Source organism: Urocitellus parryii, chromosome 11, assembly GCF_045843805.1.
Source record: "Urocitellus parryii isolate mUroPar1 chromosome 11, mUroPar1.hap1, whole genome shotgun sequence".
NCBI lineage: Eukaryota > Metazoa > Chordata > Mammalia > Rodentia > Sciuridae > Urocitellus > Urocitellus parryii.
Window position 1 is genome coordinate 25,122,417 of NC_135541.1, and position 120,447 is coordinate 25,242,863.

General features: G+C 36.9%; 2 protein-coding genes across 3 annotated transcripts; both read left to right on the top strand.

The window, feature by feature from the left end:
- Positions 1 to 26,118: 26,118 nt before the first annotated feature.
- Positions 26,119 to 96,415, top strand: Rlf (RLF zinc finger). Of its 2 annotated transcripts, XM_026393437.2 has the most exons (8): positions 26,119 to 26,358; positions 52,859 to 53,013; positions 54,282 to 54,363; positions 58,413 to 58,545; positions 63,625 to 63,827; positions 82,344 to 82,480; positions 86,897 to 87,038; positions 91,426 to 96,415. In XM_026393437.2, exons 1-8 carry the CDS (start codon positions 26,119 to 26,121, stop codon positions 96,076 to 96,078), a joined length of 5,745 nt encoding a protein of 1,914 aa, XP_026249222.2. In that variant the 3' UTR covers positions 96,079 to 96,415. The 2 variants fall into 2 exon arrangements, with proteins under 2 accessions (XP_026249222.2, XP_077647469.1); XM_077791343.1 differs by lacking the exons at positions 26,119 to 26,358; positions 52,859 to 53,013; positions 58,413 to 58,545 and having other exon boundaries at positions 54,284 to 54,363.
- A 4,357-nt stretch (positions 96,416 to 100,772) lies between these two features.
- Tmco2 (transmembrane and coiled-coil domains 2) lies at positions 100,773 to 103,952 on the top strand. Its single transcript, XM_026393506.2, has 2 exons — positions 100,773 to 101,015; positions 103,638 to 103,952. Exons 1-2 carry the CDS (start codon positions 100,773 to 100,775, stop codon positions 103,950 to 103,952), a joined length of 558 nt encoding a protein of 185 aa, XP_026249291.1.
- Positions 103,953 to 120,447: the final 16,495 nt, after the last annotated feature.

Sequence of the window (120,447 nt, forward strand, 5' to 3'; positions counted from 1 at the left end):
GCCAGAAGAACTCTTTCCTCCTTATAAGTTGATTAGCTCAAGTAGTTTGTCACAATAACAAAAAACCGACAAATCCACTAAGCAAGGGTATGATATCAGGCAAAGCCTCACAGATAATCAGTTTGGCTCAAGCCCACAGGAGACTCCTATAGACTTTTAGGGTCTTGTCTCAACTGGGACAAGGGAGCTGAAGGATTTAAATATCCCTGCTCATCAGCCATTGGTAAGGGCTGCTACCAGGAGTTACTACATTTTTAGGCACATCTGGCTCTTCCTCCATACGTGCAAGGAGGGCCCTGCAGCCTACAAAGCCCTCCAACATGTACAGGTGCAGACAAGCACCACTGGGCCAGGCTCTGGGGGATGAATTTTTGGCAAGATCTAAGGTTTTTGTTGGATGTGCCCAGCACTATGTCATCCATTAGTTTGGCTTCTGTTCTAGTAATATCAATATAAAGGTCAAGGCAACTGGGCTGGGGATGTGGCTCAAGCGATAGCACGCTCACCTGGCATGCATGCGGCCCGGGTTGGATCCTCAGCACCACATACAAACGAAGATGTTGTGTCCACCGAAAACTAAAAGAATAAATATTTTAAAGATTCTCTCTCTCTTTAAAAAACATAAAAATAAAAAATAAAGGTCAACGCAACTGCTTTTCTTTAAAATGTTGCTGCAACGTTGCTGTAATAACATTGTAGAACATTTCTTAATTAAGTAAACTTCTGTAGTTTTCCAGCAAACTTTGCAACTATTTTAATTATTTGTACACTGCCTTCCAGATTTTGTCCACATGCAGATAGAACTCTTTTCCCTATTTTGCGTACACAGAGGACACCATCAAAACTTTTTCCTTACAGGTGGTCTACTCCTATAATCCCAGCTACTCAAGAGGTTGAGGCAGGAAGATTCCAAGTTCAGTTTGGGCAATGTAGTAAAACCCTGTCTCAAAATAAAACTAGGGAGTAGCTCAGTGTGGAGTACTTGCCTTGCATGTGTGAGGCACTGAATTCAATCTCCAATGCCACAGGGCTGGGTACGATGGCACACACCTGTAATTCCAGCAGCTCAGGAGGCTGAGGCAGGAGGATCAAGAGTTCAAAGCCACTTAGTGAGACCCTAAGCAATTTAGTGAGACCCTGTCTCTAAATAAAACACTAAAATGTACTGGGGATGCAGCTCACTGGTTATATGCCCCTGGTTAAACTCCCTGCCAAATCTTCAGTCCCCCACATCCCCCTCCCCACCCAAAGCAGAATGGTCTTTTATTCTTTTGCCAAGCATAAAGTCTCAATTGTGCTTTTATCCAATTCTTCTGATAATACAAGAATCCATGGAGGGGCTTCAGTGGTGGCTCAGTGGTAGAGTGCTTGCCTAGCACATGTGAGGCACTGGGTTCAATTCTCAGCACCACATAAAAATAATGAATAAAATAAAGTATGGTGTCCATCTACAACATATATATATATATATATATATATATATATATATATATATATATATATATATACATACATACATACACACATTTATTTTTAATCCATAGAGTTGGTAACAAGGAGATTTCACCATCCACAGGCATTTTTAAAGAGTGCTGGGTAAGGAGACAAATGGCTCAGCCCTGGGAGTACAGTGATTGATGATCACTGGAGAGGCCAGATGTTACAGAAAGCAGGGACTCTGCTGGTTTATTCATTCATCCAACAACAATTATAGTCTATTATAGAATCTCATCAATATTTTCGTTGTTTCTACAGGCTCTGCTTTTTTTCTCTCTTTAGGGCTGGCTAATAGCTTACTATAACTTATTAAACCTATCTGTATTGGATTTTTGAACATGTAAGTCAGACCCATTATTGAATCTTATAGAATTCTTCAATTAACTCTTCCTGAATGGAACTTTTTACTTTCATTGTATTACTTCCATATAGTATAGAATAGTGATTATGAGTGTAGGTTCTGGAAAAAAGAATGTCAGTGTAATTCTATGACTTCTTATCTGTGGTAGTTCAGGCAAATTACCCAACTTATGTGTTTCTCAGTATTTCATTTGTAAAATTGAATCATTAATACCACCTTCCTTATGGGACTGTTGTGAGAATAAATAACATGTTAAATGTTTGAACCTGAGCTAGCATTCAATAAGGAATAACTACTATTATTGTTAATTATTGAGCCAAGAGTAATTTCAAGAATATAATATCTTCAAGACTGTTTCTAGATTGTGGAAATGGTTGTGTAACTGTAAAATATACTAAAAGTCATTGAACTGTACATTATGTAAAAGCTGTCATTAGTTATGGCTATTTTGTTTTCCCAAATGGTATTCCTATTTTAATTTCTATTCTCATCTCAGTTTTGTCACTGACTCATCAGAAATGGGGAGTCTTTGTTTCAAGGATAGTTTGCTTTAGTGGAGAAAAGCCAAATGGAATGTTAAATGTACTTTCTTTTTTTCTTTTTCTTTTTATAAAAAATGTTTGATATCCAAAGCAATCAGGGAAATGCAAATCAAAACTACACTGAGGTTCCATCTCACTCTTGTTAGAATAACAATAAAAAAATACAAATAATAATAAATTGTGACAGGATGTGGGAGAAAAACCATATTCATACATTGCTAGTACTTCTGCAAATTAGTACAACCATTTTAGAAAGTAATATGGAGATTCCTCAAAAGACTAGGAATGGAACCACCATATTATCTCTAAATATGCTTTCTTTTGCATTTTTCTTCATTTTAAGCAAAAAAAAATATTGGTATATGTATTGTTTACTATTTACTTCCTCATTGTTTTTTCCCCAGAGGCACAGACAGATTCCTTTAGGAAAGTGGACACACAGGAGAGAATGTAGGCTATATCAAGGGTAAGACATTTTGGGGGACAAAGTAGGAAATACCCATTTAAGGGAGAATGCTGACCAACTTGAAAATGAGAAGTTTTGAGGGGTAAAGCAAGAACTATACATTTAAGGGAGAAGGAAAGTCATCTCCAGAGAAAAAGACAGCCTCATTTCCTCTTTTCAAATTCTTTGTCCATTTAACTACTGTGGTTGACGCCCTTCTTGAGCAAACTCTTCCTTAATATGTCTAATTGAGTCATCATAGTGAGTTGGTCTCTAATAAAGAGAGATTCAGAGGCCAGTTGTTTGCTCCACAAAGGGCTCCTGATTGTTCTACTAGAGCCGGTTCCTCATTAGCCCAGGGTAATAATAATAAAAAATTCTCTCTCTCTCTCTCTCTCTCTCTCTCTCTCTCTCTCTCTCTCTCTCTCTCTCTCTCCTCTCTTTAAAAAAAATAGAGAGAGATCATAAAGCTCCAGCTGAAAATAAACCATCACTACCTTTTCCTAGTAGGGCAGTGTTTATTAAAATATACAGAATACTATAACTCAAAGTTCTGTCTAGATAAGCTGGAGATGAGATGACATCCAAGCTACCCAAATAAAGACCTCCTAGCCCAGGGTCTGAGCTCTGTCAGTGTGCAGAAAGAGAATCAGGCTCAGAGAGTATGCTCATGATAACCAAATTTGTAGGAGCCTAAACCTTCATAAAGGATTTCTGAAAGTTCTGTTTCTGATGGTCATGCTCTGAGAGATGAGGAAAGGAGACCAGATGTTAATCTGCTTACATGGAAAAGGATTGAAAACCTTCTAAGAGGACTCCTGAAGCTACAGGTGACCCCTTGGCATTTCCTTCCCAATACAACTGAAGTTGTTGGTGCAGGAACAGTTGGTTCAGGAGGGGCCCCCAGCAGCACTTCCAGGAAACTTCATTCTGAGGGAAAAAAATGGGCAATTAGGAAAATGAGACTGTTGGTGCCATGTTTACTCTTTTGTCTACTAGTGCCCAATAAATAAGCACACTTCTCCCTTTTATTAATGGCCCCTTATTTGGAGGGCTCTGTTTAATTGTCTCTGGTGGGTAGATTTAGAAGAATTGGAATTTCTTCTATCTTTAATTCTTTTGTCTCATTTGAGAGCCATTCAGAGCAAAACATGCCAGTTTATTAGTAAATATTCTCTTTGATGAGAATGTTCCTATCTGCTGAGTATATAAAATAAAATAAAAATGCTATATCAGTCTAGCCCCGAAAAACACCGGGAAGCTTGAGGCTCAGCTTTATTGGATGTTAGCCAGAAACACTAAGCCATCAGAGTAAAGAAAATCTATTCAAGTAGACATGTCAGTTATTTACTTAGAACAAACTAAACTCTTATTTCTAAGTAAAATAAAAATGCACATGAGATTATTTCCCTGTAAGACCAGTTATCAAAATTGCAAACTTTACAAGATAGTTAAGTTACATGGAGCTCAGCAATTTCTGCTTGCTTGCTGGTTACCCCCAGAGCTGTATTTATGCTAACTACCAGAATTTCATAACTAAACTGTTTGTAATAGTTGAATGGCATTTCATGATACAGTGGATGGCAGCCCTTAATAAAATAGTAACTATAATCATTGGGAAGATGTATCTTTACATAAGAAGGAATTGGATGAATGCACTAAAATTTTAATCAGGTTATGCAAGAATACCATAATAGGAAAAAAACTTTTGCAGAATATAGCTTGACTCAAATATGCCTTCAATCCAGAAGTTGTTAGCTTTATGGTCACTTCTTCCAGAAAATGTCAGTTTATAGGACTTCATCAGAGAACACAAGCTTCAACTCTCTGCTGCCAGTACCCATTAATAGCGTTTTCTAGCTGGGCACAGTGATGCACCCTCATAAACCCAGAAGCTTGAGAGGCTAAGGCAGGAGGATTACCGAGTTCAAAACCAGCCTAAGCAATTTAGCAAGCCCCTAAGGAACTCAGGGAGACCCTGTCTCTGAATAAAATATAAAAAGGAGTGGGAATATGACTCAGTGGTCTAGCATCCTGGGTTCAATCCTTAGTATCCCCCCAAAAAAGTCTATTACAGGGCGGTTGGAGTTCTAGCTCATGGTAGAGTGCTTGCCTAGCACGTGTGAGGCACTGGGTTCCATCCTTAGCACCACATAAAAATAAATAAAGTTATTGTGTCCCTCTACAACTTAAAAAATATAGTTTAAAGTCTATTGCAGGGCTGGGGATACAGCTCAATGGCAGAATACTTACCTAGCATGTCTAGGGCCCTGGTTTCAATCCCAGCATCACAAAAACAAAGGAAAAAGGTCTATTGTAGCCAGGCATGGTGGTACATGCCTGTAATCCCAGTGACTCAGGAGCCTGAGGCAGGAGAATCGAAAATTCAAGGACTGCCTGGGCAAATTAATGATACTCTGTCTTGAAATAAAAAGTTCTTGGATCTATCTCAGTGGTAGAGCACTTGGGTTTAATGCCAGTGTAAAAAAAAAAAAACCTATTACTCTACTGAGGTATATACCTCAGTGGTAGAGAACTTTCCTAGCATACCTGAGATCTGGGTTCAATCTCCACTTGCAAAAAAAAAAAATATATATATACACACACACACACACACACACACACACACATATGTATATATGTGTATTGTGTACATAATTAACTTTCTGATCAATTCTATACAAAAAAGGCATAGATGGTGTCAGATTTAGCAGTAGAATGTAATTTAGTAGTTTCCTACTTTATTTTTTTATTTTTTATTTTTTTAAAGAGAGAGAGTGTGTGTGTGTGTGTGTGAGAGAGAGAGAGAGAGAGAATTTTTTAATATTAATTTATTTTTTTTAGTTTTTGGCGGACACAACATCTTTGTTTGTATGTGGTGCTGAGGATCGAACCCGGGCCACACGCATGCCAGGCAAGTGTGCTACTGCTTGAGCCACATCCCCAGCCCCAGTTTCCTACTTTAAAAAAGGAACACCACCAAAGAGAAAAGGAAAGATAACCGTACCATACCTGAAAATTTAAATTAAAAATTGTAGGCAACAGCTCCACATTTAAATATCGAAAATAAAAATCTACTTTCGTGACTAATTTTGATGTTATTTTGGTTTAAGTATCAAGAATTATTTGATCCCATATGGTGAGGTTGTTCATTGCTATGTATGATCTGCTATAACTCATCCTTACAATTTGGAGTTTTCCAATTTTTTTTTTAATATTTATTTATTTATTTACTTAGTTAGTTTTTGGCGGACACACATCTTTGTTTGTATGTGGTGCTGAGGATCCAACCCGGGCCGCAGGCATGCCAGGGGAGCGCGCTACCGCTTGAGCCACATCCCCAGCCCTGGAGTTTTCCAAATTTTTATGAGCAAAATTAAATGCTTACTTTTCTGTAATTTGTGCATTAAGTATGTAATGGGGTATGTTGTCTATATCTGCAATTATTTGGAAACTTTAGGGGCAAACCCAAAATAAGTAGAGATCAATTTATTAATTTTGTTAATATAAACAAATGTGTATCTCAAAATGCAATGGAGAGAAGCTGGAGTAAACAGGCTGGCTTATTGTCAACAAGAAACGCAGTTTTACTTTTGAATCTTTACTATGTAAGCAATGAGATCCTTAGAACTCAGTTTAAATGACTTTGCAGCATCTTGGTGACTAGATCCAGTGTCCTGGAGACCAGCACAGTAGTGTACTATGGATTTTCAAAAAGTTTTATAAGGGTATGAGATTGTACTGTTGGGTATAATTTATTATATGTAATTTGGATTTTTTTAATTTTTAGATGTAGATGGACACAATACCTTTATTTTATTCATTTATTTTTTTCAGATTAGCTTTGTTTTTTTTTTTAATTTTTATTGTTGGTTGTTCAAAACAACCAACAATAAAAATTTAATATATCATATTTCACACTTTGATTCAAGTGGGTTATGAACTCCAATTTTTACCCCGTACACAGATTGCAGAATCACATCGGTTACACATCCACTAATTTACATATTGCCATACTAGTGTCTGTTGTATTCTGCTGCCTTTCCTATCCTCTGCTATCCCCCCTCCCCTCCCCTCCCCTCCCCTCTTCTCTCTCTACCCCATCTATTGTAGTTCATTTCTCCCCCTTGTTTTTTTCCCTTTCCCCTCACTTCCTCTTGTATGTAATTTTGTATAACCCTGAGGGTCTCCTTCCATTTCCATGCAATTTCCCATCTCTCTCCCTTTTCCTCCCACCTCTCATCCCTGTTTAATTTTAATCTTCTTCTCATGCTCTTCCTTCCTACTCTGGTTCTTAGTTACTCTCCTTATATCAAAGAAGACATTTGGCATTTGTTTTTTAGGGATTGGCTAGCTTCACTTAGCATAATCTGCTCTAACGCCATCCATTTCCCTGCAAATTCTATGATTTTGTCATTTTTTAATGCAGAGTAATACTCCATTGTGTATAAATGCCACATTTTTTTATCCATTCGTCTATTGAAGGGCATCTAGGTTGGTTCCACAGTCTTGCTATTGTGAATTGTGCTGCTATGAACATCGATGTAGCAGTGTCCCTGTAGTATGCTCTTTTTAGGTCTTTAGGGAATAGACCAGAAGGGGAATAGCTGGGTCAAATGGTGGTTCCATTCCCAGCTTTCCAAGAAATCTCCATACTGCTTTCCAGATTGGCCACTTTTCATTTATTTTTATGTGGTGCTGGGGATCAAACCCAGTGCCTCACACATGTGAGGCAAGTGCTCTACCACTGAGTCAAAACCCCAACTTTAAAAATTTGGATTTTTAAAGTTCTGAATTTTAGAAAATCATTTGGAAATTTGATGTTGGCATTGGATAGTAAATATCCATATATATGTATTTTTTTATAGTTGAGATGTGACCTCACTGAATTACCCAGGTTGCTTTCCATCTCCTGGGCTCAAGTGATCTTTTCACCTCAGCCTCTCAAGTGCCACAGTCTGGCTGGGCACAAATAACCAAGCCGCCACAAAGCCTTGTAGGTTCAAACAGCATCTCTTTATTCCCAAACTCCCTCCGGCACTCTACATACACTTCCCGGAAACACACTCCCTCCACCGGGCTCAGGGGAACTCCAAAGTAGTGGGCTCCCAAGGCAGATTCCCGGAGCCGCCCTATTCCCGGAGCAGGGTCCATATACAACTCAATCAATCCAGCATCACAGCAATTATGTACAGCTTAACTCAAATCATCATCTCAATGTTCCCACTTTCAACCATTCCCTCTGGCAATATGCCAGGCATCATTCTGACTCTGTGGCTCTCAACACTCAAGTGACTGAGACTATAGGCATGTGACACCGTAGCTGGCTAACATTGTTTTTTAAAGGCTTTGGAGATTTTCAAGGTCATTCAGTCAATTAATTTAATTAATATTTACTGATGTTACTCACTGGGTACCCTTTCAGGCACATAATCAGGTCAGTCAACAAAATGGACAAAAACTTTTTACAGCACTCAGGGAATATAGATGACAGCAATAAGCATACTAAATACACAAAGTAAATAATAGATCAGAAGGTAATAAGTGAAATAGAATTAAAAAATAGAACAGAGCAAGAAGGATTGAAAAGAAGTTGTAAATTTAAATAAAGAGAACAAGGTAGGTCTCACTGAGAAGGGAAATTTATTTAAAGACTTGAAAAAGGAGAAGTGATCCAGTCACATATTAGGGGAAGAGGCTCTTAAGCAAAGAGAATAACATGTGCAAAGATTCCAAGGTGGAAGTGGGTTTGGTGTGTTTGAGAAGGCAAATGGGCCAGTGCTTTTGAAGGAGAGTGAGTTGAAAGGAGAATGAAGGGAGATGTCAGTGTTATGCTCGAATTTGGGACCCCCACAGACCACCAGAGACCCAAGATTGATGTAAGCAGCAAAGAGGTGTTTATTGCGAGCTAGCTCAGTCCTCCGCGAGCACACACAGCAACTGGTGATGCTGAGAGGCCCCGAGCCCAGGGTTTGCAGCAGTTTTATACATTCTTTGGAGAAGGCAGGGACTTCACATACATCATGGCATCTCTTAGCAAATCATCACACACCGCGGGAAAATCAAATAACAACTCTAAAACATGATTAGCACATTCACTGGGGGGAACAAGTTGGGTAGGGGTGATTGGTCAGTACAAAAGGGGTATTCATTTGAACTGATTGGTTTAAGCCAAGAGGGGTGTACGTGTTGAACTACATGGTTTCTCAACACCATAAACTACTGGGAGGGTCATCTGGCATCCCAGGTATTTCCCTGTCTCATGCTGACTGGTGGCTGCTAGGGGGTTACTTTGGATCCCCACCTAGCCTGACTGAGTCAGGGACATCTGGCGCAGCAGATCTCTCCTGTTATTTGTAAATAAACAACTTAGCAGGGTGGGAATGTGCCTAGGAGTGCTCTGTGGGTTTTTCCAAGGAAAAAGGCCATGTCCCTTCCTTGGACAGGCTTTGCTCTGAGAAAGAGGCTGGTTTTTCAACAGTAGAGTCCCCAATTGCCAGATCAGTAGAGACTTCCAAGCCATTGTAAGCATCTTTCTTTTTACTCTAAATCAAAATGTCTACACTTGGGTACTATTGATATTTTGGGCTGGATAATTCTTTTTTGTGAGGAACTGTGCTATGCACTGCAAGCTGTTGAGTACCAACATCCTTGGCTTCTTCCCATTTGATGCCAGTAGCATCCTGCCAGTGGGACATCCAAAAATGCCTCCAGACTTTAAAAAAAAATTTTTAAATAGTTGTAGATGGACAGCATGTCTTTATTTTATTTATTTATTTTTTATGTGGTGTGATCAAACCCAGTGCCTCAAACATGCTAGGCAAGCACTCTGCCACTGAGCTACAGCCCCAGACTGCCTGCAGACATTTTGAATGTTTACTGGAGTAAAATCCTTCTTTCCTCCCACCCTGGTCAAGAACCACGGGCAGCCATGGCACTGTAAGGGCAGAAGTGGAGCAGTGATACCTGGCATATTTTTAAACTACTTTATTGACATGTAATATCAATAATTACTATACAATACACCTGCAGTGTAAAAAAAAGCCAGTTGCTTTTAATGCATCTTGTTATACAAATATCACCAGAATCTAAGTTTAAACACTTTCATCACCCTTCACCCCCACCCCTGTTAGTAGTGATTTCCCAACTCCAATCTTTTGTATGTGGATGTCCAGTTGTCCCAGAACTTTTTATTTATTTCTGCTTGAATTGTTTTCGACAACCTTGTCAAAAATCAACTGACCCATAATAAGAGGGTCTGCTTTTGAGCTCAATTCTACTCTATTGGTCTATATGTTTATTTTCATGCCATTAGCGCACGGTTTTGGTTACTGTAGCTCTATGGTGTGTTTTGAAATCAAGGAGTATGAATCCTTCAACTTTGTTCTTCTTTTTAAAAGACTGTCTTGACTTTTCTAGTTCCTTTGCATTTCCATGTGAATATTGGAATCAGCTCATCAATTTCTGCAAAAGAAATCCAGCTGGAATTTTGATAGGGATGGCATTGAATCTGTATATTTATTAATTTGGGGGATATGCCCAACTTCTTAACAATAGTAAGTCTTCTGATCCAGAATTAGATGCGCTTCCCCACATATTTGGATCTTCTTTGAATTTGTGGGAGTGGGGGAAGTACTGGGAATTGAACTTAGGGCCTCACACATGCTATGCAAGTACTCTTCTGCTGCACTACATCCCCAGTCTCACTTAAAACACACACACACACACACACACACACACACACACACACACACACACGGGCTGGGGATGTGGCTCAAGCGGTATCGCGCCCATCTGGCATGTTTGCGGCCTGGGTTCGATCCTCAGCACCACAAAGATGTTGTGTCTGCCGAAAACTAAGAAATAAAATATTAAAATTCTCTCTCTCTCTCTCTCCTCACTCTCTTTAAAACACACACACACACACACACACACGATTTATTTTGAGACAGAATCTTGCTAAATTGCACAATCTGGCTTCCAACTTGTGATCCTCTTGTCGCAGCCTCCAAAGTTTCTGGACTAATAGGCTTGTGCCACTGTGTCTAGCTTCTTTAACATCTTTCAACAATGTTTTGTAGTTTTTTCATTAGAAAAGTCTTAAGCTTTTTTCTTAAATTTATTCCTAGGGCCTTACTCTTTCTGATGTTATTTCTTGTGGGTTTTTTTTTTAATGTTTTATTTTTTAGTTTTCGGTGGACACAACATCTTTGTTTGTATGTGGTGCTAAGGATCGAACCTGGGCTGCTCGCATGCCAGGCGAGTGCGCTAAGGCTTGAGCCAAATCCCCAGCCCCGTTATTTCTTGTTTTAAAAATATTTTACTTTTTAGCTGTAGTTGGACACAATACCTTTATCTTATTTATTTTTATGTGGTGCAGAGGATCGAACCCAGGGTCTCACACATGCGAGGAGAGCACTCTACTGCTGAGCTACAACCCCAGCCCCTTCTGATGTTATTTCATATGGTATTATTTTTTTTTGTCGTTCAACTTTGGATTTTTCCATTGTAGAAACACGTTCAGTTTTTGTGTGTTAATCTTATATATTGAAATCTTAATGAACTGGTCTATTGGTTCTAATAGTGTTGTGTTTTTTCCTTTTCCTTAATACAGTTCTGTTTTTCAATACTTTCACTATATCATAAGCAGTACAAAATAACTTATGCTGAAGGGCAACTTTTCTGTTCTACCCCTCCTCACCATCTGCCCCTTTCTATTCCCCAGTAGAAAGTGTTTTTTTGTTGTTGTTTTGTTTTGTTTCTATTAAGAGTTTTTCCACTTGGTGCTTACCTTCATATTTCTAAATAATATGCTGAGCCACTATTTATTATTTTGTCTATTTTTGTCTTCCTGCTATGATAGATCACAATTTATTTAAACACACCCCTTTCCCTTTGTCAACATAGTTATGGCATTATTTAGATCCTCTCTCTTCTTTTCCCTCCTCTTCCTGCTCTCCTCTTTCTCTTTATTCACTCTCACATGCTCTCTCCATCTTGCTTGCTCTTACTCTCTCTCTCTGTTCCCCCAGCACTGCAGATTGTACCAAGGGCCTCACCGCACAGTGGTAAGCACTTTACCACTGAGCTACACCCCCAACCCCTGGATCCTCTCTTCTTAGTTTAGTAATTCTAACTAATGTTATTACACATTCGTTTTATGTCTGTTCAACAATAAAAAAAAAAACAAAACAAAACTCTAGATTCTCCATTTTATAAAATGCTCCTATCAGTGACTTTTTTCCATTGTGGTGCTAGAAATTGAACTCAGAGCCCCGCACATGCTGAGCACACACTGGACCACTGAGCTACACCCCCATCCTGTATCAGTGACTTTCCGTTTCTCCTTCAGCATTTTTACCTACGTTCATCCCCAATTTTTGTCATCCGTGCCGCTATTTTCACATCTTCAACAGGGGAAGCATTTACATTCAGACTTCTGGGCTTTGTCTGTAAGTTGATTCCAAAAGTTGAAATTTTATAGTCTATTAAATTTTATAGTCTATTAATTCAGAGCAAAGCCAAATCATAAATTATAATTTATATAAATAAATTATATTGGGCTGGGGATGTGGCTCAAGTGGTAGTGCACTTGCCTGGCATGCATGTGGCCCGGGTTCGATCCTCAGCACCACATACCAACAAAGATGTTGTGTCCGCCAAATACTAAAAAATAAATATTAAAAAAATTCTCTCTCTCTCTCTCTCTCTCTCTCTTTAAAAAAAATAAATTATATTTCCTCGTATGTGTGTGTGTGTGTGTGTGTGTGTGTGTTGCTGAGGACCAAACCTACAACCTCACGCATGCTAGACAACTGCTCTATCCCTGACTATGTCCCAGCCCTACATTTCCTTTCTTAAGTTTTTTTTTTCTTTTTCTTTCTTGCAATGCTAGGCGTCTACCACTGACTGAGTCACATGCTCAGCCAGGTATTTTTCTAATTGTATTTTTAAATTTAATTATTGGCAAAACTATTTATGGTAAATATGAACAAAGGAACTCATTTCCAGGAAATAGTCAAAAAATATTTTTAAAGGAGGATTGCAGCAAAAAATGAGGGTCAGGACACCAAGATCTGGAAGCAACACTCTATTAGTGGTACCATGGCCCAGAGGGATAACTCCCAAAGTCTGAACCCCAAGCTCAGAAGGGCTTTTACTTTTATTTTATACATCAGCAAGTTTGGGGTACATCAAGGCAAGGGAATTGGTGCAATTCTACTGGAGGGTTCATTCTACATTCCTTACAGGGGTGCAAGTTTGTCAACAACTTAGGGACTTTTAGCTCATACAGCTTAGGGACTTGCACTAAGCCTCAAGGGAGATTGTTCTGTCCCCATTGCTTTGTTTCCTGCTTCTGCTAATGTGGTTGGTATAGACACCTGTGTATCAGCGTGCAAAACCACAGCCTGTCATCTAAAGTTCCCATTTTGCTCTACCATAGGATCACTTAGTCAGTGACCATGTATAGAACAATTCAAAAGGGGAGATGAAAATAAATGAAAAATCTGATTCACATAATAAAAATAACACAAATTTAAGATATCTGATAAATTATGGGAGACCTTAATTTGTTGTTTAAGGGATGGGGATAGTTAGTGATAGAGAGCTTGCCTAGTATATGCAAAGTTCTGGATTAAATCCCAAGTACACCCCCAAACACTCACACAATTTGTGCTTTTATTTTTATGATTTTATTTGGTACATTGTAGTTGTAGGTAATGGTGAAAAATAATTGTGGTTTAAGGCCATTAGTGAAATTGCTGGGTCCAGTGGTACACATCTATAATCCTAACTTCTTGGATGCTGAGGCAGGAGGATTGAAAGTTCAAGGCCAGCCTTAGAAACTTAGTGAGATCCTGTCTCAATGTTTAAAAAAGCCAACAATTAGTAAGTTAGTCTAGTCTGCGGGCATCCATTTGAGGTGGCACAGGTTTTATGAAATGTTTCAATGTTCCTTATTCCACATAATCCTGTTTTTGAGTTGGATAAATATTGTTAGTGAAATGATACCATATGTTAGTTCAAATGTCTAAAAGTTTATCCTATTGAGTCCTTAAGTACCTTCTCTGGATATAGTCATGAGCCACAAAACTCTGGTGTGTGTGTGTGTGTGTGTGTGTGTGTGTAGTGTTAGGGAGTGAATACAGTGTTTCAGGCACTGAATGCTAAATACATCTTCTGACACTGAGTTACACCCTCAGCTCCACAATACATGATTTTTTTCCCAGTCTGATCATTTAAATGTATGATTTGGTATGGCCATTTGGCATATGTCCATATTTGCCAAGACCTCCAGGAACATACCTATAGTCAAAGTTGTGTGGAGTTTTTTATTTTTGTTGTTGTTGTGCTTCTTCCTTTTTATTTTTTTTCCTTTGGTACCAGGTATTGAACTCAGGGACATTCAACCACTGAGTCACATCCCCAGCCCTATTTTGTATTTTATTTAGAGACAGGGTCTCACTGAGTTGCTTAGCACTTCGTTGTTGCTGAGGCTGGCTTTGAACTCGCAGTCCTCCGGTCTCAGCCTCCCAAGATGCTAGGATTATAGGCATGAAAGTTGTGTTTATAGGCTCATTGCAATGAGGGAGATAGTAAACTATTAGGTCCAAGGTATATCTCAGAAAGAAGGTGTCATGAAGAACATGTGTAGTTTGATTTTGGCTGTGACAGTTTAGGGGAGGATTTAAAGAGGCAGGGCTCTGCTCTGAATTGAATGCCTTCAGGGAGCAAGAGTAACTCTGGGTATCCTTTTTTTTTAACTTTTAAAATTTCATTTATGGGCTGGGGATGTGGCTCAAGTGGTAGTGCACTTGCCTGGCATGCGTTCAGCCCAGGTTCGATCCTTAGCACCACATACCAACAAAGATGTTGTGTCCGCCGAAAACTAAAAAATAAATAATAAAAAAATTCATTCTCTCTCTCTCTCTCTCTTTAAAAAAAAAATTTTCATTTATATCTTTTTTTTTTTCAGTACTGGCGATTGTGTCCAGGTCACTTTACCGCTAAGCTATATCCCCAACTCTTTATTTTTGAGATAGGGTCTTGCTAAAATGCTGACTGTCCTCAAACTTGCTATTGGCCCTTCTCTCAGCCTCTTGAACTACTGGAATTATAGGTGTGTGCTACCCTGGCCAGCATGACTTCGTATCTTAACGTTTTATCCAGAAGACAGGAAGAACAAAGCAGGGTTAAAGCTGTCCTTGATAAAGAATAGTAATCACTTATATTATCCAGAAAAGAAAATGTGGGGCATATTTAGTTTCTGTGGCTTAGATCATGTTCTTGTTTTTGTCTATTCAGACATGATTATGGAATAGTCTTGTTTCATCTACTTCCACCATCACCATAGAGTGGCAGCCTTAGCTGATATTATGTTTTGTAAAAATTTCTTTTATGTTCAACAAGCAAATACCACTGCTGAGCTGTGCATACAAGGCCAGCTCCTAGCTAAGCTCTGCTCCAGGTTGAATGTCAAGACAGCTCCAGATGTCAGGCTATTCTTGTCTTTCCATATGATATTAAGATGTATATGGTAATGAATTAACCATGTATTAAAAAATTAAAAAGCAGCCTGGGGCTGTAGCTCAGTGGCAGAACACTTGCCTAGCATGTGTGAGGCACTGGGTTCGATCCTCAGCACCACATTCAAAAACTAAAATAAATAAAGGCATGATGTCCATCTACAACTATAAAAAAATTTTTTTTAATTAAAATGCTAGCTAGGAGTGGTGGTGCATGCTTATAATCCCCACAGCTCTGGAGGATGAGGCTGGAGGATCACAAGCTCAAAACCAGCCTCAGCAACTTAGCAAGGCCCTGAGCAACTTAGTGAGACCCTGTCTCAAAATAAAAAAATAAAAAGGAGTGGGGATGTGACTCAGTGGCTAAGTGCTTCTGGGTTCAATTCCTGGTACCAAAAAAAAATAAAAAGAAAAAGAAAAAAGAAGCTGCTGGGTGTGGTGGTGCATGTCTGCAGTCCCAGTGGCTTGGCAGACTGAGATAGGAGGATCATGAATTCAAAGCCAGCCTCAGCCAACAGCAAGGCACTAAGCAACTCAGTGAGACCCTGTCTCTAAATAAAATAATAAAATACAAAGTAGTTCTGGTTATGTGGCCCAGTGGCTGAGTGCCCTTGAGTTCAATCCCCCATACCCAGCAGAAAATAAAAACCAAAAAAAGATTTAAAAAAAATAAAAAAAATAAAAAGCTGCCAGGCATGGCAGTGCACACCTATAATCCCAGCAATTCAGAAGGTTGATGTAGGAGGATTATCAAGGAGGAGGCCATCCTGGTTAACTTAATGAGACCTGTCTCAAAGTAAAAAATAAGAAGAGTTGAGGATACAGTTCAATGGTAGAAAGTTTGCCTAACATGCACAAGGCTCTGGATTCAATCTCCAGTACTGCAAGATAAAATAATATTAAGAAGCTGGTAACATAGGTAAGAAAGAAAATAAACATTAAAAGGTGATATATTGAGAATATAAGTACTGTGGGAAAAATAGAAGAGGATATGGGGAATAAGAACATTGGAGAGTGTGGATTACAATGTTAAATTATTAAATTTGTTAAGTGGAATTTTTCATTTTTTTTCTTTTCTTTTAGAAGAGGGGGTCTTCTTGCTGTGGCTGGCTCCAAACTCTTGGGCTCAACAATCCTCTGTGTCTGGCTGAATTTTTTTTTTTTTAAGAGAGAGTGAGAGAGGGGAGAGAGAGAGAGAGAGAGAGAGAGAGAGAGAGAGAGAGAGAGAGAGAGATTAGAATTTTTAATATTTATTTTTTTAGTTCTCGGCAGACACAACATCTTTGTTGGTATGTGGTGCTGAGGATCGAACCCGGGCCGCACGCATGCCAGGCGAGCGCGCTACCGCTTGAGCCACATCCCCAGCCCTGAATTTTTTTTTTTCTTTTTTTAAGAGAGAGTGAGAGAGAGAGGGGGACAGAGAGAGAGAGAGAATTTTAACATTTATTTATTTTTTCTTAGTTCTCGGCGGACACAACATCTTCCTTTGTATGTGGTGCTGAGGATCGAACCCGGGCCGCACGCATGCCAGGCGAGCGCGCTACCGCTTGAGCCACATCCCCAGCCCCCCGGCCCTGAATTTTTATTTTTATTTAGAATTGTTTATTTTAGGTAAAAGTAATGAGGTTAAGATTAAATTGAACTTGGGCTGGGGATGTGGCTCAAGCGGTAGTGCGCTCGTCTGGCATGCGTGCGGCCCGGGTTCGATCCCCAGCACCACATACCAACAAAGATGTTGTGTCCGCCGAGAACTAAAAATAAATAAATAAATAAATAAGAGTGCCTCAAAAATTAAAAAAAAAAAAAAAAAAAAGATTAAATTGAACTCAAGACTCTGAAGTACTTCCACTTTCCAGTGAAATGATTAGTGTTTTTGTTGTTGGCTCTGCTGACACCAACAATTACTGAGAATGATACAAATTAGCCCTGCTCCCTAAATCCTTCATATTATCCATCCCTGAAAGGAACTAGGGCTTCTTAGCAGCCAGTGCCAAATCTCCAAGCAGAGAAACTCCTGATACATCTTTTTATTGCTGAGAAGCATCAACCCTTTGGGGATTTCAGATATGGTGTTGGACACACAGGACAGTTTGGGAAGATAGTTTGGGAAGATAGTTTCACATCCAGGAACAGTCAAGCCATGAGAAGCTGAATACTGCCAAGTGTAGTGGAGCAGGCCTGTAACCCTAGAGATTCAAAAGGCTGAGGCAAGAGGATCACAAGTTTGAGGCCAGCTTCAGCAGTTTAGTGAGACACAGCCTCAAAATAAAAGATGAAATGTTAACATGAAGTATAGTTAAAAGTTAGTTGTAATATAAAGGTAAGTTATCAATACATGTTTATGAATATTGGGAAATTGTTTATTAATTAACATTATTTTCTGAGTAAGCCAAATTAGGGAAAATTCACCTTAAAGCTGTGGCCATAGCCAGATGTGCTAACACATGCCTGTAATCCTAGTCACAGGAGGCTAAGACAGGAGGATGGTAAGTTCAAGACTAGCCTGGGCAACTTAGTGAGACACTGTCTCAAAATAAAAAATAAAAAGAGGTGGGATATAGCTCAGTGGTAGAGCATGCCTGGGTTCAATTCCTAGTATTGAAAAATAAAAACAAGCAACCCCCCCCCAAACTGTGGCCTTGATTTGAGTAAACAATCACTAATTATTACCATATAAAGCAGCATTGTCTAATAGATACAAAATGTTAGCCACATAGGAAAAAGGTAAAATTAATTTAGTAATATAATTATTTAATCCAATATATTTGAAATATAATTAAAACATGATTAATGTAAAATTATTAATGAGGTTTTTTTTTATTCTTCTTCTCATGCTAAGAGTTTAAAATCTGGTATAAATTTTTCCTTTGAGGCTTAGCTGAATTTGGACTAGCCATACTTCAAAGGCTTAATTGCTATATGTGGTCACAGGCTGCCATATTGAACAACATAGGCAGAGGCCTAAAAAATGAATTTAGCTTTAGCTGAAGAATAACCATGAAAAAATGATTCTTATTATGATAACAAATCCCCCATATATCTAAGTTATTAAAGGTGTGTCAGAGAAAAATCCAGAAAAGTTTGTTTATAATTATAAACAGTATTTATTTAGCACTTTCTATGTGCCAGGCACTGTACAATAGGCTCTACCGAGTTTTTTCATTTAACTTAATCCTCACACAACATCTGATAAGAAGATGATGATGATGATGATGATAATAGTATTCATATAATATTGTTTTAACCATTTTGTATATATTAGTACTTTTGCTCTTTAGGAAAACTCATGAAGTATTTTCTATGTTTTTCCATTTTAAATATGTGAGACACAGGAGTTTAACAGCCTTATCTTAATAAGTACAGAGTCACAGAATCTGTATATCTGTTTTCTTTGTAAATACATTATTTTTTAACTTTTTCTTGTCTTAGAAGTTATATTGAATCATTCAATTTCAAGTGCATTATATTATTTAAACAAATGAATTAAAGATCATTTTATTCTGTTGAGTGTTACTTAAAGGATGCTGTGAGTATATAGTACTTGTTAAATTTTGTCTCCATGAATAAGATAAAACAAACCTATGTCAAGAACCATTAAGCTCATGACTCTGAAAAGGCTTGTGGTACAAACCAACTAACGAGATCGATGCTCTATTTTCTAATTAATGGGGTTTGGGAGATCAACCAGAGGTTTGCAGAGCCTGCCTTAACGGTCAGAAATAGGGAAGATCTTGGGCTGGGGATGTGGCTCGTCTGGCATGCGTGCTGTCCTCAGCACCACATACAAACAAAGATGTTGTGTCCGCCGATAACTAAAATATAAATATTAAAAAAAACTCTCTCTCTCTCTCTCTCTCTCTCTCTCTCTCTAAAAAAAAAGAAAGAAATAGGGAAGATCTCATAAAATGTTGAGAAAAGCAAAGAACTGCCTACAAAAAAGTGCATAGTTTGACCATATTCTTGTTCTAAATCATTTCTTCCAGCTCTTGATTATTAGAGAACTTGTAATCTGGCAAAAGAAAGGAAATTGGAGAGGATGCCTTATTTTCAACATAATAGCAGTTGCCATTTGCTAAGCAATTACTATGTCTTGGGCACCATATTAGCACTTGCATGAATCTATCCATGTCTCATTTGATCTTACAACCCTGAAAGGTACCTACCTATTATTACCCCCATATTACATGTGACTCAAGAAATACCACTATAAGCTTTTACATATCAGTAAAGGAAGGTTTTCAACTACATTCCATCTCCATTCTCAGAAATAATTGCAATTCCCCCGGTGACTGCTGCTTAGCGATTGCTGACTTTGCTGTCTGTGCTGCCCTCTCCTGGACCACTGAGCTTTTTGTCTGGCACCCACTGCTATGCTGTGGTCAACCCACAGGGATGATCTGGAGCCCTCCTCTGTCTCCAGTGTGTCTGAAGAACTCACAAAAATCCTTAAACTTTCTTGAGGTTCACAGTCTGTTCTCCCAGAAACAAAATTCCTAAGGGCAGTGTGAAAAAATTCTTTGGAATAACTTAATAAGTTACCTCTTCCCAGGGCAGGGGATGTGGCTCAAGCAGTAGCTTGCTTGCCTGGCATGCGAGCGGCCCGGGTTCGATCCTCAGCACCACATACCAACAAAGATGTTGTGTCCGCCGAGAACTAAAAAAATAATAAATATTAAAATTCTCTCTATCTCCCTCTCTCTTTAAAAAAAAAAAAAAGTTACCTCTGCCCAAGTTCAAATTCTGTTATACACAAGGAATGACCACTGAGGCTCAGAGAAATTCAATAATTTGGTCAAAATTACGAAGGAGTCAATATTAGAGCTAGGGTTTAATTTCTCTCTGACTCCAGAATAACTTCATTTCACTCTGTAGGGCTACCTTCATAACTATTCATTAAACTGAAGGCAATAGGACATAGTCAGTAAATAGTGACTGAATAAATAAACATATGTAGAGTACCTACTCTGTGCCTAATCTATTAAGTGAAAAAAAGGGAAAATATATCACAGAAGCACTGTCTTTTGGGGAAAGCCATGACTAAATGAAAGCAGGAAGCAACTGAGAATATAGGGGATTTTTCTGTTGACAGACCATGAGTTCTATGTAACTCATTCAGTCATTCAAGCAGTCAGCAAAATTCATGTTTCCTATGGCCTGGCACTGTGAGAGTCACTAATATAGGGTGGAAAACAAACAAACACAAACACTGTATGCAAGTCTATAGGATAGAGGGGGACTAAATAAATAAGGAATATTCAAATGTATAATTACAGATTCTGGAAACTGTTATGAAGATTTAAAAAACCCAGAATTTTAGAAGATGGAAAATTGAGGACTAAGTTTAAGAACTCTGAAGACTGAGAATGAGCTGGATAGTAAACAATGTTTCAGACAGAGGGAAGAGCAGGTACAAATAGAAAATAACCATGAAAGGCTCTAAAGAAGGAAAAATTAAAGTTTAAGGGGCTGAAGAGAGATTAATGTAACTAGAGTTCACTCTGCTAGGTCCAGATGACATCATTCCTTAATTCCAATCACTACAATAAGAGGGAGTTCCAAGAAGAAACAACAAATTGAACAGACACAAAGGCAGGAAAATTGATATTTGGGGCCAGAGTAACAACAGCTTTGAGAAGTTAGCAAGGAACTCTGTAATCTTAGGAATAACGGGTAATAAAGCTAGATGGTTAGAATTAAAGATAGGCTGAAGATTTCAATTTCTATTTCAAGGGGAAAGGGGCTGAACAATTTTAAACAGAGTTAAATTTGGGAAGATGAATCTCATGGAATAAATGGGATAAACTAAGAAAGATTTTCAATAGTTCAAGCAAGAAAAAGTAAGATTTGTCTAAGGGTGGTGGTACAATGAAGGAATTGTCCCCTTTAAAAACCTGGAGAGCAAAGAAGCATTCTCCAGATGAATCTCTGGCAGAAAGGGAAAGGCTGAAAGAGCTGAAAGAGTCTGTGAGATTTTGGAGTCACCCTCTCCTTTGGGGTTCTCTGACTTTGGGCCTTTCTCCTTTTGTCAAAACACAGCAACAAGACGTCTTAGAAAGGATCCATAAGCTGCAAAGAGAAGCAAAGGAAAGTTCCTGTGGTCCCAGTGAAGTGATAATAGCAACTCTGGGGGAGGCAACCTGGGAGGTCATGATGACAATCATGGAGGGTAATATTTCAAAGTGAAGTTCTGAAGTGTATACTCTCTTCCTCACATCTTGCAGTTACTCTCATCCCTCAAGTTTATCTCCTACCTTTAGAGGAATATGTTCTCATTCCTCAGGCATGAATAAATAGAAATGGGTATAAGAAAAGATAGATGGAAGTTAGGTGTGGTGGTGCACATCTATAATCCAGCTGCTCAGGAGGCTGGAGCAGGAGGATTGCAAAGTTTAAGGCCATCTTCGGCAATTTAGCAAAACCTCAGCAACTTCATGAGACTTTGCCTCAAAATTAAAAATATAAAAAGGACTAGGGATATAGGGACTAGGGATATAGCTCAGTAAAGCACCCCTGGGTTCAATTCCCATGGTCCAAATAAATAAATAAATAAATAAATAAAAGATGGAAGAAAATTTTCTAAGACAAATTGAATTGATAGGACTTGAAATATAACTTTACTAGATTTTGAATAAAAGAAAATAGAAAATAACCATGAAAGAACCCTGAATGTGAGACCAGTGGTGATTTAAGAACTTGCTTTCTTTACATTGATTCCATCCTCCCTAAGTAATCTTCCAGTGGTTATTTTGTTTCCCAAGTTGACTTTTCTATAAGGATGCCATTGAATTTCTTAGGGTAAATCAGAAAATTGGGCTCTTGTGACTTAATCACTACTGTTTGAAATGAAAAAGTTCTTGAACAATTTTAAACAGTAGAGTTGAATGGGATTGTGGAACTTGCAAATTGGAAATTCTATCCCCATCAGCTCTTTTAATGATCCACAATATGGATCTGTTCCTTGATCATTTTGATACAGGACAAAATCAAGAAAATAGATGGTTTCCATGGTCAATGTGTATGGAGTGTCTACAATAAGGGGAACTAAAGTTATCCACTGAAACTGAACCTTGTAGAATAACATTTATTGATTACTTACTACTTGTATGGCCCTGGCCCTTTGGACACTTCTCATTAGAAATCCATCTTATTATTATATCCATTTTAAAATAAGAAAACACCTGGGCTCCAATATTGCTACCTATTGACTCAATACTTCTTTTCTCTGATTGCATTTGTCACAGGTGGCAGCAGGTGTGGCCTTGACATGCAAAAGGATAACAGCAAGTTTGTAGACCTCTATTTGCTAGTAGAAATGCTCCACTAGTGGTGACATCACAGATACTAAGGACCACGTCTTCATTCAGATGAATGGAAGTTGACAAGATCATGGTGCTGTAGTTTGGATCTAAAGTGCCCCGAAAGGCCCAGGTGGTAAAAGTTTGGTTCCCAACTTGGTACTACTGGGAGGTGGTGTGTTGAGAGCCACAGCCAGTCAGAATGACCCTGGCATATTGCCAGAGGGAATGGTTGAAAGGTGACGCCAGCGAACCATTGAGATGATGATTTGAGTTAAGCTGTATATAACTGCTGTGATGCTGGATTGATTGAGTTGTGTATGGACCCTGCTCCGGAATACTCGGCTCCGGGAATCTGCCTCCCTGCTGCTTTGGAGTTCCTGGGGAGTTCTCTGGGGGTTGGGAGAGATTGGGCACACAGAGCCTGGTGGAAGGTGTGTGTTCCCCAGTAGTGTGTGTGCAGTGCCGGTGAGAGTTGGGGAATAAAGAGTTGCTGTTTGAACTTACAAGGCTTTGTGGCGGCTTGGTTATTTGTGCCCAGCCAGACTGTGGCAGTGGTGGAAACAAAGAGATGGGGCTTAGTGGGAGGTCTTCAGGTTGCTAGGGGTATGACCTTGAATGGGATTGTGGAACCATCCCACTCTCTTTTTTTGCTTCCTGACCATGAGGTGAGCATTTTTTTGTTCTACCACAAGTTCCACACTATGATGTGCTGCCTTGCACAGGCCTCAAAACAACAGGACTAACCAATTATGGCCCGAAAGCTCTAATACTGTCAGCTAAAATTAACTTTTTCTCTTCATAAGTTCATTACTCAGGTATTTGTTACAATGACATAAAGTTGACAAGAAAGCTTAGTAGCAGTTGAAAATCCTATTATCAGTGGGAACTTTTGCAAATGGGCGAGTCAGAAATTTTATTTTTCAATTGGCCAAGGCTAATAGCATTGTCTCAAAGAACTTCTGAATGGAGAGAATCACTGACTTGGGATATTTTTCCATAAATATAGTGAGAACCATACCACACCCCCCCCCCAAAAAAAAGGGGGAAAAAAAGAAAGAAAAAAGGAAACCTGAAGCTTAAAGAGATTAAATGATCTAAAGGAACATAATAAGCAGCTGGAGCTAAATGATCTAAAGGAACGCAATAAGCAGCTGGGATCTAAATCTACAAACTTGGCCCCAGAATCCTCTGGATTTTATCTACATTGAAAATAAAATATCATTACCATAGTAGGTTCCACAATTTTTAAAAAATTTGAATAGATGAATTTTCAAAATTTAACTACCCTTCTGGGCAAGGTGGCACACAGCTATAATTTATATATATATATATATATATATATATATATATATATATATATATATTTTTTTTTTTTTTTTTTTTTCCCCCCAGATACTTGGAAGGCTGAGGCAGGAGGATCCCAAGTTTGAGGTCTGCCTGGATAATTTAGCAATCCTATCTTAAAAGAGAAAATAAAAAGATATAGGTTTAGAGCATCCCTCGGTTCAATTTCTCATATTGAAAAATTAGTTGTCCTAATTCCTCACTTGTAAATGTCTTATTGATGGTGACTGAGAAATAACTAGGGAGCTGGGGACAGGGGCACATGCCTGTAATCCTAGAAACTGGGGAGACTGAGACAGAAGGATCACAAGTTTGATCACAAGCCTCTGCAACTTAACAAGATCATGTCTCAAAAAATATAAAAGGGCTGGAGCTGGGAATGTAGGTTGTTGGTGGAGTACCCCTGGATTCAATCTCAGGAAACACACAGGAACCACACAGGAAAAAGAGAAATAACCAGGGGAACTGGGAGTATATGAACTGGGTAAAATTAAAGAAAGTTACAATTCAATTAGCTGTATTGTAACTCCTGGAGGTGGTGGAATGAAAGAATACAAAAATCAGGACTTGGGGCTGGCGATGTGGCTCAAGCGGTAGCCAGCTCGCCTGGCATGCGTGCGGCCCGGGTTCGATCCTCAGAACCACATACCAACAAAGATGTTGTGTCCCCCGAGAACTAAAAAAAAAAAAAAATATATATTAAAAAAAAATCAGGACTTGTTTTATTCACGATATATTATCAGTCCTTAAGATAAAACCTGAACTAGATTGGACATGGAGAATGGGGGAAGGAAGGGGGGTTAGGAATGGGAAAAACAGTGGAATGAATTGGACATAACTTTCCTATGTTCATATATGAATACACAATCAGTGTAACTTCACATCATGTACCAACCACAAAAATGGGAAGTTATATGCCATGTGTATGTCAAAATACATTCTACTGTCATGTATAATTAAAAAGAATAAAAATTTTTAAAAAGAGCCTGAAACATGATTACTGATACATATTTGTTGAAGAAATGAATAAATGCCACTCAACACTGCCCTGTAATATTCCTGCACATATCTAGCATGTGTTCTTTACTAACTCATTCTAAAATAACTCTTAACAAAGTTTTTCCTCTCTCCACTAATTCAGTTGATTTTCTCTCACATTCATGGAGAAAAAAAATAAACATTCTGGAAATGACTCCCAAATCTCTCACTATCAAAACTACACACACTATACCCATATTCTGGATTCCCTCCAGTTGAAATAAAAATGCATCTCTAATTTCTATTCCAGACCAAACCTCTTGTATTCTGGATGCTATCCCCTCTTGCCTTCTCCAAGACACTTCTCCTGCAGTTCCTCCTACTCTTTTCTGTATCATTTCCATACATATAACCATGCCTTCTAATTTCTCACTACTTCATCCCAATCCTTGGGATCCATCCACCTTGACTTTATCATTCTAAAACAAGATTAAACCCCATGACTTTTGAACCTACTATTTCCTGTGCCTGAGAAGCTCTTACCTTTTAAATTTTTTTAACTTTTTTTTTTCTTTTCGTTTTTGAGGACTTTAATCCATGTGAGCTTTAGTTTTGGATATGGTTTAAGGTAGAAATCTAATTTTATATTTTTCTCTTTTGGAAAAAAATGTCTCAGCGCTATTTATTGAAATATATCTTTCCCCCCACTGACTTGTAATACAAATTCTTGTAATAAGCCAAGTTCCTTTGGAGCTTGTTTTCATTTCGGCCTAACAAGCTTTGCTTCTTATTTTCCTTCATCAGGCACGCTTCTCTCTTGGTTCCTCTCAGGGGTACCTTTCCCTCTCTTTCTTCAGATCGTCCTTCATATCTAGATTGTCTATAGGCATTTCTGGCGACTTCAAAGATCCTGGAAGAACCGAGGCTGGCTAGAACTTCAGACCAGTTGTTGCTAAGGCGGCTGTAGCTGAGAACGCCGAAAGGACCAGCCCTCGGCGCCCTAGTGATGAAATCAGGCGCGCGCCAGCGTCGCCAAAGGGTGCGTCACCGCGCGCGGACGACAGGGGGCGGGGTCGGTGATTAGTCACGTGGCTTGGTTGCCTACGCGCTGCTGGGCCGTGGGAAGATGGCGGACGGAAAGGGAGACGCCGCCGCCGCCGCCGCCGGGGCCGAGGCTGAGGCTCCAGCGGTAGCGGGAGCCGGAGAAGGAGCCGAAACAGAGTCCATGGCTCGGGGTCATCGCCCTGCATCTCCGGCGCCGGGAGCCCCGGGCCTGCGACCGTGTTTGTGGCAGCTGGAGACAGAGCTGAGGGAGCAGGAGGTGTCTGAGGTCTCATCTTTGAACTACTGCCGGAGCTTCTGCCAGGTGAGGGGCTGACTGGCTGATTGAGGGCGGCGGAGCGGGGAGGCCAGGGAAGGAGGCCCGGTATCCGTTGCAGCAGCCGAGACTGAACTCGAAAGACACCACCCCCGTGTCTCGCCGCGCCCCCGGGCCGCAAAGGCCCAGCTGGCCCCCCTCCGCCCCAGTCTGAGTTTGGCCACTGTCGGGGCGGGTTTAGCTGGGCTATACTGAGAGCCGCGAGAGCGCCGACGGCTCCCTGGAAGGGCCGTGCCCTGTCGCTGATGCTTGAGTCCTGCCCGGGTGGTTGGAGCGCCACTGCCCCCTGAGGGTTTGATTGCTCGTTCCTGGTGGGAGATGCTTCTTTGAGAGATATGGGTCTCTCCGAACTGGAAAACCCAGGTTTTCTTGAATAATCCGGAGGGGTATATTGGGGCCAGAGATTTCTCTTTGGAGTCAATGTTTTCTGGCCCCTAAAAGGCTTGCTTGATAGTTGGCTTTGAAAGACGTGTCGGACTTTCCGATTAGGGATTGTGGAGCCGTTTGGTTGTTTTGTTTTTGCCCATTTTGGAGAGCAAGGAGATATGTTAATGCCTTCTTTAACCTCTTTTGTGTTCATTTGTGGATTGGAGTACCAGGACTGAGGCTGGTGATTAGAAGAGGTTCAGGAAAGAGATGTACAGTGTGGCCTTTTTTGGCAGTTGAATGATCGATTGCTTCTGTGCCATAGAGGGTCCCAAATTTATTTGCTTGTTTATGGATGTATTGGTTTCCATGATCACTCCAAGGTGTTTCTCGGTGTTTTCAAGTCTACTACATTCGTACATATTTGCTATTATTTCTACTTCTGATGTTTGTTCCATCAGGTTTCACAGTCATTCCTTTGCTCCCCACCTGTGGTACCTTAGAGAATATAAATTAATTGAAGTATATTGGTACTTGGATTCCTAATTAGCATTTGAGTTTGATGAAGAAATTGTGGCGTTCCAAAGTTATAATTTGGGTGGGGTGTGTGTTCTCTGTTGGTTCAGGGCAGTATCAAAAGTTGATTTGCTTGAGTGATTTTCTTCCCCCTCTTGCTGAGCCAGAAGAACCTCATCTCTGAATTAATTTTATTCTTGCTAATCTTTTTCATCCGTTATATCGCTCCAATTTTTGTGTATTCAACCTGTAGTATTTCCCTCCCCTTTATTTTATGTCAAGGTGTAATTGTTATCTGCTTCCTTGCCTAGTGATAATAATTTAGAAAACTCGTTTTTACCAACTTCCTTAGAATGGTGCCAGACATTACCAAGTGCTGAGGAAGCATGAATAATGCACAGTACCTACCCTTGATGAGCTTATAGTTGATGGGAGGTTTTAGAAATGACAGTATTTCCAGTGCAGTTTTGGTAATAATAGAAAAGGAGTTGTAGAGACAGTAGTGAGGAGAGAGCCCTCTTGGGGCATCCTTGTGGAAAAGACAGTTAACTAGTAAAAATAAAGTTTAAAAGATTGATTATAGAGCGTAATATGTGTTTAGAACTTGTAGAGGCCACTTTAGATAGGATAAGGCTCTATGGCCGAAAGGATATAAATGGGTCATGTGAAGGTCTGGGGTGAACATCACTCCAGTGCCAAAGGTAGACATGAGAAGGGACATAAAATGCTATAGGAGAAAAGGGAATTAATTGCAGAGGGAGTGTGGGGACAGGAAAAAAATCATGGGTTTTGAGTAAGGCTTCTAAGCTTGAGTAGTCTTTTGCAAAGATAAAAAGAATGTATATGGCCAGTCAGAATAAAGCTTATCAAAGATAGATATATAGATACAGATTTAGTTATAGATTCGTTTTATGTCTACTGCTTGTATTTCCAATTTTATTTTAAATAATGTTTTAATGTCAAAAGTCTTGATAAGGCCTAGAAATGTGAGGACCCAGAAGAATTTTTAAAAGATAGCACTTTTGTGATTTGTCTTTTCTATGAAATTTTTCCTGAACATTTTCCAAAAATATTCTTTAGACTAAAAAGAAAATAAGAACAGTGTTCCTGTAACATTAGGTTGTCCTAGAAGGCACATTGGATTGGATGTTAGTTGGGTCCTAATTGTGATTCTACTACTTCTTAACTAATAACTTTGGGCAAACTATGACTGTGCAACTATATCATGTTTTCTGACCTTTATGTCCTCGTGATGCTTTATACAAACAATAGAACAGAAAGTTTATGTACAAATCCTCACAGAATTTGTCATAATATTTTGTTACATTTTTTCCAGTAGCTCAGATAAAATCAACTGTGTCCTTCATCACCAGGCCACAGAAAAAAACCTTAAAATTAATGAAGAAACAGGAAAAATTACACTATTAAGTTGATTGAATAGCTCTTGGTTTCTCATAAGATTTTTTCATTCACTTACTGTGTGACTAAGTGCTGAAGATGGGAAGCTAGGAGCTTATGATATGAAGAGATAGGTAGTAAGTATTAATTATCATAAAGGCCTGGATGTTTAATTACTACCATAAATCTATTTTCATCAGGTGTTTACTTTAGAAATATTGTCCTGAAGACTTAGATTATATTAAGTAGATCCCTTCTGTAACATGCTTGCACCATATTCTCTTTCTTGCATCATTTAAAATAAGTCACTTTATCTTTGGAATTGCACTAACTCAAGAAATAAACTAAGTGGATAGGGAATCTTTTCTCATTCAGGGTGTATTTTAAATTTTCTTGAGTTTGTGAAGACGGTAAACTCTAGAAGTAGTAGTTACTAAGAAAATGATACTTAGATCAAGTTATATTCAATGAAAATTTGTATTCAATGACTATGGGATGTATCCCCCCCCCTTCTGTTACTCTCAGTTCCTTTTCTGAAAACATTGTCAGACAGTGTAGATAAAATTAACATCACAAAACAATCCTTCTTTGTTTTGCTGAAAAACTGATGTTTAATTAAAATTTTGCTGTATTTTGGGAGTCAAGATTCCAAAAGTTTTACAACTGGTGGCTCTATTTGTAACACAAATTTTTGAAGGCTTTTCAGTAAACTTCATTAATAAACTTGAATTTTTTTAATTTAGTTGTACACAACACGTTTATTTTGTTTATTTTTTTATGTGGTGTTGAAGTTCGAACCCAGGGCTTTGCGCATGCTAGGCGAGTGCTCTACTGCTGAGCCACAACCCCAGCCCAATAAACTTGAAATTATTTGGTGAATATTTATACTTTGAGAATACCAAAGGAATTTTATGAGTATACCACTTTATATGAGACAATTTTAATTTCTAGACTGGCAGTGACCTTGTATGTTTTTAATGGTTAAAATAAGTAAGTGCTGCTTGGTATAAATGACACATGCTTATAATCCCAGCAGCCAGGGAGACTGAGGCCAGAGGATCACAAGTTTGAGGCTAGTCTCAGCAGTTTAGCAAGGTCTTAAGCAACTTAGTGAGATCCTATTTCTAAAGAAAAAATAAGAAGGGTTGGGGATATAACTCAGTGGTGAAGTGCCCCTGGATTCTATCCCCAGTACCACCCCCCCCCAAAAAAAAAGTGCTATATTTGCTTTCCCTAGTAGTCCTCCCTTATGTACAGGGTATAGATTCTAAGACTCCCAATGGATGTCTGAAACTGCTGATATGAGCTCTATATACTATTTTTCCCCTTTACTTACCTGTGATAAAGTTTAGTTTATAAATTAGGCACAGTAAGAGATTAACAATGACTAATTATAAAATGGAACAATTATAATGATGTACTAGTTATAATATATCATTATATTAATATATTTTCTCTTTCATAATGTCTTATTATGCTATACTCTTCCTGTGATGAGGTGAGGTGAAACAGTGCCTAAGAGATAAGATGAAGTATAGTGAAGGATGTAGGCATTGTGACTTAACCATAGTCTACATAACTACACAGGGTTACTTAAACACAGCACTGTGATAACCGAACTGGCTAGTAAGTGACTAACATGTGGGTAGTGTATACAGTTTGGATAAACTGGACAATGGGATGATTTATGTCCTGGGTGGGACAGAGCTGGATGATGCAAGATTTCATAGATTACATAAAATGGTGTGCAATCTAAAACTTTTTGCATTATTTCTGTAATTTTTCATTTATTATTATTTATCATTATTATTTTTGGACTGCAATTGACCACTGGTAACTGAAACCACCGATAAAATGGGGCTACTTCACAGGCACCAACATGTAAACTAGCTCTGTAACCTTGGGCATATTACTTTCTTAACCTTAATTTGCACATTTGCAAATGGAATGATAATAGTACTTATTGTTCTGTGTAAATACATGGTTATGAGGACTAAATAAGATTATCTCTATTAAGATATTTTTTTTAAGAAAAGGAAATATCAACTGACTGATCTCCAAAAGGATAAAATTACTACTTTGACAGGATTTCAAGTCATCAAGCATTCTCAAGTCTTTCCCTTTCATTGTACTATTTTTTTTTTTTTAATATTTATTTTTTAGTTCTCGGCGGACACAACATCTTTGTTGGTATTTGGTGCTGAGGATCGAACCCGGGCCGCACGCATGCCAAGCGAGCGTGCTACCGCTTGAGCCACATCCCCAGCCCCTCATTGTACTATTGTGCTGTTCTCTTATTGTCTCTCTCCCTTTTTTGGCATGGCAAAAATTCCTTCTTTAGTGCTCAGCACAAGTATTATCTCTGTGAAGCTTTCCTTGATTTCATCAGACAAGTTTCCTCTTGTTTGTTTTGACACTTTGTGCATAACTTTAACATATTTTCTTGCTGTCACTGTCTTAATTTAAGCTTCCTCCTTTTGCAGCAACCTCTGCACTCTTGCCTTCTAAATGACCTTATCTACAGTCCACCTTTGTGTTGTAAATATAATTGAGTCACTTTATTCCTAAAAAACTTAGTTTCTTTTCCTAAAGGCATGGTAAAGCTTGGACTCATTAGCCAGGCATACTGAAATTTTTAGAATCTGGACCCCAACTCCCACCTTTCTAGTCTTGTTTGCTTGTTTTTCTGTCCACCATCACCAATGTCCTTTTCTGCTTGATTAGCCCTAGGATTCACCACAACTGCCTATTTATCCTTTAAGACCTGGCTCAGATATAGTCTTTCAGAACCTTTTTTGGATTTCAGCATTTGAAATTAGGTGATTCTTTCACCAGAGTATTTTGTTAGCATCCTGTACATAAGCCTACTGCCTAAATATTTGTTTCCATGTTTGTTTCTTGTATTGATGAGTAAGCCAACAAAAGCAAAGATCTTGTTTTTTCTCTTTTGTGTGCTTAGTACCTAGCAGTTACTACAGTGCCTGGCACACAAAAGTAATTTGTTGAATGCATTGTATTGTGGGAAATGCACAATACACTCAAGAGATGAGTATTTTAACAAAACACCTGCCTAGTGGTGTAGTTCGGTGACAGAACACCTGCTTAGTGTGTACAGGAACTTGGTTCCATACCCAGCACCAAAACAAAACCAGCTCATTTATCAAAAGGAACCCATAATGTAAAGTTTAGTTAAGTAAAAACAATTTTATTGTAGAATATTACTATAAAGGAACAGAATAAGAGATTTTGGTCCTTTCTTGGAGACATTACTTATCAGCTTAACCCTATATTCATATAACAATATATACATTTACATATATGTAAAAAGGAATAGAGGAGAGAGAAAATGGGAGGCATTATAGTATTGGTGGAGAGTTAGCTACCAAATAGTACAATAGTTGGAGGTGTTGAGATTAAGAGGATCAGTCCTCCCAACCTTTTGAGGTTGGTGGCCATGAAGATTCTTGAACTTGGGGTTGGGGGGCACCACACACTTTTTTTCTTTTTGATACTGGGTATTGAACCCAGGAGTGTTCAACCACTGAGCTACATCCCTAGCCCTTTTTATTCTGAGACAGAATCTGGCTGGATATTCTGTTAGCATCCTGTAAATAAAAGCCTAGTGCCTAAATATTTGTTCCCATGCCCAGGCTGGCCTTGAACTGGTGATTGTTTTGCTTCAGCTTTCCAAGATGCGGGCATTACAGACCTGTGCCAGCATGCCTATTTCTTTGATATATTTTAAATAATTTTTAGTGTATTACCTTCTGTTTTTTTTGCCCTGCCTTCTCTTGGGAGATGTCCAGATAGAAATTGCATGACAAGTAGTAATCATTGCAAGAGCTAACTTTGTAGTGCTTGTGTCCAAAACATAATATAAATGTGACCTGCGAAACAGTGAAAACTAGGTACTATCATCCACTGTAGTACCTACCACTCTTGTCTCTTGCTATATATTGGGACACCTACAAGTTTCTGTTTCTTCCTATGGATCATGCTTTTTTGAACAACGATGAATAAAAAATCTAAACAGAAAACACCACTTAATGCAAAAAATGGCAGATATACTGATAAACTGTTTTGTTTTCATTCAGGTCTAGACACCTGTGACCTCTCCTAGAGGCTATCTTATCTAAAACAGCACTTCCTAGTTACCTTTGACCTCCTTAACACTGCTTTATCTTCAACTCACTACTATCTGCTCTGCCTGTCTCTGTCTTCATCTGGAATCTTGACTGTTTTATTTACTAAGTACTTAAAATAGTCCCTAGAATAGTTCCTGGCTCTTATTGAATACTCAATAAATACTTGATGCTCTTTATATCTTTCTTTCCCTAAATCCCCTACTAGACTTTATGAGAATAACAACTGAGTCTTACCTGTCTTTAAGGAGAAAGCAGTTTTTGCTCCTTACCAGCAGGAGCCAAACCTTTTTTATTTGTATCTTGATTACCTTAGAACCTTAAAAAAAAAAAAAACTAAACTACTTTTTTAAAAATATAGCTTTATTTTATTTATTTTAATGTGGTGCTGAGGATTGAACCCAGTGCCTCACTTGTGCTAGGTGAGCATTCTACCATTGAGCCACGACCCCAGTCCTATCTTAGAACCTTTAAATTGGGTCTGATGTACATATCTCATGTGGGGGGGGGAATAGAAGAGAACTTGATTTAACAGAAATTTATACAACAAATTTTATATAGATAATTTTAACAAATAAAAATTTGTATTATAAAACTTTCATATTGGCACAAAGCCAACCTGTAAACCATTATGTGAAAAATTAGGGGCACTATATAATTTCTTGGGTATCTTTTGTGTGCCATTCTCTCAGGTGGGTAATGTTATTCTCATTTTACAGATAGAGAACCAAGGCCCAGAAAATTAACTAACTTTCCTAAGGTTATATATGCATACCCTGTTGCAAGGTCTGTAGACTCCAAAGCCCATGCTCTTTTTCCCCTGTATCATAATCATAATTTCCTAAATTGTGTTTTGTGCCTCAAAACGTGTAAGTTAGTAAACTTTTTTTTTTTTTTTTTTTTTTTAAACCAGGGATTGAACTCAGGGGCAGTTGGCCACTGAGCCACATACCCAGCTCTATTTTGTATTTTATTTTGAGACAGGGAGTTGCTTAGTGCCTCACTTTTGCTGAGGCTGGCTTTGAACTCCCGCTCCTCCTGTCTCAGCCTCCCAAGCTTCTGAGATTACAGGCGTGCATCACTGTGCCTGACATAAACCTTATTCTTAAATTAGGTTCTGTGTTCATGTAAATTAGGATAATGATGGGATAAATGTTTCTTAATGTATCTTTTATATTAAGATTAGTGGGAATCTTCTAAAGAGACATGTTTTATGCGGCATTTTACCACTTATCAGGTCCAAAACACTTTGCCATGTCTAATGTTTATATCAGTCCAAAAGTCACAAGCCTCCCCCCCCCCACTAAAATGAAGCAAAATGTGATAGTGAAGAATTGGTTGCTTTGTCTTTCAGCACGTCCCTGAGATTAAAAATAAAGTGATCTTCTTTCTTCCTCCATTCCTCCCTTCCTTTTGGCATACCACTGCGCGTTTTTTGTTTTTATTGTTTGTTTGTGTCATGTTGGGTATTGAACCCAGGGCGCTCAACCACTGAGGTACATCCTTGGACTTTTTAGTTTTTATTTTGAGTTGGGATCTTGCTAAATTGCCCAGGCCGACCTCACATCTTTGCTTCTTCTGCCTCACCCTCCTGAGGTGCTGAAATTACAGGCATGTGCCACTGTGCCTGGCCATACACTGAATTTTGATTCTCTACTTTCCATCTAAAACATGACCATGCTCTTTCTTTCCCCTTCCATTCCTTAGTCCTTTCCTTCATTCCTTCCTTTCCTGGAAGTTAAACCCAGGGCCTTGCACATCCTAGGCAAGGACTGTACCACTGAGCTACACCCCTGATTATGAGCTTTTTATGAAAAAAAGTTCCCACCAAAGTTTTCCAAGTTGTAAATTACATTTATTTCACATAAAATGGGTTTTAATGTATTTGAGAGAAGTTGAGATGAGGTATATTTCAGACTTCTTCAAGGTTTATTCAGATTTACTTGTATTTCTATAACATAGCTGGCCTAGGAATTACTAATGTAATTTGTCCACACTTTTGTGCCGATTTCTCCAGTGTCCTTTTTTTTTTTTGAGTGCCTTCATTGTTATTTTTTTCTTTTCTTTCTTTCTTTTTTTATTTGTTTTAGATATAGGAGCATATGGTGTTGACATTTAATTTCATAGTATTTATACTCCCAAGAAAATAACCCTAGCATGTTACATTAGCCAGCACAATGTCTAATTACTTTTTTTTCATATATATTTAAGTACAGTATTTTAAATAACAAAAATAATTATATAATTTAGTTTTTTTTACTCAAAACTAATACATGCTCATTCTGAAAACTTAAAAATAATATTTATAAATGCATAAAGCATTGTTTAACATGTCTGAGGCCCTGGGCTCGATCCTTAGCACTGCAAAAAAATACCTAAAGGAAACTGTAAAATTACTATATAAATTCAGCTGTTGGAAAGGTACATATAGAATGTGTTTATGTAAGTATTAAATTTTTTTAATTGCCTAAGCAATTCATGAATACATTCTCATTGTAAAAAACTAGAATAATGGGCTGGGGCTGGGGCTGGGGCTCAGCAGTAGAGCGTGGTGCTGGGTTCAATCTCCAGCATCACATATATATAAATAAAAGAATGGCATTGTGTCCACTACAACTAAAAAATTTTTAAAAATGTTTAAAAACTAGAATAACAAAAAGAAAGAATAAAAAGTGAAAGCTCCATCCATACCCTCCCTTATGTTCTAGTGCTGTTTTATCCTAGGTGAGCCTATGTTAAAAGTTTGAGAATTTTTTTTTTTTTGAGAGAGAGAGAGAGAGAGAGAAAATTTTAATATTTATTTTTTTAGTTTTTGGCGGACACAACATCTTTGTTTGTATGTGGTGCTGAGGATCGAACCCGGGCCGCACAAATGCCAGGCCAGCACACTACCACTTGAGCCACATCCCCAGCCCCAAAAGTTTGAGAATTTATATTTGAAGAATTTTTCTGTGTGCTAAGTACTTAACTCATGTGCTATTTTTAGAAAAATCATTTCAAGTTTATATATTAAAACCTTATTTCACTAATAGAGAAACCTTTTTATTAAATATATCCAAATTTACTGTATTTAAGAAAAAATGCATAGTTCAGTATTCTACCATTGATTTTTTATTTTATTTTATTTTTTGGTACTGAGGATTGAACCCAGGGGTCCTTAACCACTGAGCCACATCCTTGGCCCTTTTTTATGTTCTATTTTAGAGACAGGGTCTCACTGGGTTGCTAAGTGTCTTGCTAACTTGATGAGGCTGGCTTTGAACTCACAGTCCTCCTGCCTCAGCCTCCCAAGCTGCTGGGATTACAGGCATGCACCACCCGCCCAGCTGCATTCTTAAATTCTACAGGTAGAAAAACTTTAATACTTAACTTTAAAAAATATTTTAAAAATATAATGCCTATATCAAAAGTGATTTGAATTTTTTAAACTATAAAAGCAAGGCTTAAAGCAAAAAAAAAAATATATATATATATTTATTTAGATAGGGTTTTAAGGAAAAGAAAAGCTCCTTTCCTTCTGCTCTCCATCTCTCCAGTCACTTCCTAGAGGAAATCCTTGTCTTAGTCTCTTGTATATTCTTAAAAACTCAAGTATACTTTTTCAATTAACTTTTTAGTTTATAGAGAACATTTTTCTTTATCAGTATGTTTTGGCAGGCATCAATAAATAATTCATGTTATTTTTTATTGTCATAGATAGTGTTTCAAAGACTGTCTTTAAATATTAAACCTTGGTTATTTATAGTATAAATTCCTGGAATTAAAATTACTAGATTAGAGGGAATTTTTTTTGGTGGGGAGGGGTACCAGGGATTAAACTCAGGGGCACTCAACCACTGAGCCACATCCCTAGCCCTCTTTTGTATTTTATTTAGAGACAGGGTCTCACTGAGTTGCTTCATGCTTTACCAAGTTGCTGAGGCTGACTTTGAACTCCTTTTATCCTCCTGCCTCAGCCTTCTGAGCTGCTGGGATTATAGGCATGTGCCACCCTGCCCAGCAGAATGTTTTTAATCTTAATGTTTTTACAAAAAACTGAATATATACTTCTTGGATACCTTCTTTCCTTATATCCTTGCCAACCTGGTGTTAAACTTTTTAATATTTGCCAATCTGATAGGTAAAAAGTTAACTTAATGTTAATTTTCATTGAAACATAATTTGAGTATTATTTCATGAGTTTCAGACATTAAATATTTCTGAATATCAGACATTAAAACTTTTTGCAAAATTTTTTAGTGTTGATGAACCTTTATTTTATTCATTTATTTATATGTGGTGCTGAAAATTGAACCCAGTGACTCACACATGTGAGGCAAGCACTCTACCACTGAGCCACAACCCCAGCCCCTGCAAAATTTTTTGACATAACTATCTTTTTTTCCCCCCCTTGTTTTAGGTTGACACAATATCTTTTTAAATTTATTTTTATATGGTGCTGAGGATCGAACCCAGTGCATCCCACATGCCGGGCCAGCACGCTACCACTTGAGCCGTACCCCCAGCCCCTATAACTGTCTTAAATTTTTTTTTTTAAGAATTTTTTTTTAATATTTATTTTTTAGTTATCGGCGGACACAACATCGTTGTTTGTATGTGGTGCTGAGGATCGAACCTGGGCTGAACGCATGCCAGGCGGGTGTGCTACCGCTTGAGCCACATCCCCAGCCCTGTCTTAAATGTTATAAGTTAAAAATAGTTAACTAGATTTTGTCTAATCATTGAGTATGACGATATGATTTTGAAATTCTATCCTCTTTTGAGGGTCTCAAGAAGCAAAACATAATCCCAAAGGTTATCAGTCACAGCCTAAACTGAAGACTTGGAATATGTGATACAAATGGTGATTATGGTTTTGAGAGATTTGTCAATGTAATCGTTAATTGATCAGGCATTGTCTTTTATACATTAGGCTCCAGGAAGACAGTCATAGCTGAATAATTAGGAAAGACCTAGTGTTTTCCATTAACTAACTTTTGTTTACATTATGAGCTTTAAATTTTCTAGTAGAGTACCACTAAAGGATCTATGACCTTTGGCCAAAACAGTTGATTGTTTGGGGAGCTTCAGATTGTTGCTTACATAGGATGACCTTTAAATTGATTGTGCTTCAAAGTCCTATAATTATATTGAGAAATTCTGCTAAATTTGCTAAAGACTAATTACACACACACACACACACACACACACACACACACACGTCTCTTTATTTGGCTTTTTTTTTTAGTTGTCCATGGACCTTTATTTTATTTATTTACGTGTGGTGCTGAGAATAGAACCCAGTGCCTACCACGTGCTAGGCAGTTGCTTTACCACTGAGCTACAACCCTGGCCCTAAAGATTAATTTTTAAACTTTCTTCAAACATTTGTTCATTGTTTTATATTTTAAATAAATGAATACCTGTAAGTTTTATTTATACCATACTGATTCATTGTATAAGTTTATAAAACAATACCAGAAATACATAAAAGGGATGACTTTTTAAAGTTTATTTAAATGCAAGTGTAAATATTATATGCTTGTCCCAGTGGGTTTTCATTTTCCTCTCTAGAGTAAATACCACCCCAGAGGAAGTCATTCTACTAATTTGAACTAAAACTATTTGTTTGCATTAATTGTTGTGTCTCTTTATTTGGCTTTTTTCTTTTGTAGGGAAACTTGAGTTCAGTCTTTAAAGGAGTTGGTAAATAAAATTGTTAAATCTAGAGTAAATTATCCCATAAAGTTCTAACAGTAAATGCAGATAAAATATGTTTGGCTCAATTTTGTGTTTTATTCTTGTATAAAATGGAGAACAAATACATAATACATTTGAAGTTAGGAAATTTCACTGTTTTTGGTGGTACCAAGGATTAAACCCAGGAGTGCTCTCTTACTGAGTTGATTTTCCATCCCTTTTTATTTTTTTATTTTGAGATAGGGTCTCAGTAAATTCAGAGACCTTGAATTTGTAATCCTGCCTTAACCTCTGGAGTAACTGGGATTACAGGTAAGTGCCACCATGCCCATCAGGATATTTCACTTTAAATCCTCATTCCAATATTCTGATCAAAGATAGGTGTCTACAAAACTCTTTTTGGGGGGAGGGGTGTACTGAGGATTGAACTCCGGGTATTCAACTACTGAGCCACATCCCTAGTCCTATTTTGTATTTTATTTAGAGACAGGGTCTCACTGGGTTGCTTAGTGCCTTGTTGTTGCTAAGGCTGGTTTTTGAACTTGAGATCCTCCTGCCTCAGCTCCCCAAGCCACTGGGATTACAGTGTGCACCACCGTGCCTGGCCTGCAAAACTCTTAAACGTTGAAAATAAGTTAACAAATCATTTCATAAAAGTAAAAAACAGGGCTGGGGTTGTGACTCCGTGGTAGAGCGCTTGCCTCGCACACATGAGGCACTGGGTTCCATCTTGGCATCAAATAAAAATAGATAAATAAGATAAAGATATTGTGTCCATCTACAACTAAAAAACCTTTTTAAACAAAACATCAAAAGCAAATAATTGTAAAGTACTTGCTATGTGGTAGTCAGAATGCTGGATTCTGATTTACAGTGTTGAATAAAACAGATATGGTTCCTGCCCTCTGAGTTTATTCTCTGGTAGAGAATGAACATTAATACATTTGCATATGGTGCGGAAGAACAGTATGATGATCAAGTGTATTTATCTACCTTCTAACCAGTTTGTCTTTAGGGAACAGGAACATAGGTACAATAACTCTTAGTGGGGTTGGGGATATATATAGCTCAGTGGTAGGGTGCTTGTCTTGCTACTGTGAATTGCACTGATTCCATTCTCAATTGTAAGAGCTAAAACATCAAAATACCTTTCAGGAGATGTAGCCCAGTGGTAGCATGCTTGCCTAGCATGTATAAAGGCCCTGGGTTCAATCACTAGTGTGGGTGGGGCAAGGAAGCCAACAAAACCAAACAAAAAAACCCCCACCTCTCAGTGCCTATCTCTCCCTTTTTTAAAGAAGTTTTTAATATTTATTTTTTAGTTATTGGTGGATACAATATCTTTATTTTACTTGTATATGGTGCTGAGGATTGAACCCGGTGCCTCACACATGGTAGGCGAGCACCCTACCACTGAGCCACAACCCCACCCTCAATGCCTATCTCTTGCATAATAATTTAAAAATCGAATATAAATAATTTCTGAATAAGCCGCATTATTGCTTTTTTCTAGTTAGTATAGTTTAGAAGGAGATAATTATCCTTACCTTGTTTCTGTAATCAGCTTCATTGAGGTTGATTGCAATTGAAGCTAGTGTGTGCTTCAGAAGAGAAGGGAAAAGAGGAATGCAAGACTCCATCTTGGACTGGATGAGGGCTTTTTATAAAGTATTCTAGGTTTGGAAATGTCAAAACTAACATATGCTTTTTAACTTTCCAGAACCATATAGCATTTGAGCCCCAACAAAAGAAAGCTTATATTGTGTATAAGGCCTTACAAGGGTAGGAACCAAATTTGCTTTGTTTTTTTTGGGGGGGAGTGGGGATGGAATTGGATGGATTAGAGTTATAGACTTTCACTTCTTTATTGTGTACATCCTTTAAAGTGGTAGTAGTGTGTGAATTTTAGTATTGCCATGAAAGAATATGCAAGATCTGTTGTAAAAAATGAAAATAAAGAAAACTATTCTCTCTGATATAAGGAGGATGATTCATATTGGATTGGAGTGGGAGCAAGGGAGGATTAGACAAACTCTAGATAGGACAAAGGAGTGGGAGTGGAAGGGAGGGATGAGGGTAGGAAAGACGGTAGAATGAGATGGACATCCTTTTACCTTAAGAACATGTATGAAGACAGGAATGGTGTGACTATACTTTGTATACAACCAGAGGTATGAAAAATTGTGCAGTATATGTGTAATATGAACTGTAATTCATTCTATTGTCATATATAACAAATTAGAATAAAAAAGAAAACTATTCTCTCAGTTTATAAAGAAATAACATATAGAACATGTTTTGAAAGACATACTAAAGTATTATTATTTGTTATATTTCAGTGAATAATTAGTGAGACATTTGCTTTGTTTCTTGTGGGTTTTTTTTTCCCCCTTTGTTTTTTTTCCAGTACTGGGGATCAAACTCAGTTTTTTCCCAGTACTGGGTGCTTTCCTACTGAGCTACATCCCCAGCCTCATTCATTCATTCATTCTTTCATTTATATTTTGTTTTGAGTCAGGGTCTCATTTAGTTGCCAAGGCTGACCTTGAATTTGTGGTCCTCCTGCCTTAGCCTCCCAGGTTTCTGGGATTATAGGCATGAGCCACTTTGCCTGACTTCTTTGTGTTTTTTTTTTGTTGTTGTTGTTATTGTTGTTGTTGTTATTTGTTTGAGGAAATGTCTAGTTATGATGCTTAGGTTATCCCCAAACTCTTGGGCTCAAGTGATCTTCTTACCTTAGCCTCCTGAATAGCTGGAACTACAAACATATGCCAGTGCACCTGTTCGTTTGTGGTGGTATTATTATTTTTTAATTTTTTATGTGTTCCTTTTCTTTATACATGACAGTAGAATGTACCTTGACATATCTACATACATGGAGTATAACTTCCCATTCTTGTGGTTGTACATGATGCGGAGTTAACACTGGTTGTGTATTCATATATGAACATACGAAAGTTATGACCGATTAATTCCACTGTCTTTCCTATTCCCAATCCCCGCCAACTTACACACGTGTGTGTTAGCATCCGCCTATCAGAGAGGACATTCGGCTCTTGGTTTTTTTTGGGACTGGCTTATTTCCCTTAGCATGATAATGTCCAGTTCTATCCATTTAACGGCAAATGCCATGATTTCATTTTTCTTTGTGGCTGAGTAATATTCCATTGTGTATATGTACAACATTTTCTTTATCCATTTATTTGTTGAAGGGCACCTAGGTTGGTTCCATGATTTAGCTATTGTGAATTGAGTTGCTCTGAACATTGATGTGGATGTGTCACTATAGTATGCTGATTTTAAATCCTTTGGGTATATGCCAAAGAGTGGGATAACTTCATCAAATAGCAGTTCCATTGCAAGTTTTCTGAGGATCTCCACATTGCTTTCCATTATGGTTGCACCAATTTGCAGTCCCACCAGCAATGTATGAGTGTATGTCGTGTCCCCCCCCCCCCCCCCCTATCCTCGCCAACATTTATTATTACTTGTATTCTTGATAATTGCCATTCTGACGGAGTGAGAATTACTATTACTATTAGTAGTATTACTACTGCTATTACTTCAGGGAATGAAACCAGGGCCTCCCACATGCTAAGCAGTTATTCCACCACTGAGCTTTGTCCCAGCCTTTTTTAAAAAATTTATTATAAGACAAGGTCTCGTTAAGTTACCCAGGCTGGCTTTGAACTTGCAGTCCTCCTGCTTCATACTCAGGAGTAGCTGGGATTACTGGCATGCACTTGTGCTTTTTACCATCTATATACTAGCCTTTTAAACTACTTTTCTTGTTACCAGATATTTCAGTACTTGTCATTGTTTCCTCTCTGTTTTGTTTCTTGTTTTACTTATATTTACCTTATATTGGCTATTGGGTTGTCTTTTTCTTAATAATTTTTATGAAATTTTTATGTTATAGATACTTTTGGTTATAAGCTTTGGAAATGTCTTATCAGTTTATCTTTTCACTTTTTATGTTGCCTTGATGCACAGAAGTTTTACATTTTATTGTAATAAGCATCATATGTTTGTTATTTTAAATGCAAAGCTTATTTCTATTTATGATTTTTTTTGCTTCCCATGGCCCATTTGCATTTTTTAAATGGCCTTATTGAGGTATAATTGACATAATAAAATGCTTATATTTAAAATGTACTGTTTGATAAGATTTGGCGTATCTTTCACATGCATGAAATCATCATCATAATCAAAATAATGATTATATCCATTCCCTAGAAATTTCTTTCTAGTCTTTTGTATTTGTTTTTTCACGCCCCACTCACATATAGTCTTCCATTTCCACACAAGTACTGTTCCATTGTAGATTCTGTTGAATTTTGTTTAACTAATCAGTCTCTCTTTGACCGCTTTCACTAAGTATAATTATTTTTAAATTTATTTAATTTGTATAAAATCAAAAGTTAATTTCTTTTATTGATGAGCATTTATTATATGTTATTCATTAACTTATTGGAAGACATTTGAGTTGTTTTCAGTTTGGGGCTACTACAGATAGATATGCTAGGAACATTCCAAGTATGTTTTTGGGTAGACAAATGTTTTTTTCTTGGGTAAATATTTAGGTGGAGTGACTGGGTCATATGACAGGTTTTCCAGGGTAATTATATCATTTTACATTCTTATAAAAAATGTATGAAGGTTCTAGTTTTCTATTTCCTGGTTAACACTTGGGGTGCCCAGGGTTTTAATTATAGCTAATTACAAATTTGTGGTACCTCATTGTGGTTCTAATGTGCATTTTTCTCATGAGTTATTATGTTGAACATTTATTCATTTTGCTTATTTGCTATCCTTCTTTGGCAAAGTGTCTTTTGATATTTAAAGAAAAAAAAGGTTTTCTTACTGTTAGGTCCCCCCCCCCATACTGGCAATTGATCCCAGGGCCTCCCATGTGCTAGAGAAGTACCCTACCTCTACAGCTTGATTACATCTCTAGTCCTTTATATTTTGTTTTGAGATGGGGTCTTGTTAAGGTGCCCAGGCTGGCCTCGAACTCCTGGGCTTAAATGATCCTCCTACTTTAGCCTCCTGAGTAGCTGGGACTAGAAGCATGTGCTATCCCTGGCTGGAACTTTTTTTTTTTTTTTTTTTAAAGTTCCGGGGATTGAACCCAGGGGCACTTAACCACGGAGCCACATCCCCAGCCCTTTTTGTATATTTTATTTAGAGACAGGGTCTTGCTGAGTTGCTTACATTATGGTCTCACTAAGTTGCTGAAGCTGGTTTTAAACCCGTGATCCTCCTGCCTCAGCCTCCCAAGCCACTGGGGTTACATACATCTGGCTAGAATTTCTTTTTTAATATGAATATCTAAATTTTCCATTATCATTTGTTGAAAAATTATCCTTTCCACTGAATTGAACTTGAATTGCACCTTGTTGAAAATCAGTTAGTCATATGTATAGGGACCTGTTTCTGGATTCTTTTGTTTCATTGATCTGTTTGTCTGCTTTAATGCTAATACCACACTCTTGTTTTTTCCAACAGAAAATATACCATGAAAGCTGTATTGCACCTAGCAACAAAAAGTACAATGGAGGGAGCGGGAAAATATGGAGGAGTTATATTTTAATGGGTTCAGAGTTTCCATTTCATAAGATGACAAGAGTTCTGTGGATATGGTAGCACAGCAGTGTGAATATACTTAGTATCACAGAACTGTACACTTAAAAATGGTTCATAATGTAACGTTTGTATTAAATGTATTTTACCACAACTTTTTAATTTTTTTAAATTATTAAATTTTTAAAAATTTTTTATTTGTTTGGTTGTAGTTGGACACAACACTTTATTTTATTTATTTATTTTTATGTGGTGCTGAGGATCAAACCCAGGGCCTCATGTACTAAGGAGCGCTCAACTGCTGAGCCACAACCCCAGCCCATTATCACAACTTTTTTAAAAGCCATATTATAGTAGGGTTTGGTGACACATGACTTTAATCCCTACTGTTTAGGAGGCTGAGGCAGAAGAGTAGCAAATTATTGAGGCCAGCCTAGGCAACTTAATGAGACTCTCTCTCAAAAATTTTTTTGAAAAGGGCTGAGAATGTTGCTTAGTAGTAGAGAGCACTTGCCTTGCATGAGTGAAATCCTGGGTTTCATACGCAGTACCACAAAACAAAACACCAAAACTATTGCACAGTGTCTGGTTCAAACAGGTTTTCGATATCAGTTGATTAATCTGAAAAAATCAAGACCCAGAGAGGTTATCTTTTTAATTTTATTTTATTATATATATATATATATTTTTTTTTCCCCTTAAGTTAGAGCTTTATCGTTATATAGTAGTTGGGTTTATCCTGATAAGCTCATACCTGCATAGAATTTTATTTTAGTTCATGATCTAGATAGATTATCTTATAAATGATAGGGCATTGATTGAAATCCAAACAGCCAAAATGTGTGTTGTTCTAGTCTGTTTTACACAGTTGCCTCAGATTGTGGTACTTTTACCCAGTATGATAAAGCTTAGATTTAAAAATCTCCAGACTTAAAAAAAATATATGAAGATCTTTTAAGAGTAGCAGTTCTGGCTGGAGGTGTAGCTCAGTGGCAGAGCACTTGCCACTGAGCACTGGGTTCAATCCTTAGCAACACCTAAAAATAAACAAATAAAATAATGGCATTCTGTTCTACTATAATTACAATTTTTTTAAATGAGTAGCAATTCATTGAAGCAAAACGAATTGGATGTGTTGAACTATTGAAGCAAAAATTGGAGATAATTTATATTTTTCTTCATTTCTCCCCCACCCCATGATCTTTCTTTTGCATACTTGCTTTGGTTTCTTAAGGGTTTCTAATCTAAAATCTTGAGACAGCACTTAAAAAAAAATTCTGGTAATATATATATATATATATCATACAATTTCCTGTCTTAACTTTTTGTTTTTGCCATGGAGGTCTTGCCATGGTCCAGGTTGACCCCAAATTCCTGAGCTCAAGAGGTCCTTCCTCCTCAACTTCCTGAGTAAGGGGCCTACAGGTGTGTACCAAGAGCACCTGGCCTCAATCATTAAGTGCACAATTTAGTGGCATTAGGTATATTCACATTTTCTGTACCCATTGAACACTAGCTCTTCATTCTTCCCTTTCCCTAGCCTCTGGCAGTCACCCTTCTTTCTACCCTTTGTCTCTGAATTTGACTATTTGGTACGTTATGAAAGTGGAACTACAGAATCTCTTTGTAACTTGATTATTTCCTTAGCATATTGTTCTCAGGGTTCATTCATATTGTAGCATGTGTGAGAATTGATTCCCTTTTGAGCCTGAATGATATTCCATCATATGTATGTACCACATTTTGTTCATTCATTCATGTTTATGGACACTTTGGTTGCTTCTACCTGTTGACTGTTGATAATAATGCTGCTGTAAATATAATTCTCGAAATACATTTTTGAGATCTTGCTTTCCATTATTTTGGGTAAATAATTAAAGTGAAACTATTGGATCATGTGGTATTCCTGATTAATTTTTTGAAGAATCATTGTACTATTTCTATAGCAGCTGTGCCACTTTACATTTCCACCAACAATGTACGGAAAGTTCCAATTTCTCCACATCCAACACTTTAAAAAATTAAATTTATAATAGCTATCCAAATGGGTATCAAGTGGTGTTATGGTTTGGATATAAGGTGTCCCACCAAAGCTCCTGTGTTATTTTGGGAATATTCAGGGGTGAAATGTTTAGATTATGAAAGCTGTAATCTGATCAGTCCATTCTCATTTGAATGGGCTGACTGGGTGGTAAGGTACGCATGTGGGCGCAGCTGGAGGAGGTAGGTCACCTGGGACTGCCCTGAAAGGGTTCATCTCCCCAGGGGCGCCTTCTCCTCTCTCTGCTTCCTGGCTTTCATGAAGGGAGCAGTGTTCCTCCACCACACCCTTCTGCCACATATTCTGCTTCAGTCTGGGCCCAGGGCAATGGAGTCAGCCAACCATAGACTAACCCTCTAAAACTGCAAGCCCAAATAAACTTTTCCTCCTCTAAGTTATTCTTGTCAGGTATTTTGGTTACAGCAACAAAAACCTGATTAACATAAGTGGTATTTCATTGTGGTTTTGATTTGCATTTGCCTAATTTGTAGTACTAAGCATCTTTTCATGTGCTTGTTGGCCATTTGTATATATATTCAAGTCTTCTGCCCATTTAAAAATTGTTTTTAAGTGGTTGACACTTAGAAATTTTTAAATGTATTCTAAATATTAATTCATTAACATGATTTGCAAATATTTTCTCCCATTTTGTGGGTTGCCTTTTTACTCTGTTGATAAGAGACCTTCAGTGCACAGTTTTAAATTTTAATGTAGACTAGTATCTATTTTTATTTTATTGTTTGTGTTTTTTGGTATGCTGTTCAAGAAATCATTGCCAAATCCACTGTTACAAAGCTTTCCCCCCTATGTGTTCTTCTAGTGTTTTGTAGTTTCAGTTATTAGGTCTTTTATACATTTTGAATTGATATTTGTGTCTAGTCTAAGGTAAGGTCCAGTCTTCATTGATTTGCATATGGTTATCTGGTTTCCCTGACACTAGTGAATACTCATGGTCTACTTGTTGAAAATTATTTTACCATATATATGACAGTGGAATGCATTACAATTCTTATTACATATATAGAGCATGATTTTTCGTATCTCTTCTTGTATACACAGTATATTCACACCAATTTGTGTCTTCATACATGTACTTTGTATAATAATGATCACTACATTCTACCATCATTAATAACCCCATGCCCCCTGCTGTCCCCTCCAACCTGACCTCTGTCCTTTATTGATAGCTCCAGTAATTAAATTTTAAGTTTATATCATTAAAGAAACAATTTTTTTCTCAACCACAAGTGATGAAAAGATTGTAAGTTGAGTAAACAAAATGTTATATATTCTCAAACATGCTGGTCCTCAAAAAAATTGTGTTTAATTTATAATATATAATAATTGTGATAGCTCCTCAGTCTGTCACCATTTTATGCTGATAATAGAAATGTAAATTGGAACAAATTTTCTGGAGCACAATTTGATACTCTGTAAAGTCTTCAAAATCATGCACCCAGCAATTCTATTTATAGGACATTATTCTAAGAAAATTGTCATGAATACATGGAAAAAGTTAGGCATACAGTACTCATTTCAGTGTTATATATAATACTGCAAAGTTAGAAAGCATGTGTCCATAAATAGAAAATTAGGTAATAAGTTGTGGTAGCCACACAAGGTTGTACAGCCATGAGGATACTGATGTTGAAGAAAACTTTACAATAAATGTAGAGACATATAGCATGAGTCTATTAAAATACTTTAAACATTAAAGGAATGTTGATATTACTTATTAACAGTATTCTGTTTCTGAGTAGTGGTAATAGTACAATAAATGATATTACTATTATGGCAAAATAGCAGAAGGTATGTTTTGAAATTGAAAATGAAACAAAGCTAGAAAGCATCCTTAAATCCCTAACAGAATCTATATCTAAAAATAATCTTGGTAGGTTGAGATGATGAATAATAAGATTTAATCATTACAGAAGAAAAATTATAGATAGGTGAATGGACTAACAAGTAGGTCTTTTTTGGTTTTGGCCTTAAAAAAAATCAACCATAGCCATGAGTGTTGGTATACAAATGTAGTCTCAGCTAATTTGGACATTGAGTCAGGAGGATCACAAGTTGGAGGTCAGACTCAGCAATTTAATGATACCCTGTCTCAAAATTAAAAGGATTGGGGATGTAGCTCAGTGGTAGAGTGCCCCTGGCTCAATCCCCAGTTCCTAGAAGAGAAAAAAAAAAAAAAGTTAACTGTAACTAATATACAAAGTGTGAGTTGGAGCACAGTGACAGATAAGTAAAAGACTTAGGATTATACTTTATTTTAGCCATTTACTCTCTCAGTATAAGCAGCCTGCTGTTTTTCTTCCTGTTTTGTTTCATCTCATACCCAGCTTATTTTCTTTACAGGAAACATTCAATACTTCCTCATTATTAACTGATATTTAAGTCTCTTCACCATTTATCCCCCATCTGTCATAGTCATTTTCTGACTTTGTTCAAGCTGCTCTCCTTGGAGTCCTCCCATTGCCTTCATCTTTGCATTTTAAAACTTAGCTTTTTATACTTCAGAGATTCCAGCTCAAGTGCTGCTTCCTTGTAGAAATTAATTCATATAATATTGATCACATTTTATTCAAATTTATGATTTTGAGACACTCATGTGCTAAGAAATTTAAATCATACAAAAGTTTCTTGCTTTGTATGCAAAATTCAAAATAATGCATACCTTTCTCTGTTAAAATCACATTAGTTCCTATTGCCATGGGATGGTTAGTTTTCAGAATAAACACCAGCTATCTTTTGTCAGGTTTGTATGAACCACTAACATTCTAAAATATGGGTTTTCAGCACCATTGTTGGAAAACTGGGCACTTTAGAATGGAAATTAGATGTAAACTCTTAGGAAGAAGGCCAAATGATGACCACAATACTACTTTTTACAAAATATTAAAGATAATGCTTGGGAAGAAGCAGCAGAATTTGAAAACATACTTAAGAAAGTTGTGGACTTGTGCATTCTGAGATGATGTAAAGCATGGTAATTAAGTTTGGTCTTTGGAGCTAGATGTCCCTAGTTCAAATCCTGAATACAACACTTAACTTTGGAATGGGGGTTTCAAAGATAATTTCTTAGTTTTGGCTTCTGAAAGGAGGCAGATAGAATGTGGAAGGAAGAGCATATCTGCTGGGGAAGATGTTTGGTTTTGGACATGTTCAGGATTTGAAAAGACATCCAGATAGGAATGTATAATAGGTAGTTGAGGCATGTAACAAGGGCGTGATAGAGTGATCTGAGGGTAATATACTTGGGATGTGAATGGAAGCATCCCTGTTAAGAATGGTCAAATTTAGTGTCTAAATTGGCTAATTTTTTTTTTTTAAAATCTCAGTATGCATTATCTTTTAAAGGCAATGATAGTTTCCATCCTCAGCACTGGGCTCCCACATTGTAGTGTTGATGGAATAAATGACTTTACTGAAATACAGGGAAGAGTTCATCAATTTGATCTCTGTAGAATGCCACCGAACTTGAAGGGGTCATATTTATTATTTATGCCCCATTTCTCCTTCAGTTTTGTTAATGTCTTCTAGAATTTAAAAGGGAAACAAGAGATCTCTGTTTTTATCTTTACTGCTCCTGATGCGGTTCTGTTTACATAAAGTATTTAAAATGTTATTTGGGTGGCTATGATTCATTCAGCCTAATCTTTTCTTTTTTTTTTTTTAGAGAGAATTTTAAATATTTATTTATTTATTAGTTTTTGGTGGACACAACATCCTTGTATGTGGTGCTGAGGATCGAACCCGGGCCGCACGCACGCCAGGAGAGCGCGCTACCGCTTGAGCCACATCCCCAGCCCCATTCAGCCTAATCTTGCATTTAAAAAAAAATATCATAGAGGGCTGGGAGGGTAGCTTAGCCCCTTGCATGCACAACACTCTGGGTTCAATCCTCAGTGCTGGGCTGAGGGGAGGAAGATATTAATGAAGATTGTTCCAGTGATTCTTCAAATACTGGAAATATGTTCATAGTGGGTATGTTATGGAGACTTCACTATTTAATTTCAACTAACATGAGGGGGTAGATTTAGAAATATAGAAAGTATAGAGCAGATTGTAAGCAAACATTCCACAGTGAATTTAATATTTGAAATTGTGTAATTTATAGAAGTCTTAATGGAATATCTGCATCAAAAGATATTAGATTGGTGGCAGAGGCTCTCTTAGTGGGCTTGGGGATTGTGAAGAGACCAATCCTGTCAGTAAGTGTTCTGCCCTTCCTTTTTCTGTACTAGCAAAAGTTGGTTGGTTGTTTTGTTTGTTTGCTTGCTTGCTTGTTTCTTTTTGATACCAAGGATTGAACCCAGGGGTGCCCTATTACTAAGTCACATCCCCCGTCTTTTTTATTTTATTTTTTTAGTTTGAGACAGTCTGGCTAAATTGCTTAGTGCCTTGCTAAGTTGCTGAGGCTGGTCTCAAACTTGCAGTCCTCCCGCCTCAGCCTCCCAAGTTAACAGGATTACAGGTATGTGCCACCATGCCTGGCTAACAGTTGGTAAATTTGCATGTGTGGTTTCAGCTGTCATATTGACTTATTCTCAAAGGTTGTGAAGGTAGGTCCTATCTTTCTCCAGCCCCTAGCAACTGTATGATAATAATAAACTATCAATAGTTATCAAATGAGTAAAAAAGTGAATGTATTCTACAAATAGGGAGACTTGAGAATGTCCATTGGAAGTGGGTCAAGGAGGGGCTGTGTTCAGCAGTAGAGCACTTGCTTAGCATGTAAGAGGTGCTGGGTTGGACCCTCAGCACTAAATAAATTAATGTGTCCAACTACAACTAAAAAAAAATAAGTGGGTCAAGGAATGGTAAACTTAACAAAGATTGATAAGACGTAATATCTGACTTAAAGATCATAAAATCTTGATATCAAAGGCTGGGGATATAATTTGATAGACTGGTTGTCCAGCATGCAGAAGACCCTGGGTTCAATCCACAACACTACCAAAATAATCTAGTATCAATTTAAAAAAATTTTTTTTAAGAGAGAGTGAGAGAGGAGAGTGAGAGAGAGAGAGAGAGAATTTTTTTTTAATATTTATTTTTTAGTTCTCGGCAGACACAACATCTTTGTTTGTATGTGGTGCTGAGGATCGAACCTGGGCCGCACGCATGCCAGGCGAGCGCGCTACCGCTTGAGCCACATCCCCAGCCCTCAATTTAAAATTTTAATGTTCCCTGATTGTTAAGATTAACTGATAAAAGCAATAAGTTATTTGCTGACTTGATTCAGAATTCCTAACATTGATTTTAATAAATTTCTTCTGAGAAATTAGTAGAAATGATTTATGTAACAGTTAGGCACATATTTTACATTCCTTTTCTCATTTAACTGGGAGGTAGAATTGTTTGATGGTCAGTTTTATGATCCTCTCATCATTTTATTAAAATTTGGGATTTGATTAAATGGTGACATGATTCTCTTCTGAAAATATAGAAGGCAACCAATTACCTAAAATAACTGTAACCAAGTAGCAAGATACTTAATTGACTGGACATACTAAAATAGCTTGACTGATATTAAAGTGTGCAAAAATCAGACAATTCAATGTGTTGGTTAGGAATATTTTCATTATACATGGTATAATGACTTATCTCATATGTTTCCTTATAAGGGTCTTAAAAATTTTAAGTAACCATGACCATGCTGTCATATCTCACTTATCAGAACTGATAATAAGGACCATTATTGTAGAAACTAAAGCTTCAAGAAATCTGGTCGAATCCTGCAGTGCAACCATATCTATTTGCCATTCAAAGTTTTGCCATATCTATTTGTAGTTTTCTAGGCAGGAAAATCAAAAACAGAAAGTAAGTTAGGAATCTTTGAAGAAATTATTCTAGGGGTAATAATTCATATCAGATAGAGTGTATTTAAGATAAAACTACCCTTTAAGAATAAGACTTACCTATAGAAGTAAGTTAGGAACTCTCTAGCCTGGTCAGAATGTGTATGATAATAGGAGAGAGAATAAATCCCTTGAAACTAGAGTCTTCAAATAAGAATTTGGCAGGAGTTTTTTTAGCATTGTCCAAGGAGAACATAAACCAACATTTGAACAAATTTTTAGTGATAGGACACATGTAATTTGTCAAACTTTTAATCACAGTTACATTTAATTTTGATTTAAATTCCATGCTGACCAGAAGTTATCATTCCTCAGCTACAATAAAGGATTCGGGGATGCTACATGGTGATGTGATCATCCCTTGTTTTGAGCAAATAAACTGGCATTTGGTCTTTATGATGAATTCTTTTTAATAAACCTTTTAAAAATAATATAAAATTTGCCTTTTGTAATTTGGTCAACATAAATTAATCTCTGGAAGCCTAATCAATTTTTTGTGAGAAGAAGATGATTTTATGGAACCCTAGAACTATTGGGCCCTGTGTAAGAATAACTCCTCACCCTTACCCCTTGTCTTCCTCCTCTTTTTCTCTCTTAAGTTAATGTTGTATTAATGAAACTCACTGTTTCATTTCAGGGCTATAAAGAGAACTGTAGGCATTTTATGGTTTTGCTTTTAAATTTATTCTCATATCAGAAGAATAAGTCATCCTTTTAAGTCCTGGAAACAATTAAGTGATGAAAATAGTATCCTCTAAATAAACCAGAGCCTTAAAAAGACAAATAAACGGTGTATGTGTCTGTTAGAAGAAAAGGAAGGTCAGTGCTTTTGAGAACAAAGACAAATTGTTTCATTAGTTCTAATTGTAAAATAATTAAATATTTTTATTTTTTAGACTTTATTGCAATATGCAAGCAACAAGAATGCATCAGAACATATTGTGTATCTTCTGGAGGTATATCGACTTGCCATCCAAAGTTTTGCCAGTGCACGTCCATTTTTGACTACTGAATGTGAAGATGTCCTCTTAGTGCTTGGCAGATTAGTACTGTAAGTTGAATATAAATCACTCTAAATATTGAGTACCTTGTGTCATAGTGTTTGCCTGACTTATTTTTTAAAAGACATTACATTCTTCAAAGCACCATTAATTAATAATTTTGAATGAAATTCTCTTTGCTTTCTTCAGGTTCCCAGATCATATAGTCTAGGTGGAGTTCCAGCAAAACAACATAATCTTATTGCCTCTAGAGCCTTTTTTCTTACTTTTTCTTAGAATCCAAGAATGATACATTTTACCTCTGTCCCTTAGGTATATGTTCAGATGACAGAATATCTGGAAACTGCTGTGGTCTTTGAGGATCGCAACATACTTTGGGGACAATACCATGCAATCCTGCAATTTGATTATATTACTTGAACTACGAATAATTTAACCAGCAGAAAGCATCAGGATACAATGTAAAATTACCATCCTAAGGTCCATGGTCATTTTGCTGTTTTAATATTGACTTCCTGGTAGCAGACAAAATTACACCTTTAATGTATTGTCCATCAGCAAACTGAAAAAATACAACAGCTATTCAAGTTTAGGTTGGCATTACCTTATTCAGCTTATAGATTGTTTACTGGGATAACTTCTAGTCTAGGTATTTCCTTTTATTTTTCTCTGATCTGCCTTGTTTTCCTTTCTGTTCTTTAAAGCCAAAACCTCTAACATCATTCCTTTACGGAACACAAACATTCCTGGTTTTATAATCCCATTGTTCTTCCTGCCAAGTCTCATATTTTCTGTTACCTATCCTAATCCCTGAGTGATAAAGTAATATTCTGCAAGATTTTAGGGAGCTCTTGTTTGAGCTGTTCTTTATTCAAGTTATTATACATTTTCTTTTTAAAAAATTCTTCCTGTCATTGCTTTCCCTATGCCTGGGTAATGATTAGGACACAAAAAAGAAACTTTTTTTTTCTTTGCTTGGTTTGTTAGTGATGAAGAAATGACTTCGCTAATCATTGTGTTTCCTATTCAAGTGTCAGAAACCTGTATAGATGACAGTTACATATATTTATCACTTTACAACTAAATTAGCAATAGCTTGAGCTTCAGTTTTTGATTTATGGAGCCAAAACTGTTCCTCCTACTTAAACAAAACTGTTTGGGATATAAGTTGAAAAGCCAAGATATCAATTTGAAGAGTGAAAAAGTTTAAAATAATCTCATCAAATGTAAAATGTATATTCACTATTGCTTTCATACTGTAATTATTAGTGTAACCACCATTTTATACTTATTTAGTTGTTTTTGGTTTTTTTGGTAGGAGTTGTTTTGAATTACTGCTTTCAGTGTCTGAAAGTGAACTGCCTTGTGAAGTCTGGGTACCATTCCTTCAGTCTCTACAGGTGAGTTGATTTTAAGTCAAAATATTCTCTGTATAGGTATCCAAGACACCTACTTAATTACTCCCAGCAAACTAAAATCAGAAATTTAAAACAAAAACAAGTTCATTATATATCAATAGTAAGTTCATGACATGAGAAAAAGAATGTCTACCTCATGAGGGGGGTATGTTAAAAAAAAATGGAGTTTTTGTTTCATTTGATTTTGCTTTCTTTACATAGCTTGGAAATCAACAAATATTTTTCATTATTTGAAAATATAGACAGAATAAGGCTATCAAAAATTTAAAATCTGGGTTGGGGATATAACTCAGTGGAAGAGCCTAATATGTGTGAGGCCCTGCATTTAATCCCCAGAATGACAGAAATAATTTAAAAAACAAAAACAAAAAACTAAATCACATGTGGTTATATGGTAGCATAGATTATGTTCATGCATTTTACTTATGAGAGAACTACTTAGGCTCTCACATTGACTTGGTTGTCACCTTTCTTAGGTAAGCAGATCAGAAAGTGATAAATTAGGGTGGGAGATAGGATATGAAAAAAAGCAAGTACAGTGCCAGCAACAGAAGACAATCTTGTTACTGATGGAGACCAAAAAACTATTTTTAAAAATAGACATAATAAATAATAGCAATCATTCAATTATTGATCACTAATTATGATCACTGCTCTATACTGGCAGACTTTATGTCCTTTAGTCAAATAAACCTTATAATTTGAGGATGATTTTACTCTCCATTTACGAGTAGGAAGACAGGCATAGAGAGAGGTTAATTAACTTGTCCAGAATAACACTCACATTCAAGCCCAGAGCTTATTTTGTTAAATGCTTTCTTCAGGACACAAACTCTTGGATCTGTTTCATATAGGGACAAATAAAGATTTACATATTAAAAAACATACCTCATTATCTGGAAATTTCTTTCCTTTGGGATGTATAACCAAAATGAAATTATGTTTATGTTTTTCTCTTTGGGGAGAAGAGGAATCTTTGTCATGTTCTTGTTTTTTTTTTTTTTTTTTCCTTATTTTTCTTTTTTGGTACTAGGAATTGAACCCAGAGATGCTTAATCACTGAGTCACATCCCAGTTTTGAGACAGGGTCTCATTAAGTTGCTTAGGGCTTCCTGAGCTACTGGGATTACGGGCATGAACCACCACACCGGGTTTAGCATATTTTAATCCTTGTAATGCAGTACTAATTTTTCACATGCCTTTATAGCTACTAAAATCATCTTTTAAGCATAGTCTATTGATTTTTGTCACTGTGTTTTAAGGCCTGTTGGTAGTTTCATCCTGGTATATGCCATTCCAGAAGAGCACATACTCTTAACACTATTAGTATTATTTTTATTAGTCTTTAGAGAAAATACTCTATTTCTTCATTGTTTTCTTAAGATTATTTGCCTGAATAAAACAAATGCTTTCTCACTACCCCTTCTCCCTACTCCATGTAAGTTTTTCAGTGGTTATCAGATACATAGGTTGTATTTTTAAATAGGTGTTCAGTAAAATTAATGAAGGTAAGAGTATTGATTTAAGAAATGCTCCCTTTTGAAATCTGAAAGACAAAACTCTGAATTTCTCTTATTTTATGTAATAAGTGGACAAGGCCCAAATGGTATTGAGGATACTTTCAGCAAAAGAATCTTTTTTGTTTCTTTGCTTGCTTTGTGGTAGTGGGAATTGAACCCAGGGCCTCACCTATACAAAGCAAGTGCTTTACCACTGGGCTGCATCCCTGCCAGACCCTGTCTTTTCCGAACAAGATCTCTCCAAATTCCCTAACTGGTCTCAAACCTAACCTCCGGAGTAGCTGGGATTAAGGGTAGATGTGATGATGGTGCTCAGCAAAAGAACAGTTTTTGTGAGAACAGGCCACAAGGGGCTGAGGTTGTGGCTCAGTGGTAGAGTTGGTCCCTAGCACGTGTGAGGCACTGGGTTCGATCTTCAGCACTTCATAAAAATGAAATAAAGATATTGTGTCCACCTACAAGTAAAAAAATAAATATTAAAAAAAAAGGCCACAAATACAACATTTCTCAATCATGTTTAAACTATGTAACTCTTCCAGACTTTTTTTCTATTGATATAAAAATATTCACTGAAAAGGTTTTTTTTATAATAGGTTCTTTTTTAAAAAATAATTTTTTAGAGAGAGAGAATTTTATTTATTTTTTAGGTTTTGTTTGTATGTGGTGCTGAGGATTGAACCCGGGCCGCACACATGCCAGGCGAGCGCGCTACCCCTTGAGCCACATCCCCAGCCCTGAAAAGATTTTTTTTTTACTATGTATTTTTTAGTTGTTGGTGGATATTATGTATGTATGTATGTATGTATGTATGTGTGGTGCTGAGACTCAAACCCAGTGCCTCACAAGTGCTCTACCACTGACCCACAACCCTAGCCTTGAAATGACTTTTTCTTTTGTTTAAATATTTTTTTAGTTGTAGATGGACACAATTCTTTAATTTTATTTGTTTATTTTTATGTGGTATCAGGGATTGAACCCAGTGCCTTGGGCATGCTAGGCAAGCGTTCTACCACTGAGCCACAACCCCAGCCCCTGACCAAATATTTTTAATACTTATTTTAAATGGTATGAGAGTGAACATCTTATGTTAATGTTTCTGTGTTGTGGATTCTAGATGTGGTGCAGAATATTTTCCTCTAACAGGAAACCTGATTTTTAAAATGCCACCATAGTTTTTAAAAACTCAATTTAAGACTATTTTTAAAAGTAATTTTGTTATCATATATGCACATATTACATATATGTATGTATTATAGATATATGTAGGTAACAGGGTTATATACTGTTTGTATTTTGAACTTCAACAAATGAAAAGTAAAAGATGCTTTAAAAAAAATCAAACTTTGGTTTTTTTAACGTGGCTGTGTTTCATGGCAGTGATAACTATTTTCTACCTAAGTGTCACAGTACAGTCCTGTTAGTGTAAATTTGGTAGCCAGGCAAAGAAAATTATGGTGCTTCCACATAGAATCTGTGTCTTCACTGCAAAGTATATGTCTGTCCTAAATTAAAGAGAAAGAAGTCTGAGGACCGGTCAACTGATAAAGGAAAATTGCAGCATTAGTTTAGTATTGCTATTAGCAAACTGTTGGTTGAAATTATCATTTTCTATATTAGTGCTATATCTTAAACTCTTCTCAGTGGGAGATAACAGCATATTGGGGTATGTGCAGTTAAAGCCGATCTTTTATAGTTATATATTACTTGAGTGAATATAAAACTATATTCTTAGTTCTCTGAATATTTTTGGTGAATATTTTTCTCAAGAAAAATTGCTGTAAATGGAAGCTTATGTTTGTAGAGAATTTCAGAAGTTTAAAATAAGAGAAACAATTTAGAATTTTAGAATATGGGAACAACCTCATTATAATTAGTCATCCTCTATAGTAATAAAAGACAGTGAGATATACATAATCATTTATAGTAAAATTCCTGACCATTTTTTCTTTACCCACTATATAAATTTCCATGTTTATGTGCTGAAATAGAATATCAAATAATAACCTAGATTTTTCTTAACATTTTAGGTAGAGCCACCTCTCATTTAAATGGTAATTGAAGAATTTAAATAGTTATATAACAATTAATATAATTAAGCAATATTTCTCTTTGAAGGCATAGACTGTGAATACTGCAAAATCTTTTAAAAGAAAGCTGGACCAGTGGCCTCAAAATAATTAAGTCAGCTATTGCTAAGGCTGTTGGGTCTTCAGAGTGTCTGACCATCTTAATAGTAGGGCACTTTAGATACTCAGTAGTAGTGCAAGAGCTAAATTATTGACTGTGGTGATAATTTTACCTGAGGGGAATTCAGGAAAACATTTTAAAGTTTTCAGTAATTTAAAAAGTAGCAACAGAACTGCTTAAAGCTTTGAGGATAGTGTAGTCCTTGTGTTTTTGCTAGTTTATTTTTAGGAAATCCAAGTTAAAGATCCTTTCAGTTCACAGATGTTCAGCTATATTGATAAGACAAAGTGTTAATTACTGGCTTATTTTCTGTTTTTGTTTTAGGAGTCACATAATACATTGTTGGAATTTGGAAATAATAACCTACAAATATTGGTTCATGTTACCCAAGAAGGGGTGTGGAAAAACCCAATTCTTCTTAAAATTCTGTCTCAACAGCCAGTAGAAACAGAAGAAGGTAACTCTTAATACTTCATTGACTATTTGGGAGGAGAATTTAGTTAGTTTATTATGGGTTAAAACTTTATGAATTTTTGCCTCTATATACCTGGTCATTCACTTTTCTTTTGAGTAGTAAAAATTATTAGCATTTAATGTTTTGCTTATGTAAGTAAGGATTCTTGGAATTTTAGGTAGTGTTCAAAATATCGCTTTGCAATAATCTGCTAGTCTTTGATATATGGTAGAGCTTTGCTTATAATGAAAATTAAAGTATAAATGTGAGTTGACATTTGCATTTTAGACATTGTTTTGACATTTTAGGCTATATTTGATATAGACAACAATTATAACTATTTTTTGAAGTTAATGGAAAGCTTAGAGGATCACCTTCTGTTATAATAAAAACAGGTTCAAAACAATTATACTTTTCTACAAATCTTCAGTTTAGGTCTTGGAATAAGAAGCATTGGTGCCTTAAAATATCCCAGTTGATTAATTTATTCACCAAATTTGACCACCATGTACATGCTGTTTAAGTCTTTCTGTATAGTAAGAAAATTAGCATAAAGTTGTTTAGATTTTATCTTGGTCCTGGCCTTTGATGAGTCTATTGCTTATCATTGCAGTGACAATTAAAAAATAAGAAGGAGTAGAGCTATTAAATAGAAAAGAGATTGGTATTTATTGTTTTCTGTTGAGGTCCTCAATAGGTATGTGTAAATATACATAGGTGGAAGCTAAAGTATTAACTTTATAATTGTTAAAAGCTGCTAGAGGACAGAACTAAGTCCTGTTCTCATGTGCCACTTAACAATGGGAATTTGTTTGAGAACTGTCATTAATTATATAATTTTCAGATGAAAGTCAAGAATATATTTAAGGGCTGGGGATGTGGCTCAAGAGGTAGCGCGCTCGCCTGGCATGCGTGCGGCCCAGGTTCGATCCTCAGCACCACATACAAACAAAGATGTTGTGTCCGCCAATAACTAATAAATAAATATTTAAAAAAAAAGAATATATTTAAACAAAGTCATTCATTTCAGGTGCCCTCTTGCAGTCAAGAGGTGTAGTATAGCAAGGTACACCTGTAATCCCAGTTACTTAGGAGACTGAGGCAGGAGGATCTCAAGTTCCTGCGAGCCTCACAACTTAGTTAGAATTTGTCTCAAATAATAACTAAAAAAGGGCAGGAGGTATGACTCAGTAATAGAGTACCCCTGGGTTCAATCCCTAGTACCACATGCACAGACACAAAAAAGATGTGCTTTAAACCCAAAATGTATGAGGCTTCTGCTGGTATAACACAACATACTGTTTTCCGGTAAACTATTTAATAAATAGAAGGAGTATACTCAACTATAAAAAAGAGTATTGTAAGACTGGTAGTCTAGTAGGTTTATTTACACTGACACCATCATCACAAATATGTGAGTAATACATTACATTAAAACGATGGCTATGGGCTGGGGATGTGGCTCAAGCGGTAGCGCGCTTGCCTGGCATGCGTGCGACCTGGGTTCGATCCTCAGTACCACATACCAACAAAGATGTTGTGTCCGCTCAGAACTAAAAAATAAATATTAAAAAAAATTCTCTCTCTCTCTAAAAAAAAAAGTTTTTAAAATACAGGATTTTAAAAATGGGTATAGCAATGGTTTAATTATAATATATTGAATAAAATAGTTTTTACCTTCTAGAAATAACAGCTAATTTTTAGAGTGCCTGCTATTTGTTGGGCAGTATATTAGTGCTTTTATATCTCATTTAATCTATTGAGAGATCACACATGCACAAGACCATGTAGTTAAAATTGTGGAGGCAGAATTTGAATGAAGTTGAGATGTTAAAAAAGTTTTTGACTGGGGATTGATAACCCTTCAGTTACTAAATACATGGTTTTATTAAATATCTGTAATGTGCACGGCATTGTGCATAGTTCTCTAGGGAATACAAAAGACATGGTTACAAATTGCTGACACTGAAATAAAGGAGTTATTACAAATACTATCCAGTACTATTGAACTTGTTAGTATTGTGCGTTATATGCCTGGCCTTGTTCTATGTCTTATCTATAATATGGATATTTAATAAATGTTGTGGGAACTTAAAAGGGTTTGGAGTTATGTAAATGACATGCCTGTTTTCAGGTGTGTTACCTCCTGAGTTATTTGTAAGATTGCTTACAGTCTAGTAGAGCAGTGTCTTACATTAGGCAGAATAGGATACAGGGAAGAGATGTGTGGCAGAAAATAATATGGAGGAATTAAAGTGAAGAGAGTTTAAAAAAATAATAGCAAGGACAGAAGAGCTAAGTTAATTTTCTTGAGGAAAGGAGGTAACAAGGAAAAAAAAAGCCAAAATTTTACTTTTTGTATAATTGGGAGAATAGCATTACTGAAAAGAAACAAGGAGCCATTTGAGAAGCAGGGGATATATGATTGTTCATTTTGTGGAGACTTATAGAAAAGGCCGGCCCTTCATGCTTTTTCAACTTGCCTACATATTATTAAATGTCTGGAATTTAAAACCAAACAGAAAAATAAACAACAACAAAAACAGTTGGGCATGATGGTCCACGCCTGTAATCCCATCAATTTGGGAGGCTAAAGCAAGGAGGATCACAAGTTTGAGGCCAGCCTCAGAAATTTAGACAATGTGTCAGAGTAAAAATTTTTTAAAAGGGGAGGGGGTATGGCTCAGTGGTAGAGGATTTCTGGTTCAAGCCCCTTTACCAAGAAAACAAAAACAAAGCAAATCAACAACAGGAAGAAAAACACTTATGTCTGTATGGAATTTCTAGAGATGGAACTCTGGAGCCATAATTTTCTCAAGTGCCTTAGGAAATGGGCAGTTACATTGTTTGGAGTGCAAATTGGTACAACTTCTGGAGAGCTGTTTGGCAGTAGGAGTCAGTATTACAAATTAATGAAGCTGCCGGCACAGTAGTGCACACCTGTAATCCCACCTGCTCGAGAGGCTGAGGCAGGAGGATTGCATATTCAGAGCCAGCCTCGGCAATTAAGCAAACCCCAAAAGCAACTTAGTGGAGACCCTATCTCTAAATAAAATATAACAAAAGGGCTGGGGATGTGGCTCAGTGGTAAAGTGCCCCTGGGTTCAATCCTTGGTACCAAAACAAACAAAACCCAAATGAATAAAACCTTTAATCTAGCAATTCCACTTCTAGGAATTTGTTCTACTGATAAAACTCACGTGTGTACAGGGTTGCAAACTGCAGCATTATTGATGATTGCTTAAAGATTGGAAACTGATTGCAAGTGTATCAGTTGGAAATTGTTGAGATGCATTATGATCCATCCATACAATGGATACTATTCAGTTGTTAATGAGATAACTTAAATGTGCTGGTGATAGAATGATCTGTATAATATATTAAGTGGGATAAAAATGTCCTTTGTGCCCATAGTATATTTCTTGAAGTATAAACAACAACAACAAAAAAACTGGAATCAATTATTTCTCAGGAAGGGAAACCAGGGCATTGGGGTCAGACTACAAGGGAGACAACTTTTAGTTGTAGACCTTTTTGTTTGCCTTTTGAAAAGTACAGTGTTATCTGGTTTTTTTCCCCAATATATTTTTTAGTTATCAATGGACCTTATTTTATTTATTTATATGTAGTACTGAGAATTGAACCCAGTGCCTCTCACATGCTAAGCAAGCACTCTACCAGTGAGCCATAACCCCAGCCCTAGTGTAGGCTATTTTATAAAAATAATTTTTAAAACTCTATGATTGATACATATAAAGAGGAAAGAATGAGAAAATCATCAAGGAAATTGTTCAAAAAACAAAATTTAAGGTCCCATCTAAGACGTAATAATTTTTTAAACCCCATAAATCAGAATCTGCGTTTGAGCTCCCTGGGTAATTCAGAAGGCTTTTTTGAGTCAGAGAAACACTATTCTAAAATAACCACCCAGAGCAGTTTATTCACCCATCATGTGACTTACCATGCAGTATTCCAACCTCTGCTCTATAAGTAATGTTATGTAATATCACATGTTTGTCAAGTATCGACTATTCAAAAATTGAGGGCTTTTCCAGAGCACTATACACTCAGTACTCAGGTGCATATTATTTAATAGTTCTAAGAATAGCTCTCCTGAACCCCATTACTGGGGATTGAACCCAAGGCTGCCTTACCATAGCTACATCTGCAAACCTTTTTATTTTATTTCTGAGACATGGTCTAAATTGTCGAATTATTAGCTTCAAATTTGCAGTCCTCCTATTACCCTCCCAAATAGCTGGGATTACAGGCTTGTACCACCACTACTGCGCCTGACTCAGAGCAGCATTTTCCAAAGTGTGTACTAAACCAGGAACATATATTTTACAGGGCATTAATAATATGTGTAAAAGGGTTCTCTGGTCAAATCAGTTTGGGAAACATTGGGATAAATAAAAGTGAACAGTTTTCTTTATTGCAGGACTGTTCAGAGATTTGACCAAGGAATCCTTTTTTTTTCTAGGACTACCTCTCAGGTCTTTTGGTCGGTGGAACACACTTTGAGAAATGCCTGGTTTAGAGGAAAGAGCACCACTGGCTTTGGAATCCTTGGCAAGTTACCTAACTTCTCTGAATATTAATTTTCCTAACTTTAAACTGGGGATAATACTTGCCTTGGTGGTGGTGTGAAGAATAAATGAGAATATAAGAAAATTTTTAAATGCTTAAAACTTGATACCTCATGAGTATTCAGTTGATAGTTATTAATATTATGTAGGTTACTTGCTTCATTTTCTTGCCTTTATTTGCATAGTTCATTTCACTATTCCTTACTAGTCTCATCAGAAAGTGAGGGAAAGACAAGGTCAAATAATTTATTTTTATAAAATGTTGATAACTTGATTAAAAGGTTTGTTATTTGGAATAAAAATACTAATTAATGTGGAAATCATTAGCATCATTTTTCTCTTATCTCTGAAAGATGAATATTGAGACCAGAATAAACTTCCTATTCATATCTGCTGAATTTTTATTAACCAAAAGCAAGACAACAACAAACAGATATAAAACTTTCACCATATGTGGTATTTTTATCAAAATTTTATTTTTCCTTTTTTCTAGTCAATAAATTGATTGCACAAGAAGGACCTTCCTTTCTACAAATGAGAATAAAACATTTGTTGAAATCTAACTGCATCCCCCAGGCTACTGCTTTATCAAAACTATGTGCAGAATCTAAAGAGATTTCACATGTGTCATCTTTTCAGCAAGCTTATATCACATGTTTATGTTCCATGCTCCCTAATGAAGATGCTATTAAGGAGGTAAGTAAATTAAATAACTGTTATTATTTGTAGAGATGATGTATGGTTACTATTTCCTATCAGAATGAAAACCAAGATTATTTATTTTTAGTGTACTGCAAAGTATTGCTTTAACTGTGTTTGTAACTGTTTAACAGATTGAATGTATAGCAATACTTATAGGTGGATTTGAAAGTAGGTAATTAAATAAAACACAAATGATGTTTATCTTTAGATGAGGGTTTTCTGTGAAATCTTTAAATATGAAAGTTTTTTCTTAATTTTGTTGTTTTGAGAAATGCAGAAATTGTTAATAGTAGTGTCAAGAGATAAACTAAAAAGACTGGGAGCTTAGTTACTTTATGCATTTAACTCTGTAAAATGTAGGACTCCTAGACTCCTTGAAAAAAATATGTATATCTTTTTGTTTGTTTTGCGGGATATTGAGGATTGAACTTGGCACTTGACCACTGAGCCATATCCCTAGCCCTGTTTTGTATTTTATTTAGAGACAGGGTCTCACTTAGTTGCTTAATGCCTCACTTTTGTGAGGCTGGCTTTGAACCCATGTCCATGAATATATTGAGTGACAATTGAGTAGCTAAATTAGATACCATGGAAAATAATTATGTGGCAGAGTTGTTTTAAACTATTTTTTGCAGTCACATTATACCTATCATTTTCCTTAGAAAACTTGGGATTAGTTTTCTCTGAAAACTGAAAGTTTTTGATTCTACAGAAAAAATAAGACTGCTTCATCTTTATTTCATTATCTACCTTTAATTTTCTCACCTACCATTCAGATCTGACCCATGAATTTCATTTATTTCTACTCTGAAGTTTCTTACTAAATGTAGGAATCCCAAAGATTTTTTAATATAATAATATTTATTAACATTTTGTAATTTTACCTGTAAATATTTTATTCTCTTTCTACCTTGTTCACTTTAATGTATAGACTCCACTTGGATCTGTTGATCCTAACACATTTTCATTCAGCCTCAATCTCATGTACTCATTTCCTTTCTTACTCTGCTTTCCTGTTGTCATCATAATCATCACTTAATGGTGTATACACTCTCAATTCCTCTATTGATCCTTCATTATACTTGTTTGACTATTGGTATCCTGGTAATCCTAAATCTCCATTTTTATAACCAAATTTAGAAGGAAAAAAACTTGCTAGCAAATTTTACTTTAATTGTGTGTGAGTGATGCCCACCTGTAGTTCCAGCAACTAAGGAGGCTGTAGCAGGAGGATTGCAAGATTAATGGCAGCATCAGCAACTTAGCAAGACTTGAATATCTCAAAATAATAATTAAAAAAAAAAAGGTCTAGGGATATAGTTCAGTGTGTAAAGCACCCTGTGTATATCCAAAAAATAAAACAATGCCCTCTATCCCTGATCTACCTTATTTTCAATATCTGCTATCATTGCTATAAATATATACTAACCCATCTAAAATGGCTTTTCTGTGTCACCTTATCTAGCTGTATTTTCTTTCTAGTACATATTATTTCCATGAGACATATTTGCTTTTCTATGTCCATCCCCCGCCCTCCACCCCACAATGAAAAATCCATATGGAAAGAGAAATTGGTTGGTCACGGTTATATCCCTACATTCTAAAGGAATATTTAGCTGCACAGGCCCTCAGTACTTACTTGTTAAATGAATGAATGACAATTACAGCTCCACACCTTACTCTTTTGTTAATAAGATTTTGAGTTTTCATTATATGAGTTATGACCAGAATGTCAAGCTGAAACATTCCAGTCATGCTTTGTAAGTTTTTAAATTTTGCTTGAATGTCTTTTTGAATTCTAAAGTGATGCATATTTTTCTTAAGTGTATTTCATCTTAAAATATAATATTTAATGCTCTCTGTGCATTTATAAAAACATAGACCAAGATGAAGCCAGACTAACGGATTTCTGTAGAGATTGGTTGCATCATAGATCTGTAGTTATTTTAAATAGCTAAAATCCTCTATAGCACAGGTCTTACCTCATCAGTATGAGAAGCTTTTGTCAACTCATTGTTGAAATTTGAGGTACTTCCCAGTGGCCAAAATAGTGGCTCCAAGAATTTGTGATTCCATCTTGGCTCCTAGTAGCCTTTGCATTTCTATTAACTACATTATTATTATTGTTGTTGTTGTTATTTAGTTGTAGATGGACAGTTTGTTCGTCCCTCCCTCCTTCCCTCCCTCCCTTCCTGCCTTCCTTCCTACAGCCCCAGCCTTCTACCTTATTTTTTTTTTAAGTGTTTACAAACTTTTTATTGGAATATCCATATGGGAAACAGTTTAGCCTAGACATTGAAATTTGGTAGTCACTTGAATCTGAGAGGATTATCTAAGCAGATAATATGTGGATAGAGACAAAGAATGTTGGTCATCTTTGTTTTGGAATATGGCCTTGAGAGAAGTGCCAGATACAGAATGCAGAGATCAAATAGCCAGCTGGTAGCTGTGAAATGGGCAACAGCATGTAGTTCCTGCAAATGAGGTTGAAGCTGTGACCCCATGGCATCAATTATGCATGTTCTAATTTGTTGGACTGTGGTCAAAAAGAAGGATAGAATGCTTAATAATGCCTGTCTTCCCAGACTTCTCACTTCAAGAATTATTACAGAATGACTCTAGAGGCTGAGGCAGGAGAATTGCAAATTCTAGGACAGTCTTGGCAGCTTAGTGAGATCCTGTCTCAAAATAAAAAAAAAATGTTTTTTAAAGAGAGAATTTTTTAATATTTATTTTTTTTAGTTTTCGGTGGACACAATATTTTTTTTTAATGTGGTGCTAAGGATCGAACCCAGCGCCTCGCGCATGCCAGGCAAATGCGTTACCACTTCAGCCACATCCTCAGCCCAAAATAAAAATTCTTCAGAAACTAGGAGTGTATAGTTCAGTGACAAGTTCCCTTGGGTTCAATTCCCAGTACTACTTAAAAAAAAAAAAAAAAGAAAGAAAGAAAGAAAAGAAGAACAGCAACTATTACAGAAAACATTTATTGGGAACTTGTCTATTCTAAGCTCTATGCTAAATGCCTTTAGTGTGTTGGCATATAATCCTTATAATAATCCTGTGAATTTTATAATAATTAACAGAGGTTCAAAGAGATTATATAACTGGCCCAAAGTTATATAGCCACTAAGTGGGGAGCCCAGGGTTTAAACCTTAGTTGGTCTGCCTCTGCTTCTCTTGTGTACGTATTAATTTCATATTCACACATGTCATATGTACTGTCCAGCTCTTCAGCATGGCCAACCTTCTTTTATAGATCTGGTTCTTCCTGATTACCAGTTCTTACAGTGGGTTTTTTGCTCAGGAGAATTTCTTCTCTTGTTTGCCCAGAGGAGAAACAGTCAGTCATACTTATTTTTAAGTCAGAAGAGATGAGGTTGGCTGTAGAGTTCTGAAAATTCTGGGTGACTGATTACTGGACTGAATTGATTGGGGAGCATAGTTTTTTTTAAGAAGGTATCTGGAGAAGCAAAAGCAACAGTTGGAAAACATAGACTTGAATCCTGACGTTGTCATTTACAAACCATTCAATGTTGGGCAGCTAGCTTTCAGGTTCTGTAAAGTAGTCAAAATAATAGTAACTACCTCACAGTGTGGCTAGATATTTCAAAAGGGATAAAATCAAAAGGATCTAACATTGTTTTTAGAATATCATAGAGTGCAAGAATAATTATTTTTCCCCCCCTGTTTCTTTTTTCTTGGTACTAGAAAAGTACCACTGAACTCCATCCCCAGCACTTTTTTATTTTTTATTTTGAGACAGTCTTGCTAAGTTGCTGAGGCTGGCCCTGAACATGTGATCCTTCTGCCTAAGCCTCCTGAGTTGCTAAAATTACAGAAGAGTTCTTTAGGCCTAGGGTACAGAACTGGGGAGAAATAATCCAGGAGAATTAATCACAGATGAGCTGTAGATTTGAACAGAGAAATAGTGTGTTATATACAGAGATAGTTTTTTCTCTTAACTTGTATTTAAAGCCTATTTTTTTCTAGCATTATATTAGGCATTGACAAATACAGAACAGTGGGAATGGCCTGTTCATATGATTCTGCCCTTTAGAGATAGAAGATAGCCATATAGATTAAGTTACATACAGTTTTATAGAAAAATTGATGTTTAAGTTGTACTTTGAAATGATGGTGGGATTTGGATAGATAGAAGGGTTTAGGAATAACTGACTATGGTAGTAAAGGCATGGAAATTAATGTATACTTTGTAGGGACTCACTAAAGAATACCTTGCCTAAGGCAGAAGAGTATATGTTAAGGTTTTGAGAGACATTAAGACTGTTGGATGGGGAAAATGAGTGCCTCAGAAACTATAGTGTATTAAAGTTTAGATTTTTTTAAAAAATAATTTTTGTAATTGTAGATGGACAGCATGCCTTTATTTTATTTGTTTATTTTTGTATGCTGTGGTAAGGATTGAACCAGTGCTTCACATGTTCTAGGCAAGTGCTCTGCCTGCCACTGAGCCCTAGCCCCAGCCCCAGCCCCTAGAGTTTAGATTTGATGCTGTAAAAATTAGGGAAGCTTTGAGGTAGGAAGCTAAAGTCACATTAGTGACTAAAGTGACATTTTAGGAAAATCAGACAGAAGGAGTTATATTAGGTTTAGGGTAAGAGGTTGGAGTTAACAAGAGGAGAAAGTGTAGGATTTGCTGACAGGGCATAAATACAGGATGATGTACAAAAATGACTTCAAGTGGTTCATAAGACTTTTGAGACTGGGAGAACAGTAGTGCTCTCCTATTAACAAGAATGGCAAAGAAGGGGTGGAGGTGACAGTGGGAAGCATAGGAAGATAATTAGCTTGTTTTATACATGATCTTTCCTGGTTTATTAATATCACAGAAATAGGATTTTTTCTTAAATTACTTAATTAACAAATGTGTTGAGTTTGCAAGAACTGTGTTATAGGAAGTGTGGTTTTATGCTACTCTGCATAGACCACATGCATACACTGTGGTCTGTCAGCCAAAATTCACCCAGCTATAATCATGTATTGCTTAATAATGGGGGTGTATTCTGAGTAGTGCATCATTAGGCACTTCATGATTGTACCAATATTGTAATGTATTTACACATACATAAATGGTATAACCTAGTATATATCTGGGTTATATGGTATATACTGTCAAAGAGTTTTCTTGGCACACAGTTATGCCAATTTGTTTATTGGCTGTGATTGTTTTTGTACTACAGTGACAGAGTAGTTGTAGCAGAAATTGTGTGGCAAATATTTTGTTTCTGCCCTTTTTCAAAAAATATTTGCCAACCCTTGCTCTAGCATATTTTGCTGAACCCAGTAATACAAGCCTGTAATCCCAGCTACTCGGGAGGATCACAAATTAGAAGCCAGCCTAGGAAGCTGTCTCAAATAAAATAGAAAGGCTGAGGATGTAGCTCAATGGTAGAGTACCCCTGGGTAATTCCCAGTGCCACAAAAAAATAGAACATATTTTTCAGTCTGCTAACAACCATTAAATTATCAGTTAGTCCTCCATGTTCTACAAATGACAGAACTGAGGCCAAGATAGTAATGTCCCCAAGGCCCTACATGCATTAAGCTAATTATCAAGTCCATGGCCAGGTTAGAATGCAGGGCGCACTTGGACCTGGATCTTTGGACTAACCTTCTTTCCACTTTACCACTTATTTCCATTTGGTGGGCACTGAAAGCATCCATGAATTAAGGGTGCATTTCCACTCATTGAGTTTTTTGTTTGTTTTTTGGGTGATAGTACTAGAGATTATACCTGGGGCCTTACACATGGTAGGCAAGCACTGTACTACTGAGGTATACCCCCCCCCCCAATCTTTTAACTGTTTTGATAGGGAACATCTTGGTGGTATGTCATTCCATTCATTTTTATGTATAGGTATAGTTGTGATTTAAAATATTTTTATAATTTGGATTAATTTTTTAAATATATCAATGTAAAAACATTTAGCACATATAAATTTCCCTTCATTCTCGTTGGAGATTGAACTCAGGGCCTTGCCTATCCTAGGTGATTTTCTATTACTTAGCCACAACCCCAACCCCATAAAATTATTTTAAAGGAAATAATGGTATCAACATTAATTAGTCTCTTATTTAGTGATGTTTTCTTTTGTAATGATAAGTGAATTAAAGAGAATCTCTAGATTGCTTTGGAAATGTACTAATGAATCCTTAGATGTTCATGAATTGAAGATTAAAATTAGCATATGTTCTAAGGCAACAGTTACACATTAGCCATCTACTTGGGTTCAGTTAAGAGAAGAGTTAAGGGCTGGGGCTGGAGCTTAGGGGTAGCACACTTGCCTGGCATGTGTGAGGCACTGGGTTTAATTCTCAGTACTGCATACAAATAAATAAAGGTCTATCAACAACTAAAAAATATTTAAAAAAAAAAAGAAGAAGAAGAAGAAGAGTTAAATTAACTTAAGGAACAGCTGGGAATAAAGATAGTTTGTATGTTGGCACCTGTGGGTATCCCAGTAGTGGGTGTGTGTAATAAGAAACTTCTGCTGGGGACAGTTTTTCTAGACACATGCAATTAAGATTAATTGACTGGGGGCTGGGGTTGTGGCTCAGTGGTAGAGCGCTCACCTAGCACGTGCGAGGTGCTGCGTTTAATTCTCAGCACCATATAAAAATAAATTTAAAAAGGTATTGTGTCCAACTAGGACTAAAAAGTCATTAATTGACCCGGTCTAATGAAAACCAAAATCCTGACCTTGGTGTGTTACAGAGTTGGGCTTTTCAGAAATTGGGTAGGTCTAGAAAGCAGAAGATTACTAAGGATTCTAGGTTGTCTTACTTCATTTACATAGAATCAAAAGAGATGACATTACTATACTTTTTTCTTTTCTTTTTTTTTAAGAGAGAGAGAGAGAGAATTTTTCAATATTTACTTTTTAGTTTTTGGTGGACACAACATCTTTGTTAGTATGTGGTGCTGATGATCGAACCCGGGCCGCACGCATGCCAGGCGAGCGCGCTACCGCTTGAGCCACATCCCCAGCCCTACTTTTTTCATATGAAAGGATTTTAGTAAAAGTTACAGTCTTGACAATGGCCAAGTAGATGTTTCCTATGTGTTTTCATTACTGAAAAGGGAAATTTTGCAAAAATCAAGCTTTCCATATATTAAAGGACAGATACTCTTTTAAACACAAATTCCTCTATTATTTTAAAGATCCAAGAAATCTGTCATCAGAGTTCTTGGTGCACAGTAGGAGTCCATTTCATTCTTGATCCCTGAATGAACTGTATCTTCAGTGTCTGATGTGGTTGATAGGCACAATAGCAGAGATATTTATTCTCTTGAAGGGGAAAGGAAAAGACAAACAGGATCTAATTTACTCACCAGTGTAACACAGGTGGGAATTGACACAGTCACTAGGTATAAATGATAAACAGCAAATAACATTTAAACAGGACCTTGAGGGAATTCAGTTTGTGAGTAGAAGTAAACAGGAGCATACAAATTTCAGATGTAGCCTAAATAAGAATCAAGAAAAAGGAATCCTGAATAAAAAGTTGTTACAAAATGTGTAAATTTAAATCACAATCTTTATATTATTTATTTATTTAGTTGTAGTTGGGCACAATACCTTTATTTTATTTATTTTTATATGATGCTAAGGATCAAACCACCCGCCTCGAATACTAGGCAAGTTCTCTACCACTGAGCCACAACCCCAGTCCTTTAAAATCACAATCTTAATGTCCTAACTTTATCTTTTTCATAGGGGGGGAATGAGATGAACACTACAAAATACATTAATGGTTAAAAAGGCTGTATGAAGACATTAAGCAGTTACCTATTTAAATTCCTAAAACAATTATTTTTTAAATATATATATAATTTTTTTAGTTGTAGATAGACTCAACACCTTTATTTTTATTTATTTATTTTTATGTGGTGCTGAGGATCAAACCCAGTGCCTTACATGTGTTAGGCAAGCGCTTTACCACTGAGCCCCAGAGTTATTAAATAGCACTGGAAAGTTATTAAATCTTCCCAGGAGTTAGTATGCATTTGGATTTCACTTCTAGTCTCACTTGTATGGGTTATGTGTGAGTGTTTTGATTGATGTGTGGTGACACTGGCAGGGTCACTATGGAGGGTCAAGTAGACACATCATTTTCAAAAATCCTGTAGAACATTTCAGGCTTCTCTCAGATATAGACAGTCATTAGGTTTAAATAGAAGTATTGATAACTTTTTTTTTTTTTTCCTCCTCCTTCCCTTCTTCCCTGGAGTCTTGACATGTTGCCTAAGCTGTTTTAGAACTCCTGGGCTCAGACAATCCTCCTGCCACAACCTTCCAAACAGCTGAGACTGCACATGTGTGCCACTTCACACCCTATCAATCTAACAGATGATTTTTCGCTAAACATAGGCCCAAGGTTACTTGAAATACATGCTTGCTAACTGTATAACTCCCACCTTTCTCCTAATGAAGTATGCAGTCAGAGAAATTTTATTATATGGAAAACTTAAAACTACTTTCATTCCTTTTTGGGAAAAAAAAGCATCAAGTAACTTCAGTTTTTAAAAATCTGTAAGAAAAAATTATTTGCAATGTACCTCAGAACTGATTGGGAACATACTGCATTGAAAACCTCTGTTTTAGAGAAAGGTAAATGATAAAATATTCCATTAATGGCACTACCAGACTACTAGTTTACATCAGTAGCCTAAGCAAGAAAATAACTTGGGAAGATAAATACGCTGTCTCTATCCACCTTCTCTTAGGCCTGATATATTATTGCCTGATTATTATGAAAGCCTTCTAACTATGTCTATTCCTACCCTCTTCATTTTCTGTAGTAGTCAAGGTGATCTTTTTTTTTTCTTTTTTAAGATAAAATTAGACTATGTTTTTTTGAGATAATTCTAGATTCTCATGTAATTATAAGAAATAATAGAGAAATGCCTTCCATTTGTTAAGTATATATTCATTGGAGAACTCAGGGGATAGAAAGGTGAACAAGATACAGGGGAAGGAATAGTAGACAGTGTTTATACACTGTGAGACTTAGGCAGAGGTCTGCCTGGAAATTAAGAGTTCTGGGTCGTCGGCATTTGAAGCCAGAGAGTAAATGAAATTAGCCGTGTCAGGACTTTGGAAATTAAAGGCTACAGGGCTGGGGATATGGCTCAAGTGGTAGCGCTCTTGCCTGGCATGCGTGCGGCCCGGGTTCGATCCTCAGCACCACATACAAACAAAGATGTTGTGTCCGCCGATAACTAAAAAATAAATATTAAAAATTCTCTCTCTCTCCCTCTCCCTCTCTCACTCTCTCTAAAAAAAAAAAAAAAAAGAAAAAAAAGAAATTAAAGGCTACAATAATCTGAAGAGATTTTTTTTCTCAAAAAGCATTGAACAAATCTCAGAAGAGTAAGCTTGATGGTTCTTTTACTTGCCCTACTTTCTATCTCCCTTTCCCTAGATCCACAGTAGCCTTGAAAATAAATGATTTCACAACCACAGTAGGTGTGAAAAACAGCAACCTAGCAGCTACCTAAAGAGGCATTTTGGTTTGGAGTTCTCCAAAAGCCCATGTCCAGAGAATTGTCACTGTTTGAGCTACAGACAGCTTGCTGAAAAGCTCCATTCTCAGGACTTGCCTATATTTGATTCAGAGCTCACTCTCCTCAGGGCTTTTGTCAAAAAGCAATCAGTGGTAATTGTTTAATGTGACAGTTGTCTGAGGAGGCATCACTAGTTGTGCTAAGAAGAGACTGGCCCAAAAAAAAAAAAAATTAGAAGGAAAAACTGGAATACAAGATGTTCATAGGTTACTTACCTCTGATATTTTAGAAGCTATAGAAGGCAATATGCATGTATAGGGTTAGGTGCCTGCCAAGGAATAGCCTGGGAAAGTCCAAATCTCTCACCTGTGGTTTCTTGAGGCTCTGCATAGGAAATCAAGGCAAGGAAAAGTTGTAAACTGCCTGAAATATTGAAAGCATGCCCCACCAGACACACATAGACATTTAGTAAATGCAAAGAGACGTTAGGTTTTTGTTGTTATAATCAAAATACTTGATGAAAACAACTGAGAGGAGGAAAAGTTTATTTTGGTTTAGTTTCAGAAACTAAAGATTGGCTGACTCCATTGTCTCGGGTCAAGGCAAAGCAGAATGTCATGGAAGAAGGGTGTAGAGGAAGAGTGCTGACCTTTTTTCACCAAGTTCATAGATTTGAACTATGAAGGAGAGAGAGGGAGCTAAAGATGCCACCTGTCTAGTTATCACCCAATTCATTCAAACTGAAAACTGATTAGGATACATCTCTCATAATCTAATCATTTCACCTCTGAATATTCCTGAATTAACACAGGACCTTTAGGGGACATCTCATACCCAAACTATAACTCTTGTTCAAAACATTTAAGAAAATTTCCATTGAATGCATAGCTGACCATTAGGCTAATCAAGCAGTGACTATAAGTGAACACAAGAGACAAAGAATTCAGACTTTACAAAATTATTCCAGAAAAGTCACTAAACTACCAGACTTTAGGAGGTGGGGGTATTTGGTTTACAGAGTTTTCACAATATGAGATATCTATTTATTTATCATACAAAGAAATATGATAAACTGATATATAGGGTAAAAAGCAGCCAATAGCATGGTGGCACGTGCCAATAATTCCAGCTCTTGGGGAGACTGAGGCAAAAGAAGCAACCTCAAGCCTGACCAACTTAATGAGACTTGACTCAAAATTTAAAAATTAAAAAAAAAAAAAAAAAAAAAAGGACTGGGGATATAGCTCAAATGGTAGAACACCCCTAGATTCAATTCCCAATACTACAAAAAAAAAGTAGCTAATACAAACTATTTCTGATTAAGCCCAGATGGGAGACTTACTAGGCAAAGATTTAAAGTAAGCTGTTAAAAATTCAGTCAGTTCTTATTATTCATGGCAGCTATGATCTACTGTTGTTGCAGATATTAAATTATCAAAAACTGCTCCTTAGGGGAAATACAGGGTTACGTTCCCATGAGTTTAGATCACAACATTTCCATCAACCATTTAACACATACCTGTCTTTATGTGTGTTTCTGCTTAAAGTTGCCTTATGTAATACAGATTGTTGCTTTGTTAGCATTGAACTCATGGACAGCAGTATTATAATTCATGCCTGAATGAAGCTCACCTAACACATGTATTTTCTGCTAAAAGCACATAATAATCTTTTTGCTCTTAAGAATATTAAACGGAATTTCATCATTTTAATGGGGTCATTTTTAAAGAGACTAGTGAAAAGCACAAAAATGAGAAAAATCTGACTCTAAATAGAATGCAGAATCATTTACAGAATGACAGCTGAAATAGCAAAGCAAAATATCACATAGTGTCCGCAGCTGATAATATGCACATCAGCTAACTCAGATTTTCTTGCCAGTTAATGAAAGACCACATAGATAGTATTGATAATTGGGGTTACAAATAAATTTCAGCAAGTAGGCTAATTCACAGATAAGGAATCTGCAAATAGTACAGAACAACTATATATTCAAAGAATTAAAGAACTATGTTTAAGGAATTAAAGGAAAGGGGTTGGGGATGTAGCTTAATGGTATAGTGTTTGCCCAACATGTGTGAGGCACTGAATTCAATCCCTAGTATGACACCCTCAAGAAAAAAAATTAAAAGTATGAGAACAATGTTTCAGTAAATAGTGAATATCAGTAGAGATGGAAATTATAAAAATAACCCAATATAAATTCTGGAGTAGAAAATTTTAATAACTGAAGTTAATTCATTAGAACACCATTTAGATTTGAATTTATAGAAGAAAAAAATCTATGAACTTGGTGAAAAAAGGTCAGTTGAACTTTTGTAGGCTGAGGAATAATAGAACTCTAAAATATATGAAATAACAAAATTGAAGGGGAAAATAGACAATATGGTAGTTGGAGACTATACCATTTTCAAAAGTGGAAAGCAACTAGTAAATGGAAGACTTGAATGATATAAACCAACACAGAACAGATATCTATAGAATATGCTACCCAACAGTACCTACATATACATTATTCCCAAATGCACATAAAGTATTCTCCAGGATAAGGGTATATGTTAGACCATAAAACAAGATTGCAATCATTCATAGTAAGTTATCTGATCATAATAGAATGAAATTGGAAATCACATGCACAAGGTCCTGGGTTCAACCCCCAGCACACAACCCCTCCCCACCACCATAGTGTTAAGACTTATACAATTTTTAAAAGAATTTTTTTTAGTTGTTGATTGACCTTTATTTATTACTTATCTTATATGTGGTGCTGAGAATTGGACCCAGTGCCTCACACATGCTAGGCACGCATTCTTCCATCTGAGCCACAACCTCATCCCTTAAAACACTGTTGGGGGAAAGAAATTGGTCTAAGTGGATGTGATGGTATAGCTCAGTGTTAGGGCACTTGCCTGAAATGCATGAGGCTCAGAATTCAAACTCTGGCACTGCCACAACAACAAAATTATCTAAACAACAACATCCATGTTCATGGATCAGAAAATTTTATTTTCTTAAGATGGTATAGTACTCCCCAAATTGAATAGTACAATGCTACTCATATCAAAATCTCATCTTTTTTGTAGAAATTGACAAACTAATCCTATTTATACATATATTCAACATAATAGCTATAACATATAAATCCTAAGACTAGGAATCATATTTAAGAATAACTACTGTATCTTGTCCAAGTACATAGATAACTCACTGAAATTCTCAGAAATTTGTCAGTGACTTTAATTTTTAATTTAGTTGAACTGAGAAGTGTTTTGTAGCATGTGTTTGGTTTGTAGTGCAAACTGTTTATTAGAAAAGGTTGGGGTCAAGTAATATAACCATTTCGTTATTTTGTTTTTATCTCTTAGATTCTTCATTATCAGAAATAGTTTTGTATTCTGTGCCAAGTGCCAAGTGAAAAGTAATATTAAGTGCTACTAATAGAACATTTGTACTTCAAGTTTGCTGGGATATATGTAACATTTGGAGAAAATTGAAGTTAGTTTTAATTTAAGAAGTTGGTAGAGATAAGCTTTGCTTGATTAGGGCTGTGCCTATGGTAGACTCGGAAGGCACTGAGATAATAGAAAAACAAAAGTGTTTCTACTCCTGGCAACTGCCTGGATTTGATGCTCCAGCACTACTGCTGGGTTGTCCTTAGCTATACTGAAATAATTTTATTTCTACTCTTTCTTTTTGAAGTTTTTCTTGTTTTATTGGGATTGAGATTGAACTCAGGGATGCTTTCCCACTGAGCTACATCCCCAGCCCTTTTTATTTTGTATTGTGTTTTATTTTTTATTGTCTCACTAAGTTGCAAGGCTGGGCTCAAACTTGCCATCGTTTTGTATCAGCCTCCCAGGTAACTGGGATTACAAGCCTGAATGACTGAGCCTGGCCTTGGTTTTTACTTTTGATGTCACTTCAACAAGAAAGTGCTTTTGGATCCCCCAAATTTGCATTAGGTTCTTCTTACCAAAGATATTTTAAAAAATATTCTATATTCCCCTGTTGTAGCTTTTAATATACTTTATAATTATTAGTAATTGATTCCTTATTAATTCTTTCTGACTAGACTGGCATATCCATGAGGGCAAAAATCAATTTGGCTTATATCCTCAGTACTTAGCACTGTGTGAGTATTAGTGAATAGCTGCTTTCCCAGGCAACTACATTTTTAACAGAGATTTTTTTTTTCCTTACAGCATTTTATGTACTGAAGATTTTAAATATTATGTGTAGGGCTATGCTATACATAATATTATGGTCTATTTGGAGGGCCAAAGTAAGAGCACATAAATAGTAAAGGGCAAAGGCCAGTCAGTATGAGTCAGAAGGTTAAATGTTGACAAGATGCTATGAATTCAGAGCATAGCAAGCAAATACTAGATACTAGAATAGTCTGTGAAAGAAGATTTCATAAGGGAAAGAGTTTTCAAGTGGACCTTGAAGAATTGAGAAGAATTAAGGCCTATGGTACACTAGTTATTAGGCAGTTTTCTTCTGTAGATTATTTGTAATAAATGGAGATAGTAGAAATAAGTATGCCCTTTAAACTACTAACTTAAATTCTTCATATCATTTCCTTTTCCCCCCATTATATTAGGTTAATGAAATTTTACTTGAAATGTACCATTTTAAACTTTAAACACTTCCTTGTAGAAGTGAGAGTAGTTTTTAATTTTGTTTACTGTTATTTCTGATTCTTTGCCATAATTGACTTGAAACAAGAAGTAGTCTCTTCTGGGTTCTCCCTCCACCCAAGTAGAAATAGTATTGCCTGCCTCCCCAATCTTATAGATTCTTGGGTTGAGAGTCAACAAAAAATGAGATAATACAATAAAAAGGATAAAAATGTTCTAGAGGGCTGGGGATGTGGCTTAAGCAGTAGCGTGCTTGCCTGGCATGCATGCGACCTGGGTTCGATCCTCAGCACCACACACAAAGATGTTGTGTCTGCCGAAAACTAAATAATAAATATTAAAAAAAAATGTTCTAGAAATAAAAGTTGGATATTATTTCCATTCTGATTTGTAAATCCGGTTTAGAGAATTTATCCTGCCTTTTCTAAACTTAATTGCTTTGAGTTTTAGGATTGCTTTTCTTTTCTTTCTTTCTTTTTTTTTTTTTTTTTTTTTTTTTGGTACTGGGGCATTCAACCCCTAAGCCTCATCCCCAGCCCTATTTTTTTTTTTTAAATAGAGACAGCACCTTGTTAAGGCTGGCTTTGAACTCGCCATCCTCTTGCCTCAGCCTCCTGAGCTGCTGGGATTACAGGCATGTGCCATCATGCCTGGTTTAGGATTGGTTTTCAATGGGAGTTTTAGCTTGGCATGGATCATAGTGCTTGTTCTGAAGTAGTTCTTTTCTTACTATAGGAACTCTTTGGTCTTTGGATGAGTATAATTTTAAGTGGTTATATGGTGGTGATTTTCTCTCTAGATGAGGCTTCTGATTTGTTCGGCTTACAGATGAGAAAATGATTGTTTTAGGCATCTATAGAATTCCATCTTCATGATGTCTGATAAGGTTTTTTTTTTCCCTCCTCAAAATGAAATTTTATTTTAGTTATACTTTAGGCTTTAGCAAACTAATTTTGCCTCTAGTACTAATGAGATAAAATTACCATCAAGTGATTTTTCTGAGAATGATGTTATCTTTTGAAAATGATTTGTATAGTATTCATTCTTTATTTTCTTTTAGGGTACTGGGATTTCAGACCCAGGGATTTACACATGATAAGCAAGTGCTATACCACTGAGCTACATTCCCAGCCCATGAAAACATTTTAACAACACTTATAAATTACTCCCTATTTGCCAATTCCTTTAAAAAATATATTTTTCTACTGGGTGCAGTGGCTCATGCCTAGCAGCTCAGGATGCTGAGACAGAAGGATCACAAGTTCAAAGCTAGCCTCAGCAACTTAGTGAGACCCTGTCTCAAAATAAAGAATAATAAAGGGTAGGGATACCGCTCAGTGGTTAAGTGCCCCTGAGCAAAAAAAAAAAAAAAAAAAAAAAACAGAAAAGAAAAAGCATTATTTTTATAATAACTCTGTGAGGGAAATTCTCCTATTCCTACTTTACAGATGAGGAAACTGCAACACAGAGAATTTATGTATCCTAGCCAGGCTCATACCCCTGGTACTATAGAGCAGGAATAGAATCTACACAGTAAGATTTTATACAACTTATCCAGTAGCTCCAACTCTGTTTCTAAAATGATGCTCTTAACCACTATACTATACTGTTGCTCTTAACTCACTACATGTTGTTTCAGAAAAGTTTAGAGAACACAGAATTGTGTAAGATTTGCTTTGTAAATATGAACTTCTTATCTTGACTAAACCTGATTCATTTATTCCATTCATTAACACCTATTTACTGGATGTCTCCTATGGTCCAAACACTGTGATAAATGCTGAGTTTTGAACAAAAATGTACCTAGTCCCTAACTAGATTTTATATTCTAGCAGAGAAGACAGATGGTAATCAATTGCCCAGAAAATGATTGAATTGCAGTTGTGATAAATTCAATAAAGGAGGAATTTAAAAGTGCTTGAAGGGTATTCTAATAACAGTCTTAGAAGTTAGGAAAGGTGTTTTAATCAGCTCTTATGCCGCTGTGACCAAAAGATCCAATGAGAACAATTTTAAGAGGAAAAGTTTATTTGGGGGCTCACAGATTCTGAGTCTCAATCCACAGATAATTGACTCTATTCTTTGGGGCTCTAGGTGAGGCAGAACATTATGGCAGAAGAATGTGGCAGAGGAAAGTAGGTCAGGACATGGAATCATGAAACAAAGAGCTCTTAACTACCACAACAAAATATAAACCTTAAAAGCACACCCCAGAGACTCCCCTCCTCCAGCCTACCTGCCTACTATTACTGCCAAGTTAATCCCAGTGGGTTAATGTACTGATTAGGTTAAGGGTCTCCTGACAATCATTTCACCTTTAAGCCTTCTTGCATTGTGTCACCCACATGAGCTTTTGGGGGACACCTCAGATCTAAAGCATAACAAAAAAGTTTCTCTGAGAAAATGGCATTTGAGCTGAGCTTTGAAAGAAGCCTTTCTCCTCCTGTGTTAAGATGTGACTAAATTAGAGACTTAGAACCACCTTTTGCAACTTGATAGTACTCGGAGGAGTTGATTTGTTTACCTCATTTGCTGTGATACGTATCACATTTGTCCTGAGATTATCTGTTTTATATATTTGGTGTCCTATATAATTGATATTTATAATGCTGACAGTTACAAGATTATGTCCTGATAATTCTGTTTACTAAGAGAAATGATAAAGTAGCATGAGAAAAGGTCTGTAAATGTCTGATTCTCATTTTATCCTCTTTTTCACTATAGAAGAAAGAGTCCCCCCAAATTTGGCTGTTTTTCCCAAGTTTTTTTTTGTTTTGTTTTGTTTTTAAGATTTCTTTAGGGCTGGGGATGTGGCTCAAGCGGTAGCGCGCTTGCCTGACATGCGTGTGGCCCGGGTTCGATCCTCAGCACCACATACCAACAAAGATGTGTTTGCCAAGAACTAAAAAATAAATATTAAAAAAATTCTCTCTCTCTCTCTCTCTCTCTCTACTCTCTCTTTAAAAAAAAAAAAAAAAGATTTCTTTAAATAAACTGGATGTAGTGGCATATACCTATAATCCCAGTGACTCAGAAGGCTAAAGCAATGTAGCAAGACTCTTAGCAACTTAGTGAGACCCTGTCTCAAAAAGTACTGGGGATGTAGTTCAGTAGTTAAAGCACTCCTGGTTCGATCTTCAGTACCAAAAAGGAGGAAAATTTTAAAAAGATGTCTTAAATAGTATAAATGAGAATGATGTATTTCTAAAAAGAATTCTAATTGTTTAAAAAACTCATAAGCTGGGCATAATAGTGCATACCTATTTTCCCAGCTACTTGGAAGGCTGATGGGAATTTCAATCACTTAAGACTTAGAGGTTTGAGACTAATCTGAACAACATAGCAAGACCCTGTCTTGAAAATAAACAAAACTCATTGATACAAAATATTTTTTTCTTAATCCTATGAAAAACTGACTTCTTAAATTTTTTGTTTTGGGTATTAGAGATTGAACCCAGGGGCTGTTTGCTACACAGCTATATCCCCAACCCTTTTTGTGGTTGTTATTGTTTGGTACCAGGAATTGAACCCAGGGGCACTTAACCACAGTGCAACATCCCCAGCCCTTTTTTATATTTTATTTAGAGACAGGGTCTTACTAAGTTGCTTAAGGCCTCCCTGAATTGCTGAGGCTAGCTTTGAACTCACAGTCCTCCTACCTGAGCCTCCCGAGCTGCTGGGATTATAGGTATATACCACTGCACCTGGCCCACAGCCCTTTTTTCTTTATTATTTTGAGGCAGCGTCTTGGGAAGTTGCTGACATTGGCCTTGAACTTAATCCTCCTGCCTCAGCCTCCTAAATTGCTGAGATTACAGGCATGCACCACCATGCCCAGCTGAAAAAATGTTAATATACCATTTATATTTAAAACAATTTCTGAACTGGTCTCCTTTAGCCCTATTTGGCAGTAAGGGAAAGCCATATATTTTAATACCTATAACTAGAGTGACCTGAAGAAAATTGGGGAAAAAATAATCAAAAACAGGGAAAAAAAAAAAAAAAGATTATACTTCAAGGCAAAAATAACCTATGGTTATTATGTAAAATTTGACTCATTTATGTGATAGTAATGTTCATTTGTATAGTTTAAAAAAAACTATATACAATGTTCATATCTGTGTTGAGAATGTAATAGAACTTCCTTAGAAGTATTAGTTCCCTTCTTTGTTTGTGAACTATTTATGCAGAACTATTCAGCCATTAGTCAACAGAAGAAAATTCTTGCCTCAACAATTATCAAAGAAAATACTACAAAGAAGTTTTATTATTACATAACAAAGTTTATAGATAAGTCACCAACATGTCTCTTTAACTTAGTCATCTCATTTTTGATAGATTGCAAAGGTTGACTGCAAGGAAGTATTAGACATCATATGTAATCTGGAATCTGAGGGTCAAGATAACACAGCATTTGTTCTTTGTACGACTTATCTTACCCAGCAGCTCCAAACTGCAAGTGTGTATTGTTCTTGGTAAGTATATTTAGTTTGTATATGCTTTGTTAGCATGTTATAGCATTTAGGGGCTTATGTGAAATATTGTTTCAAATTTAAAGTCTTAGTAAATTAAATGATGACATGAATAAATTTTGCTCCCAAGTGAAATCATGCAAATATCATTGGCTTAATTTAGTCTAGAAACAGAAATTTCTTTTGATCTTCCCACAGAAAATTGTCTATTGACTATAATATATGTCTCATACCTTGTAAATAAAATGATGTCAGTATGAAATAAATTAGTGTTAGATTGATTTCCTTTACATTTATTAGTGTCTCCTGATAGTCGTTTGCCCCTCTTGTTTGGAAACACACTGGTGAAAAGGATCAAATTATTTAGGTTTCTAGGTCAGATTTGCCTCAGAAAAAATCCATTTGAGTGAGTACTAATCTCTTTTGCAACTTTGTTACCATATAATTGAATTGTATTATTTTGGTTTTAATTCAGTTTATCTTATTTGCCTACAGAGTATAGTATTACTTGCTTATATATGTATATATATCATATATGTGTATATATCAACAGTAAGTGTACCCATGGTTCTTTAATTCTAACTGTATTGGATCTGTTTAGACCAGAAGGACAAACCTGATACACAGGAAAATTCTAAAATGTAAGAGTCGATATCAGGTTAGCGGGGTATAGGTAATGCTATCAGAGATTAGAAAAAGGTACACCAAAGTATTTGGAGAGCAATGCAAGGGAGTAAGCTGTATGACTAGATTGATTTTGCATAGTCTTGATTAGGGGACCCTGAGTGCTTTTGAGCCAGGATTATTTACGTTGGAAACAGCATTTTGTTTTAGGGATTTTTAACTTCAGTAAAACATACATTTAGTTTAGGATCAAACTTCATTTCTTCTTGTTATGATTAAATTGATTTCATTGTCAATAATGAAATGATATCTGCTAGTTCTTAATGCAAAGAATAAATAAAATCATATATAGAATGTGTTATATTCACAGTTCTTTTAATATTCCTGACACAGCTTCCCTTTTACATTGCCCCATAAATTTTTTTTTCCCCTTCTTCACTCAGCCGCCATTCACTTTTCCAAAGATGTTAGTGGCTTTAGGATTAATGCTGTTGCCCTGCAGCAGGAAGGGATTAACAGGGATTTCTTGACTCCTGAGAAGCTATAATGAGTAAAGGAAAGAAAATATTAGTCACTTACTTCAGTTTGTTAAATGTAAGTGTCTTCTAAGCAATTCAAAGAAAAATACAGCAGTCACCAAATTATTATTCTTAAAAGGTTTACCACTTAGTTTATTCATTAACCCTGGCCCCAAAAGATTTTTGACTATCTGAAATAAAATGAAACACTAGAATAATAAACTCCCTGTGGATGTCTGGCATTGGTAATATAATTCCAGTAGCCTTGCAAATGAAAAAGGTAACCATTTTGAATGAGTTGATGTATCATCAATGTGTAATTATTGCTGCTACTTTAAAAATAAAATCATACCGTTGAACTTGGAACCTCCATATTAAGCTTTTAGTCAGTATTTGATAGACTGGCATTTTTTTTTAACTTATTTGAGCTTAAATTTTGTATATTGAACACTTTTTTCTTAAATGTATTTTCATGTCTATTCTGCACCAACTGAACTATAAATAGACTTTATGTGCCATTCTCTAACCATTCTAAGGTCATGAATATTTCTAATTCACAATTGTGGCCCCAGCATGTGGCAAAGACCAACGTGTGTTTTATTCAACTGAATTTTGTAAGAAAAAAAGATCATGGGATCAATTACTGTTATAGTAATCACTGCCTTCTTTAGAATATGGTCATTTTAAAATTCCATATTGTATATAATTGAAGAAGAATTTGTCCTAGTACATATATGATCCAGCAGGCTTTTAATTACTATTGGTTGGTGATTTCAGTGTTTTATTATGCAGATTTGAATGGATGGTTGAATACTAATCTTCACATTCTCAGGAATAATACACTGGTTGTCATGGTTTCGGGCATATTTATATGTTTGAATGGATAATAGTAGTTGTAGACCATTGATTTGTAACTTTGCAAATATCAATGTATAACAGTATGCTGTTTTTTGATCATGCTTATTTGGAATTAAGACGTATATGTGAAATCCTATTTGAACAGCACAAAATTATCAAAGCCAGTTACTATTATGAAGATATAATGTAAACAACATCAATTATCTAAGATTCACTGACTAGGTACAAGTTTAAAGTTAGGCAAATCTGCTAAAGTGGTGAAAGTTAGGTTGAAAACTTACATCTCTCAAATACTTTTTTTTTTTAAATAGTAAATCAGAATGGGGCTTGATTTATTCCAAATTAAGCATTTTAGGCTCTTATATTTTGAAAGATACTCCTTTTTCTCTCTGAGCATATGTATAATTCTTCATTTCTATTGTTTTTTATAATTTTGCACTATTCTCAGAACTTTTCTGTTAAGATAGTTAAATCTGAGTAAAGCAATCTTGTGAGTATAAAAATAATCATCTCAGTTTGCCTGACTAGTGGCTATTTTCAAAGCTGTCCTATTTCAATTTTTATTTCCAGTTATAAGACACATTTAAAGGCATTTTAACTTAATGTTATTCATTAGATATTATTGTTATGGGCCAGGCTATATTGGCAATGACCAAACAGATTCCATTTTACCCTGAAACTCCATATCATGTAAGAAATGCTTCTCTCATGTGAAAGCCCCGTCCATGTACCCATTAATAGTTATTTGAACACAAAATAGCAACTCTTATACAATGTAAAATTGTTCTTCTCTTTGATTTTCCATTTTTCTTAGGCAGTATACCTTGTCAGAGATTGTTTAGACGTCAGTAACCATTCTCTAACTTGTACTGAACTAGGGTCATTTTCACCCACTTCCCTTCTGCTTGCTTGCTGCTTATGCCAACCTGGAAAGTCCCATGAGAAATACCAATGTATCCATTGCATTGTCTCTAACTGCCCAATTCAGCTTCTGTACCTGCTTGCTTGCAGCTATGTCAACCTGGAACCTGGATGTGGTTTTTGTAGTTTTTGCCTTAAATATCCTAAAGTGCTCAGGTTTGGGGCTGTTCCTTGCAGAGATGGTTATGGGTCCTGTGGGTCCTGTGGGAGGCAGTTACCAGCCAGCCGGCTAAATAAAGACTCTTCAATTTGGACAAAACTGGGACTCGGTGTGTTTTCTGAGCAACTTACACAATGTAAGAAAAGTAGACCCTGTCTCTGATAAAATATAAAAAGGGGCTGCAGATGTGGCTCAGTCTTTAAGGGTCCCTGGGTTCAATCCCTGGTACCATAGACAAATAAATAAATAAATGGGACTGGAACTAACTCAATTATCTAACTAACTCAATTATCAATCCCCAATACTGCAAAAACAAAGAAAAAGAATAATCTGTGTTAATAGCAAGATAATAAACATATCTGTGTTTTTAAACTGACTTATGAAAACAAGATGAGCGTTTTTTATTTTAAAAAAACTCAAATAATATATAGCATCCATTTTAAGTTTTACTTCAAAGAGCTACTTTCTTTTTTGAGTGATAGCATGCTTTTTTTGCTATTGTCTTTTCTTGAACTCATATTTTACATTAACATTTCTGTCCTTGGTGGCTTTTAATTTTCACGTGCTTTTGCTTTGGCATTTCCTCTTATCCATTAAATGTTTTTATCTAATGTATTCTCTTCAAGCTTTTCTTTTTTTCATAATGAATATTTATTTTTAAGATTCCTGTATTTTAGCCATTTCTTGGAGTGCCATTTTACATAAGTTTTTCTTTTCTTTTCTTTTTTTGTACTGGGAATTGAACTCATGGGCACTCAACCACTGAGCCACATCCCCAGCCTTATTTTGTATTTTTTTTAGAGACAGGGTCTCACTGAGTTGCTTAGCGCCTGGTTATTTCTGAGACTGGCTTTGAACTTGAGATCCTCCTGTCACAGCCTCCAGAGACTCTGGGATTACAGGCATATGCTGCTGCACTTGGCTATATAGTTTTGTTAGCTTAAGTAGCATCATGACATTTTAGAGCAGGAAAGACATAAAATAAGATCAGTATAGAAGTGTGCCCATTGAATATTTATTAATTCTATAGATTTCATTGGTAGTATAGTCTAATGATGCTTGCCTCATAGGACAGCATTTAATTCAGTCAGTATAATTAATTACCAATGTTACAAAGAAAGACCTTTTAGAACAAGGTGGAATATAAATAAAGAGATTTTATATGCCATCATAAAGGAAGTAGTCTTTCATTGATTTTGTTTTTCTCTAAACAAAAAAGAAAGAAATTGGAATTTTCAGGGAGGATTCTTAATAATGTTACCAATTTAGGAGGTTTTTAGGAGTGGGATAGCAAATACTAGTTGCTTTAAGTGCTTTAACATTTTTTTTCTTTTATAGGGAGCTGACTCTCTTCTGGAGTAAACTGCAAAGAAGAATTGACCCTTCTTTAGATACTTTTTTGGAGCGCTGTCGCCAATTTGGTGTCATAGCTAAAACACAGCAGCATTTGTTTTGCTTGATTAGAGTTATACAGACTGAAGTGAGTAATGTATGCTTTCTATGTCAGTTGTGGCTAGAGAGAAGAGATGAGTGATAATGAAGTTTAATAACATTATGGAATTGGCTATGTCTAGCTGTTTCTGCATATTGTCTCTTAGGAATCCATAGGTTCTTTGTTGCTGATTTCTTTAATGGAAAGTAGTAATTTGAAATGAAGACCATGTTCCCTAGGGGAAGGGAAAATTATGTTTCCTGTATCTTTTCCTAGAATAATACTGCATATTTTATATAGGCAGGTCTGCTTGCTAATTAACTTAGTATTATAAATGAAAAAAAATAATTGTTTTTTTACCACCCTGTTAATGAAGTGGTACCTTTTCTAGATTTTAACATACTAGAATAGTTCCAAAATAATCTATTTTTTATACAAGTTATAAACTTCTGTACAAACAAATAGGAGATAAGTTAGATATTTTGAGGAAAGGTGTGTTTTCTAAAATAAAATGAAGCGTCCTAAACAAAAATTATTCTCATAAGGGTTTGGGATAAGAGTTGTTATACTTTTTTTTTCCCTCCTTTTTCATGTCTGCTCATGTCTGAGCTTTTAATATGACCATATCTATAAAGGTTCATGATTTTATGTTTATGAATTACTTATTTGGTAACATCCAAGAAGTATTTTTATTAAAGTCAAAGCACAGTTGTATCTTTGATAATCCATTCCCTCTCCCCAATCCTATCCTTTATTAAAAATATGTTGATCTAGTCTTCTCCACTGAAGATAGGAAAGGGTAAAAATGTTCTCTGCTCAGAGTATCACAAGGCTAAAATCAAGGTGTCAGCTAAGGTAAGTTCTTATGAGAAGCTCTATGAAAAATCCATTTCCAAGCTCATTTTTGTTGACAGAATTTAGTTCCTTTTAGTTGTAGGTTCCTCTTTTCTTTCTGGTTATCAACCAAAATCTCTTCTTGATTCCTAGAAACTGTATATTTACAAATTGAACTCATGCTCAAGGTGAAGAGATTATATAAAAGTGAGAATCTACTAGGAGTCATTTTATAATTTATAATTCTGCTTACCACAAGAAACTGTGAAAGTGTAAAGGGTAGATGAGATATGAATTGGTAGGCGAAAGAGGAGTGAGAATCCCTTTCAAATTGAGACTCCACACTGGATGCTGTGTTGTGCACCTGCCATTTCAACTGCTCAGTCTAAGGCAGAAGGATTGAGAGTTCAAAACCATTCTGGGTAGCATAAGTGAGACCCTGTCTCTAAAAAGGGGAAAATTGAGCCAGGCACAGTGGTGCATGCCTGTAATCCCAGCAACTTGGGAAGTTGAGACAAGAGGATTGCAAGTTCAAGACCAGCCTAAGTAACTTAGTGAGACCCTGCCTCAAAATTTAAAAATTTTGGACTGGGGATGTGGGTAAGTGGTTAAGTGCCCCCGGGCTCAATCCTGATACCAATAAACAACAATAACAAAAGACAGACTTGGGATGGATGAAGTTAATGATGCTGAAAATCCTGTATGGATATTTAGTTTCTTGCAGAAAGAAACAATACATAATAGAAACATCCTTAATATAGTGCCTTTTTATTTTCTGGGCTCTAGTTTTCTATAAATAAAGAGCTTAAGCCAGACCATCATTTGGAGATTTAAATTAAATCAAAGTTATTAAACTTTGATTCTGTGATTTAAGAAAGTCATAAGTGAAAAGGATGACTTTTCAGTATCATGAGTATATCTAGAACTTTAAAATTAGTGTGGCAAAATGAATGTTAGATGTGGTTGTTGGTTTTTTTTTAAGTTTTTTTATTCTTTTTAGTTATATAATAGAATGTATTTTGACATATTATACACACATGGAGTATAACTTCCCATTCTTTACATTGTACATGATTTGGAGTTACGCTGGTCAAATCATTCTCCTGTCTTTCCTATTCCCATCTCCCCTCTCTTCCTGTCATTCCCCTTTGTCTAATCTGAAGTACTACTATATGGTTGTTTTGAAGTAGATATAAGAAAGGGGGTCATCTTTGACCTAGTTTAATATGACCATTTAATATGTTTTCATTTTTGATGAAATATATTGTGGTATTACTATTTTAGGAAATATGACTTTGTCTAGTTTAATCCTTTCTTAATAATAAAGAAGCTGAAAATGAGAGAGATGTGATTTGTAAGGACCATATGCTCATTCACAGCAGTTTGGGCTAGACTATGGATGGATGGATGGATGGATTGTGTTTTTTGTTTGTTTGGTACTGGGGATTGAACTTGGGGGCACTTAACCACTGAGCCACATTTCCAGCCCTTTTTTATATTTTATTTAGAGACAGGGTCTCAGTGAGTTGCTTAGGGCCTCACTAAGTTGCTAAGGCTGGCTTTGAATTTGTGATCCTTCTGCCTCAGCCTCCCAAGCTGCTGGGATTTCAGGTGTGTACCACCATGCCCAGCTTTAGCATAATGTGATGTAAGGTTGTCATTTATAAGTAAGAGCATAGAAGATGTGAAGAAAGTCAGGTAAATCTTAAGATAATTCACAGGCTCTCACCAAGTGATTATTACTTAACTCCTTTTGGAAGACCATATGAAGCAAACTGCACTGAATTTCCATTCTTTCTTAAACACCCTAATATGATTGAGATGGTAAAACTTGTGATATTTCTAACATTTAAAAAAAATAACTAGAAATACCATTATACCTCTGAACAGATGTACCAAGAACTTAATGGCTAAAGGAGTGGTGAATAAATTAGAATCAGGATATGGAATATGGAGCTGAATTTTGAAGAAATTTGTGGACACAAAGAAATTGTTGGATTTTAAACCAGGAAGTTCCCAGAACAAGAGTGGCTTGGCATATTTGTATCAAGGGCACATAGAATATAGCCAAGTCAGTTAAGATTGGAGCCAGTATATAATAAAAGTGATTAGGACTTCCAGCCCTGGAAGCATGCTATATGTTTAAATCCTTGCTCCTCTGCCCACTAGCTGGTATTGCCATTGGACATTTTAACCTCCCAAGCCTTGGGTTCTTTATTTACAGATGAGGATAAAGTATGCAAAAGACTTTATTTAGAACAAGTGCCTATAATAATTAGGATTCTGTTAATTAATAGTATATATGTTTCCAGTATTTAGAATGATGCTCAATGCAGAATAATTGCTTATCAAATTGTTTACTGTTTAATAGTGGAATTTACTGTTACTTTCCATGGTATTCTGTTGAGTACTCGCTATGTGCCAGCATTGTAGCAATCATTTTATATTGTCCTATTTCATTTTTATAACATCCTTAGTAGAAAAATCTAATTCTACCACTTTTGTTAATTTACCAGTGAAGAAAAGAGAGGGTAAGGAAGATAAAGGGAGTTGAGAAATTCATCCCTTGTAGTAAATCAGGTTCAAAGACATCAGATTCTGCCTTTAAGGTCTGTACTTTTACTCACCACGTTCTAAACCATCTTTCACATATCTCACTTCTTTTCTCAGGTATTCTCACATTCCATTTCATCTCTCAGATACAGAATTATTTTATAATCACTAATCTTTATTTTAGACAAGATCATCTTCCTGATTTTTGACTAGTTCTAAGAATTTGCTATGATAGAAATATTTTTCTAATTCCTGATATTTTTTTCCATGGAAAACTGAGATTTGGTTCACCCATGTCTGTGAAGTACTAAATTCTTTTAGGAGAAAATGGAAAAGAATCATGATTTTAGCTTTGGGGTTTTGAAAAACCCAAGTGTTCATGAAACAGTGGTGTTCCTTAAATCGAATTCAGTTTTAGCCTAAGTTCTATACCAGTTTCCTCTTCCTTGTTTACTTAAACCCTGTTCTTTTTACCCACCTTACCATCATTCTTTAAATCCTTATTTGTCCTGTATTCCTTTGAATTCATAGGTATTTATTGTTTATACATCATCTGGCATATAGATAATTATCTTGAGCGTTAGGGACTGCTTTTAAAAAAAAATAAACTATTTTTTATTTATTTATTTGGTACTTGTAGATGGACAGCATGCCTTTATTTTATTTGCTTTTTTTTTTTTAACATGGTGCTTAGTATTGACTCAGTGCTTCACATGTGCTAGAAAAGTACTGTGCCACTGAGCTACAGCCCCAGTACTAGGGAATGCTTTAATATACTATGCCATGTATAATTGGATATTCCATAAATATATATATCATTATTGTTCATGGCTGTAACATCTTTCTAATCCAGTACTTTGCTTCTTGAAACAAGAAGGATCTAAATGTAATTTTCATGGACAAATATTTAAGATGAAATTTAAAAAACTCTATAAAGATTTTAAGACCTAAAATAGGGAATGAATCTATAAAGATTTTAAGACCTAAAATAGGGAATGAATCTCTCTATATATTTAACAATAACTTTTCTTCCCTCTTTTTCTTACAGGCACAAGATGCTGGTCTTGGGGTGTCAATTTTATTATGTGTCAGAGCTCTTCAACTCAGGTCAAGTGAGGATGAGGAGATGAAGGCATCAGTTTGTAAAACAATTTCCTGTCTTTTACCAGAGGATTTAGAAGTTAGACGAGCCTGTCAGCTTACAGAATTCTTAATTGAACCCAGTTTGGATGGATTTAATATGTTGGAAGAACTATATTTGCAACCAGATCAAAAATTTGATGAAGAAAATGCACCCGTTCCAAATTCTCTTCGATGTGAGTTGTTATTAGCTTTAAAAGCCCACTGGCCTTTTGATCCTGAATTTTGGGACTGGAAAACTTTAAAACGACACTGCCACCAACTCCTAGGACAAGAAGCCTCAGATTCTGATGATGATTTAAGTGGCTATGAAATGTCAATTAATGACACAGATGTTTTAGAGTCATTTCTCAGTGACTATGATGAAGGTAAAGAAGATAAACAATTTAGAAGAAGAGATTTGACAGATCAGCATAAGGAGAAAAGAGACAAAAAACCCATTGGCTCTTCTGAAAGATACCAGAGGTGGCTTCAGTATAAGTTTTTCTGTTTGTTATGTAAGCGGGAATGTATAGAGGCCCGGATTCTTCATCATTCTAAAATGCATATGGAAGATGGAATTTACACCTGTCCAGTTTGTATTAGAAAGTTCAAGAGAAAAGAAATATTTGTTCCTCATGTAATGGAACATGTTAAAATGCCACCAAGCAGAAGGGAACGCTCTAGAAAGAAATTACTTTTAAAAGGCTCTCAAAAGAGTATTTGTCCCAAGAGCCCCTCTGCAACCCTGGAGCAAAATCAGTCATTGAATGAACAAGCCAAAGGAGAGTCTCATGAATATGTCACATTCAGCAAATTAGAAGATTGCCACCTGCAAGACAGAGACTTGTACCCGTGTCCCGGGACAGACTGTTCCCGTGTGTTTAAACAATTTAAATACTTAAGTGTGCATCTTAAAGCTGAACACCAAAATAATGATGAAAATGCCAAGCACTACTTGGATATGAAAAATAGAAGAGAGAAGTGTACTTACTGTCGACGGCATTTCATGTCTGCTTTTCACCTGCGAGAACATGAACAAGTGCATTGTGGTCCCCAACCTTATATGTGTGTGTCTATAGACTGTTATGCTAGGTTTGGATCCGTGAATGAACTACTTAATCATAAACAAAAACATGATGATCTTCGTTATAAATGTGAATTAAATGGCTGTAATATTGTTTTCAGTGACTTGGGACAGCTTTACCATCATGAAGCACAACATTTTAGGGATGCATCTTACACTTGCAACGTTCTTGGCTGCAAAAAGTTCTATTATTCCAAAATTGAATACCAGAATCACCTCTCAATGCATAATGTTGAAGGTTCAAATGGAGACATAAAGAAATCAGTGAAACTTGAGGAGTCTATAGCAGGTGAAAAACAAGATTGTGTTGCTCAGCACCATCTACTCAACCAAACTGATAGATCACATTTACCTGAAGATCTTCTTTTCTGTGCAGGAACAGCTAGTTCTCAGATAGATACAGAAACTGCAGAAAATCTGAAAGAAAACAGTGACAGTAATTCTAGTGATCAGTTAAGTCACAGTTCTTCAGCTTCATTAAATGAAGAGTTAATTGACACACTGGATCACTCTGAAACCATGCAGGACATATTATTATCTCATGAGAAGGTATTTGTGCCTGCCAATTTGAAAGAAAAATGTTCCAGTATGGCAGTTTGTTTTGATGGGACTAAGTTTACCTGTGGTTTTGATGGCTGCAGTTCCACATACAAAAATGCAAGAGGGATGCAGAAGCACCTGCGGAAGGTACATCCATACCATTTCAAACCCAAAAAGATAAAGACAGAAGATCTCTTTCCCTGTTTGGGTAATGAACATAATCAGACAAAGTTTGATGTAGATCCTAAACCTAGTTCAGATACAAACAGTGACTCCCCAGATGAAGGTCTAGATCACAATATTCATATTAAATGTAAGCGAGAGCCTCAAGGTTATTCCTCAGAAGCTTCCATTTGTACTTCTAAAAGGCCATGTACAGAAGATACTATGTTGGAACTTCTGTTACGTTTGAAACATTTAAGCTTGAAAAACTCAATAGCACATGGATCTTTCTCAGGGTCATTGCAGGGGTACCCATCCAGTGGTGCTAAGTCTCTTCAATCGGTTTCATCTACTATCTCAGACCTTAATTTTCAGAATCAAGATGAAAATGTGCCAAGTCAGTACCTTGCACAGTTGGCGGCTAAGCCTTTTTTCTGTGAGCTTCAAGGATGCAAATATGAATTTGTGACCAGAGAAGCTTTGTTAATGCATTATCTTAAAAAGCATAATTATTCAAAAGAAAAAGTCCTTCAGCTAACAATGTTTCAACATCGGTATTCCCCATTCCAATGTCATATTTGCCAAAGGTCATTTACAAGAAAAACACACCTTAGGATTCATTATAAAAATAAACATCAAATTGGCAGTGACAGAGCAACTCACAAACTTTTAGACAATGAAAAATACGATCATGAAGGCCCATGCTCAGTAGATAGGTTGAAAGGTGATTGTTCTACAGAACTTGGAGGTGATCCCAGCAGCAACTCTGAGAAGCCACGTTGTCATTCTAAAAAGGATGAATGCAGTTCAGAAACAGATTTGGAGTCATCTTGTGAAGAAACTGAAAGTAAAACATCTGATATCTCATCACCAATAGGCAGCCATAGAGAAGAAGGAGAAGGAAGAGAGGGGAGAGGTAGCAGGCGAACAGTTGCTAAAGGAAACCTGTGCTATATTTTGAATAAATACCATAAACCATTCCATTGTATCCATAAAACTTGCAATTCTTCATTCACTAATCTAAAAGGCTTAATTCGCCATTACAGAACTGTACATCAGTACAACAAAGAACAATTATGTTTAGAAAAAGACAAAGCAAGAACCAAAAGGGAACTTGTAAAATGTAAAAAGATATTTGCTTGCAAATATAAGGAATGTAACAAACGTTTCCTCTGTTCCAAAGCTCTTGCTAAGCACTGTAGTGACTCTCATAACCTAGACCATATTGAAGAGCCTAAAGTACTTTCTGAAACTGAATCTGTAGCAAGGTTTTCCTGTAACCAGCCTCAATGCCCTGCTGTTTTTTATACATTCAGCAAATTGAAACACCACTTGATGGAACAGCATAATATTGAAGGAGAAATACATTCAGATTATGAAATTCATTGTGATCTTAATGGCTGTGGCCAGATTTTCACCCATCGCAGTAATTACTCACAACATGTATATTACAGACATAAGGACTATTATGATGATCTATTCAGAAGCCAAAAAGTAGCAAATGAAAAGCTACTAAGAAGTGAAAAGGTATGTCAAACAGCTCACACACAGGGGCACGAACATCAGACTACCAGGAGGTCATTTAATGCTAAATCTAAAAAATGTGGTTTAATCAAAGAAAAGAAAGCTCCAATTAGTTTTAAAACAAGAGCTGAAGCCCTCCATATGTGTGTAGAACAGTCTGAGCACACACAGTACCCCTGCATGGTTCAGGGATGTTTATCTGTGGTAAAATTGGAGAGCAGCATAGTGAGGCATTACAAACGCACTCATCAGATGAGCAGTGCCTATTTAGAGCAACAGATGGAAAACCTTGTTGTTTGTGTTAAGTACGGTACCAAAATAAAGGAGGAGCCTCCTTCTGAAGCAGAGCTCTGTATAAAGAAAGAAGAAAATATAAGCTGTGAATCAGAGCACATGAAGCACAGCCATTCCCTGGGTGACAGTAAGGCACCCCTCCAGAACACTGATTCTTCTCATCCAGGTGAAAGGGATAGTGGTCAGAAAGGGTGTGCAGAAAGCAACCCAGCATTTGATACAGACGCTCTGCTCTACAGAGGAACTTTGAAATGTAACCATAGTTCAGAAACCACTTCTCTGGAACAATGTAATATAGTTCAGTCTCCTCCCTGTAAAATAGAAAATTCCATATCTAATCCCAGTGGGACTGAAAGTGGGACTTATTTCCCAAGTTTCCAGCTGCCTTTACCAAGGATCAAAGATGAAGAAACTGGGCAGCACAGTTCAGGGCAAGAAAACACTGTAAAAAATTCAACCCATGTCCCAAAAGAGAGTTTTAGGAAACATTCACAGCCCAGGTCATTTGATTTGAAGGCTTACAAACCTATGGGATTTGAATCTTCATTTCTGAAATTTATTCAGGAAAGTGAAGAGAAAGAGGATGAATTTGATGATTGGGAGTCTTCAGAGCACTTAACATTAAGTAATTCTTCACCACCCAGTAATGACTTAACAGGGGATGTTACGACAAATAATATAGTTAATAACAACGACCCTGAAGTTGACATACCTCATTCTTCCAGTGACTCTACAGTTCATGAGAACTTGACTGCAATCCCGCCATTAATAGTAGCTGAAACAACAACAGTTCCTTCTTTGGAAAACCTGAGGGTTGTATTGGACAAAGCATTAACAGACTGTGGAGAGCTTGCCTTAAAACAGCTTCATTATCTTCGTCCAGTGGTAGTCCTTGAAAGATCGAAGTTTTCCACACCAATTTTAGACTTGTTTCCAACAAAAAAGACAGATGAGCTTTGTGTAGGAAGTTCCTAAATAACAATTTTGTTTCAGAAACAGACTGGCTCCATCACTGCAACATGGGGACAATTGCCAACATGAACAAAGGCTGAGAACCAGCCACACCGTTGTTTAGGGTAGAATAGGCTGTGTATTTACATGAATGTATAATATCTATGTCAGCAGTATTGGCTGAGTCCATTAGCTCTCCAGTTGGTTTATTGATTGGGTTTTTTGTTTGTTTGTTTATTAAAAAAAAAAAAAGGAACTGTACTCTTGTTTGGTGCTAATTAATACATCAAAATATACTGGGGCTTCCTTTTTCAAATTAAGTGTGCATGATTGTATATGAAACAAATACTAAGGTCCCAGGGTGGGAGGGCTAGGGAAAGGGATATGGAGTTCTTACTTGACTTGAATGTGCACCCAAGGGTGCTTTGTGTAATATATTGTACACTACAGCATCTTATATTTTTTGAGTTGAGTTTCAATAAATTACAATTTTTCACCCATTTCTTGTTTACTCATAATGAGTTTTCATGTCACATATAAACTGGAATTGCACTTGTGTTTCCTGGAATGTGCACTCATATTTTATCCCAGTAATTTTTTTGTTAACCAGATCATCAGATCAAGGTTCTTTTTGAATGACCCTTGACTTTTTTTTTTTTTTTTAAATATTTATTTCTTAGTTCTCGGCGGACACAACATCTTTGTTGGTATGTGGTGCTGAGGATCGAACCCGGGCCGCACGCATGCCAGGCGAGCGCGCTACCGTTTGAGCCACATCCCCAGCCCGACCCTTGACTTTTTGTAGAAAATTCTGAGAGAGTAATTAGCTCTGGGATTCAAGATAGCTCCCAGAGGAAGAAGTTCAGAGGTTGACCAATTAGAAAGGAAAGAGTATGCTAAGCAGAATGTGAGGGGCACAGTAAATTCAAAGGCCTGTTTCCAGGGAATTACAAATAATTTGATATACTAGCAGTAAAAGGGCTGATGCTTATTGTAGAGGTAAGTAGGAACCTGTGAACATTGAAGAGTTTGGGCTTGAGTCTATAAGCAACTGAGAACCTTTGAAGGATGTTAAGTACACATTCAAATTAATTTATAGATGACTTGAAATTCAAGTGTGATTTGAAGTTCCAAGAACAGGATAGGAGGTAATATGACTTGTTGAAGTAATCATAGTAATTCTAGCAAAGGGAAGAGTAGATGAAACAAAATATGTAAAAAGACAAGATTGTTGGGACTTGAAGGGTGAAGAAAAGGATTTGAGGAAAACTTAAGATTTGGCAGTGATGAAACCAATAAGATGGGAATACAAAGAGATGAGTGGGTATTTGGGAAGAGCATGGAAAACTTATAATGAGTTTGGTCATGTTGAGTTTTAGTGACACAAATAGAAGAAGCTCAGTTTCTGATCTCTTGACTAGAATGCTAGCCTGGAGGGACCCTTAATGAGAAATAAAAACAGGTAAAAGGTATTGAAGTACCCAAAATACCACTTTTCCATAATTAAACTGAGTATTATTTATGAAAGTGGATGGTGAAACTAAAGTTCCAAGCATAGATGAAAGCCAGGTCGTGCAGAGCACCTCATATATCCAGTGCTGACATTTCTTCATTTAAGTATAGAAATGGAAAACTTGTGCATATTGTTTCTGACTAAGATGTAACCTGAGAAAAAGTCAAGTTTGCTTGCTTTGTAAAAGAAACATGAAAATCAGAAAGGAGGTTCCTTTCCACCCCCAAAATGATGCCTCCTGTCATCATACTACTGATTAATATATAAGCTGTCATGTAGAAAATCTGGCCTAGTGTGACCTACTTGGTCTACACCTTCAAGAATAAATGTTTTTGACAGACTGCATTTGGAGGTCCTAACCCCTTTGAGATAGAAAGGTTAATGGAATAGACAGGAGATTATAAAACCTATAAATGAGGTTTAGGTTGTGACTCAGTTGAATAGCATGTTGAAGGTTACAGTCAATCCTTAGCATTGCAAAAAAACGAAAAAACCCTGCCAACAAATATTTGGCAGATTTAGCTTGCCGGGGTAGAAAAAGGACTAGAGACCAAGGAAAATTATATGAATAGTTAACAAGAAACCATGTATTTACTAAGCACATGCCATCTGCTAGCTTCTGATTGAGTACACAACAGGGTGTAAGCTTCCTGTATCATATACATCAGACTCTAGGGAAGCCTGATATTAAGCAAAATAATACAGATAATTAAAGTTGTACCATAAAAAAGCTAACATTGAGGGCTAGGGTTGTTGCTCAGTGGTAGAGCACTTGCCTAGCATGTGTGAGGCATTGGGTTTGATCCTCAGCACCACATTAAAAAATAATAAAGGTATTGTGCCCATCCACAGCTAAAAACAATTTTTTTAAAAAAAGCACCCCGAAGGGCTGGGATTGTGACTCAGCGGTAGAGCACTTGCCTAGCACAGGCAGGACCCGGGTTCAATCCTCAGCACCACATAAAAATAAAGACATTGTGTTGTGTCCATCTACACCTTAAAAAAAAAAAAAAAAAAAAAAAAAAGCACCCCAAGGGCTGGGATTGTGGCTCAGCAGTAGAATGCTCACCTAGCACATGAGAGGCCCTGGATTCGATCCTCAGCACCACATAAAAATAAAGATATTGTGTCCAACTAAAACTAAAAAAATAAAAAGCACCCTAAAACAAAAAAGCTAGCATTGAGTTGAGGACCAAAAAAAAAACCAGCAAAATTTCCTTGAGAACATGTTATTTAGACAAACTTGAAGAATCAATATCTACTGATGGATAGCCAGGTAAAGTAAAGGTAATCCTCTTAGCAAAATGACATAGGCCTCTAATCCTAGTTACTCAGGGCTGGTTGAGCCAGGTGGATCACAAGTTCACAGCCAGCATAGGCAATTTAGACCCTGTCTCAAAGGACTGGGGCTCAGTTGTAGTATATTGCTAGGTTCAATCCTGGAGGCGGGGTGCTATTACATCCAAAGGTGCAACAGCTTTGACTGTTAGAGGCATTAACAAGAATACTATGACTGTAGTTGGAAGAATAAATGGGAGAGGCAAAGGAGAGAAGTTTGGATAGCTAAATAGAAAAATAGAAATTTTAGTGTCCTATAGCCATGTTCTTCATAGGATTTTATTTGAAAGTTAGGAAGGTGTGATATCAAAGACTGCTGAGTGGTGGATGGGTGGATGACACTCTAGGGGTGTGCTGAGATGCCTGCATAGATGGTGTTTAAGTTTATTGTTAAATGTGTGCATGTGTTGAAAAGAAATCAACATTAATAGCAGTCATTCCTAAATCAGTCAATCATTTCTTTCTGACAAGCACTCCCTCTCCAACAGTGTCCTAGACACCTTTTTCTGATGCACCTCTGCTGACTCAAGCAACTTCCATGGCTCCTTTTATTCCTGCAGGTACAGAATGGAGTGGTTCCCTCTCCATGAGGCTCTTCTATTCCTGTTAACAATTTAGATGATACATTTACTTGTGAATTGTTTTTTCATGAAAGTTTTTTGGGAACAGGACATCCACTTAATATCTTCCCACCATCTTGCTGAATTGTTAGGTACTAGTCAATAAATCATTGATTTGATAACCCATCATGCAGGTTACAGTGTAGCAAGCAATTGCTTACAAAATATTTTATAAAATTATGCCATTTGGGGCTGGGGATGTGGCCCAAGCGGTAGCGCACTCGCCTGGCGTGCGTGCGGCCCGGGTTCGATCCTCAGCACCACATACCAACAAAGATGTTGTGTCTGCCGAGAACTAAAAAATAAATATTAAAAAAAAAAATTCTCTCTCTTTAGAAAAAAAAATTATGCCATTTGTTCCTAATACAAATCTTGTGAAGGTGGGATTCCCCCATCTATAAATAGGTATGCAAATGAGTCTCAAATATATGAAAACCCTTCTTCAAAATCACAATTTCTAAATTATAGTGACTTGAAAAGAATGAAAAGCTACAAAATGATCCAGTAGTAACTGCCTTCCACATTTACAAAGTAAACTACTCACTTTTAAAGAAAGCCCTTTCTAAATCCTATCTTCTCAAATTTCCAGTTTTCTCACATCCTGTGAGAAATAACTGCCATTCATTTCAAGGAATTGTTGGAAATGTTCTCCATCTACACTGTCCAAGAGAGTAGCCATGAGCTCCATGTGACAATTTAAATTCAATTAAAATTAAAATATAAGATTTAGTTCCTTTGCAATACAACCCACATTTATGTATGTGTTTATACACTGGGATTCAACCCAGGGCTTTTTACTATTCAGCCACATTCCCAGTATTTTTTGTTTATTTTGAGACAGACTCTCACTAAGTTGCTGAGGTGGGCTTAGAATTTATAGTCCTCCTGCCTCAACCTCCAGAATGACCAGGGTTATAGTCCCTAATGTATGCCACCACACCTGGCCACTACCCATATTTGAAGTGAAGGGTGGCTACCACATTGGACAAGGCAAAATATTTCCATCACTGCAGAAAATTATATCCGAGAGTGCTGCGACTAGCCAAAGATGAAAGGAAGCAATAGAATAAACTGAAAACACAGGCTAGTGCCTGATTTTGAGTGAGAAGGATCTGACCTTTGGAACAGTGACATCACAAAGCACAGCTCACAATGACTCCAGAACATTTGGGCTCCCAGATCACTCTCCCTAACTCAGTCTAAATTCCTGAAGCCTCTGCACATGTAGTTCCTGAAGCTGTTTTAAAATGACACCATCTTCACCTTCATCTTCTACTTGGGACAACCTCTTAGATTCTCTCTCTCTCGGCACAATATGGAATTGGCTACAAGCAACTTTTCTGGGAGAGACCAATGTGCCTCAGCAAACAAATTTGGGGCTACTAGAAAATCTGGCTCCGGCTGTGCAAATCGCCCTGAGGATTTGCTTTTTAATTTTGTTGGCAGTAGGATTAATTGTCTTATGGAAACGAAGTGTTCGGTCAATTCAGGTTGTACTCTTTTGTTACAGAGAAATTTAAATAGTTATAAATTGAATTTTGATTGTTTATCCCATGTTGCTGCCACCTAGCTTTATTTAAGACCATGTAGATGATCAAGTGTGAACCCATGTATCAAGATGGTAGAAACTAAGTTATCCTGGAAAATCTCCACCTCTGGGTTTTGAGCTTGTCTGCTGTCATAAAATAGACCAAACAAATACATACTCTTACCCCGAAGCTTATTTGATCACTTATTTATCTTTGAGTGCCTACTATGTTTATAGAATAAACATTGTAGGATAACCAGGATCTTGGGTATTTCTGTTCTTACTATGACAGTGCTCTTTAACTGATAAGGAAGTATATAAAGTCATCACAATGTTTTTTATTATTCTGTTTTAACAAGATAAGCCTCCATCCATATTTAGGGGCTCTTTGAGGGAATAGGAATTTAACTAGCTGGGATTGTGAGAAACATTCAGGATTTTACATTCTTCTGTTTAATAATTCTTGTTAATAATAAAGTGTTTTGGGAATCCCAATAGTTAATATGAAATGGATAGAGGTTATTTTCACATGACAAATGAGGAAACTAAAGTGCATTGATGTTCAATAGAAGTAAAAGGAGATGGATTTAAAGAGGACTTAAAAAAAAAAAGTTGTAGATGGACAGCATGCCTTTATTTTATTATTTTTATGCAGTGCTAAGGATCAAACCCAGAGCCTCATATGTGCTAGGCAAGTGCTCTATCACTGAGCTCAGCCCCAGCCCTACAGAGGACTTTCTTAAATAGTGGTTTACTTGATAAATACATAAGTTATTGCGGGATAATTTTGTAGCATTCACTTTATTTGCAGTACTGGGGATTGAATCCAAGGACATTCTACCACTGAGCTACATCTCCAGCCCTATTTCTCTTCATCATCTATCTGATATAGGATCAGGCCAAGTTGTCAAGGCTTGCCCAAAACTTGAAATCTTCCTGCCTCAGCCTCTAGAGTAGCTGGGATTTACAAATGTGCACCAATAGGTCCAGCAACCTCTCAAAACCCTGCATGGTAGGCAGGCCAGGGATTATCACCTCCATTTTGTAGGTGAGGTAACTTGGTTATCACCTGCCCAAGTTCATGTCATTAGAGCTGACAAAACTGAGATTTGAACCCAATTTTTAGGATTACAAATTAAGTTCTCCAAAATGTCATTGAATGCAATTCAACTGACTTTCAACAGAAGAGAGTATGTGTGCACACACATATTCAGTTAGTTAATAGAAGAACCAAATAAGAAAACAAACTTACTGGGCACAGTGGTGTGTACTGATAATCCCACAAGTCCAGAGGTTGAGGCAGGAGGATTGTAAATTTGCAAGTTCAAGGCTAGCCTCAAAAACTTAGTAGAGAGACGCTGTCTCAAAAAAAATAAAAGGGTTGGGGATGTGATAAAGCACCCCTGGGTTCAACTGGAAGGAAGGGAGGGAAGGAGCAAAAGGAAACAAACTCTAATTCTGGGTTTAGCTCAGTCTGAAAGAGGAGCTTGCAGGTCTTCAGACACCTCAGCCATTTTTTTTTAAAGCAGTGGGGTAGTTAATGGTATTACAGAGTAGTTAATGTTGTGGCTCTGGACTCAGACTGCTTAGGCCTCAGTTTCTATTGAATTACTTGTTCTGTAACCAGAGAGTAATCACTTAACCTCTAAGCACCTTTTTCCTTAACTTTTTCCCTCATAGGATTGTTGTGCAGATTAAAGTTTAGCATATGCAATATTCAATAAGCAGGGCTAGTTATTTTAACAACAACAAAAAAAAAAGTGATTGATTTTATTCCCATCCCAGCAGGAATCTGTCTTAGCATATTAAAACAAATCTAGCTTTTCAGACCACTATACTTGGAAGTAAAAATTCCTGGATTAATTTAGTCCTGGTTCTACTGTTTCCAATATGGACCTTGAACAATGAAAGGGTCTAAATTTGAAGATATCTAAATAGTTATCCAGGGTTTTTTTCTGCATAAATATAGGTCATGCATAGGCAAAGCGACTTCTAGCACAGAGTCTGGCATGTGCAAATTTCAGCAAGTTAATAATATTACTTACTACATATAATATTTTTTTGGTACTGGGGATTGAATCCAGGGCCTCACATGTGCTACTCAAGCTGCCTACTGAACTACACCCCTAGCCTTTTTTATTTACTTTGGTACTAGAGATTAAATCCTGGGTGCTTACCCACTGAGCCACATTCTCAGCCCTTTATTTTTTATTTTGAGACAGGTTCTCTCTAAATTTCTTAGGCCCTCACTAAGTTGCTGAGGCTGGCCTTGAACTTGTAACCCTCCTGCCTAGGCCTCCCAAGTAGTTGGGATTATAGGTGTGTACCACTGTACTTGGTTTATTAATCTTCATTAAATAAATGCAAAAATACTTACAAAAGTATAGTGGTCTGAAAAACTGCCTACCGCTTCAGTTTGTAGTAATATTCAAAAGATTAAATAGATGTGAAAATGTTTTGTTAAATGAAAGTTCTGGCATAGGAATGAGGTATTACTGTTACTATTAGACCTTTTGTATTTATAGTAAACTGGCATTTGACATGAATGAACAAATAACACTCAAATTCTGTTGTTTTGTTTTAGAAAATATTGCTGTTTATAATCACACTCTACCAACTTTACAAGAAGGGCTCAGATTTTTTTCAGGCTTTGCTAGCCAACCCGGAAGGGAATGGTCAGAATCAAAACAGTAGTAATTTCTTCCTGTCCTTGGGTCTGCAAGAAAAAATTCTGAAAAAACTTCAGATGGTGGAAAACAAAGTGAAGGACCTGGAAGGGATGATCCTTGCCCAAAAACCTGCCACGAAGAGGGATTGCTCCTCTGAGCCCTACTGCAGCTGCTCCGACTGCCAGAGTCCCTTGCCCACATCAGGGTTTACCTCCACATCTGAAATGTGATGAACTCCAGTTTTTTTCCAGAAAAACACTGTTTCCCTCATGTGTGCAGTGGTGTTATTAATAAAGATAGAGAACTATATTGAAATTATCCTGCAAGGATTGGCTCTCTATTCAGTAGGGCCCATCTTCTACTTGTGTGTGTAGTGGGGAAAGATGGAATATAGAGACAGTTAAAAATGTCTCTAGGGATGAGGCTTCAAGGTAGAATGCTTGCCTACCATGCACAAGACCCTGGGTTCAGATTCCAGTGGGGATAGGTGGAATCTGGGATTGTAGTGCTCACTTGTCAGACTGAAGACCATAAGCAGCTATGTAGGAAAGGAATGGAAGTGGATGAGAAAAGAAGGGAGGGTGGTCAGAGCTACTGCCTTAGGATCCATGCTGAAGAGGTGTGACCAGAGGTATTGAAAGTGCTGTGCTGTGGACTGTGTCATAGACATAGGCTGGCCAGTGCTGGTCCTTTGCATAAGAAAAATATGCAGCCCAGGGCATTCCTGCATTAATTACTCAAATGTGTGAGTGTTTTAGTCAGTTTTTTTTTTCTGTTCTGACTAAAAGACCTAACAAGAATAATTTTAGGCTGGGCACAGTGGTGCATGCCTGTAATCCCAGTGATTCAGGAGGCTGAGGCAGGAGAATCAAAGCTCAAAGCCAGTCTCAGCAAAAGTGAGGGGCTAAGCAACTCAGTGAGAACCCTATCTTTAAATAAAATACAGAATAGGGCTGGGAATGTGGCTCAGTGTTTGAGTGCTCCTGGATTCAATCCCCTATACCAAAAAAAAAAAAAAATTAGAGGAGGAAAAGTTAGTTTATTTGGGGTCTCATGGTTTCAAAGGTATCAGTCCATAGACAGCCAATTCCATTGTGTCCATCTACAACTAAAAATATATTTTTAAAAAGTGATTTGTTGCCATGTTGGAGAAAAACTGACTCTGCTGAATTACAAGAGAACAATATAGCTGTCTCCTAAGTTGTCCCTTCCTAAAGGATTTCCGAGGATAATTTTGACCATAATTCCTGCCTAGTACACTGGTGTTAAAATGCAACCACTGCAGGGTGGGGCTAGAAAAAGGATTTGCAGAGGAAGTGATATTGAGTTGTCTAGTAAAGGATTAAATAGGCAATGAACAGAAAATATTCTTCCTGGGAATCATCATTGGTGTACATAAGAAAATAGGATGGCTCAAACAAGGAGAATTTTAGACTGACTGATGCACTGGTTATTTTCAGAGTTATAATTATGAATTCTGGGTTCAGGGAAAAATTCTAACCTCACCTTCAAATCAACTTTAATTCATGATATGGTGAACCATACAGATGGGAGTTGACAACATGCATTATCCAACAGTTTGAGTGAGAAGTTTCTTATTATGCTGCTGCTGGAGTGTCATGCTAACCTCTGAGAGTCAAAATCTCAATTGTCTAAATTCCATTCCAAACCTCTGTCTTGATTACCCCTCTGGGGTATATAAAAGGAAAGTATTAGAAAAAGGGCCTTGAATAGTAAGTAGACTAATGTCAGTAATGAAGGACCTTTAAGGTAGAATGAAAGGAATAAAGATAGGCAGAAAGAAGACAAAGGGGAAAGAAAAAGAGACAGTAGCTGTAAATCTAAAAGCCCCATGGTCAGACTTACTCCCCAGATTTGTTTTTAAGTTTTTGTAAGTTAATTAATCTATGCAAAATGCCTCATTTTGATCAAAGTTTAAGTACACTGTTAGCCTACACAATGTGTTTTTGGATTAGATAAAGCATAGGGAGATGTATTTAAACAAACCAATAATATAGACACATTCCAAACATCACCCAGATAGAAGAGATAATGTCAGTCTGAAGATCCTGGAAGATCAGACCACCATCAACTTCTGGAGATCTGCAATCAAAGAACTGAGTTCACTAGGTTGATGTTGCTATCCCACACCTTCCTATGCCACCCATCACAAAGTATCCTTTAAAAGAAGAGACTTCAAAAGCACTTCTAACTCTAGAGATAGCCTGAATTCTGCTCTGAGAATGTGTATCTTCACATTTCACTTTCTAATGAACTCTTCCTCTTTGTTAAAATCTGACAAATCCTTAAATTATTTTCTGTAAAATGTCTAGAGCCTGGAAAGTTGAAATAGAGGTCTTGTCTCCTCTTCCTCTGGAAAGACCCTATGATGAAATTACAGTTTGGGTTTTTTTTTTTAAAGAGAGAGAAAGAGAATTTTAATATTTATTTTTTAGTTTTTGGCGGACACATCTTTGTATGTGGTGCTGAGGATCGAACCGGGGCCGCACGCATGCCAGGCGAGTGTGCTACCGCTTGAGCCACATCCCCAGCCCCCATTTTGGGTTTTGGACTGTCATAAATTATCATTATAGGTGTTTTAACAAGAGAGTAATGTAGATTTAGAAGTCTATGTGAGAGAAAAAGCAGAATGAGCTAGATAAAAAGATAAAACAGACTGGCTGCTCCTGTTAGAATGCCACAGTGTGACAGAAACTGATGGGATCACCTCATTCTTTGCTTTCAGCTCCTCAGATGTGTGTGTGTGTGTGTGTGTGTGTATGTGTGTGTGATTCATACCATAGTCATGGGAAATGAACTGTCGCCATTTGCAAGAGATACCACCATGGCAGAGAACTGACGTCACCAGACTGCGGCGGAGGAGATAACTTCATTGAAACCTGCGGCTACAGGTGTGTAACCCCCTAGCCTTCCCTCTCCACACATCGGGGAAACCTTAAGGGCCCCTCCCAGCTCTCCCGGGAGCGCGATAGCCAGACCGAGGGAGTCAGAAGTGGCTCAGGACCCGCGGCACGGAACCCCGGCTACCGCTCCCACCAGTGCTGACAGCTGGGGTCTCTTGCACCAGCTACCGGGGGCGTAAAATTCGCTGAGGGTTCTCAGCCCCAAGCTCTACAAACTTAGGGTCTGAGGGAATAGCAAACAGGGAGAGTGTGCCCAGTCGTTCATGAAAACAGGGCTCCCGGGAGCAGCAGACCTGGCGTGTAGCCAGTATTGTGGTGAGCGGCACCGGTGAGAGGGGCCTGGCTAGAGGAAAAGTGGGGAAGTGACAAGACACAAGAGGAGGCCCTAGGCACTCAGGATTGGAGACTCGCCCAGTCTGGGAGGAGGAGCTGCTGCACAGGGATTGGTTCCCGCGTATTGACAGGAGAAACTTGGCCTGGTGGGCACAGCTCCACCTACTGGAAGAGAAGTTAATCAAACTCTAAGACTGCATTTATTAGTTTTTTTTTCTCTTTTTTTTTTATTTGAGTTTTTTCTTTCATTTTCATTTTTCTTTCTTGTTTTTTTAATTTTTTTCAATTTTTTAAAATTTTTTTCTTCTAATTTTAATTTTAATTTTTTATTATTATTATTTTTTTAAAATTTTTTTCTTTTTTTATTTCCTATTTTTTTCTTCTTTTGTCTTTTCATTTCTTTTCAATTTTCTTATTCCCCCTTCCTTGAATTATACCTGCTTACTCTCATTCTCTTTATTGACTTCTTCCCTTCCCTTCTAATATCTTTCCTCCCAAGCATCAAATAAATTTATAGGAGTAAACAGTAACTCAGCAGTCAAACAGAACAAGAAGTAACATGAGCAGGTTGAAAAAGCAAGGAAGAAAAGGAGTGCAAATAATGCAGGACAGCCTAAATATTCAGGATGACCTAGAGTCATCAGAAAAATGGTCATATAAAGAACTCAAGGAACACCTTAGACAGATGGAATGGAACCTTAAAGAGGATATGAGACAGCAAATTCAAGCAGCAAAAGAACACATTGAGAATGAATTACATAAACAGATAAAAGAAGAAGTTAAGCATCTTTATCAGGAGATAGAGATTATAAAAAATAATCAAACAATAATTCTAGAAATGAAGGAAACGATAAACCAAATTAAAAACTCAATTGAGAGTATCACTAACAGAGTGGAGCAAGTAGAAGCCAGAACGTCAGATAATGAAGACAAAGTATATCATCTTGAAAAGAGTCTAGCCAACTCAGAAAGGCTGGTAAAAAAATCACGAGAAAAACATCCAAGAGTTATGGGATAACATAAAAAAACCAAACTTACGAGTCATCGGGATAGAAGAAGGTACAGAGATTCAAACCAAGGGAATGAGTAACCTGCTGAATGAAATAATTACAGAAAACTTTCCAGAAATAAGAAAGGAAACAGATATACAAATTGAAGATGCATACAGGACACCAAGCACACAAAATCACAGTAGACCAACGCCAAGACACATTGTTATGAAGATATCCAATATACAGAACAAAGAGAAAATATTAAAAGCTACAAGAGAAAAGAGACAGATTACATTCAGGGGTAAACCATTAAGGTTAACAACGGATTTTTCATCACAGACACTGAAAGCAAGAATGTCATGGAACAATGTATTTCAAACACTGAAAGACAATGGATGCCAACCAAGAATTCTGTATCCAGCAAAATTAAGCTTCAGGTATGACAACGAAATAAAAATCTTTCATGATAAACAAAAGTTAAAAGAATTTGCAGCCAGAAAACCAGCATTGCAAATCATCTTGAGCAAAACACTACATGAGGAAGAAATGAAAAACAATAACCAAAACCATCAGTGGGAAGTGCCTCAGTAAAGACAGAGGGCGAGGGGAAAGATAATCATGGAGAAACAAACTAAATTTTTTAGAAAAAGGATAAATAATCAAACATGGCTGGAAGTACAAACCATATATCAATAGTAACTTTAAATGTTAATGGCTTAAATTCTCCAATAAAGCGACATAGGCTGGTATCATGGATTAAAAAAACAAATCCAACAATATGCTGCCTCCAGGAGACACATCTGATTGGAAAAGACATACACAGGCTGAAGGTGAAAGGATGGGAAAAAATATACCACGCACATGGTCCTCATAAGCAAGCAAGGGTGGCCATCCTCATATTGAATAAAATCGACTTCAACACTAAGTTAATTAAAAGGGATAAGGAAGGACATTATATACTGTTAAAAGGAACCATTCACCAAAAGACATAACAATTATCAATATTTATGCACCAAATAATTGTGCTTGGACAATCATAAAACAAATTCTCCTCAAGTTCAAGAATCAAATAGACCACAACACAATAATTATGGGTGACTTCAACACACCTCTCTCACCATTGGACAGATCCTTCAAGCAAAAGTTGAATAAAGAAACTATAGAACTCAATACCACAATCAATAACCTAGACTTAACTGACATATATAGAATATATCAACCATCATCAAATGGATATACTTTTTTCTCAGCAGCACATGGATCCTTCTCAAAAATAGACCATATATTATGCCATAGGGCAACCCTCAATAAATATAAAGGGGTTGAGATAATACCATGCATTTTATCTGATCATAATGGAATGAAACTGGAAATCAATGATAAAAGAAGGAAGGAAAAATCCTACATCACATGGAAAATGAACAATATGTTATTAAATGATCAATGGGTTACAGAAGACATAAAGGAGGAAATAAAAAAATTCTTAGAGAGGGGCTGGGGATGTGGCTCAAGCGGTAGCGTGCTCGCCTGGCATACGAGCAGCCTGGGTTCGATCCTCAGCACCACATACAAACAAAGATGTTGTGTCCACCAATAACTAATAAATAAATAAATATTAAAAAAAATTCTTAGAGATAAATAAAAATATAGACACAACATATCGGAATCTATGGGACACAATGAAAGCAGTTTTAAGAGGGAAATTCATCGCCTGGAGGTCATTCCTCAAAAAAAGAAAAAAACAACAAATAAATGAGCTCACACTTCATCTCAAAGCCCTAGAAAAGGAAGAGCAAAACAACAGCAAATGAGGCAGAAGGCAAGAAATAATTAAAATCAGAGCGGAAATCAATGAAATTGAAACAAAAGAAACTACTGAAAAAATTAACAAAACTAAAAGTTGGTTCTTCGAAAAAATAAATAAGATCGACAGACCTTTAGCCATGCTAACGAAGAGAAGAAGAGAGAGAACTCAAATTACTAACATACGGGATGAAAAAGGCAATATCACAACAGATGCTACAGAAATAAAGAAGACAATTAGAAATTATTTTGAAAACCTGTATTCCAATAAAATAGAAGATAGTGAAGACATTGATAAATTTCTTAAGTCATATGATTTGCCCAGACTGAGTCAGGAGGATACACACAATTTGAACAGACCAATATCAATGGATGAAATTGAAGAAGCAATCAAAAGACTACCAACCAAGAAAAGCCCAGGACCAGATGGGTATACAGCGGAGTTTTACAAAACCTTTAAAGAAGAATTAATACCAATACTTTTCATGTTATTTCAGGAAATAGAAAAAGAGGGAGCTCTTCCAAATTAATTCTATGAGGCCAACATCACCCTGATTCCGAAACCAGACAAAGACACCTCAAAGAAAGAAAACTACAGACCAATATCTCTAATGAACCTAGATGCAAAAATCCTCAATAAAATTCTGGCGAATCAGATTCAAAAACATATCAAAAAAATGGTGCACCATGATCAAGTAGGATTCATCGCTGGGATGCAAGGCCGGTTCAATATACAGAAATCAATAAATGTTATTCACCACATCAATAGACTTAAAAATAAGAACCATATGATCATCTCAATAGATGTGGAAAAAGCATTCGACAAAGTACAGCATCCTTTATGTTCAAAACTCTAGAAAAACTAGGGATAACAGGAACGTACCTCAACATTGTAAAAGCTATCTATGCTAAGCCTCAGGCTAGCATCATTCTGAATGTAGAAAAATTGAAGGCATTCCCTCTAAAATCTGGAACAAGACAGGGATGCCCTCTCTCACCACTTCTGTTCAACATAGTTCTCGAAACACTGGCCAAAGCAATTAGAGAGATGAAAGAAATTAAAGGCATAACAATAGGAAAAGAAGAACTTAAATTATCACTATTTGCAGATGACATGATTCTATACCTAGAAGACCCAAAAGGGTCTACAAAGAAACTACTAGAACTAATAAATGAATTCAGCAAAGTGGCAGGATATAAAATCAACACGCATAAATCAAAGGCATTTCTGTATATCAGCTTCAAAACTTCTGAAACGGAAATGAGGAAAAACACTCCATTCACAATATCCTCAAAAAAAAATAAAATACTTGGGAATCAACAAAAGAGGTGAAAGATTTATACAATGAAAACTACAGAACCCTAAAGAGAGAAATAGAAGAAGATCTTAGAAGATGGAAAAATATACCCTGTTCATGGATAGGCAGAACTAACATCATCAAAATGGCGATATTACCAAAAGCTCTCTATAGGTTTAATGCAATGCCAATCAAAATCCCAATGGCATTCCTTGTAGAAATAGATAAAGCAATCATGAAATTCATATGGAAAAATAAAAGACCCAGAATAGCAAAAGCAGTTCTAAGAAGGAAGTGTGAATCAGGCGGTATAGCGATACCAGATTTCAAACTATATTACAGAGCAATAGTGACAAAAACAACATGGTACTGGTACCAAAACAGGCGGGTGGACCAATGGTATAGAATAGAGGACACAGAGACTAATCCACAAAGTTACAACTATCTTATATTTGATAAAGGGGCTAAAAGCATGCAATGGAGGAAGGATAGCATCTTCAACAAATGGTGTTGGGAAAACTGGAAATCCATATGCAACAAAATGAAACTGAATCCCTTTCTCTCACCATGCATAAAAGTTAACTCAAAATGGATCAAGGAGCTTGATATCAAATCAGAGACTCTGCGTCTGACAGAAGAAAAAGTTGGCTCCGATCTACATATTGTGGGGTCGGGCTCCAAATTCCTTAATAGGACACCCATAGCACAAGAGTTAATAACAAGAATCAACAAATGGGACTTTCTTAAACTAAAAAGTTTTTTCTCAGCAAGAGAAACAATAAGAGAGGTAAATAGGGAGCCTACATCATGAGAACAAATTTTTACTCCTCACACTTCAGATAGAGCCCTAATATCCAGAGTATACAAAGAACCCCCAAAATAAGACAATAAGATAACAAATAACCCAATCAACAAATGGGCCAAGGACCTGAACAGACACTTCTCAGAGGAGGATATACAATCAATCAACAAGTACATGAAAAAATGCTCACAATCACTAGCAGTCAGAGAAATGCAAATCAAAACCACCCTAAGATACCATCTCACTCCAGTAAGATTGGCAGCCACTATGAAGTCAAACAACAAGTGCTGGAGAGGATGTGGAGAAAAGGGTACACTTGTACATTGCTGGTGGGACTGCAAATTGGTGTGGCCAATTTGGAAAGCAGTATGGAGATTCCGGGAAAGCTGGGAATGGAACCACCATTTGACCCTGCTATTGCCCTTCTCGGACTATTCCCTGAAGACCATAAAAGAGCATGCTACAGGGATACTGCCACATCGATGTTCATAGCAGCACAATTCACAATAGCTAGACTGTGGAACCAACCCAGATGCCCTTCAATAGATGAATGGATTAAAAATGTGGCATTTATACACAATGGAATATTACGCAGCACTAAAAAATGACAAAATCATGGAATTTGCAGGGAAATGGATGGCACTAGAGCAGATTATGCTTAGTGAAGCTAGCCAATCCCTTAAAAACAAATACCAAATGTCTTCTTTGATATAATGAGAGCAACTATGAACAGAGCAGGGAAGAAGAGCAGGAAGAAAAGATTAACATTAAGCAGAGACATGAGATGGGAGGGAAAGGGAGAGAAAAGGGAAATTGCATGGAAATGAAGGGAGACCCTCATTGCTATACAAAATTACATATAAGAGGTTGAGAGGGGAATGTGAAAATAAACAAGGAGAGAAGTGAATTACAGTAGATGGGGTAGAGAGAGAAGATGGGAGGGGAGGGGAGAGGGGATAGTAGGGGATAGGAAAGGTAGCAGAATACAACAATTACTAATAGGGCATTATGTAAAATTGTGGATGTGTAACTGACGGGATTCTGCAATCTGCATTTGGGGTAAAATTGGGAGTTCATAACCCACTTCAATCTAATGTATGAAATATGATATGTCAAGAGCTTTGTAATGTTGTGAACAACCAATTTAAAAAATTTTTTTAAAAAGAAATAAACCATGAAAAAAAAATAAAAAGAAAAATTTCACTTTCCCACCCAAGGGCATTTCTGAGAAAGCCTCACCACTCCCTGTATTCCAATACAACCCCTCACCATCTGCATTCTTTCCTGCCCAAGGGCATATCACCACTCCCTCATACCAACCCCACCCTTAACTACCCGAATTAGGAGTCTCTAATCCTTGATCCTGCCATATAAAAGTCCCAACTCCCAAACCTGTGTTGCCTCTCTCCATCTATACAGAGATGGCCTTTATTTGTCAGCTCTGACAAACTCACTGTGTATCTCTGCCTAGTCTCCAACTTTCATCTCCCGGTTCCTTGCTTTCCTTTCACTATCAACAGCCTGTTTCTGTTACCCTGCCCTGGTCTTTCACTGTCTAGGTGTCCTCGCTGAATTTTTGTCCCACTCTATTCTTGTCTTTTTTGTTTTTTTTCTCTTTCCCCTTTTAGTAATGGGGATTGAACCCATGAGTGCTGTTTTAGTCAGCTTTTTCACCACTGTGACCAAAAGTCCTGACAAGAACAATTTTAGAGGAGGAAAAGTTTATTTGGGGCTCACAGTTTCAGAGATTTCAGTCTACAAATGGCCGATTTCATTGCTTTGGGCCCAAGTGAGGCAGAACATCATGGCAAAAAGTGTGGAAGAGGAAAGCAGCTCAGTAGACTGAAGAAGGAAGCAGAGAGAACTGGCACTCTCCAGGGTCAAAATATATACCGGAAAGGCATGTGCCCCCAGGGACCCACATCCTCCAGCCACATCCTACCTTTCTATAATTACCACTCAGTCAATCCCTATCAGAGTTTTATATTTATTTATTTTAGTTGTAGGTAAACACAATACCTTTATTTAAATGTGGTGCTGAGGATCAAACCAACTCAGTGCCTCACACATGCTTGGCAATTGCCCTACTGCAGACCCCACAACCCCAGCCCCTCTAACAGTGGTTTAGCAGTGGTTAGATTAAGGCTCTCATAACCCAATCATTTCAACTCTAAACTTTCATTGTCTCACACATGAGCTTTTAGGGGACACCTAATATCTAAGCCATAACAAATGCTCTACCAGTGAAAAACCAGCCTCTACCTCAGAGCAAAGCCTGTCCAAGGAAGGGACATGACCTTTGTCCTTGGAAAAACCCACAGAGCACTCCTAGGCACTTTCCCACCCTGCTAAGTTGTTTATCTACAAATAACAGGAGAGATCTGCTGTGCCAGGTGTCCCTGACTCAGTCAGGCTAGGTGGGGATCCATAGCAACCCCCTAGCAACCACCAATCAGCATGAGACAGGGAAATACCTAGGATGCCAGATGACCCCCCAGTAGTTTATGGTGGTTGATAACATGTTGGGAAACCATGTAGTTCAGCACGTACACCCCTCTTGGCTTAAACCAATCAGTTCAAATGAATACTCCTTTTGTTCTGACCAATCACCCCTACCCAACTTGTTCCCGCCAGTGAATGTGCTAATCATGTTTTAGAGTTGTTATTTGATTTTCCCTCGGTGTGTGATGATTTGCTAAGAGATGCTATGATGTATGTGAAGTCCCTGCCGTCTCCAAAGAATGTATAAAACTGCTGCAAACCCTGGGCTCGGGGCCTGTCAGCGTCACCAGTTGCTGTGTGTGTGCGTGGAGGATCGAGCTAGTGAAAGACCTAAGCAATCTCATTCTGCTTGGGACCTCAGTTTGCTCTGAAACTTAACCTCTGACCTACTGTAGTCCTAAAGTCAGGAAAATAGTACAGAAAAGCTCTGTGGAAACAGTTCTCAGAAAAGTCCCAGATGGTGATCACCTAAGATAGGCCAAGATAATCACATATCTGAAATTCCAGGTGGCCCCCACCTAGGTGTGGTGACCAGTATATAAACTAGAAGCCCTGCAGTTTGGCACGTACTCCCCTTGCAACATCCTCACGATTTAAACCAATCAGTTCAAATGACTACCCCTTTTGTACTGACCAATCACCCCTACCCAACTTGTTCCCGCCAGTGAATGTGCTAATCATGTTTTAGAGTTGTTATTTGATTTTCCCGCAGTGTGTGATGATTTGCTAAGAGATGCTATGATGTATGTGGGGGTCCCTGCCTTCTCCAAAGAATGTATAAAACTGCTGCAAACCCTGGGCTTGGGGCCTCTCAGCGTCACCAGTTGCTGTGTGCACACGGAGGACTGAGCTAGCTCACAATAAACACCTCTTTGCTGTCTCTGGTGGTCTTTTGGGGGTCCCAAATTCGAGCATAACACCACCATGCTATTTTCCCTCCAATTTTTTTTCTTTTTATTTTTATTTATTTATTTTTTTTTGAGAGAGAGCATCTCACTAAATTGCTGAGCCTGGCCATGAATTTGCAATCCTCAATCTCATCCTCCTGAGTAACTGGTATTACTGGTGTGTGCCAGCCATCATCCTGGCTTTAATCTTGCTCACCTTTGAAGACCAGATGTCTGAAGGCTGAGAGTTTTTCTTTAGTTGGGCTAGCTGAAACTGGTTCGATTTTAGATGGCCAAACAAACCTTGTTTCTTTATTTTTTGGTACTGGGGATTGAACTCAGAGGTGCTTAACCACTGAGTAACATCCCCAGCCCTATTTTCTATTTTATTTAGAGACAAAGTCTCACTGAGTTGCTCAGCATCTTGCCATTGCTGAGGCTGGCTTTGAACTTGCAATCCTCCTGCCTCAGCCACCCAGCCACTGGGTCTAATATCATTTTAATAAAAGACATATATATGCCTCCCTTTTATTATTCTCATTTCCTTTATATTTATAACCTCTGGACTCCCAAGGCATGGGAAATTTTATTCTTGGCCAAGAATAGAAGTTTCCTTCAATGCTCAAATGTGCTCAGTCTTACTATTGGTTCTACAATTCTGGGAGGAAAAAAAGACCCAGTCTTTGGAGTAAAAAGTAGGTAATATTTTGAAGCTCCTGTTTTTAGACTGTACACAGACCAGTCTGTTGGAACTTTTTTTTTTAAAGAGAGAGAGAGAGAGAATTTTAATATTTATTTTTTAGTTTTCGGTGGACACAACATCTTTGTTTGTATGTGGTGCTGAGAATCGAACCCGGGCCGCACGCATGCCAGGGGAGCGCACTACCACTTGAGCCACATCCCCAGCCCCTCTGTTGGAACTTTCTATAAGTGACACATAATTATTCACTTTCTGAAATTCACTTATCTATCCACTGCTACCACTCTGGACTCTCACTTGGGTTCTATTGTGTGTGTGTGTGTGTGTGTGTGTGTGTGTGTGTGTGTGTGTGTGGTGGTGGTGGTGCTGGGGATTGAGCCCAGGCCTTGGACATACTAAGCACAGATTCTGAGTTTCATTAACATTTCTTTAGAATGTGCTCTGGACCTTGGGAACATTAATATTTCAATTTTCTGAGCTATACTTTCAGACCTCACCTGGGTTCTTGAAATGGCCTCCTAATTGGACCACTGCTTCGATCTGGATCTGTGTCCTTATTACATTTACCCTTCACACAGTAGTCAGAGGAATCATCATTTCTCAAAATTCTCCAATGGCTTATTCTTTCATTCTAAGTAAACATCAGGGTTCTAACTAGGAGATTGTGCATGATGCCAGTGAAGCCAGATTTAAAGATAGGTAGTATAGTTAGGTAAATCGGGTCTAATATGGAGTAAAATCGAAAATGAAGGCCATGTTGAGAATGGAGCCCGGGAAAGCAGAGCAGCACTTGGAAAATTGAAATATTAATGTTCCCAAGGTCCAGAGCACATTCTAAAGAAATATTAATGAAACAGCTCCTAGCAGACAGGGAGATGCTAATTAAAAGGCCTCCAGGCCCTTCTTGCCCAAGATTACTCCTCAGGCTCATCTGCCCCTCACCTTTTGGGTCTCCCCACCTACATTCTATCACTGCAAGATAACAACAAAGGACAGGAACCTGACAGAATGCGGGAAAGCTGAAAGAAGACCTTAGCTATAAAAGAGGGTCGGCCTCACCCTTCCAGGGATTCCACCTCTTGGGTCCTTTTCTTCCTCCTGGGAGAAGTCTTTTCTGCTGTCCTTTAATAAAGCTTCTACTTTCCACTCTAAACTTGCCTTGGCGTGCTTCTCTGGTGTTATACTTCAGCATTGCAGAAGCAAGGACTCATCACCGTCACTGGTAAACAGCGGTAACATCAGGATCTGCATTTCCCTTTCTCCTTACTCTTTCTTACCTTCTTACCAGTCCCCAGGTGGGTTAAGCATTGTCCAACCTCAGGGTCTTTACACTGTTCACTCTGATTGACATTTTCCCCAGTTACCCACTTTTTTGGGGGTAGGGGTCTGAGATCAACTGTTGGCTAATCTTAAAGGCCTTCCTTGACCATCTTATGTAAATTAGTGCCCCTCACACCAATACACTCTATTCCCTTTTCTCTGTTTTTTTCTTCATAGCACTTATCACCACCTCCACTTTTACTGTGATATATTTGCTTATCATCTCTCACTCCATCCACCCCAGCCCACTAAGAATATAAGTTTCAGGAAAGGATGGGCTTTGTTTGGTTCACACTCACACTTAGCAGTGTCTGGTATTTTGCAGATATTTTTCTTGAATGAATGAACTGCAGTCAGTTTTGGCTTTGAAACTTCACACCATCTTCTGGTTCCTTTCTCTTCAAACACAGGGACAGATCACTGATGCCATTTTCCCAAGCATGAAGAGCTAGTAGCTAGCCTTTACTGGGTACTTATTTGGTCATGTACATTGCTTAGAGCTTTACATGAATTTTCTTATTTGATCCTAACAATGAAGGAGGTTAAGTACCCTCTCACTGTACTGATGAGCAACTGATGCACAAAGGGTAAATAACTTACTAATCATGGTTATGACTGGCACTCAAGCAGCTTTAGTCTAAACTTGTGCTCTTTGTCAAAAGTTTGAGTGACAGGGCTGGGGATGTGGCTCGAGCGGTAGCGCTCGAGGCACTGGGTTCAATCCTCAGCACCACATAAAAACAAAGATGTTGTGTCCGCCAAATACTAAAAAATAAATATTAAAATTCTCTCTCTCTCTCCCACTCTCTCTCACTCTCTCTTTAAAAAAAAAAGTTTGAGTGACAGAAGTTTTAGTGAGGCTTTGGACTCACAGATAAGTAAGGACAAGAAAAGTAAGAGGGCATAATAAAGATGACCTTAGAAGAGAATATTTTGAAGGTGTTTATCCTTCCATCTAAAAGTTTTCAATGTAAGTTTAAATAGTTGCAATGTAAATTCTAGCAAATTATAAACACTGATAATTAAAAACTGTGAAATCACTTTTTATAATACATCAACAGAAAGTATATAACAATTGAATAAACACCCTCATCCATTAAAAAAATACATAAATGAGCTTTCAACATCATTCTCCCCACCCTACCCCAGTAGGCACAGAATTTTATTTAGAAAAGCAAGGGGAGAGGGCTGGGGATGTGGCTCACGCGGTAGCGCGCTTACCTGGCATGTGTGCGGCCCGGGTTCGATCCTCAGCACCACATACCAACAAAGATGTTGTGTCCGCCGAGAACTAAAAAATAAATATTGAAAAATTCTCAAAAAAAAAAAAAAAAAGAAAAGAAAAGAAAAGCAAGGGGAGAATGCAGGCCATCCCAAGAGTAAGAGACATCCTTTGGGGTAAAGTAAGAAATACACATTCGGGGGAGAATTAATCTTGAGTCAGAACCTTTGGGGTGAGAAAAGTAATACACATTCAAGGGAGAATGTGACCCCTCTCTAGCAGGCAAGACAGTCTTAACATTGCTCCTTTATCATCTCTAACTTATATTTAGGTTCTTTTCCCCAAAGTTATCCAAATGTAATTAATGTTTGAAAAACGTTTTATTGATCACTTCTTTACAATAAAAATATGCTTGAAAGTAAAATTTTTAACAATTCCCTGTAACTTATGGTTCTAGGTATTAGAAAGAATTCTGAATTATCATTGCAATTTAGTATATAGCTAGTCAAAACAACACAATTACAAATTTTGATAATACAGAAACATAAGTGGTATAATTCTATTGAGAAAGTATTTCTTATGTCTGGGGATGAAGCTCAGTTGGTAGAGGGCTTGAATAACATGTATAAAGCCCTAAAATAGATGGGGCTTTCCTATCAATTAATTCATGCACCTAGGTGAGTATTGCTTACTGCTAAATCAACAGGATTCAGTTTCAATTCCATTCCTTTTTTGTTTTTTGAATTTTTAATATTTTATTTCTTAGTTCTTGGAGGACACAACATCTTTGTTGGTATGTGGTGCTGAGGATCAAACCCAGGCCGCACGCATGCCAGGCGAGCGCGCTACCGCTTGAGCCACATCCCAGCCCCTCCTTTTTTGTTTTAATAAACACAAGGCTAAGAAATATTCAAATAAATAAGAATATGAAAATGCTAGTAGTTTTGTTTTAGTAATGTCAATCAATTTTGGGGCTTTTTTTCTGAGTTATAGTCCCAAAATTAAAAGTGATATTTCATCAGCTGACAATTCAATTAGGTCAGCCATTAATTTTGCTGTAAATAAAGAACTGGAGAACATCTGACTTGCAAAATAATTTGTTATCTTATTATTATAACCATTTGCTTTTTTTTTTTTTTTTAATTCTAGACAGAGTCTTCCTAAATTGCTGAGTCTGGCCCTGAACTTGTGATGCTCCTGCCTCAGCCTCCAGAGTCGCAGTATCACTAATTTAAATAGATTTAGTTAAATTTATTGTTTAAAAAAATTAGCCAACTTAGCAACACCAGTCTATAGAACTAATTAACCAAATTAGATTTACTTTTGGTCAGAAAAATTCTGACTTCGGTTTTCAAGTAAAATAAATGTGTTGACAGGTGTCGCAGTGACACATTTCACTTCTGAATTCCAAGACAGAAATGGCACTGAGACTTGATCAGAGTTTGTCCCCTAGATAAAGACGGGACTTTCGTTTCAGGTATTTCTAACCTACCCTATTCTTGCCTTACCCCAGGGCACAATTGGGCAAAATGCCACTTCCAAGTACACTTGGGGTGGATGAGATAATAAGGTCTGCAAGTGAAATTCTCATTGCTACCGTCATTCTCATCTAATACACTTGAAGTCAGAACACGCCAATATAGGCCAAAACACTCCATGTGCAATGCCTCGCCTCGTTCTTCTGGTATCCCAGGGATGCACCTACCGCAGCTGGACAGCACGAGCCAACAGCAAAGATTTTGACAGCCTGGGACGCCTACTATACTCGCCCATTCTTCCCAGCCACCTCTGGGTGCGGATGGCGGCCCACTGGGTCGGCGACCGCTAAACCCAGAATTTCTTTTTTTTTTTAATTTTATTTTTTTTTTTTTAGTTGTAGATGAACACAATATCTTCACTTTTATTTATTTATTTTTATGTGGTGCTGGGGATCGAACCCAGG

Bases quoted from the DNA above. Each gene is read 5' to 3' on its own strand.
- Rlf (XM_026393437.2), top strand. From the start codon at position 26,119: ATGGCGGACGGAAAGGGAGACGCCGCCGCCGCCGCCGCCGGGGCCGAG. The intron at 26,359-52,858 runs GTGAGGGGCTGA...TTTATTTTTTAG, and splicing joins ACTGCCGGAGCTTCTGCCAG to ACTTTATTGCAATATGCAAG. The intron at 53,014-54,281 runs GTAAGTTGAATA...TTTTTTTGGTAG, and splicing joins GTGCTTGGCAGATTAGTACT to GAGTTGTTTTGAATTACTGC.
- Tmco2 (XM_026393506.2), top strand. From the start codon at position 100,773: ATGACACCATCTTCACCTTCATCTTCTACTTGGGACAACCTCTTAGAT. The intron at 101,016-103,637 runs GTTGTACTCTTT...GTTTTGTTTTAG, and splicing joins GAAGTGTTCGGTCAATTCAG to AAAATATTGCTGTTTATAAT.